The following is a 122,225-nucleotide window of genomic DNA, read 5'->3' on the forward strand; positions in this document are numbered from 1 at the left end:
ATAACACTTCTTAAATGGCAGCTGGCTTCCACCAGAGTGAGCATTCCAAAACGCAGAGGTATAAGCTGCAAGGCTTGCTATGGCCTAGCATTGGGTGTCACTTTTGTCCTATTCTAATGATCAAAAGTGAATCATTGGGCTAGCCCAGACTCAAGAGGAGGGGACCACCTAAGGGTTTGCTGGAATACTGTTCACTAAAAGGCCATCTTTGGAGTCTAGCTACTAGGGATTTTGAAGATTCCACTGGGTTACTTATATCACACCTAGGGGCAGATCTAGATTTTACATCATTTGAAGAATATACAATTCTTCCACGGAAATGTCGAGATCTGTGCGGCCAAAGCTGAAATTATTCCTTCTTGTGATGACAGTCACCATACATTTTCAAAAACATTTATTGAGCATGCCAGCCACTGGGAATACAGTAAGTAGTAAAGAACATAGACAAGATGCCTGTGCTTCAAATAGACATTAAATAAAGTTATTAGAGATTGTTAATAAATGCTATGACAAAAAACAGGGTGATGAGATAGAGTAACTGTGGGAGGCTCCTTGCAGGAGGCAGATCAGGGAAGACACCCTTGAACGGGTAAATTTGCACTTTGATGTGAAGAGGGGGAAAAGTCAATCATGCAAAGCAGACGTGGGAAGAGCACTGTAGGTAGAAAGTCCAAAAATAGGAGAAGGCTTGGTAGCCTTAGAGGGCCTTTCACGCATCCTCCCGCTCCTCCACCGTTAATATCACCTTTTTACATTAACCTCACAATGCTGCTTTTTGCTTCAGTCATCACACGGTCGAAATCTATTTCCTACATATCTATCTTAGCTACTTAATTGTGCGTACCTTGCGGACAGGGCTAGAGTTTGTGCCTAGCGCAGACCGAGTTCCGAAGTTATTCTGCGAAAGAATGAATCGTGCACTGGCCTCAAGCGGCTCACAGGAAGGGAAAATCCTCGAGCACTGGGGCTCTCTTCGATCCCTTCGTGACTACCGCGAGGCAAACGTGCCAGGAGCTGAGTCCGAGCACCCTAGCTGGGAAGGCTGCCAGGAACACCGCCCTCTGCACTCGGTCCTACCCTGGCGCCCCGCGCACGCTGGCTTCCAGACCTGCGTTCCCTCCCCTTACGCACGGCTGCACCCGCCCGGGCTCGGGGAGTGGGGCCAGGCTGGGAAGGGGTGGCGAGGGCGGGCGAGGGCCAGACAAGAGACATCCCTGCTAACTTCCCCGCAGTTACATTTCCTCCCAAGACCCAGGTTAGCTTGGCGCACCCCCTGCCACATCCTTTCCCCGCCCCACGTCACGGGATACTGAAGGCTCCGCCGCGCCCTCCCGCGCGGCCCACAGCTCCACCGGCCACGTCCCACGCCCCCTTCTCGCAGGCGCGCGCGCCGCCGCCGCCACAGGGGGCGGGGCCTGGGCCCGGACACACAGTCAGCCACGGTCCCAGCCTGCCCCGCGCGGGCCAACGAGAGCAAATCTAGTGACTCACCTCTGCCGCGCTAACTCCCCGCTGGCTCTCCTCTCACACACGCTCACACCCGGCTCGACATGGCGGCGGCAGCGGCGGCGGCGGGCGACTCCGACTCCTGGGGTGAGGAGAAGTTCCGGGGCAGGGCCCGGGCCGGCGCTGGTCCCTCGCCGAGGCAGGCACTAACGTGGCTCGCTCTCTTCCGTAGACGCGGACACGTTCTCCGTGGAAGACCCGGTGCGGAAGATGGGGGGTGTCGGCACCGCGGGCGGGGACCGCTGGGAAGGCGAGGACGAGGAGGAGGACGTCAAGGTGGGTGCGGGCTGGCGCCGTCGCGGGCGGGATTGCCCACCGACGGGCAGGCGGGTGGACTCTGGGCCCAGGGGTGCCGCCCGGGCCTGCGAGCCCTGGGCTCAGGCGCGAACTTAGGGCCCCGGCGGTGCCCTCTTCCCCTCCGCTCTACGATCCCACGGGCCAGAGACGGGCAGCATGGCCTTTCGGCCTTCCTTGGGGAGGGTGGCGGCCGCCCCAGCCCCAACCCTTCTTTGTCGGTCAGCGCCCGGGCCTGGATCCTACTCGCTAAGTGGCGACTGGAGGTGACAGCACCGGCGTGGCCGGCCCACGTGCAAACTTGGTAGTCAGGAGCCTGTCTTCCCGATGAGACCGGCACGTTGGGGATTGAGCCCCACGGCTTGTCCCATATGGAAAATCTTGCAGCGCACCTGCCTTTTTGAGCTCCAGTCTCCCCAGAGCCAGTCATTCATTTATGGGTCGGTACCCAAAGGCCCCTGTTGTAGGGTTTGTACAATTAGATAGGTGGAATGTCGTGGCTTAATTTTAACTATTTTTTTCCCACACAGGAGAAATAGAAACAGTAACGCGAAATGACTTTTAGCCTTTCTTCCCACATCCAATGGTAAAAGGATGAACTGAGTACTGACAGGCAGCAATTATTGGTCAGAAACCTGAGTAGTCCTGAAAAATGCCCTGAAAAATGTAGAGTTGACAGTGACATTAATCTTAACACACGATATCGAAGATTTGGTGGTTGGAGTAGAGAAGGGGCCAGTGCTTATTTTTTCCTATGCCTTTTGATCTGAACCAGATTTACCTTCATCGTTCGTTGTTTCTTTCTTTTTTTTTTAAGTAGCTTCAAAAGTCTAAAGCCCAGCATGCTAAGACTTTTATCAACAAAGTTCTCAAAACTTCTTAATATTTGTGCAGATAAAGTTTTATATGAATTGGAAAATGGTATTTTGTGGTTTTGATTCATTTAGTTAATGTTTTACTCCTAACTTCTATTCTTTAGCATTTGCTCAACTCTACAAGTCTTTGCTTGGGTTGAAAATTTTAAGCTAGAAAATCACTTAACTTACTATTAATACTACTTTCGTTTGGATTTTACCCTTTTCTCCTGGGTCCGATGAGGTGAATGTTCAATTTATCTAACCACCTGAGGTTCAGAAATGATGGGAGCTTTGCACACATTGGGGTTAATAAGTGAGTAGTATTGTTGTGAAGATACTTAAATGCTTCATTTACATGTTGTATAGACATGGGAATGGATTGTGTTAACCCCTTCATTTCAAGATATAAGTTACTTCCCTACATTACAGAGGATTTTCTGTTTTGAGCCTTTAGTTCAGATTTGTCCTTTCAGTTTTTCTATGTATACTTGGATGCAGCAGTTAAGACATCTGTTAATGAAAATTGGGAATAAGTTATCAAATGAGAAGAAAAGACTAGGTAAATCTGGACAAAAGCAACAGAAAATGAGGTTTGAATGGAGTAGTCTGGACTGATGTCATGAAGTAGATTGCCTGAGATTATTGGATCTAAATGGTGTCAGTTCTGATAAATATAATTCTGACCACTTGGAATTAGTTTTGGAGATTTACAAGTTGTAAGGAAACATAAAAGTCATCTTGTCTAGTCACTCTCTCAGTGCAAAATTTCTTTTCTTTTATACACAGCTTATTTCTGTTAAATAATCTTTGAAGTTGATCTGGGAGAAAAAAGCTGAACTTGTCTGTTTTATTTCCGAGTTTAAATGTTGGTTTCATTCTGTTGAGTTTCTTCAAGATTCTCATGATATGGTATCCATGGAGTAGTTTGATTCCTGGACTCTGGAATCAGATAGACCTGGGTTGATATTGTTGCCTTGACATTTGCTGTATTTGTGATCATAAACAAGTTTTTAAATCTTGCTGTTTTAGTTTCCCAATCTGTAAATTGTTATTATAGGAGCTGGGGAGGGCTGTTATTTTACATTTTAAATGAGATGGTACAGGAGGCATTAAGCAAAGTTGACACTCAATAAAAGTTAATTCTCTCTTACTTCAAAATACAGTCTTACTACAGAGAATAAATAGCATAAATGATAGGTGGAAAATAGACAGGGGGAGGGTAAGAATAGTGTAGGAAATGTAGAATCCAAAGAACTTATAAGTATGACCCATGGACATGAACTATAGGGGGGGAGTGTGGGAGGGAGGGGGTGGGCAGGATGGAGTTGAGTGAAGGGGCGGAAAAGGGACAACTGTAATAGCATAATCAATAAATATATAAAAAAAATACAGTCTTACTTTGGCCTAATGGAAAGTATGCTTAGGCTGTTTAGATCTAGTGCTTTGTGCCACATTTTTGATTTCCTAAGCTCAGAATGAGTCACTTCTCTCCATAGTGGCTATTTACTGTGAATTTTGTGTTTTGCATGCATTGACCATGTTTATTAAGCAAGTTTTTGCTTGCTCAGAGGTTAGTTGAAGTTTGCCTCCTTGAATGTTAGTAATACCAAATTTCTGAATTCTCAAATGTTTTAGTACCTAATCCTTTCCTAAAGAGATGCAAAGTTTAGTTCTCTTGAGATCAAGTAAGTCATAATCCTTAATAAAAAATGAGAATTTTTAAAAAGTCTTCAAAAGATAGTGGAAACAGTAAGTTCTTCAGTTTATATCAGTATCTAGTGTTTAACCTTTAAGAATGTAGATTTAATGTCATTTGTAATGTCCTGAGAAATGAAAGGAGAACTGATATCTTTGTTGCAGTAATTTACTCCCGTAGTTTACAATATTTCAGTAGACATTGTAGCATTTTGCTGCGCTTGACTTTTCAATAGCTATGTGGCAGTGGCAGAACTGGATTTAGATGAAATCGTAGAATTGTTAATACTCATGGATTTATTTTATTTTTCTTACTATACTGATGTCATGTAGAGGTAGTGGGAGGCATTATTCACTTGGTATGTATCACTGGACTCTCCCCATTGCTGAAATGAGTGTAGGCTGTGTTGGCAAGAAGGTAGTGAGTATCTACCCACTGCAAGCAGGGGCAGTACAACTTTTACTTCATTTTACTAGTCTCCAGGCTCTTCAATAAAACAGACTAGAAGCTAGATTTATTCAAAGGGTGTAGACTTTATTTTGAGAAAACCGCTCCTGGTTGTGTACAGGAATTTGTTTGTATAATGTTATAGAATTTCTTTTAAAAATCCTGGAAAACTGACTTAGTCGAAAACTGCCTGCCTCATCCTAACCATTGAACCATCTTGTAGGAACCTTTGTGGGTTAATAGCTTAAATCTGCCACAACAAAGGACATTTTTCAAGCATTGGAAAATAGCATTTCTGAAGAAGGGGATTTATATTCCGGAGAAATGGGAGTTTGTTGGGACATACTCAGAAGGTCGGCATTTTGCCAGAAAATGGGTGTCTTGAAGTGTAGTGTAACTTCTTAGGAAAAATTCCAAACATAAACAGAAGTAGAAAGAAAAGTTTAATAAACTCATGGCCAATCTTCTTTCTTCTATATCCCCATTGACTGCTTTCCTCCCCCAACCAGATTATTTTAAAGAAAATCCCAATTATGTCATTTTAATACCCTGACTTTTTAAAAAGATTTTATTTATTTATTTTTAGAGAGGGGAAGGGAAGGAGAAACAGAGGGAAAGAAACATCAGTGTATGGTTGCCTCTTGTGTGCCCCCTACTGGGGACCTGGCCCACAACCCAGGAATGTGCCCTGTCTGGGAATCAAACTGGATACCCTTTGGTTCCCAGTCTGTGCTCAAGCTACTGAGCCACACCAGCCAGGGTAGTACCCTGATATTTTTTATTAGTGTAAGTTTTTAGTAAGGAATCATTTCTGTTACTGAAAAATACTTACATAATGTTATTGTAATGTTGGAACACTGAAAATAAATAAGCCACTTGTTTTGTATTCAGTGTCTTGATTGTGATGTTTCTTAGCCGGGAATTTAAAGTAGAATTGATTGATAACAAACATATTAGACAGGTAGGCATTGAGATAGAATTCAACTAAGTGCTGAGCTGTACATAATAGGATGTTAAAAACTTAATGAAATTGAATTAAGTGAATGACTGGGCTTCCAGAGAACAGCAGAGTTCTGAGATGGTGGAAGAATATTTTTACTTCTTTTAAAATTTTTATTTATTTATTTTTTAGAGAGAGGGGAAGGGAGAGAAACATTGATATGAGAGAGGAACATTGATGGGCAGTCTCTGGTATGTGCCCTGACTGGGGACTGAACCTGCAACCCAGGCGTGTGCTCTGACCAGGAACCAGTGACTTTTCGATGTGCGGGGCTGGGCTCAACCCACTGAGCCACACTGGTCATGGCTGAACTTCTTTTAAAAACTGAATTTTGCTGGGAAGTCCAGCTTTGCCAGAGGCCTCAGAGTCAGTAGAGTTTACAAAACACCAGTCAGTAAAAGGCTCTTTTCCTGCAAGAGATTATGCTTTATCTAAACCAAACTACTTAAAGAAAAAGGGGAAGGAGTGTGTATTAGTGGGCTATGGATATGGGGCAGAAGAATTTTACTCTTCTTTTGAAGCTACTTCTATTTGACAATCTATAAATATATCTTGCTTAAGTTGGGAAGCATTTTCAACCCTAAAAGTGTTCTCTCATTGCATGTGACATTCTGTAGTTGTACATTATAAAAATGACAGACTAACCAACTACTGGTCACGTTGTTAGAAATAAAAAGAAAGCAGGATTTAAAAGTTTTGTTTTGTTTTCAATTGTTAGTTCAATTGAGAAGCAGTTTTTAAACTTGAAAAGCAGCCATATCTTTCGGAGCAATGGCTGAAATGATATTGGGTGTGTATCTGTAGAAGAAGAGTATAGATAAGCAAGTAGTAGTTTATAAACTGCCTCTTTTCTAAGCAGGCTAGCCATTTTAGGGGAGCAGCTTGGCTGATCTTTTGGAGATGAATTGGACATAATAATTGGAAGATTTATTGGGACCTAAAATAATTAGGGTAAGGAATTGGATATTGATGGGTATTCTCTTGAAGCAAATAACCATTTAAGGTGTAATCCCTATTTTAAATGTTAATTTTAGGTGTTGCTCTAGGCATCCTTTTTTCATTTTATCTGGATTTCTTGTCATCATTTATGAAGTTCTAGTGTTTACAGAAAATTGGACAGATTTAGACAATTCTACGTTACATTTACTTTTAGGGTACTTTGCAAATTTTATAACTAAGGAAACAAAAGCTCTCTTAAGTTTCTGATGAAAGCTACCTGGCCTTTCACTGTTGGGATTACATCTGTTTGGAAATGTGGCCAGTCTGTTTTTGCTGATATTCCTATGCTCTCTCCTTTAGGGATTTGTCACCAGTATAGTAGTAAACTTCAGGGCAGACTTGTATCTGAGCACTCTTGGGTAAGGGTGACAGGAAATGCATCCCTTTCAGTGGTCCTTTTATGAACTGAGAGGTATATATCATGGTTGTTTCCAGGACTTACAGATAACACTGCTTTTGCTACTAAAATCCTCTTTTGTGGATGTCTAGGTAGTCTTATTGTGTCTGGTTGATGGGACAGCTTAACTTGACTGTCTGGGTAGGGTTTTTGCTTTGATGGGGAAACCAGAGATGGATAGAAGTGTGGGACATAGTGTGATTGAGATACCGAGGGAGCAGTGATATGGTGTAGGGTGGGGGGTGATGTTTTACCGGGAAAGGGAACTGAGGAACAACAGTATTGAACAAAAATGCTTTATTGCATCTGTTTCTCAATTTTGTAATTTTTGTAATGGGACTGCTCATTTTAAGCCATACTTCTCCCTTCTTAGCCTTCTTTTACCTGATGTGCTGGAGTAGTTTTTTAAAGTTAGTATAAAACCATCACTGGCAATTTGAGTTGGGTAACTGATGTAGCTGTAGCTGGGCATATCTTCTTAGTATGTACATAACCCTTCTCTTTGATGAGCTCCCCTGCTCTTCCAGGGTAGCTCATTCAGAACTAATTGAAAGAACAGTTTTGGTGGGGAGGGACCTATCTCCCAGATAGTTTATTTTATACTTCAGGACTTAAGTAAGTAGTCATGTTTACCATGACACTTTAAAGGAATTTGGCCCATTCAGAACAGCTTCCTTCATTATTTTTCACTGACATTATGGGGTACCTATCTCTGGGTCTTAGTGTCTTTGTCTGTAAAGTAGGGATAAGACCACCTTAAAGGGCTTTTGTGAGGGTTACTGTGTTACTTATATATAAAGCCCTTTGCATAGTGCCCGGTGCAGAGTAAGCTCTCACTCAGTAAATGTTCTCTATCTATCATCATCATCAGAAGAGAGCTGTAAATACGTACTCCTGGGAAATAAGCAAATGGTCCTCCTATTTGAAGCACTGCCTAAGTCTCATACAACTCACAGACCCAGCTCTCCTATGTTCTGTGGAGATTAAAACAACAAAATACCTGGTAGTTAATTTTTTTCTTTTTCTTTATTTTAGAGATGTGATTTAGACAGACATTGATTGTTGTCCACTTGTTTATGCATTCACTGGTTAATTCTTGTATGTGCCCGGACCTGGGATCAAACCTGAAACCTTTGTGTATCAGGATGACACTCTTAACCAACTGAGCTATAGTTACTGCAATATTATTGACTCTATTCCCTATGTTTGTACTTTACATCCCTGTGACTATTTTGTAACTAACCGTTTGTACTTTTTAATTTGTTCACCTCGTTCACTCAGTCCCCCAATCTCTCTCCCCTCTGGCAACCACCAATCTGCTCTTGGTTTGCTTTCATTCTGTGAACTTTGAACTGTGGGTTAAATTGCCAAGGTAAGGTGATTATAAAAATATTTTTACTTTATACAAGTTCTTACTATTCTGCTTGTAGACCTTAATTGGGATTTTTTGTTTCTTTGGTGGACTTACAGATTTTTATTAAGAATAAAGACTTGGTTAGTTTATATCCCTAGACTGATTCAGATTTATGATCTGTCTTGTTGTAAAACTAGAAGCTTGGTGTCATAGTTAAAGCACATTAGTCAGCCTCTGCATTTTCCAGTAGTATTAGGGCCTCCTGCTCTGCATCTGCCACCCTGTGGCTCAGCTTCAAATGGTGTGTCATAGTGTGCTTAGACAATGACCAGGCTCCCTGTATATTAAAGCACTATTTAAACACAGGGCCGTGCCTGTCCTTATTAAACTTAGCCCTTCTGAATTCTGTGGAGACTTTAGAAATTTGTTTGATAATTGGTTTATTTTTAGCTCAATGACTGTGTTAGGCATAGAAAAGACAGAGTATAGATCCACCTTAAAGTGCTCTGCCCAAGTTAGGGAATGTGTTCCATGAACCTGTTTAATCAGTTCTTGAATCCTCTTAAATACTGAGTGTGGGAAAGTTTATTTTTGTTATTATTTATTAATTACTATATTATTTTCCATATGACCAACTGTAAACCCACATTTTTCCCACCCTGCACTGTATTATGCAGATTTAATTCAGTAACCAGGGTTATATTGTATGAAATATTGCTTGAAATAACTGAGCCAGTGGTTAGGATGTTGGATGTTTTTCTATTTGGGAAAGTAAGAAGTATAAAGTTCTTATTTATATATTTTTATTTTAAAATAACTGAATTTAAGAGAGACTGTTGGGTTGGTTGTCTTGTGTTTCAATTTTTAAAAAATATTTGATTAATTTTAGAGAGGAAGGGGGGAGAGGCTAGAGGGAGGAAGAGAGTAATATCAGTTTGTTGTTCCACTTATTGACACATTCATTGGTTGCTCCTTGTAAACGTGCCCTGACCTGGGATTGAAACCACAACCTTGGCATAGCAGGACAATGCTCTAACCAACTGAGCTAACCAGCCAGGGCCTGGGTTTTAATTGTTAATGGAGAAGCTTTTTTATGAAATTGGATAGGTTGATATAAAAGTTCACACGGAGAAACAAACAGGCAAGAATGTCCAGGAAAGCACTAAAAAAACCTGAAAACCAACAAGAGGAGACTTCCCCTAATCTACATAAAAATATACTATAAAGCCTATGATATTAAAGCAATATGGTACTGGTTTTGAAGAGACAATAGACCAGTGGGATAGTATAGAATGCAGAAATAGACCGGATACTTATAAGAATAATAGTATATGTTAAATGATGGGGCAAAGGAGGATTTTCTTTTTAAAGATTTTACTTATTTTTAGAGATGGGGAGGAAGGGAGAAAGAAAGGGAGAGAATCAGTGTTTTGCAAGCGATATATCAACCAGGGACCTGACCCCCAACATAAGCCTGTGCCCTGACTGAGATTCGAACTGGTGACCTTTCAGTTTGCAGGCTGGCACTCAGTCCACTGAGCCACACCAGCCAGGGCCAAAGGAGGATATTTTAATAAATGATGCTGTGACAACTAGGTAACCATTTGGAAGAAGATAAAATTAGATCCATGCTTCACACTATACAATAGAAACTCCAGATGTATCAGATATCTAAATGAAAAAAAATGAAATATACATATTCTAGAAGAAAATTCTTTGCTGTAAGAAAATGAAAAGGCAGTGAAAGAAAAGACTGATAAATTTTACTGCATAAATGTGGTGGGGTGCATGGCACTTCATGGGGAAACATGAGAGGCATTTCCTTTAGGAGAACAACAGGGCAGTGATGCCCATTATCTCTACCGCTGTTCACACTGTGCTCTAGAGATTTAGCCGGTACAATTAGATAAAAGAAGTCAATTGTGGAGACATAAGAATTGGTAAAGTAAAGCTATCTCTCGTTTGCAGATGATATAGTAGTATATCTTGAAAACCCTAGAGAATCAATGATAAAACTAACTTAATAAATTAAATCAATAAGGTAGCAGGATATAAAATTAACATACCATTAATATTACCCCAAAAATTCAATTAAAAAGTTAAAAAAAAAAAACAACTCTAGCCAAGTAGCTTTGTTGGTTAGAGTGTTGTCCCAATATGCCAAGGTTGCGGGTTCATCTCCGGTCAGAACACATACAAGAAAGCAACCAGTGAATTCATAAATAAGTGGAACAACAAAGTGTTGTCTCCCCCCACCCCCAGAAACAATTAAAAAAAATAGCTTTTCTATATATAAATAACCAGTTAGAGGACATAAAAGGGGGAAAAAACTTTATAGTAGTAACACAGAACATAAAATACTTGGGAGTAAACCTAGAGAGAAATGTGAAAACCTCTTAAGAGAAAAATTTTAAAACACTCCTTGGGAGATATAGAAGTTAACTGGGACAAATGGAAAGAGCCCTTTTTCTTGGTGAGGGCAGATCAAATGATAAAAATGTCAGTTTTCTGCTCTGGTCTGCACAGCTCAGTTAGTTGGGCATTGTCCCGCAAAGTGGAAGGTCACAGGTTTGGTCACCGGGTTAGGGCACATGCCTAAGTTGCAGATTCTGTTACTGTCGGGGTGCATACGGAAGGCAACCAGTGGATGTTTCTTTCCCTCCTTTTCTCCCTTCCTTCCCCTCTCTCTAAAATCAATCAATAAACAAAAAGATAGATAGCAGTTCTCCAACATTAATTTATAAATTTAATGCAGTGCCAAAAAACACCAACAGTTTTTCTATGGAGTTACACAAGTTGATAATAAAGTTCACATGGAAAACTAAACATGCAAGAATTATTAATGGAGTTTCTTTCTTTTAGGATAACTGGGATGATGATGATGATGAAAAAAAAGAGGAAGCAGAAGTAAAACCAGGTGAGCCACTTGAGGTTCCTCCATTTTTGGTTTTTTGTCTTGATGAGCATGTGGTGCTTTGTTAGTGACAAAATGCTGAAACAATGAAAATTTTGGCATTTGGAAACCAAACATCATTCCACTCCTACTTTATTTTCTTTTCCCTGCATTTCTTCTCTCCTCTTACAACATAATCAGATTAGATACCTGTCGTTTTTGTTTCTGAATTATTGTTAGGAGAGAGTAAGGGCTATGGCATCATAGTTCAATGATCTCAGTCCTGCTGAAAGGACTGGGGAAATATGAAGGGAGATGTTTGGATCTTAGGGGTCAGGTTAGAGAGGAAAACGGCAGAGTCCCTAGAACATTCTCATTCTTTATTTGCCAGGAAATCACCATATGAAATGGAGCTGGGAGGGATTTGGTCTCTTGAAGTATACAGATATATCTGTCTCATCCAGAAACTGGAAAATATTCAAAATAATTGATTTAAAAATTTCTTTACTTTCAGAAGTAAAAATTTCAGAAAAGAAAAAAATAACAGAGAAGATAAAAGAGAAAGAACGGCAACAGAAGAAAAGGCAAGAAGAAATTAAAAAGCGGGTAAGTACTGTTGATTTTCAAAAATACAGAACTCTCACATCAGTAGTGGTAACAGTGTCTTAACAGGCAGCAAATATTACCTGGCTATTTGAGTGGCTTTGTAAAGACTTTAAATGGACATCATTAGATATGAGAATCCCAAAACTGAATGTGTGGTTTTTTCAAAAACCAAACCCAGAAGCTTTATCTGTTAGAATGCCTTTTAAGTTTTCACAAACTTAAAAGGAAATAGTGTGATTGTGTAATGACCATGGTAAGTGATTTTTTTGCTTGTACCTGTAGTTCTTTCTAATTGTGATTAGTTTTTATTTGCAGTGTGTGTATTGAGTGAAATATAAAAAGCATCCATTTCTTTGCTGTGTATTGTGTGTTTTTGTTTGAATATTTGGAGCAAGATCAAGAATCTTGTATTCATTTGTCTTTTGAATAGAAAACACATTTACATGATGCAGAAATTAAAACAGTATTAAGAAGTACTCCCAATCTTTCACTCATTCATCTTGTTCCTCTTCCTCTATCCTCCCATAAGTAAATACTGGTTTTTTATGTCTCCAGGGTGTCTTTGTGCATTTGGATACAACTGTATATTCTCGTTCCTTTTTTTAAATAGTTTTCACCTCACTTTATTTAATATATCGTGGAAATCTTTCCATATCAGGTCATAGACAGTTTTTTTTCCCCTTGACTTTTCATTAAGAAAAACTTCACACATAAAAGTAAATAAAATAGCATAATGAATAATTATACACATCACAGTTGTTAATATTTTGCCATATTTGCTTCATCTATTTTTTTTTAAGTAAGATCAAACAAGTAACAAATTTTAGGCATTTTTTTCAGTTACCCCAAATGGAGTACTTTAGAAGTACTGCTGTGCTGTGTGCTTCATATCGTATCACGTCAGTGAAGTCTGTCTTATTTTTAGTGATGCTAAAACTAATCACTGGGTTAAGGTGGAGATAGCAGTATCCTTCTCATAAAATTACATATTTCTTCTGGCAAGTAATCCAGTTTCATGTCAGCCTCTCACCTAATAGTTTTGTATCATTGATCATTGACTAATTATTTCAGAAGGTATTGCAGAAAGGTGCTTCTTCTCATTCAGTGACTTGTCTTCCTTTTTGTATTGGTTGACTTTTTAATTTTTTTTTTTTCTATTTGGTTACTTTGGATATGGTTTGTAATAGAAAGGCAAAGTAAAAGCTTAATTCTTTTATTTTTTTAATTACCAATTTTCAGAGTAAGGAGTGGGTGTAATAGCTTCAAGTAGTGAAAAGTGGGGGATTTTGTGGATTTTTTTAAATTTATGGACTTACAGGTTTTTATAAATTCATTGTTTTACTAAGATACAATAGGTTTTTTTTTGATGCTCAGATTGTCCCAACTTTGGCCAGTAGGAGTCCCTTTAAATAGTTCCTATCTTCATCCTTTTGACAGAACCCCATTAGTCTTTGAAAGCTTCCTTGTTTTCTGGTGCAATAAGAAGTGCCAGGCTTATCTCATAAACTGTCCTTCTTAAGTGTGGAATCAGCTACTCCTCTGAGATTTCTTTTAGTGGGAAATGATATTTAGAGGACAAAGCTAGGTACTCCTAGTACTTAGTACAATATCACTGTGATAGCCTTGCCATCTTCACCCCTTTTCATGGAGTAAGCTGGGAAAGTGTGTGTGTAATCATTAGTTCATATCAATATTTTCTCTTATTCGTACAATTAACACAATTGTATTTTTACAATACCAACATTACTAACAGTGTAAAGCTACTAACGAAGTTTAGGATTTCCTTGTAATTCCTTTGGCTTAGAATATCTCCTGCTAAGGATGTATAATTAGGTCCTGGGTTTTAAAGTCATTTGAATTCTCTTCCCTGTGTCATTATGTCTGGTTCGATACACATTTTTTGTTTTCAGTTTTAAGGTTTTTATTTAACTTTACTTTTTAAACATGCAATATGTTCAGAAGTCAAAAGTTCTACTGATTGGTTCTGGCCAGTGTGGGTCAGTTGGTTGGAGTGTTGCCCTGTAAACCAAAGGGTTGCAGGTTTGATTCCTGGTCAGGGTACATGCTTAGGTTGTGGGTTCAGTTTAGATGCATGTGAGAGGCAACTGATAGATGTTTCTCTCTCATATCAGTGTTCCTTTCCCTTTCTCCCTCCTTTCCCCTCTTGAAAATCAACGAGCATGTCCTCAGGTGAGGATTTAAAAAAAAGTTCTATTGACTGGATCTTTCTTGGTCATTAAAGTTAGAATTATACTTATTTTGTATTTTGTTGTATCTTAATATTACTGTCTTAACATAAACCTTAGTTTGAGTATACTCAATTTATCTTCAGCCAGATATTGAGTTAAGATATATTTATTTTTGATGCAGGAAATACTTGATGTCCAGACTTAACTGTTGGGACAGTTAAGTCAAGACATTTTCTTTTTTCTTTCTAGAAAGTATTCTGAGATTATCTAAGTTGGCATAAAAACTTTCTCATTTTATCTTACCCATGAGAAATAACATGGTCTATTACAGAAGTGGACTTTTGAATTAAAATTTTCAAACCGCATAGGCATGGATAATTATGAATGGCACAAATTCCCTTTACTTTTTCCCACTTTGATAAATATTATTGAAGATTCCCCTTCATAGTAAAAGCAGTGTTTGTTGTACAAAATTTTATCACATTATATAGAAATGATACGCATTTCTGTTAACCATCATCCCAGAGGAGTGCGATTGGGAAGTAAGTGACAACTTCTGTTATGTTTTAAATTTGTTATAATGATAATGTGTTACGTTTTTAATAGTACAAAGTGACATGATAAATAAGGGGGAAATATTTCCTGATTCTTCAGGGGGAAAACATTTTTTTTTAAATGTCTGCATAATGTTGTGATGGATATGCCATACTTTATTTAAGCATTCTGTTGTTGAACATTCAGGTTGTCTCCAAATTTATTTGAAATTATAAATAATACTCCATTGGACATCATCGTGGTTAAAATTTGTGTGCATCTTTGGTTTCTTAAGATAAATACCTAGAAGTGGAATTATTTGAGTAAAGCATATAAAAATATTTTAAGACTTTGATACATTACCAAGTTGCTCCCTAGGAAAGTTGATTCAATATACAGTGTTAGCAGCAGTGTGTGAAAGTGCCATTTTCACCTTGTTTACAGTTTTCTTTATTTTTACTTAAATTTTATTATTTTTATTTTTAGAGGGGAAGGGAGGGAGACAGAGAGGGAGAAAAACATCAGTATGTGGTTGCCTCTCGTGTGCCCCTCACCAGGGTGTTCTGCAACCCAGGCAAGCACCCCGACTGAGAATTTGAACCGGTGACCCTGTGGTTCGCAGGCTGACATTCAATCCACTGAGCCACACCAGGCAGGGCTCAATTCTTTATTTTTAAAAAAGGTTCGAACCTCAGCTGTGTCCCATTACCAGCTGCTACCTTCTGTTACCATGGGCAGGTTGCTTAACCTCTCTGTGCTTTGGGGTTTTTTCCTGTAATATTAGGATAAAAGTATTTAAAGTGTTTAGAAGAATGCTGAAATACAGTATATGAACACTTTATAAGTGTTTGCTATTATTTATAATGACATGTGCTTATAAAAAACTCATACAATATAGATAGATGTGCTGGGTCCACCTATCATGATTCCAGCCTTTTTAAAATTTCAATTCTGTCTCATTTTAGTTAGAAGAACCTGAAGAAACTAAAATGCTAACACCAGAAGAACAATTAGCAGATAAACTGAGGCTAAAGAAATTACAGGAAGAATCAGACCTTGAATTAGCGAAAGAAACTTTTGGTAAGTGGGAGTGTGATTGCAATGCAATATTGAGGTTCCAAGTAACGCTGTGAAAGTCTTACTAGTTATGAAGGTTCAGGAAACATCTATTTTGAAGAAATATACTGGCTAACTTAGATATTAGAAAGCAGTTTTTTTCTCTTTATATTTGTGACATCATTAATTATGGTAGAGTGAGATACATGGTCAGATTTTTGAATAATTATGTTTTGAATATCAAATAAAAGATTATTAAGATAAAAGGTCATTGGACCCAAATAAAGTCTACCACTTTTTTAAATGTATTCATCAGCTGGATGAAATTTGGCTGGAAACGTGAGGTCTATAGTTTTGAGATTTAAATACTGAACTGCCTGTAGGGCTGTCCTGTTGTCTTAAGTCTGGATAAGGCTTAGACAGTATTGCATGCTGGTCCCGGGAGAGGGGAGTGCTGGTCAGGGGGTGGCATTCGGCTTGGGCCATGCCTTCTTGTGCTCAGAGTAACTTCTTTCTGCAAGCTCCTTGGGCCTCACCGTGCCCTGTCTCTACAGTGCATCCAGTTCTGTATGCCGTACCTGCAGCTGTGGTTAGAGCATGAGATAAAAAGACATTTTCAGGATCCTGTAAAAATCAGGTTGGCCAAAAAGTCCATTACGTTTTTTTCTGTAGGATGGTTCTAGTAGTGCTTAGTTGTCTTTAACTTCATTCCAAATAATTTTATTAGAGTGTATCGTGGCAGTTGTCATATCAGTGTGCATTAAAAAAAAAAAAAGGTTGGTGATTTTTGTGCAGCCATTTTAATATTGAAGATGGAAGAAAATATGTAACACTTTTAGCATATTATGCTTTATTATTTCAAGAAAGGTAAAAGCGCAACTAAAATGCAAAAAAAAAAAAAAGATTTTGCAGTGTATGGAGAAGGTGCTGTGACTGACTGAATGTCTCGAAAGTGGTTTGTGAAGTTTCTTGGTATTGACATTTTGGCCAAATAATTCTTTGCTGTGAGGCTGTCTTATGCACTGGAAGATGTTTAGTAGCATCTCTGGCCACTAGAAGCTAGTAGTGGGAGATAGCCAACATACTCAAAATAATCGAAATCAAATTATTGGTGAAAATGAAAAATGTCTTATTTTATGGGGAAAAACGTAGCAGACTTTTTGGCCAACCCAACAGATAAATTCAGTGTTCCAGGAGGAGAGTTACATGGCACAGAGGGTAAAAGTAAAGAACATGGCCGGAGAAATTAGAAGCTTTCGCTTTGTTTAACCAAGTTTGTTGGTGGTGTCACCTATTGAATACTTTGCAGAGTAGGTCATGTTGAAACAGTTAAATAACTTGAAATGAAAACCTAGCACCACAGGTTTGGTGTCCCCCCCCGCACTCCCCCCAACCCAATTAGAATGAACCAAGCAGCTGACCGTAGTGATCATTTCCTTTCCATGGGAAGTATGTCCTTGTCTTCCACTGGTAATCTCAAGAGTTGCTCTTAATGCTCCTGTCCACTGGTGTGTGCTTGCAATGTCTTAACTGCACTCATCTCATAGAGGGCACTCTGCCACTATCCTGTGTCTTCATAGGATGGGAAAGGCCACTCATGTGCTTATTAAAGAGAAGGGTTTATGTGGTACCCATAGATTAAAAGGCAAAAACATGCATTCATAGTCATTGTTTGGTTAATAGGATTTCAGGGTTGTGTTCCTTTTTTTAAAAAAATATATTTATTGATTATGCTATTACAGTTGTCCCATTTCCCCCCCCACACACTCCACTCCATCCTGCCCACCCCCTCCCTCCCACATTCCCCCCCTATAGTTCATGTCCATGGGTCATACTTATAAGTTTTTTGGCTTCTACATTTCCTACACTATTTTTACCCTCCCCCTGTCTATTTTCCACCTATCATCTATGCTACTTATTCTCTGTACCTTTACCCCCCTCTCCCCCTTCCACTCCCTTAATAACTGTGAGTTTGCTGTCATTTTTACTGTTCCTAGTTTTTATCTTCTTTTTCTTAGGTAACTCCCTTTAACATTTCATATAATAAGGGCTTGGTGATGATGAGCTTCTTTAACTTGACCTTATCTGAGAAGCACTTTATCTTCCCTTCCATTCTAAATGATAGCTTTGCTGGATACAGTAATCTTGGATGTAGGTCCTTGCGTTTAATCTTGGGTAATGTAATTATGATGTTCCTTGTTGTGTTCCTCCTTGGGTCCAGCTTCTTTGGGACTCTCTGAGCTTCCTGGACTTCCTGGAAGTCTATTTCCGTTGCCAGATTAGGGAAGTTCTCCTTCATTATTTGTTCAAGTAAGTTTTCAATTTTTTGTTCTTCCTCTTCTCCTTCTGGCACCCCTGTAATTCGGATGTTGGAACGTTTCAAGGTGTCCTGGAGGTTCCTAAGCCTCTCCTCATTTTTCCAAGTTCTTGTTTCTTCATTCTTTTCTGGCTGGATGTTTGTTTCTTCCTTCTGGTCCACACCATTGATTTGAGTCCCAGTTTCCTTCTCATCACTATTGGTTCCCTGTACATTTTCCTTTGTTTCTCTTAGCATAGGCTTCATTTTTTCATCTGTTTTTCGAACAGATTCAACCAAGTCTGTGAGCATATTGATAACCAGTGCTTTGAACTGTGCATCCGATAGGTTGGCTATCTCTTCGTCGCTTAATTGTATTTTTTCTGGAACTTTGAAGTGTTCTGTCATTTGGGCCTTTTTTTTTTTGTCTGGGCACGTCTGTTACTTTAAGGGGCGGAGCCTTAGGTGTTCACCGGGGCGGGGTAATGCTGGTGGCTGCTCTGTGACGCTGTACGTGGGGGAGGGGCTGAGTGGGAGCAATGGCACCCGCCTCACTGTCCTCCTGATTTCAATCTTTCACTCCGATGCCCACAATCAAACTGGGCCACTCTGGTGCTGGTTCCCGAGTAAGTGGGCCTGTGCACACTCTAGGCCCCTGTGGGTCTCTCCAATGACCTCTCCTGTGAGGCTGGGAGTCTCTCCTGCTGCCGCCCCAACCCCCACGGGCGTTTTCAGTCAGAGGTTTGAGGCTTTATTTCCCGGAGCTGGAGCCCTGGGTTGCGCAGTCTGCTTCGCTCCCCGCCGTTCGTCCGGTTTATCTGTGGACGAATGTGGTGCCGCAGTGTGCTACCCGCTGCTCTGCCTGCCCCGCTCTCCACCACTCTGAGTCCGGCCCTCTGGGTTTATCTGTGCAAATGTGGGGCCGCAGGGTCTGCCAGTGCTCGGACTGCCTGCGCCATTTGTCCCACTCTCCGCCACAGCCACGCGAGTCCTCTCCACCCCGGTGCCCGTCTCCGCCCCTCCTACCAGTCTGGATAAATGTTTATTTTCTATTTCCTTGGTGTTGGTCCCCCTTGCTGTTCGATTCTCTGTCAGTTCTGGCCGCGCGAGGAGGCGCAGTGTGTCTACCTACACCGCCATCTTGGTTCTCCCAGGGTTGTGTTTCTTGAGATACTGTCAACAACTAATTTACTTGCCTATTGAGGAGGATACAAAAGCGTACCATCTCTTGCCTAGAATCCTTTTAGGACACAGGTGGCAAACACAAGGCCTGCAGGCCAAATCCGGCCCTCCACCTTGTTTTATCCGTCCTGGCACCTTGTTTCTACCTGGTGGCAGCACCAAGCTCCTTGCCCCTAGTTAAGGATTAGTTACATTTATACAGTTTTTTTTTTTTTTTTAATTTTTATTGTCATTCAGTTACAGTTGTATGACTTTTCTCCCCATCCTTCCACCCCACCCCAGCTGTCTTAAAATTACATTCGGCTCTTTGAAGGCAACTGCAAGGCTGATGTGGCCCCCGATGAAAATGAGTTTGACACCCCTGTTTTAGGACATACTAATGTTTTTGTTGGGATTTAACAAATGGTTTGCTCCTGCTAAGCCTCAAGAGTTAGCTGTATGTTTTCACAGGAACCATCCTTTTTTTTTTTTTTTTGCTTTCTCTCCCCACATTACTATGGGCCTCTTTTAAATGTGTAAGATAAAAGATGAGAATTTGCTTAACAAAATAAATCTTTTATATTGAAATATTAAAATTACTTTTGCTACAGTAATTACTTTGTTTAACCAAGTTTGTTGTTGGTGTCACGTATTGAATACTTTGCAGAGTAGGTCATGTTGAAACAGTTAAATAACTTGAAATGAAAACCTAGCACCACAGGTTTGATGTCCCCCCCTCCCCCCAACCCAATTATATGCTTCTTTATTAATGCATTAAACAAGATGGAGGGCAGGTCTAATAGGTAATGCGATTTGAAAGTAATGACTGTGAACAATGTTTCAAGATATCTGTGACAACAGTAATGTGATACAAAAGTATCTGATCTCTATTGGTAGCGGTTAGGCATTGCTAGTACCACTGTGATTTATTGCTGGTAATCAAAATACAAGGAAACAATAAATTAGAGGGCTCAGGTTAAAAAGAATGAAATAACAGGATTATTCAGATACCTAATTAGTTTATAAACTTTTAAAATCTTTCTGAAATTTTCAGTGCTCCCTTTGTGTTGCAGGTGTTACTAATACAATTTATGGAATAGATGCTATGAACCCATCTTCAAGAGATGACTTCACAGAGTTTGGAAAGTTACTAAAAGATAAAATTACACAATATGAAAAGTCACTATATTATGCCAGTTTTTTGGAAGCCTTAGTTCGAGATGTATGTATTTCATGTAAGTAATTCTAATCTGTAGCTCTGTGAGTGGTTTTTAGTAAGGACACACTCAGGAAAATGGAGGTTGACTTTTGGGGGCATGGGGATGCTATAATATAGATTTAGGGTTTGCTTTTTAGCAGTTACCATGAGAATATTCTGCAAATGTGCGATTAATTTGAGTGGTTTTGTTCATTTTTTGAGGCTGCCTTTTTAATGTTTTTACAGTGGCTTCCCAAAGAGACATCTGAGATTTGTTGCCACAGCAGCTGATGAAAAACTAGCTTATTCTTTTATTTAATTATATATTGAAAGAGGCTAGGAGTATCTTTTGGAGAAAATGCTCTTTGGGCATACAAGATTTTAGAGCTGAGACCACCGCAAGTGTCTGTTCATTTTACAGGCAAGGAAGCCTCTGACTAGGTGCAGGTTGCACGGCCTAGCTGGCACCTATTCTGTGTGTCCCAGGGTGTGGTTCCAGACTCCGAGAGAAGTCACACATTTCAGGGGCTGGGTGTGTAGGAGTGACAGCTGGAGAGGTGCAGCTCTAATGTATAAGGGGCTGGTTTTGCTACTTCTATATTTACTGTTTTTAAGATTGAGAAAACGGAATTCTATATAATGGATTTTGAATTGGATTTTTTTAGAGGAGTTATTACTAAGCTGAGGGTTATATGATCAGTGATACACCCACAGTTGGTGTACTCTTACATCCATACTATTTTCCCTGTTTCTGAAGGTGCTCTCTAACCAACTATGGTTACTTTTTTGATAGCTAAAAACTGATGTCTGTTTTCAGTTTTATATTTTTATAAAGATGGAAGGATATGTTATCCACTCTAAACAGGCTTGTTTCCCGGTAGGACACAGATTGCTGAGATACCTACTATTTTCATTGTAGTTCCAGTCTTAGACAATGGAGACTCCAGGGGGTGGGTGGTTGTCTTCTGTAGGTTTAAGAATTGTCATTCCATGTTCATTCAGCTGCTTCTCACTGAGCATCAGGGATATGTTGTGGAAGTGCATGGTTATCTCTGGTGGGTAAGGAATAATGGTAGGCAACACTGATTTAGCTATAAAGACACTTTAGTTTCTCTTTGGTTGAACATTAGTGTCTTGGTGATAATGGATCATTATAGAGAAATTATTGTTGCTGAGTTTGCCATTTTACTTTGAATAGTTCTGATTTGTAAGCGTGACCATAGACTGAATGATTCTTTACTCACTGTGTCAAACAGGAGAATCATAGCTTTTTCAAAGTTATTGAAGTTAATGATAAATTAGACTTCTCATAACACATGGGGAAAAAATGTGTATTTTGCCTTTACTTATTCCCCCAGATGACTAAATATTAGTGGTATACTTTTTTTTTTTAGTGGAAATTGATGACTTGAAAAAGATTACCAATTCATTGACTGTGCTTTGTAGTGAGAAACAGAAGCAAGAAAAGGTAAGAACAAGCTCTCTGGAGCACTGTGTGTTAACGTTAGGATGGCGGTGCAAGTATAGTATCCTCAAGAAGCCTAGGAAACTTAAAGGTCAAGCAGTTCAATACCCTTTAAATTGGAATAGAACAAGAGTGTGACATTTACTGTCTTTTTTAAAACAGACATGTTCACAGTCTCAGTTTCTGAATTAATAATAGAAATTGCCCTGCGTTAGGTATGGGATCTCCTTTAGGACTAAAGTTTTTCTGGGCCCAGAGGCTTTAGAATCTCTTTGAGGTTTATTATACCAGACTAGATGCATGTGGTAGGTAAGGTCTCATGAATTTACTCTTTTTTCTTTAGCAAAGCAAAGCCAAAAAGAAGAAGAAAGGTGTGGTTCCTGGAGGGGGATTAAAGGCCACTATGAAAGACGATCTGGCAGATTATGGTGGTTATGATGGAGGATATGTACAAGACTATGAAGATTTCATGTGACATTTTATCTCCTCTGGTGTCTTCTTTCTGTTGCCCACAATCCCTTCAACATGTAGCACAACTTCCTTTCCTTTCAGTTCTGCCAAATGCTACAATCAGAAGTGCAGTATCTTTTGTGCTGGTTATTTAACCCCTTGACGCTTAGGTGCTAACGTGCAAATGAGGGAACTTGGATCTTGCTGCCAAGGGGTTAAAATTGGGAACCTCAGTTGCTACTAAATCATAGTTTAAAAAAACAAAAAGCTAATAATGTTGTCGTTGTTGCTATCTGATTCTATAGCAGCAGTCACTAAATTGGAAACAAGGGTTGCAACATGACAAAAAATTGTGTAGTATTGACCAGCACCGTTCAGTAATACAGCCTTAACCATACCTCCTTGAACTACTTCATAACTTATCAAGAAAAGCAGTTTGCAGCGAGGGCGTGTGGTATGCACCTAGTATTAAAATTGCTTTGTCTTAAAATTGAGCGTGAGGATATTAAACATACATTGTGAAGAAGACTGCTTATCTCAGAGTGAAGATATGGCAGCTGAAAAGCACTAGTTTGATACAAGTTAAATGACCAAAACCCTCCGACTTTGAAGCTGAAGAAGGTAAACCTCTCCATTATTGCATTACAACTCGTGGAATCTCTTGAATGCAGACTGTCTAGTTTATCAGACTATTCTACTGATGAAGTACTTCGGATGGGGGAGGGAAACCCTACCTGTTTTATTTGCCTGATTTGAGTGTCTGAGAAACAAATTTTTGTTCTGCTAGGCTGCAATGGAACACCTTTAAACAGGGTTTTGGCATTTCCTTTCCTTTATAAAACATGCTCAGCAAGCTGCACCAGTTAACTACAGTTTGGTAAATTGTTAACAATTATGACATCTGCAATGTTTTATAAAGCAAATAATTTAATAAAATCACTATTGTGAGGACTTAAATTTTGTGTTACCTCCCAAGAGATATTTTTGGAGAGTATAGAGCACAGCTCTTGGGACTAGAGTTCTCTATATACTTACAAAGCTTAATAAATGCTTGATGAGTAGTTAATAGCTTTAAAATAAAAATGATTTGTCAGGCCCTTAATGTCACTCTAGAGCAACAAAGGCATAGGGCTGCCTTCCTCTTTTTATTTATTTGGGAATATTGTTTGGTGGTTTAAGATACTAAGGCCTAATTACATACCTAGAATTATTTATTTGGAGTAATTGAGCTTATAACTCAGGTTATGGCTGTAAGCATAGATTGAGTGATCTTTATTATACATTTTCTTTTAAGCATTTTAGCCAAATTTGTGGTTAGAGTCTTTCTTTTTTTGCAACTGTCACAGGCTCAGAAGTAGGGACAGAAGAAAAATACTTTTCTCTCATGAAGAGGAGGCCTAGTCAAAGCTCTGTAGACTACTAAGTGGAAGACAGGACCATCCAAATGATTTGAGGAATTAACAGAAAGCAGTGACTACACAGCAATAATTAAGAGTAAATGACGATAATTTTAAGACAGACAAGGGCTAAGATATTCTTAGCAGTTAATAATGACATGCACTGAATTTAAAATCTATTTTATTATAGAGATCAGTTTCTAACTAATGGAAATGTATATCTGTTCCTTAACTGTGTAAATAATATTAAATTCCTTTGAAACTGGAATCTGCAGGCACAGGTATTCTTTAATCAATATTGTATCACATCCTAAAGTAAAAGCTATCCTGAAGAAGATGCAACTTTTGATCTTATCACCAATATCTATATAAAATGGTACAGAGGAACAGTCACTTTTAAAACAGGAATTTCCTTGTGGAAACTCATTCTTTATCCACTGTTCACAACTGACTGGTGTGATCAGTTCTGAGGTTTTATAACATGGACAACAAAGATCTCCAATGTGTTATTCTACTGTGATCACAAACACCTGTCAGTACCTCGTTTCGGGACAAGATGACAGACACCTATGTAACCTTGCTCACGTCATCAGAATCCACCTAACCTGCTAGCATGTCCTTTAGACAGCAACCTGTCTGAGGGTCCTTCAGAAGCATATTTACAACATCATAAAGTTTATGTTCATATGCCAGCTTGTAATACAAGTAGACATCTTCACAGCATGTGAGTAACTTCTTCAGGTTTTTCACAGCCATCTCAGTAGGCTGGCGCTGTTTAACTCTGGGCAAACATAAGAACACACAGGTTATGATAATGTATCTTGATTGAGGACTGTCAGCTCTGACACTACCTACAGAGGAGAAGGTGTGGTGCTAGACAGTCTGGGAAATTATCTAAAACTAACTAGCATTAGGGGGCATTTGGTGAACACTGAAATTATTTCATTAAAAGTATATCTTAATGCTTTCCTTAATTAGAATAAGTTTAGTACACTAAAGGGGACCTCTGATGTTTAGAATTTTTGGCACCTCAGGCTAGCTGCGTGGCTGTACTCCCATTTTACGTACAAAGTACCATAAAGTGTTTTCATTCATCTGTTTGCACAAATTTGTTTAAAAAAATCTTTCCTTTCCGGGCATTCTTGACATCTCTCTGTCATCTCAAGCAGAGGGGTGGCTGTAGGCATGTTATACTTAGCCATAAAATTCTTAACCATGCCTTATCCAAAGTAGAGACATTTTAATACTTACTTTTCAGAAATCTCTTCAAATATACTGGTTCTTAATAACCTTTGCTGCTTAAATTCTTCCAAGTAATTAAAGTCTCCTTTAAGAATCACTTGTTGGTATAGAATTTCAGCCCAATCAGGAACAAAGTCATAGGCCTCAGCCACAATAGAAGCCTTAAAAGGATGGAAGGAAGGGCACCATTAAAGCCTTTTTAATGTAAAATTGAAGGCAGATTGTTGTAGAAAACTTTAACACTGTACACTCATACAGTCAATGTGATCATTACCAATCACATTAAAAGGCTCTGTCTATATCAGAATTGGTGGAAAGTTTGGCATTAGTTTGACATTTCCCTTCCCTTAAACCCCCAAACATTGATCTTCAGTGGATTAATAAAGCTGTTACAGAACATTTTTCATACTAAACTGTATAAGGAACAGTGAAAGGGCTGATTCCCTGAAACCATCCCTCCTCATTAAGGGACTAGAACCAGGCTCCCAGAAGCCCTTGACTCTCTGTGTTAACCTGGGTGCACCATTCTGTAAAATGCTGGGGCTGAGAGATGCTTAAAGGATCACTAGCAGTGATGTTTCTCTGAACCTCAATTGTCTGAGGGGCTAAGCTGTCTGCCTCTCTGCTGGCCTAACAATGTCTTACCAGTCCCCACCCTTTGTCCAAACAAGCTAGCACGAAATACTACCATAGAAAGGCAATTTGTATGTCAGACAGCTAAGTCAGGACAACTGCATAGTACTGTTTCTGTCACTAGCGGAGACCTTAGGCAAGTCATTCAATCTGTGTCCCATTAGACAGACAGCAAGAGAGTATGCTGGCAGTGCTGGCTAGATTTTTCTTCCTTTCTCACCTGGTAGAATCGAGGTAGGGACATGATGCAGTCCATCAGCCTATGGCGCCCCAGGTTGATAAGCATGGTGTTCTGGCCAGTGTTCAAAAAATGAATCTGCAGTGTTAACAACTTGGTGAGCCGGTGACAGTGCAGGGCCTGTCGCACACAGGAGTCCTGAGAGACAGGGTAGAGGGGAGGCACGGGTACAGTCACTGTTGCCATCATCTCCCTCTGAACCCTCCAAAAACTGAACTTGCCCCTCTGCTCCCCGTTGGCCCATGGCTCTCTTCCCCTTCATTTGGGAGAGCCCAGGGACAAAATAATTCCTGAAGAGAGGAAGCCCCAAAACCAGTCTGGAGTAAGACTCCCCTTGGTTACCTTGGCATAGCTCTCTGCTGCATCCAGCATCAGAGTCAGGGCCTTCAGCAGCAGCTGCTTCAGTTGGTGCCCGTCCTTGAGGTTGTCCTCTGCAGAGGAGTAAAGGAAACGTGTTGGGTGTGTCTGACTCCCAAAGCCGGCTCCTCTCCACCCCACTCAGTGATCAGGGACTGGACAAGAAATATCCCAGCTCGTGTTCACAGGGAGGTGGAGATGTCTCAGGTAAAGGGTATTGGGCCAGGAATACACGTAATCTGGAGTAGGATTCAGTGCCCCATCTAGTTCATTTCTTTCTGGAACATCAAAGCAGGTTTACATGGCATCAACGTACACATTGGTTCCTGACAGATGACACCTGGACACACAAGCTACAAGATGGACAGATGCCTTCTAAGTCCCCTTCCATCTCCTATCTGCCCAGTTGGGGCCCCACTGAGTGGCTGCTAGATGCTGAGGTGGGTATTAGTCAATCTTGTGGGCTCTTGCCCTAAGTACTAAGAACCTTCCCTGAGGGTGCTTGCTGTGACCTCTGCTCACCCCAGGGCTGAGACTCAATCAGTTTCAGTTGGATGCAGGCAGCTGCCTCATGGTTCTCCCCGATCTCCCTGCACATGCTGAAGCACAGGGCAATCATGTTGTGCTTCTCACTGTCCCCAGGGCGGCAGCGTTTGATGTAGTCGAGTAGGGCCGTCTTCAGGGTACCACTCTGCCCAGAAAAAAAGGGAATACCAAGGTCTCAACCAGGGATTGCAAGGCAGGCAGGATTGGCTGAGACCCTCGGTTCTGAAAGCTCCTTAAACACTCCCCCAAAAAGGAAAAGACAAAAATGAATATAAAACTTTACACTATCCTGAGTATAAGGAAACAAGTGCATCCACTTTGCTAGTGGCAGTATGAATGGTAAAACCTGTCGGAAGGAAGGAGCCTTAAAAATGCACATGGGTTATCCTAACAATTCCACTTCTAGAAATCTATCCCTAAAGAAATAAGCAGAGAGAAGTGCTAAGATGGATATAACAGGGACATTTAATGGCAAACAATTAGAAATAATCCAGATGTCCAAAATAAAGGCTAAGAAAATACCATGTAGCCATTAAAACTGATGTTGATTTAAAGAATATTCATGACATGGTTATTAAGTGACAGAGGCAGACTATTTCATATTTGGACAGTATGATAAAAGTTTTGTTAAAAATAATTTGTATGTATATATGTGTGTGGGTATGTGTGCACAGAAAGGGCCTATTCCAAAGTGTTAGCAGTGGCTGTCTCCAGATGGTAGGCAGACACAGGGCTTTTTTCTGTGCTTTGTTTTCTAAGTGTCTTAATATTGGACATGCATTACTTTTGTAATAAAGTTATTAAAAGAATATTTAAATGCAGAAACAGATGCCTCAAAAACCATTTAAATACCCCCTGGGGGATCTTAAGGTGTCCAGGACTTGCCCGTCTCCTGATGACTACTTGGTCTGTCCTAAAACGAGCCCAGCAGTGAGGAGTTCTGCTTGGCCATGCCCAAGTTCCCAGAAGCCAAAAGTATGCTATGGTTTTTAAATCTTCAGAGGTGAAATGGGCTGAAGTAATGAATCAGTTAAATGAATGACTTGAAAATGAGTGACATGCTTGCTGTCACATAAGCATGCTGAGGACAGACAAGCCCAAGCCCAAGGGCCTGGCAAGTCAGGGCTTTGCGTCCCAGCCTCCTTCCTGGTTGTCATAAACAGCTCCACAGATTTCCAGGCCCAGGCCTTGGCATTCACTTCCTAACAGCTCAGCAACACTCTTCTTCATGGTCCCCTGAAAATTTCCACTGGAAAATTAGCCCTTAGACACGGCCTTCTGAGCTGGTCAGCCCATTTCTGCGTGACTCTCAGGAAAGTTTTTTGTCCGTCAGAGCAGTCATTAGGATAGTAGAGGCAGGTGACAGCTGAGGTTGACATGTACAAACTTATTTTCTTTACTATTTAGCATCTGTTTGCATAATCACTATCTGGTCTGAACTCTGTGACCTTATAAGAGATACTGGTAACAGTATATGTCCCAGGGAGGTCTTTAATTCCCTCCCTCCATATACCAGGGGTCTACTCTGGGATGATTCTTGAGAAAGCCTGAGACTCCTGAAAGTCAGTAGTACATGCCATCCTGGCGCTCAAAATACTGTACACCTACCGGATCCAACTTCTTCCGCATCAGCACTTCAAAGTAGTGCTTTTTATGCAGCAATTCAAATATGTATGTCATCTCATTGTACCTTCCAATGCCAGTGAGGAGACGCACCTGGAAAGGGAGAAGGCAGCTTCCATCAGCTTCCCTTAGAGTCCTCTGAGCCAGCCCACTACCCTCATCAAAGTTGCTTGCAGATACCAAGCTCCTAGGGTAGAAGGGCTAAGGTCTAGGCTGCCATGCTAAGCTCCCTGTCCTGTGTGCCCAACAAGAGGCCATTTCTCAGGGATTCAGAAATGCTAGTCATTGAGACACTACTTGCTGTTCCCATCTCTCTTGTCTCTAAAAGTGACTATCAAGTGCTGAAGTGCCACCCTCCTGGGCAGGCATTCTTCCCCTTCTCACTCACCACTGCTTACTGCAGTGCCCAACAGCTTGCTTAGCCACTTGGGTCACTTTCAAGCCTAAAGTATACAGGAGGCTTGAGTTGTCAGCTCATTTCAAATTAGAGATAAGAGGTAGGTCTGAACCTTGGGGTTTTTTGGGGGAAAATACAGCTGTCTTAGCCCTTTAGAAAAGCAAACTGCCCTGGCAAGGGGGATGACAGCCCTGGAGTATAGTGTAGGGATCCTCTCGATTTCTCCTTTGGAGCAATCTAATTCTGATAGAACTCAGCCTGGAGCTACCCAGCCAGCTACCGAGTAGGCAGTGACACCCAGATGGCAAATTCCCTAGGACCACATCAACTCTGAGCTGATCCTAGCCTACCTGCTCTCTCAAAGGTTTCCTCAGGGTGGAAGGTAGGCATGAGGGGTTTACTTACCACCAGCCCATACTCCTCGTTGGGGGCCAAATGGTCATCTGTGAGCAGTCGGGCAGCCTGAAGAACTCGGATGATGCCCTCCATGTGGCATGTCAGTGTGAAGCAGTGATGGGCCAGAATCAGCAGCTCTGTGGCTGGTTAGGTGGGATACTGGTAAGATGGGGCTGTGAACCTGGCCACCCACTGTCTAGTTCTGTGCCATGCAGGAGGGTGAAGGGGCCTGCTACAGACTGGCCTGTCTGGAGAAGGTGCTCTCACCAGTCCTCTTAGATCCCTGACCTTGCCAGTTCCAGCTCTGGGACAGCCCTCCAACGACATCCATATTCTCTCAGTGATAGCACAGTCTCTCCTCAAAGACAATCATGTAGTGACTGTATAGTGACCTTTTGAGGCCTTACACATGAAAACAAGGAATCCTTGATTTCTAATGATGGAGAAACTCTCTGGAGGCAAATCGATAGAGTCCATGCCAACCAGAATCCAAAGGCATTCTCTGTATCTCAGCGAAGAGTCTTAGGGCCTAATCAAGTGCCATGTGATGTTCTGCACTTCTAATGGCTTTCTAGATTAATGAAAATTCTGACTACATGCAAATGTAAAACTTTTACACACAATCACTGTAAGCACGATTAAAAGGCGAACTGGGAAAAATATTTACAATGTTGAAGATAGAAAAAAGGTTCCCATGCTGTGCCTTCTGGGCCTTGGTACCTGTGGAGCCCTCCCCAAACCTACTGACCACTGAGCAACCTTGACTACTAATCCATCTGGCCTTGGTTTGGACATTTCCTCCAAAAACCTTTCTTGAGCAGCAGCCTGGCTCTTCCTGTGTGTTATACCTGTAGTCTGTGGGCTCCGGAGATTGTCGATATACTTGTTCCACCATACCCCTGATTTTTAGAGTACCTGGCACATGGTTGGTACCCTGTATATACTGTTGAACTGGACTGAGAAGAGATACAGAAAGCTATTTTTAAAATAAAACTCTTCAGCCTTTTAAAATATCCATTTATTTGTTCACTAAACATCCATAAAATGCCTTTTTTGAGTCTATCAAATTTGCAAAGTGGAATAGGTTCCAAGAAATGCTACTCTCACACTCTGCTTAAGTGGGAATAAGAAGTGATTTTTTTTGGGGGGGGGGAGTAAAATTTGACTGTATATATAAAGCTTTAAAAATGAGCATGCTCTTAAATCAGGAGTTTATCTTAGGGAAATAATCAGGGATGTGCATGTAGAGGGTCCAGCAGAGGTAACGCCTGCTTGAGTGTGGTAGGGTAATAATCTGGGTGTAATAGTTTATAGTTTTAATTTGAACATTTCATCTAAAATGTCATATGGTGTGCTTAAGTGTGATATGTTACAGAGTTACATGCTTATGATTTTGTAATAAAAAAGAGGTGTTATTTTTTAATATAAAATTATTTGCTGGAGCCAGTAGATTTGCTCATAAGGACGTTCTAAAACAGAAAATTGGAAACAATCTAAAGGCCCCACAATAGGGTATACAATTTTCAATTGCATATAAGAGAAATACTGTGTAACTATAAAGGTAATATAGGAGAATATTCAATGTCATGGAAAGATGATAATGTTAGCATATTCATTAAGTGATTATAAACAATATGTACAGTATAATGCCATTTTTGAAAACTAAAAACCTATAGATTTGCATAGAAAAAGATCAGAGGGACACATACTACTTAATGCCTGTAATTAACTAGACACTGGGGAAAGTGAGTGGGTTTTTAAATCATAAAGTCCAGGTTCAAATACCAGTTCTGTCATTTAATAGTTAAATCGATCAACTTCTAAGTTTCAGTGTTCTCCTAAAATGGGGACAATAATATCCACTTTGTAAGGCAATTTAAGAGTAAAATAAAATGAATATGCCAAATGTTAAAAGGTTACTTTTTTTGTGTGATTTTAAATTTTGGGTTGCTTTCCCATACATATTTCCTCAACTTTCTTCAATAAACTTACAGCTTTATAAACTATGCTGAAGGGGTAGGGATCCAGAGCAGGAAGAAGGACCAAATTGAATTTTGGAGACTACCTCTGGAAGATTTTTTGGAGATCACCTTGGGCCCCAAACATGTAAGAAAATGGCCAAGAACTTACTGCAAAACAGTTCCCCATGGGGAACGGAGGAAATCTTTTCCAACAACTTCATGCCTACCAAGGTGTGGTCTTGGCACAAAGTGGTCAGCTGAAGAAACGTCTGGCTTTCCTCTGCTGGGGTGACCATCTGCTTACGTCCTGTACAGGAAGATATGGAGAAAGGCACAGGTGTTACCCTGAGACTCTTGAGAGAGACATTAAGAGCTCCATGCTGCCCAGGCCTGGGCACCAGTGAATAATGCTGAAGGTGTTCCGAGTGCAGCTCTCTTCTTGGCCTAGTGGTCATCTTACAGAACAGAAGGAGTTCATTAGCTCAGAGAAAGGCACAGCTACTCTAAGAATCATCATAAAACAATAAAAGAACAAAAGCCAACAACAACAAAATAAATGCAATGTGTTCTCATTTAAAGAGTGCAGCCTGGCAACTTGAAAGGGCAGCATGCAGGATGTGTGTGAACAAAGCATCCAAGTGCTTGACACTAGGTGCTTGTGAAATTTGTCTGAAAGGCTGGGAAGGCCTGGAGGGCACAGTACCTGTTCCCTCTGATGGGGACAGCAGCTCCCGGGTCACCTCTTCAGCCACGAGCTCAGCCACCCTGTCTGGCTCAAGGCCCTGGGTGCTGATGAAGGCTTGGGCTCGCTTGCATCGATCGGGCCGCTGAGAGGCCAAGATTGTGCGGAGCATGGCCTCGCCATCTTGGGTGGCAACATCTGTGTAGGAACAGCCCAACTCCTGAGAGGAAGGCAAAGTCAGTCAAAGCTATTGTTAGGAGCCAGGAAAAAGCTAGCCCTTTCTGAATTCTGATGTGGACGGACTCCATGGCTCATCCTGAGCAGGAATCTTAGAAGAGGCAAGCACTGTATTCTATCTTTTTCTATCACTTCGCCAATGAGCCAAAACTAAGGAAGAGAAAGGCTTGTCTTCAGAGAGCATCAGGTGACTTATCTCGTGTTGAACATTGAGCTATTCAAATGTTATGAAACATGAGAAAGTTGAATAAAAGACAAGAGTCCCTTCCGTGTTCCCACAGTAGCAGCAAAACCCTCACTTGCCAAAGGAGTCTCTGAACCTCATCCAAGGCAAAGGGCTTTAGTGCTCCACTTTATTTCTCTCGTGCTCTTCACTTCACATACAGGCTGCTGTTTTTCTCCTCAGTCAGCACAAAGCCACAAACAATTCCTGGCTGCTCTAGCTCCTGTCTTTATGGTCATGACATTCCATTTTATTTTAAAACTTATTTTGGGCTTTTCCTCATATGGAAAGGTCCAAACAATTCTGAAGCAAAACCTAAGCTATTAGGATTAGAAGGGACCCTCACAGTCAAATCACTTACAGATCCAGAACTAGGGGCCCAGAGAAGTGAAATGTCTTGCCCTAACTTCTGGCTGGCTAAGTTGCAGCCAGGACTCAAGTCACCATGGCACTTGGCCTGGCATCCTCCCCACCGTCCCCAAGGGATAGATTTACAGGGGCCAACATCCGGGCAAGAGCCCTATGCCCAGGGGATGACTATCATCAAATGGGCGGACTGGCAATGTCCAAAATCTACTGCCAGCTTCCCTCCCTCTCAGGGGGGAGCTTAATATGAAGGTGTTACCCTTTGGCACCTACCTTGGAAAGTTCATACAGGCAGAGAACCCGCCGGCAGTAGTTTTTCCCATGGAGGCATCTGCTTGTCAGAATTTTGAGATTAGTTACCACTTCATCATTGGCGGGCAGCATCACAAATGACTGACTATCCAAACTTGAAGCTGGAAGCAAATACAGATTGAAGGGGGGTGGTTAAGTTTAAGCCTCTTCCCAGTTCACTCTGATTCCACCTCTCTGTCCATTATCTTCTTGCACTGCACCCTCATGAGCCCCCCTGGGTCTGGGACCACTTCTGACAGGGCCCATTCCCCACTTAAACTTCTTTTATTGCCTTTTTCCAGGAAATTCCAGGCTGAAATATTTCAAAGGTCTTATGGGCTACAAAAGACTCAAAGCCACCTAACGAACACTCTGGCGATTATCATCAAAGCAGACTGCTAGACTCTCCTCCACACCTCCTCCTCCTCCTCTCAGTTTCCCCTTGTATCAAATAAGTCACCAGGTCCAGCTGACTGTATCTCCAAAACATCTCTGCAATCACTACCTTACTTCCAGCCTTCATCAACCTGCATCTAAGAGGTTGTCACTATTTCCTGCTGTTGGCCTCCTCTCGCACATAGGTCAATCTTCCACATACTGAGCAGGATCTTTCTAAAATTCAAATCAACCAAAAATCATCTGGATTAAGGGAATAGTAAAATTAAAATATACTCCTGATTTAATAAAAAAAACTCTTAGTCTGAAATAGAAGAAAACTTTTCTTAATTTGATCAAGTGTTTCTATTAGGAAAAAAAGGATATTTATATAACACTAGCAAAAACAAAATTGAAAAATCTAAATCCGTATCAATAAAGCATTGTGTTATTTAAAGAAATTTTGTGAGGGTGGTGTTGAATGGGTAAATGACTTTTTACATTCTACACTTCTGTATTGTGTTGTTTGTTACACTAAGTATGTAATACAATATTTTTCCATTTAAGATATTATCCATTAAAAAAATACACATTAAAGATAAAAGTAAAAAGCAACCCAGACCATGTTATCCTTCTGCTTAAAATCCTTCAGTGGGGGTTCCAGTTCTAGGCAAGGTGGAGTACAGTCACTCCACCCTGTCTCCCCCACGGAACCCCACATAAAGCCTGGCCACTGCAGATAGTGCTACGTGAGGACTCCGAAATGGAAACAGTGGCACGTGGGTCAAAGATGACCAGAACTGCCATGTCCTCTCCCCCTAGTAGCCTCCAGCCTGAGTGCAATGCCACCTAAAACCCAGAACCAAGCACGAAGGATCAGAGAGATATCGTGCTCCCCAGGAAAAGTCCTCTAGTATGGGCTCAAGGAGTGGAAATGGGAACTCCTACTACTCATTCTCTCTCATCTCAGCTCCTAAGCAACCCCTTGCCCTTAGTGGCAGAGGCTGAAGCAGCAGCTGGCAAGAGCCAAAACACAGAGGGGAACCTTCTTTTCAGATCAAGAGGAGATCTGGTCTCAAGAGGGTGGAGTGAACCCCCTATTCCTTTTTGCATTAGCCTCCCATAAGTTGGTCCTGAATGCAGGCAAGTCAGGGAAGTGCATTAAAGAATGGGGTGACTAAACCTCCAGCTTCTGGCCAGAGGACTGAAAAGGGAAGCCTCAAGAAGCCAAAAAGTACTTGGGAGGGAGATTCAGGAAAGCAACACAGAGGTGTTTACAAACACTAGGCTCACTCTTGGGTTTTGATGCATGAATCTGATCCTAACCAGCATATCAAAGATTCTGAGAACTGAATTAACAGACGAACCACTACTCAGGTTGCAGAATGACCTCAGGATGACACACACAAAGATGGATCTGAATAGTAATACAAAGGATTTGAAAACTGAACTCAGCCCACAGAAAGTGGGTCAGAACTTGTAGCCTAAACCTAACCAGGTCAATTGCCTGCTATAAAATGTCAACATTCTTCATAGGATTTAAATAAGACTCAGCGACTCATAACATACTTTTCAAAATGTCTAGATGCAACATAAACCTACTCAACATACAAAAATAGAAGAAATTTCAACTCATGAAAAAAGACAACAGATGATACACGGTACTAAAATGACACAAATGTTGAAATTGTCCGATAAAGACTTTAAAGCAGCTATTATACAAATGTTCCAACAAGCAATCATGAATGCTCTTGAGACAAACAGAAAAACAGAGAGCTTTAGCAAAGGAATAGAAGGTGTAAGGAAGAATAAAATGGAAATTTTAGAACTCAACAATAACTGATATTTAAAAATCATAGAAATAAAAAAAACTCAATAGCAGAATGAAAATGCCAGGAAAAAGAGTCAGTGAAATTGAAGATAGATGAACAGAAATTATCCAATCTAAACAACAGAGAGAAAAAAGGACTAGAAAAAAAATGAACAAAGTCTCAGGGACTTGAGACACTAACAAAAGTTCCAAGATTCATGTCCCAAAAGGACAGGAGTAAGAGTATGGTGCTGAAAATACATTTGAAAAAATGTCTGAAAACAACCAAAATTTGGTGGAACACACAAACCTACAGTTCAAGAAGCTCAGTGAACCCCAAATAAGATAAATACTAAGAAATACATGCCCAGTCACATAAAGAAAAAAAATCTTGTAAACAACCAGAGAAACATGCATTATCTACTTGAACAATTAAAAAAAAAAGAAAAATGCATTATCTATAGGAGAAAAATATAATTCAAAAGATTGCAGATTATTCATCAGACACCATGGAGGTCAAAAGAAAGTGGTACATTTTTAAGTGCTTAAAAAAGGTGAATTGTATATATACATATATATATGTTAAATGTTTTATTTATTATTTTTAGAGAGGGGGAGGGAGAAAGAGAAGGAAAGAAACATCAACGTGTGGTTGCCTCTTACATGCCCCCTACTGGGGACCTGGCCCGCAATCCAGACATGTGCCCTGAGTGGGAATGGAACCGGCCATCCTTTGATTCGAAGGTCCACACTCAATCCACTCAGTCACACCAGCCAGGGCAAAAATAATGAATTTTTTACATCCAGCAAAAACTCTCCCTCAGAAATAAAGGTGAAATAGACACATTCTTTTTTTTGTTTGTTTTTATCTTCACCTGAGGACATGCTTATTGATTTTCAAAGAGAAGGAGAGAAAAACTGATATGAGAGAAAAACACCAATCGGTTGCCTCTCGTATGCACCCCAACTGGGGACCAAACCCACAACCTAGGCATGTGTCCTGACCAGGAATTGAACCTGTTACCATTCAGTTTAGAGGATGTCGCTCCAACCAACTGAGCCACATTGGACAGGGCAAGATATACTTAGATGAAGAAAAACTAATAAAGAAAAATGAAGAGAACCTGTTGCTCACAGACAACTCTAAAAGAATTACTAAGAGAAGCCTTCAGACCTGGCCAGATGGCTCAGTTGGTTGGAGCATTATCCTCTACACCAAAAGCTTATGGGTTCGATCCCTGGTTGGGATGAGTATGAGAGGTAACCGATGGATGTTTCTCTCCCTCCTTCTCTCTCTTTCTCTTTTCCTTCCTCTCTCTCTAAAATCAACAAACATATGCTCAGGTGTGGATTTAAAAAAAGAGAGAGAGAAGCCTTTAAGATAGAAGGAAAAAAGAAATATCAGGAATAAGGGAAAAGCAATAAAAGTTGTAAATATCTGAGCAAATATAATAAATTATTTTCCCCTTGTATTTTTTAAAACATTTTTTTGGTTGAAAGCAAAATTTGTAGCATTATTTGATGGGGTTTACAATATATGTGGATATAATAAGACGACTAGGATGTAAAGGGAGAGAAGTAAATGATCTACATGTGGTAATGTTTTTGCATTCCAGTAAGAAATAAAATACTGACTTTAAGTCAACTGAAATGCTAATAATGTAGAATGCATAACCCCTAAAGCAAACAATTTAAAAAACTATGTGAAGATATATAGTCAAAGTCACAATAAACTAAAATGGAAGACCAAAAATATTAAAATAACCTAAAAGGCAGGAAAAAAAGGTTTCCTCAATAACCACAAACTACAAAAATTCACCCAAGACAAAAAAAGATAAACCTGACTAGTTATACAACTATGAAAGAAATTAAACTCATAATTTAAAATCTTGCAGAACAGAAATTTTCCCATTCAGATTGTTACTGGTAAATTCTAATGAACATTTAAAGAAGAAATAATGTCATTTCCACACAATGTTTTCCAGAAAACAGACAAGTTTGTTTCCAACTCATGAAACCAGCATTACCCTGATATAACAATGATACTCAGTACAAAATAAAAAGTACAGACTAATATTCTTCATGAACATAAATGCAAAAATTCTCTAATAGCAAACTGATTCCAGTAATATATCAAAAAGAATAATGCACTATGACCAAGTGGGGTTCTTCCTGGGAATGCAAAACTGGTTGAATATTTTTAAAAATCAATTAAATTTATAGTCTAAAGAAAAAACACATGACCACATCAATGGACCCAGAAAAAACATGACAAAATTCAACAGTGATTCAAAACCCTTTGCAAACTAGGAATAGAAGGGACCATCGTCAACATAACAAAGCATATCTTCAAAACACCTACAGCTAATATCATACTGAAAAATGAAAGACTGAATGATTTTTCCCTAATATCAGTAAAAAGGCAAGGATCCACTCTGACCTCTTCTATACAACATCACACTGAAAGTTCTAGCCAGGGCAATAAAGGAAAAAAAGAAACAAAAGGCATACAGATTGCAAAGGAAGAAATAACCCTGTCTCTATTCATGACATGACTGTCTCTGTAGAAAATCCCAAGGAATCTGCAAGTAAACCCCTAGTTGATAAGTGTCTTTAGGAAGGATACAAGGTTAACATAAAAGCCAATTGTATTTCTACATACTATCAGTGTATATTTGGAACCAAGAGGACTATTTGTATAGAATACATTTTAATGAACTAGTTACAAGTCAGATGGATTCCCTCTAATTTTGATACACAGCTAGTTAAAAGACAAGGTAGTCCTACTTCATTGACTAGTTAACTGCCTAGTTGATAGATTACCTGGAAAAGCGTTGCTATCCTCTTAGCTTAGTGTAAATATTATGTCGAAGGGACCCTTTTCTTCCTGGAAAGAGTGCCAACACGCTGTTTAGGGCTCAGGGCAGTTTGATCTCCCTTACTTACTGCTTGGGGCTTTCCTTAGGGGAACGTGAGGTTCTTTTTCTTCCTCCAGCAGCTCAGCACTTTGTAGGAGAGCACGGATCTCTGGATGTAGGTCATCCACACTAGCTTCCCCTGAAGCCAGCGCTCTGCAGTGCAATACCAAGGCAACATCTTGGTTATAGAAATGAAAATACCGGCATACTCTACTTGCTTCATGCACACAGCCATCATCTAATAGGCGCCCAATCAAAAAGTTTAGTGATTCCTGCTCCTTCCAAGCTAGTCTGTTCTCACAAGTCTCTTTAGATGGAAGACCATTAAGTTCTAAGTATTTTGATGTGTTCAGAGCAGCCAACTTAGAGAATGAAAACTCACTGGCGAAGCTGTCAAAGGGAAGTTTACCACTAGTTGAGATCTGTTGAGAAAATCTGGGCTCTATTTCCTCCTGGTTTCCTCTGAGGGTGTGCTGGGTGATACGGCAGAGCCAGATCTGCTTCTCCAACTCCTCCAGCTTCTCCACAGGCACCAGGTCCTCTTGAGCAAGCCAGTGTCCTGCCAGGGTGAGCAGCAGATGGCGTTCTTCAGTGTTTCTCTGTCCCTCCTCATTTGGGTATTCACATGCCACAAGGGCCTGGGCTGAGAAGAAGGAAGAGGCTGCTTTGCTTGAAATGGAATTTTTCTTAAAATTCTCATGGCATTTTTTCCAGAAGTCAATTCTTGCTTGTTTCAGGGACCACTGGTCAATGTGTTTTAAGGTCTGCATTTCCTGTGTTATCTGTAAAATTTAATGATGTGAATCTTAGCCTTTCCTAGATAAGGAAGTATCATAAATGCTACTGTTGTCTAATTATACTACACTTTTTAAAACCAACTCAGAAGACATGAGGCATGGCTACAGATGATCCTGGGTATTTTATCTGGAAAGTTAAGGTATGGAAAACAATTCTAAATTTATCTAATTGAATAGGCTTCAAGGAGAGCCACCTTATATTTAATTCTGTTTAAAGGAATATAGTTGTAGATTATCCTATAAGCTAACCTTACATTTACAACATTCCTCCTTCAATAATGGGAATCTCATGCTCATCCATTTCTGAAACTAATGTGTGTCAAAAGTAATTTTTAAAAAAGCAGAAGAAGAAGAAATAAAGAAAAGAAAACTCATCTCCTATAAGTTCCATAGCTCATTTTGATCTTTGTTTAATGCTGGTTCAAAAAGCTAAGATTTTAAATAACTTAAAAGACTTAATGTTACCTCTTCAATAACCAAGTTGTCCACAGGTAACTCAGCTAATTCTGCTACCCCTCTAGCCAAAGCAAACTGTCCGTTTGTCTCCAGTTTTTCCAAAATAAATCTACATTCATGCTGAAAACTCTCAAGGCTATAGCTGGTAATAATTACACGATGAATAGCTATGGATGTATCCTCCAAAATCTGGCTTAGGGCACACAGCTTCTTTATATCTGGACCTGTGCCAAAGGGAAGAGAATATAAACATCTCATCAATAAATTGCCACTATGGCATTTTAAGAGTAACTAAATATCAGGAGGGAAATATGTAAATTTAACATAATGTGGTTAAAGGAAAAACAAAAATGTCTTTTTTTTTATTCTGGTTGAAGAGCAGAGGAAGCCATAGGCAGCTCCTTTATAGAAGAACTATTAGAGGTTGGCACATGGACTCAATCCACGCATCTGGCTTTAAACACAGGTCAGAGGTTGGTAGTGTACTGTGTAGTAGCGACTCAGTCAATCTTGAAAAGATTTGGCTATTCATTCAAGTTAGTCCCATCTCTTTCAGGATTTTTCTCCCACCTTGAACAAATTTGTTTTTATGACTGTTCACTTATCCATTCAATGGGGTGTCATGTGGATTAAGACACAGAATTTATAGGGCAGTTGAAATGGAAGCTGGCCAATAGCCAAAGCTGTATGTAATGTGGCACATCGTACTCAGAGTGGAGCTCCGGTTATCTATCTGCTTAACCTGGTGAGACCCAGATGAGCTCCTCCTGATGTCCCTGAGAAATTCTTACCATCAGTAACATTGGGAATTCTCTGCCAACAGCTTGTATGGCTGGGTTCGCTCCCATTCCCGAAAAGTCTGTGAGAAGACTATGTGTGCCCTACCACAAAGGAAGAGTCTAAAAAAATTCCATAACAGCCTGCTCCCAATGTCGCCTGCTGGGCTGTGGTCTGATTTCAGTAGTTCCAGTGACAGTGCGACATCCTGCACAATAACCACCAGCGTGAGCATGCTAAGTTCCATTGCTGGCATCATATAAAACACAGGTTTAAAAGAAATATTTTTCTCCAAGCACATATGTGGTACACACACACAAATATTCTATAAAATATAATTTAATTAGATTACATGAATAAAAGCATTATAGTAATGTTAACAATCTAGACAGTCCTTGTAATTTTTCAGAGATAGAGTAACTCCGAAAAGAAAACAGGAAATCCATTTCTGAGAGAAATTAAACATACTAGAGATCAATAAAAACACTGATATGTTCAGAGGATCTACTGTTTGGTCTACATAGTTATCTTCTGTACCCTGCAGTAGAAAACAGCCCTCTTTTCTTCCAGTCATCGGCCTCACAGCCTATAACAACGGCACTGCACCCAGCATTCTCTGTGTTCTGTGCAAATGTGAGCTCTCCAGCTGAACATGTGTGAGTTTAAATGTAATAAAATAACCCCAGTAGTGAAAATGTCAGAATCTAGTGTCGAAGAATAATATTATCATTCAACAAAAACTGGAAATTATCAAACAAGTAGAAAAGAGGGTACGGCGATATTGGTTTCAGTCAATAAGCAACAAGCTTAGAGACCGCCAATGTCTGGAAACGCCTGCAAAAAATAAGCACAATTTATCTCTGAAACATTCAAAATGAATTAGACGTTCCTGTAACAAGTCTGTGACCCTGAGCAGAGATGACATGTTTAGGTTACTTGACAGAGGAAAGAATGACAGTGACAAGCTAGTGCAGAGGCTAGCCAGGGGGTGAATGCAGCTATCTGACGCTGCGTACAATGAGTAGAGAGTTCGACTGTTCATGTGATATGCTGTTGTGCTATGTTTTGAATGCTTTAACCATCACTGAAGTTTCTCAACCTCTTCTTCAAACCCTGTTACGGGCCATGAATGTAATGTTCTATGTCATATGCATTTTAATTTCCTGAATGCCCTTCTAAAATATGTCAAGATTAAGAAAGCTAACTTCTTAACAACAACCTAAATGTAAGAATTGTCTTACCATCAGAGAAGAGATGCTCTGTTCCAACAAACAGCTGCAAAAGCTTCCCCAGCTCATACTGGGTCCTACACTGCTGCAGCATAAGCTTCAGAAGAAAAGACACCTGCTCCTTCAGCCATGGAACAGGGATGGCAGCGTGGACCTTTATGGCTGCTGTTTCAAGCTATAAAAAAAGAAGAGAATCAGGGAAAGTGGTTTCATAGGATCAGCAAATCAAAACCTCCAAATGTGGGAGTATGTAAGAGAACCAATGTGCTATCAAAAGTCACTTCCTATCACAAAAGGGGATGCTTCTTCAAGTCCTTTCAATAGCAGGAATCTGTAGTGTGGCTCAGAAGAGTGGCAAAAATAAGCCCTCCTTGGCAGCTGTGTAGTTTATCTCTTTGTGAGCCATCTCTGTGTAGAGACCTGTGTGTGAAAGTCAAAGATGGGAAAGAGACCTAAGACTACTTTGGGGTGAACTGATGCAAATACCCCCAGTTGCTGACTACCAAACAGCCTGGTGAGTTGCTGTGAATTAACCAGACATATTTCACTTAAGAGCTACTTCAGAGGATATAGGCCTGCCCTTGAGCCCAGGAGATTTGAAATTCACATATGAAGGAAGACCTCTTAGACTTGCTTAACACTGCCGGGCTGATTCTGCTAGTTAGCTTATAGTTTATAGTTTATAGTTTATAATATCACTGGAGAAGGATCTCAGTGAAGAAGCCTGGGTTTATGTCCTTTCAATGAAATGCTAAAAATAGTAACAGGAAAATGACTCCAAGTAGCAGGTCTCATTAGTTTGAATCAGACCATGATTTCTTAGTCTTTATTTACTAGTTTACCTACCTCTGCTCCTCTAAAAAGAGGGACTACAGCAGGCAGATGATGGAGTTGGTTAAAGAAAAAAAAATATGGAACTAAAGGACTGAGATAAGAATGGAAAAGCTTCATTGTCTCTCTGCAGGAGGCTGGAGCAGGAGCAGTCAGGCAAGAAGAAGAAGAAGAAACCTGGGAGGACCCAACATGAAACTCTAACTGATAAGCTGAACTTCATTAAAGTTAAAAACTTCTGCTCTAAAAAAGACAACATCAAGAGAATTGGAAGACAAGCCACAGACTGGGGAAAATATTGCAAAAGACACATCTGAAAAAGGACTTTTATCCAAAATATATAAAGAACTCTTTAAACAATAAGAAAACAAACAACCCTATTAAAAAATGGGTCAAAGACCTTAATAGGTACCTCACCAAAGAAAATATCCAGATGGAAAATAAGCATATGAAAAGATGCTCAACATCATGCATCCTCAGGGAAATACACATTAAAACAGCAAGACCCCTGGCTGGTGTGGCTCAGTTGGTTGGGCACTGTCCCCCAACTGAAAGGCTGCAGGTTTGATTCCCGTTCAGGGCACATGCCTAGGTTGCAGGTTTGATTGCAGGTCTGGGCACCTACGATCCCCAGCCTGGGTATATATGGGAGGCAACCAGTGTTTCTCTCCCTTCCTCTCTGTCTAAAAGCAATGAAGAAATGTCCTCAGGTGAGGATAAAAAACAAACAACAACAACAACAAAAAACAATGATATATCACAGCATACCTATTAGAATGGCCAAAATCTGGAACACCAATGATACCAAAGGCTGGCAAGAACATGGAGATGCAGGAACTCTCATTAACTGCAGGTGGAAATGCAAAATTGTACAACCTCTTTGGAAGACAGTTTGGTGGCTTCTTATGAAACAAAACCTACTCCTATACCATATGATCCAGCAATCATGCTCCTTTGTATTTACCCAAAGGAGTTACGTCTACACAAAATACTGCACGTTTGTGAAAACTTGGAAGTAACCTGGATGTCTTTCAGTAGGTGAATGGATAGGCTGTGGTACATCCAGAAAGTGTAACATTATTTATCATTAAAATGATAGACATGGAGAAAACTTAAATGTATATTACTAAGAGAAAGAAGTCAATTTGAAAAGTCTACATTTTATATGATTCCAATTATAGCACATTCTGGAAAAGGCAAAATGATGGAGACAGTAAAAATATCAGTGGTTGCCAGGGGTTGGGGACAAGGAGAGATGAATAGGTGGAACACACAGGATTTCTAGGACATTACAAATACTCTGTATGATAGTATAATGATGGAGACATGTCATTATACACTTGTCCAAATGTATACCCAAAGAATGTACAACACCAAGAGTGAATCACTATGGACTTTGGGTGATTATGATGTGTCAAATGGGGAGGTTCATCTTGGTAACAAATGGACCATTCTAGTTAGTGATACTGATAACGGGGGTACGAAGAAAATTTTATGCTTGCCTACCAATTTTGTTGTAAACTAAAACTGCTCTAACAAGTAATTCCTTAAAAATGGGGAGAGCAAAGATGGCAGAGTGGAAAGCACGGGGAATCTCTCTCCACATCTGGATAACAATTTCACTGGCAGAATCTGTCCAATGCAACTATTTTGGAACTCTGGAGTCTGTTACGACTTGCAACTTACAGAGGAAGACTTGGGAGATAAAGTGCAATAATTATGGTCAATTTCGGTCCTTTGCATAGTATCATCTACCCATCCCTCAACCCCAGTCACATGGTTACAGCTGTGCACCTATTCTTGAAGCAGTTGCACACAGCTTGCAGGAGTGTGTGGACGGGGTGTGGGGGAAGACCCACTCTTCCAAATATAGATCTGTACTCTGATCCCTGATCGCTTCTTCTAACCACAAAGGTGCAAAGAGGTGAGCAGCCATTTTTGTTTCACCTCCCCAACTGTTGCAAGCCCCACCCCCTCCAGCTTAAATGACTTCCAAGGGATTTAAAGGGCTCGTACCCTTTTTCTTCCGGCTTCACTTTTTGCTTTTTCTCCTTTCAGGACCCAACATTAAAGACTAGGACAGCCATGGCTGGTGTGGCTCAGTGGATTGAGTGCCAGCCTGCGAACCAAAAGGTTGCCAGTTCAATTCTCAGTCAGGGTACATGCCTGGGTTGTGGGCCAGGTCCCCTGTAGGGGGAGCTTGAGAGGCAACCACACATTGATGTTTCTCTCCCTCTTGCCCTCTCTTTAAAAATAAATAAATAAAATCTTAAAACAAAAGAAAGTATATTTTAAAAAGAGAGAGAAAAGAAAAGGAACAGGAAAGTATAGCTCATTCAAAAGGAAAAAAATAAATAAATCAATCAGTAGAAACTGTCTCCAAAAAAGGACCTTATGGCAGATATACTATACAAAACTTCAAAATGAATGTTTTAAAGATGCTCAAAGAACTAAGGAAGATTTGGAAAAAGTCAAGAAAGTTATTTGTGAACAAAATGGAAATATCAATAAAGAGACAGAAAACCTAAAAAGAAACAAAAAAGAAATTCTGGAGCAAAAAGTACAATAATAACTAAAACGAAAAATTTACTAGAGGAACTCAAAGGCAGATTTTAGCAGGCAGAAGAAAAAAATGGCTAACTTTAAGACAGGACAATGGAAATTATTCAGTCAAAGGAAGAGAAAAATTAAACAGAGAGTAAGGCCACACGGGACGCCATCAAGGGGACCAAATACGTATCATGGGAGTCACAGAAGAGAGACAGAGGTAGAGAAAATGTTTGAAGAAATAATGGCTGAAAACTTCCCAAATTTGATGAAAGACATGAATATAAACATTCAAGAAGTTCAATAAATCCCATTTAAGATGATCTCAAAGACACCCAGAAACACATTATAGTCAAACTTTCAAAAGACAAAGACAGAATCTTGAAAGCAACGAGAAGTGATTAATCACTTATAATGGATCCACAATAAGATTTTCAGATTTCCCCAGAAAATTTGGAGGCCAGAAGACAACAGGCAAACACATTTAGCTATTCAAAGGAAAAAAAAACCTGTGAACCCAGAACCCTATATCTAGCAAAACTGTTTTTCAAAAGTGAGGGAGGCCCTGACTGGTGTGGCTCAGGGGTTTAGGAGATATCCCACAAAGCAAAAGGTCACCAGTTTGGTGCAGGTCAGATTATGTGCCCAGGTTGCAGGCCAGGTCCTCCACAGGGGACGTGCGACAGGCAACTGATTGATGTTTCTCTCACATATTGATGTTTCTCTTTCTCTCCCACTCTCCCTCCCCCTTTCCCCTCTCTCTAAAAATAAATTAAAAAAATATTTTTAAAGTATATTTTACTGATTATGCTGTTACAGTTGACCCACTTTTTTTCCCCTTTGCCCCCCTCCACCCAGTACCCTCCTTCCCTAAAGCAATCCAATCCCCCGTCTTAGTTCAGGTCCATGGGTCATGCCTATAAGTTCTATGGCTTCTCCCTTTCCTATAGCATTTTTTTAAAAAATTACTTCATGGTTCAATTACAGTTGTCTGCATTTTCTCCCCGCCTCCCACCCCAGCCAAACCCACCTCCCTCCTCTGCTTCCACCCTCCCCCTTGGTTTTGTCCATGTGTCCTTTATAGTAGTTCCTGTAAACCCCTCTCCCCATTGTCCCCTCACACCTCCCCTCTGGCTATCATTAGATTGTTCTTAACTTCAATGTCTCTGGTTATATTTTGTTTGCTTTTTTCTTTTGTTGATTACGTTCCAGTTAAAGGTGAGACCTATAGCATTCTTAACATCTCCCCAACTATTTTATTCCTACCAATTATGCGTCTTGATCTCTGCACCACTTTCCCCTTTCTCACCCTTCCCCTCCTAGCTGATAACCCTCCAAATGATCCCCATACCTATGATTTTGTTCCTGTTTTGGTTGTTTTCTCAGTTTGTTTTTGGTTTTATTTTTTAGATTTAGTTGTTGATAGTTGTGAGTTTGTTGTCATTTTAATGTTCACACATTAAAGACATAAAAAATGAAACTCCGTGTTCCCAGATTGGATAATAATGTCTAAATGTCAATATTATCCAAGGGAATACAGATTCAATGCAATCCCTATTAAAATCCCAATGTTTTTACAGAAATAGAAAAACCCATCCTATCATATAGAATCTCAATGGACCCCAAAGAACCAAAACAATCTTGGAAAGAACAAAACTCACACTTATTTACTAAAACATACTACAAAGCTACAGTAATCAAAATTGTGTGGTAATGAAATAAAAACAGACATGTAGACCAATGGAATACAATAGAAAGCCCAGAAATAAATCCTTGCACATGTGATCAAGTGATTTTTGACAAGGGTATCAAAATAGTTCAATGAGGAAAGCATGTTCTTTTCAAGAAGGTGCTGGAAAAACAATGTCCACATGCAAAAAAATAACATTGGACCCTCACCTAACAAAACATACAAAAATTAACTCCAAATGGACAAAATATCTAAATACAAGATCTAAAACAATACAATTAGAAGAAAACATAGGATAAAAGCTTTACAATACTGGATTTGGCAATTTCTTGAAAATGACACCAAATGTGCAGATAACAAAAGAAAAATATACAAATTGGACTTCACGAAAATTTAATAATTTTGTATATAAGAGACACTATCAAAAGAATAAAAAGGCAGCTCACACAATGGGAGAAAATATTTGCAAATCATATATCTGGTATGGGATTAATGTCCAGACTATGAGAGAATTCCTAAAACTCAACAACAAAAAAACCAAACAACCCAATTCAAAAATGGGTAAAGGACTTGAACAAACATTTCTCTAAAGAAGATATACAAATGGTTAATAAGCATATGAAAAGATGCTCAATATCACTAATCATTAGGGAAATGCAAATCAAAACTACAATGAGATACAATCTCACCCATTAGTATGATTACTATCAAAAAAACAAACAAACTAGAAACCAAGTATTGGTGAGGATGTAGAGAAATCGGAACCCTTTTGCATTATTGGTGGGAATATATATAGTCACTGTGGAAAATAGTATGGTGGTTCCTCAAAATATTAAAAATATAATCATTGCATCATCCATCAATTCCACTTCTGAGTAGATACCCAAAAGAATTGAAAGCAGGATCTCGAAGAACTAATTGTACACCATGTCATTATAGCATTATTCACAATAGTGAAAATGTGGAAGCAACCTAAATGTCCATCCATGGATGAATGGACCAGCAAAGTGTGGTATGTGCATGCAGTGCAACATTATTCAGCATTAAAAAGGAAGGAAATCCTGGCATATACTACATCATGGATGAACTTTGAAGACATTATGCTAAATGAAATAAGCCAGTCACAAAAAGACAAGTACTGTATAATTCTACTTATATAAGGAACTTAAGAGTAGTCAAAATCATAAAGACAGAAAGCAGAATAATGGTTGCCAGGGGCTAGAGATAGGGGGGGAATGAGTTATTGTTTAAGGAGTATAGTTTCAGTTTTACAAGATGAAAAGAGTTATTATGGAGATGGATGGTGGTGATGGTCGCACAATATTGTGAATGTATTTAACACCATTGAACTGTACGCTTAAAATGGCTAAGATGGTAAATGTTATATGTATTTGACCACAATAAAAAGTAATACTAAAAAAAAAAAAGATATTAGGGCCCCAGCCATAGAGAGAGATAGAACAAGGAAATCAATGCCCTTATTTTCTGTGATTTAGAAACCTCAGGAATATTTGAATAACTGATTCTGTATTTTCAAATAATAAATAATAATCTTCATTATAGTTAAGACCAATATGTGATTGAGAGAAAAGCCATATTGAGGTTTCACTGTGATATATTTGTTGGGTAGAATCAGTAAATAGTTTTGTCTCATTTATCATAGAGCTCTTTTGTGGCAGACGAGGCAAAAGTGCCAAAACCCCAAGTGGAACTAAGGCATAGTTCTTTTCCTTTCTTATAAATTCCACCCCCCAATAGGGTTAATTATTGAAGCACTATGTGATAAATAGGCCTGAAACAAGCTTCTAATAAGTAAGGCCTCAAATTGACCACAAGGCACAGCATCATTTGGACAGGGACCACTAGAAGTGTTGATTTAAAAAAAAAAAGAAGAACCCCATTCACACTCAGTGCTGCTGGAGCTATCCTGACCTGGTAGAATGTGGCTCTTGTATCACCATAATCCTCTCCAGCATCCATAGTAGATACCATTAACTCCTTTCCCACTGAGCTTGGCTGCAGCATCAGGATACTGATCAGAGTTACAGCACATTAGATGGAATCTATGCCATCCCTGGCAACCGGGGTGCTATAAGCAGGGCCACGGCAACTCCTGCCCTGCCTCCCCATCCCTGGAACAGTATCCATGACTTAGTTTGACGCATGCCAAATAACAGCTATTCACCTGCTGCCACCTTCTGCCTACTAGCAAACAGGCCACTCTAAGGAATTTCAAATTGTGAAAAATAGCATACAATTGTAACTTACAGTTTTGAGGGTCTTCTGGAACTCCAGCAGTTTAACTTCGGCTTCCTTGTAATTCTTGAAGAACATACAGAGTTCATACATTTCCATCATCAATAGTAATGGGGAATCCTTTGAAGAAGAATTTGAATGAAATGTAAAAATTTTGAACTTAATACTATTTTCTCAGGAAAAATGCCAACATAAGAGAAGGTTAAAGTTAAAAGCATGCATGTTAAAAGGAAAGGAAGTTGAGTTTATACTCTTTCTCCTTTTGGAAAAAGATACTCTGTCCAGGTATATCTACTCAATAGTCCACTCATTTTCTGTCTCTTCTATACTTGGTCCACTACACATGAGCAAACACGTTCCACTAGATGGTGCTAGGAAACCTCTACATACACTCCTGGATAATGGGCTCCACTGACCTGCCAACCTACTGCTCCCTGTGGCATCAATCCATACAGTTCCACCATGTCAATGGGAGATTTTCAGTCAGAGGACAGGAGTCTGGGAATTAGAAAGCATGGATCTGAACTGTAAGTACACCGCTTACTAAAATACTTTGAGACCCTGGGCACATTACTTAAGTTCTGTAAGCCTTGGTTTATTACTCTGTAAAATGAGGGTAAGACCTCTTCATAATATCCTCATATGTATCATCTTTGTATAGGACTACTGTGAGAATCAGCACATTGCAAAATGTATACAAAGCACATTGTTAAATAAATGGTAGTTATGATCATTATTTGTTGTTGGCTAAAAAATAAATCCAAGAATAGGAATAATTGAAAAAGTCAGTATGGGATATTCTAAAGTAACCCTTTAAAAAAAAATTTGACTGATTTTAGAAAGAGAAAGGAGATAGAGAAAAAGCATCGATTTTTGTTGTTCCACTTATTTCTGTACTCATTCATCGGTTAATTCTCGTATGTGCCCTGATTGGGGATCAAACCTACAACCTTAGTTTATCAAGAGAACGCTCTAACCAGCAGAACTACCCAGCCAGGGCTAAAGTAAACCTTTTAAACTCAGGAAAGAAATGAAGTGATACCACTACCTGAAAGAAAAGTTGGAAACCTCTGATGAGAGTTTTGCTCTTCTGCTTTGTTAATAATGTTCTCCAGATGACTGAGAGGTCCGCGAGGTCCCAGGTATGACTCTCCACGGAGCCCTGAATGTGTCCTATTGCTTCAGCTGCAACACTGTCCTCCACAGAAGTGATGGTCCAAACACAGAGACAAGGAATAGCACTGGCATCCTACCATGGGATAAGAACTTTTCAAAATAAGATAACAACCGGGCTTGGATTACTTGATAGAGGAAGTCTCCAGCAATGCTACAACTATGGATGGCTATTTCCTGTTCAGAACAAGTTACCTCAGTAAATTGGTTAATAAGGCTTAAAAAGCCTCCAAACATGAAACAAACTTGAATGTATAACTAAGGGACTTTTGTAAACCATTCTGTAGACTCAGGGTGTAGTATGGCAGGTCAAAAGGCTAGAGACTGAGAGGATATGTGTGAAAGACAGGGAAGTACTTACTAAGTATAAGAAAACACAGCTGCCCACCACAGAACTGCTGACCAAGGGACTGTCTAGACCACAGATGGCAAACACAAGGCCCTCGGCCAAACCTCGTTTTATCTGGCTTGGCACCTTGTTTCTACCTGGCAGCAGCGCCGAGCTCTTGCTTAACAGTTAAGGAGCAGTTACATTTATACAGTCTTAAAACTGCACTCGGCCCTTTGAAGGCAACCGCAAGGCCGATGTAGCCCTTGGTGAAAATGAGTTTGACACCTGTGGTGTAGACTATCTTTCTTCCTGGCTCAAAGGCCATGGTGGTCAGTCCACCAAGGCATCCTTCTCTATGACTGCCAACCAGGAACCAAGGTTCTGACCACATCAACGTGTGATTGCCTCTTGCACGCTCCCCACCAGGGACCTGGCCTGCAACCCAGGCATGTGCCCTGACTGGGAATTGAACTGGCGACCCTTTGGCTCGCAGGCCCGCACTCAATCCACTGAGCTGCACCAGATGGCCTGGGTCCTAAGCTGGAGAAGCATAAGACATTGCAGTGGCCTTGGAAACACATGTTAGAACCTCAATATCATCATCCCCCCACAGGCTCCCTGATTATCAGTCTCCCTACCCCTTCCCACTTTTTCTATTGCTCTCTAGGTCCTTAACTTGGACTTCTCATGACCCTCACCTGGAGACATGAGGCTAGGACACTAAGAATTGGGGCATGTTGTTTCACTGCTTCAGCCAGAAGCCAGCACCAGGAGTTTGGCTCCTCTGAGCACTGGAGCAAAATTTCAAAGAAATCAGTTATCTCTTCTTTGTGTCTCTGGAGTTCCTGGGGGCACTTGTTGCAGACTTGATTGCTGTCCATGCTGGAGTTGGACACTGAGGGCAAGGTCTCAAAAGCCAGCCTTAAGTGGTCTTGAAGGACAGGGCTGAAGTACTGGAGAAGAGATTTCACCTGGAAAACATATTAGATGATTAAAACAGAAAACCAAGTTTTTTTATTTTTAAAGATTCTATTTATTTTTAGAGAGAGGGGAATAGAGGAAGAAAGAGACGGAGAGAAACACTGACATGAAAGAGAAACGTCAATCAGTTGCTTCTCACATTCCCCGACCAGGGACAGAACCCACAACCCAGGCATGTGCTCTGACCAGGAATCAAACTGGTGACCTTTCATTTTGCAGAATGATGCCCAACTGAACCACACTCGTTAGGGCAAGTTTATTTTTTATTTCTTTTTTATCTTTCAATTATAGTTGACATTCAATATTATTCTATATTAGTTTCAGGTGTACGGCATAATGGTTAGACATTTATATAATTTACAAAGTGATCCCCTCAACAAGTCTAACACCCACCTGGCGCCATACATAATTACTACAATATTATTGACTATATTTCCTATGCAGTACCTTACACCCCCATGACTGTTTTGTAACTACCAATTTGTACTTCTTAATCCCTTCACCTTCTATCTGGCAACCCTTAGTTTGTTCTATGAGTCTGTTTCTGGTTTTGTTTGTTTCTTTTGTTCTTTAGATTCATATATAAATGAAATCATATGGTATTTGTCTTTCTCTGTCCGACTTATTTTACTTAGTATAATACCCTCTCTGTCCATACATGTTGTCTAAGATGCTAAGATTTCATTCTTTTTTATGGCTGAGTAACATCCATTGCATATATGTGCCACATCTTCTTTACCCAACTGTCTATTTTATTTTTTTAAGAGAGAGGGGAAGGGAGACAGAAGGAGAGGGAGAGAAACATCAACGTGTGATTGCCTCTTGCACGCTCCCCACCAGGGACCTGGCCTGCAACCCAGGCATGTGCCCTGACTGGGAATTGAACTGGCGACCCTTTGGCTCGCAGGCCCGCACTCAATCCACTGAGCTACACCATCCAGGGCCCAATTGTCTATTGACGGGCACTTCGGTTGCTTCCATATCTTAGGTATTGTAAATAATGCTGCAATGAACATAGGGGTGCTTATATCTTTTAGAATTAGTGTTTGGGATTTCTTCAGATAAATATCCAGAAGTGGAACTGCTGGTTCATAAGGTAGTTCTATTTGTAATTTTTTGAGTAAGCTCCAAACTGTTTTCCATAGTGGCTGCACCAGTATGCAATCCCACTAACAGTGCACGAGGCAGATAACCAAGTTTCAATTTCAGCTGGAGCTGAAAATATTAGAAAAAAGCATAGGCAAAATTGTTCTTTTTCAACCTCAATTGTGTCAGAGGTGACCATATAATTTTACAAAGTTGTTTGTTGCTTTTGACTGAATTTCCATTTGCAATCTGGAATCACAAAACTCTTCCTTCATCTTTTTAGTACTAATAACTAGTCCTTTGCCTGATGCCAACCCACTGAAATTTTAGTAAAAAAAATAGTATAGTATCAAACAAAAGTGTATGTGTTCACAACAGAAAGAACACTATTTTTATTCTAAGAAATGTTCCAATATCCTCTTCTTCAATAGCTTGCCAACCATCACTGGCTTACCTCCTCAGGGTGGTAATTATGGAGCTGGCTGTGAATAATGAACTGTAACCAATCATTTGCTTTGGCACATTCTCTAAGGTAAGATGTGCTCAGTTTCACATTGTGGAGCCTGCAGAATTGTACCACTAATGTCCAGTGGCTGCTAGATTCATTGGATAACCTGTAATTGGGGGTGGAGAGGTAGAGGAAAAAAAACTTGTTAAAATATTGCTTTAGTTTTAAACTGAAAATCAGTAAAAATTAATTTAACCATAGTATATTCTCTAAAAAGCTTTTCAACAAATACCAAATATTTATTAGACTGTTTTGAAAAAACAAAAACGGACTCCTACCTATAACACACGATAGCTTTCTTAGATGCTGGTAGAATTCATTCCTTTTGTCAACCAAGTATCTGGTTGACAATCTTTAGGAGAAGTAAGAAAACAATCACTCAAGAAATCTTCTGAGTGTTTAATTATCTTTCATGATTCACTTTAGAACACCAGAGCCCTGTCAGGGACTTCCTCGTTAAGGGGAGGGTACCTGTTCCTGCTAAAAGCAGGAAGTTGTTGAGAGCAGAGTCAGTGATAGGAGTTAGAGAAGAATGGTGTGTTCCCAGGGTCTGGCATGGCTGGGTCAGCCCCAGTGGGATAGCACAGACAAAAGATAGCGAGAATGTACAGTAGGGCAAAAGTAGGTTTACAGTTGTTTGTGTGAAAAATAATACAGTAATTAATAAATAATACAAGAATAAACTCTGTTTCACGTATTCACAACTGTAAACCTCCTTTTGCTGCACTCTGTATCAGGAGAGGGGCTTTTGTGGATAGATGCTCACCTCAACTTCCATTATCAATTGACACATTAGCAAGAAAAAATTAAGGATATCAGAGTTAAATTTTCTGATATCCTTCCCACAGCTTCTGAAATGATTCCAACACGTAACACTTAACAGACCTCCCTGACCAGTAGGGCAGTAGAGGACACAAAGCTCCTCTCCAACTCTTCCAAACCCCATCTCTTAAAAGGGAATAATTACCTTCACCTTCCTTTTACTGATGGTAAGATGCAATTAAAACCCGTTATCCAAAAAAAATTAAAAAAAAAAGAACCCCCCATTATCCATTTACTAAGAATCTGCTATATGCTGGATGAGTAAGAAGATAAGGCCTAGGGGGATTGGTGAAAAACTCTGAGATGCTGGAGGGAAGACTAGGCAAACACACAGGAACAATAAAGCTTGCTGGAAAAGAGGCTGGGACTGCAACTCACAAACCTCTTTATTTCCTGTTGTTGAATGCTGTTCCATATACCTTCTTCTAAGAGAACAAGCATTTCTTCTACAGCTGCCCTTTCACCCTCAGCCAATTTAGAGAGTTTTTCAGCTATAAGAAATATAAACAACAGATTTGGTCAAGAGAAAAGGTAGGAACTAGCCATTTCTGTTTGAAAAGTGTGGTTTCAGTATCCAATTAAAGGACCCAAGAAAGTGAGTTAAAGAACACACACTGCAGGAAAAGGATGAAAGAGGAAGATCACTGTTTCCTCCCCAACCATTGACAATGCCTTAACCCATGGCCTAATGGCAATGAATGTGGCCCAACACAAAGTCGTAAATTTACTTAAAACATTATGAAATTTTTTTGTGATTATGTGTCACAATGTATTTACTGTGTGGCCCAAGACAACTCTCCTTCTTCCAATGTGGCCCAGAGACACCAAAAGGTTGGACATCCCTGCCTTAGACCTACTCATCCCAGGTCCTTCAAACAAAACAAGCCACAGAAAGAAAAGGTGCTGTACCTAGAGACTCTCTGATAAAGCTGTACTGAGCATCTTCATTTGTACACCTGTAGCTCAGAATTATATTGGCCGCTTTCATATCAACTCTGAGCTTGAGGCTGTCGAGGCCAAGCAATTCTAAGAAACAAACACAGGCAGCTCCTATTGAAGGCACGTGGAAGGAAGAAAGGCCTAAAACATAGGCTTCATTGCCTACTTGCTGAATCCTGAAAAAGAAAGGAAGCAAAATCATATCAGCATATGAAAACTGCATCCCATCAGGAGAAGCAGATGGAATCACATCAGTGGTACACGGAGTGTCAGACACCTGTGAATTTTGGCTTCCTCCCCTTTCCCTTTTTGTGCCCTTGCACACATTCACTCAGGTTCTTGGTAGCTTTTAATCTGTCTTTTGGGTCCATAGCCCCCCGTTTCCTTATATTTTCCTAAACACCTACTCCTAAAACACCTACTCACAGTCCAGATTATTCTGTTTCCAATTTCATCCAGGGAACAGGGAGTGACTCTTCCAAAAGATTGCCAACTTGTGATCTTGCCAATTAAATGTACACAAACTACCAAGAAAATGAATGGCACTTAAAGTCTGACATCTTAAAGCACATACATTTTAAAGGATTCATATGTACTTTTATATGCGTAGAAGATTTTTGAGGAAAGACCCACAAGAAATTAACCATGTTCATTTACTATGTAGAATGAGGATATAAGACTGAGGGAATTTTACATTTCATTTTTCACCCTTCTAAGCTACTTGAATATTTTACCATAAAAATACATTACTTCGTTAATTATAAAATAAATCAATAATTTCAGGGGGGAGAGGGCTATAAGGGGATTAAAATAGTAATGGAAAAATACAATAAAAAAATGAAAAGAAAACAAACCAATAAAGTAAACCTAACAAAGATCTTAAATAAAGAATCCACAACTCATTATAGAATTCTCTCTTTGGCTTAATGGTAACATCTGGAAAGCTCCTGGGTAAGTTTTTAAAAATATGATTTTAAAAAATATTTTTTATCTTTTAAAATATACTTATCTTTTTTCCTATTAACAAAAGTAACACACACTAAATGTCAAAAACTTGGGGTACACAGAAATGCACAAATGAAAAAAAAATCACCATCCAAATATAATCACTGTTAATTTGAGTATACATGTTTCCAATATATTTTTTTAAGTGCACATGTAAAATATACCGATATACTTTTTATAAACAGTACAAGCTATGTTTTACATACTCACAGCTGTTTGGGTGTCTTGCTCTTAATTAACTCTTGGACTAGAAAAGTACCAAATGCAAATGATGGTCGTCCATGATATAAATAATAAGCAAAATTCAGACGTTCCACTATAGCATATTTATTCACCAGGTCAGGGCTAGAGAAATGTGGGAGATGACCGGATGCATCTGAAGGGAAAGTGAAGCGATATTAATGCTCTGCATCTCACCATGATTAACTGTAGATCTGCACATGGAAATTTAAGTCTGTAATGGTAAAAGAAAACTGGTTGCTATAATCACTTTGTACCATTGTGTCATTCTGGACCACCAAAATATAAGTGTTTTATTTTAACATGGAGAGATAGTCCTCATTTTATGCAAAAATGTGTACCAGAGAAGCCGCATGAAAATTTACAAACTGTGTTTTCCCCCACTGAACTTACTGTAATTTCAGATGCTTTAATTCTATATTTAACTTCACAATGGCAGCAACCATTTAGTTGCAAAATCTCTTCCAAAGATCTGCAAATGCTTTTTAATTCATTCATGTAGCTCATTATGCAATAATATTCCCACTTAACATATTTGTGTCTCCTCTATTTACCATGGCCAACCCACTGTACCATTCTCCAATAAATACTTTGAGAAGAACACATTTTCTCCATATCAGTACTGTCCTGCACCTCCTCTTGTTATCACTAGCTGTGTTTCCTGATGTTGTATGCACAGAGCACCTTATTATCTACATGTTGGTACCATCTTTCCAAGACCAGTGGAGTGACTCAGTTTAAAGTTCCTCTATGCCCATGAAAATAGCCAAAAAAAATTTATTTTCTACTCTTAGAGAAATCTAAAGTCAGAAGATATCTGGATGTGAGAAGTTAATGTGAAATAAGCACTCCTGTCAAGCCCTAATATTTGTCTCTTAACCACGACTACCTATTTAAAAAATAAAGAGAGAGAACATTCTGAACTGTTAAAGGAACCAATTCTGGAAAACAGTGCATGTGGTCTCATTTTCAAAGTTCAAAGCTTATTTCTGAAATAAAGTTTTATCCTTCTATGGAATTCCAAAGAATTTATATTGTGACTTGGCTCCTACAAAAAAGGACGAAGACCTCAAAGGTGTCTTGTCATCTTACAAGCTATTACTTAAAAATACACCCCCTTTGAGATTAAAAGTTGTCACATTACATGGCTTATCTGTATGTTTCTGAGATCACAGTAGTTTTGTTAACTTTTAATTCCATACAAAACCACTCATTCATTAAATATTTGATGAATACATGTCAAGTGTATGGTACTTTCAGGTACCAAACTTAAGTTTTCTATTCAAGTAAGACCCTGATTTTTTTAACAACTGGGGTTTAGTGTGGAGATTGCATGTAAGAGAAAATTCTACCCAAAGGGAAAATTTTCTTTTTCTCTGACCTGCCACAGAAGCAAAGTCATCAGGCAGTCTCTTTACATCCCCTTTCAGTGGTAAATCACATGAAAAAGTTAGTAAATGTTCTAATTAAATACAATTCTCCAATTTTATGAATCTGTATTATTGTTTCATTTACTTTGTGCTTTATTTGTTCAAATATGTTTTAAATGTCTGAAAACCAGGCAGGGAACACGCACAACTTCAATTTTCTGTTTCCCTGGTATGTTCCTACCTACCAGAATGCTCAGTCTCCAAGACGGAGGTCATGACCTTGGCTAAGTAACAGGACAAAGGATTCTGTCTACTTGCTAGTAACTTCACTGAGATTAGAACAATTGTTTTCATTTGACAATGCAATAAGCACTACTTTATTCAACACTCAACAAATAGTTATTGAACATCTATTATAGGCCTGCAATGGGCTCTGGACACTAGGTAAATTCAATATATTGAAATTTGAATTTATAAAACTGACACATTAGAAAATTCATTTTTATGTATGTCAATAAATATGGCTTATATATTATGTGCTAAGTACTAGTTTGAAGCCAACTTTAGAGTAGTTTAGTTGGAGGCACCACAGGTAACACGATATTAAAGGCTAACTCTAAATGCAAAAAAAAAAAGAAACAAAAAGAAAAAGTTTAAGAATGGCATATGAATGTTAACTATACTTTAAAAAAGGCACACACAAGCAAACCCCAGGAATTTTTATGGCCTAGTGAGGAAGGCAATGTGTGTGTTATCTGGTGCTGACCATGTGCCAGGGACTGTGAGACCTTATTACCTACGTGCCCTGTCTCCTTTCGTTCTCAGTGTAACATGTGAGGTGGCCATTGTTATTAAGCTTCTTTTACAGGGAATTGAAGAGAGGTTCAATCACTTGCCCCAGGTCCTACAGCTGTTACATGGTAGAGCCAGGATTTATCTAAGGCCAACATTCATGCTCTTAACCTTTATAATACTATATCTCCAACAAAGGGATTTTTGAAAAAAAAATTTAGACAGGTACCCATTTCCCAGCATGTACAGCACTAGTGACTTAATACACTGGCTTTTAACTCACAATATGTTTTCAATTTATTGGAATACACCTTTATTTATTTATTTTTATTTAATAGAAAGCAGTGAAAAAAACTGTATTGGCTTAACAAAATCAACTCCTACAGATCAACACTGCTGAAATGCTTCCAAAGCAAGAAGTACCCATAAGGACTTACCTCCTATAGCTAGTGTGTTGGCAGACTGCCAGCCAAACAATCTGCTAGGATCAAAGGGCAGTAATGACTGTAAAAGAGGAAAAGTCATATTGGAGTTAAAAGTTAATTGATTCTAAAAGCCCTTTGGAGCTCAGCCAATAAGCAGCACACTTCAACCAGCTACAAGGACATCCTTAGAAATTTGTTCAGGATCTACAGACCCCAAAATAAAACTAAAATTAACAGGGGAAATTGTGCCTCCAAGGCCTGTAACTTCCAACTCCCAGCCCCCATTAATACTCCTGCAGATACACAATAAATAGGAAGCCTTTTACTTGCAAGTACTTATATATATATAAATGGGAAGATTCAACTAGAAGTGATATCAACTTAAGGCGGCAAAAATGGAACTCTTTTGACACCTAAATTTTTTGTATGCAAAATTAGAAAAAAGCTGGCTCTAAAATTAAACTGAATGGGAAGCTTATCTTGATTAGAAATTAGAAACTTCTAGAAGGAGCACAATTAAATTCCCCTTTTCTATAAGAAGTTAATAAGAACTTTTAGATCCTGTCTCTGAACTCAGGGAGGCTTCTGAAACTCTCAATGCCAACACCCCATTCTCCCCTCTTCTCCAACTGCCCTCCTGTACCCTTTACATGGTTGTCTGGACTTACTCTCCTTTCCTTTTTCCCTCTTTCTCTTCTCACCTCCTCCACTACAGCTCCCTACTGACCTAGGGAACACTCACAATAGAAAATCTGAAAAGCCAGTCTCAGGGAGAGGGGAACCAGTGATGGTACAGAATTAAGGAATCTACCTAAAGACTTCCCCAACTTTCTCCAGAACCCTGATGGATTCACAAAGGAATTTATTTAATTTATTTATTTTATCCTCACCTGAGGACATGCTTATTGATTTTAGAGGGGGCATGTGGGGGAGATAGAGATCAATCAGTTGCCCCTTGTATGCACCCAGACCAGGGACCGAACCCACAACCTAGGCATGTGCCCTGACCAGGAATCAAACCTGCAACCTTTCAGTTTATCGGACAACACTCTAACCAAATGAGCCACACCAGCCAGGGCACAAAAAAATTTAATTTAACTGTTAGAACATGTGATCCTGACTATTCTGACCTATTCCAATTAGTATCCATACTGGTTTCTGGGAGCAAAGCAACAGAATTACTAAATAGAATTTGCTGGGAAACTTCTGTAGAGGAGACTGTTTTTATTGGAGAAAGCCCGATCACCTGAAGAAGGGTTATAGACAACTGAAATGGGATTTAGAAAGAGAAAAGAAACAGAAACAGAAACAAACATAGGGTTGCTACCAGGACTATGAGAGGACATTTCCCCTTCTCCTTACTAACAGTATAGAGAAATTCAAAGAAGAAAAATTACTAAGGCCCTTATAGATACTGGGGCTACTTTATCTGTTCATAATCACACCCAACGAAGTTGCCTTTTTACAGCTTAAAATTTTCTAGCTTCCTAGTCCTCTTGCCTTTTGGTTCTAAAAGCATTTCTAAAACCCATTTTACATTATAATTAATGCTACTTCTACCAAAAGAGGGTGCATTTTGCAGACATAATGTGACATGAAGAGAGTCACATTATTTGTACAGAGAGTAAAACCTCTGTACAAATGGTAGGAATATCTAATCAACCAATGCCTGTTTTTAAATCAGAACCTGTTCCCTTCCAACTAGGGAGTATTATAGGACAATATATATTTTTGCTAATCGAATCTGCCCCAATTCACTTGATAGGACAAGATTTTCTTGAAATCAATGACACACATAACCTTTTTCCAGAAGGGTGATATGTATTTAGAAGTAAATGAATCAGATACTGAACCAATTGGAAAAATTTTAAACGAACCCCACAAGAGGAAACTAATGTTGAGACTAACTGAACATTTGCTAACCACTTTTCCTTCATTATTAACTTCCATGCAAGCCTCAGAGATGGCTTAATAGGGACCCTTCCTTCCCTCCTAAGGGGTGGAGGCCCTCTCTCACTGAGGCCTCTTAAAGCACAGATAGCAAACACCAGGCCCGTGGGCCGAATCCGGCCAGGCACCTTCCTTGCCCCTAGTTAAGGAGTAGTTACATTTACACAGTCTTAAAATTACATTCGGCCCTTTGAAGGCAACTGCACAAAAAGGAGTTCCCAGATACTCATTGGGATGGCTCCCAGTGAAAATGAGTTTGATACCCCTGTTTAAAGGAAACAAAAAAGTTAATTGATTCTAAAATCAGTAAACAAAATTATATGAAAGGACTTCCTTCATAGGTAGTCTGCTTCCCTTCTCCAGGGCAATTAAAAATCTTTCTGGACATAAATTCTTTGAATTTGGCTAAAAAAAAAAAAGAATGTATGAGGCACTTTTCTATCTTAATAAAAATAGAACTGGCAATGCTCCTTTTAAAGACTCTCTTCATGTCACATTATGTCTGCAAAATGCACCCTCTTTTGGTAGAAGTATCATTAATTATAATGTAAAATGGGTTTTAGAAATGCTTTTAGAACCAAAAGGCAAGAGGACTAGGAAGCTAGAAAATTTTAAGCTGTAAACATGACAAGGTGAGCTAAGGCATGTCAGGAAAGAAAAAGAGTAAGATAATCAGATCAAGAGTTAAAGAAATGTGATGAACAAATCGTCAGCAACAAAGAAAAAAGCAGACTAAGGTCAAGTCAGTCAGAAAACTTTTAAGAGCAGGAAGCAGTGGCTGTTCGAAATTTGTCTAGGCCAAAGGCTTAGCAAAGACTATAAACACATGGTTGGAGGGATACAGGATAAAACAGATTAAGTCAAGGTTTGAATAGCTAAGTAAAGAGCATTTTTGATTTTAAGACAAGGGAAAACTTGTGGTCTATTAAGAAATACTTCTCCTGGAATAATAATACAGAGAGATTTGATCACTGGGGAGGAGCAGGAAGGGACTATAGGAGGAGGTTGCTGGAGGCAATGGTAAACGGTCTAGGACAGGATTGGCTGAGAAGCTGAATGCATGCAGAGTGGGATATAAAGAGGGCTGGCTCTCCTCCTCAAGGATGCTTGGATGATTGTGCTGCAGCTGCCTGCATTTCCCAAGGGACGGTGTTTTGGATGAGAAGGAACTCTGGGCACAGCTTAGGATCAGGCTGGCCTGGCAAAGGGTGGCAAGGTTATTCTTCTTCAGATATTCTTTAGGTGATGAGTTCTGAGGCAGAAGCCTGCCATTCTTCTGTTGTGTAGCTTTTGTATCTTATGTTGTTTTAGTTTGTAAACTAACCCTATAGAAATAAGATAATTAAAAACTAACAGGGGGAAATGATAGAACTCAGGTGCTAAAGAGTTTAGCCTTAATTGACAGTCTTAAGTGACTAAGGCATATAGAAAGCTGTTATTCCAAGGTTGTGAAGCTTTTGAATAAAGACTCCTTTCCTTTATCACCAAACCTTTGCCTCTGGAATTTTGACTAAAGTGTGGCAACGGGCTGAGGGACCCAACTGCTGCTCTGTAACAATGACAGGACTAAAAAACTGCATGAGCAAAATTGAGGACAAAGAACCACCTGAAACTACTTTTGTTTTAGGCTGATTGAATCCATTTTAGGTAGAGCAACTGTTTTTACATAATCCCACTTATATATAGTTTATACTACTGCTACTCAAAGTGCTGATCTGCAAGGAGATAAGAAGCCTGTGATAAATGTAAATCCACTTACTCCTTCCTTAAGAAATTCTTGTTACTTTAAAAAAAAAAAAAAAAAAAAAAAAGCCTGCTGAACTACACAGCATGCTTAGTGGCACTGATTTATACTCTGGTGAAATATCCTAATCTCATCTCAGCAGTAAGTAATTCATGGACTGGCACCTGCTCGGGGACCAGTGTTGAGTAGCAAGTCTATATACCCCAAGAATTCTTCACATTAAGTAAGAGAGATTTTGAATCTTCATAGGATTATAGAGCTTATTTTGAATTGAAGACATTATGGGAATATATGTGCCCAGAGGAAGAAAAAGCAAAAGTCCTTTGAAATGAGAAATGAGCAAAAGACGGTGCTTTTAAATAAGGATCCCTGAATGGGCTTCAGGGAATCTGTGAATTCCTTTGAAATATAAGCAAAATTATATGCATCTGTGCAATTTTTCTGGTTAGAGGGGTTCATAGCTCCCTCATATTCAGGTATTTGTCCTAGAAAGGTTAAGAAGCACGGATTTAAATAAGCAGTGGTATTCAGTGAGAAGAGATAGAAATTATCGGTGGTAGAATGGAGCTTTTGATGAAAGCAACAGACAAGTATGAAGGTCAATTAGATGAGCTGGGATCCATTTCCGTATTTCCCCTGCTCTCCCTGTACTACGGAGAACTGTTATTTCCCAAGCCTACTTGCCCTTTGGCTAGCAGATAGGGTTAGCCACCACAGACGACAACATGGGAGGTGGGAAGAGGGGAGAAACCAACATATTTTTCCAAAACTTTGTTTTCTGGGGCATCTCCTCCAAGTTTGCAGCCCCACCCTCAGTGTTCCCAGCTCCTGTCAGGCAGCCTGGCTTTGAGTTTGGCTCCCAGAGATGGCTCCAGCTTCTGGGTTCTCATAACACCACTTTCTTTAAGTGTCCTTGCAGCCCCACAGGTGTTGATGGCTTTATTCTTTGTCAATTTTGGGATTGTGCCTGCATCTCATGTTTGGTTTCTCGATTCTATCACTCTGTATAAGTAATTCTCTATGTTAAATTGTTCTCCGTTTGAAAGACCCAGAGTAGTTTCCGTTTTCCCGGCTGAACCTTGACTGATATCCCTAAATACCAGCCACTGAAATAAATACTGTACCTGCATCAGGTGGTAGAGTGTAATATCAGGTGGCAGGACACTAGGGGCAGTGTACTGTGGGAAGAGAGCAGTCTTTAGCTTGGGATAAGGAGTCAATGCCATCTTCAGTAGCTGGGGATCCACTTTCTTCAAACAGTTCTCATTTTCTTCATTCTGGACAACCTAAGCAAGAGATAACATGGTGTAAGTCATGTTTCTGTCTTCTCCCAGTTAATGTCCTCTTTTCACAAGAACCTTGTGAAACAAGGTTAGTTTGAGAGAGCACGCGGTAGTGAGAATAGCACTGGACAAGGAGTCAGAAGCTGATAGTTCTGGTTCTAAGACAAACTACCTGTGTAACCTTTAGCTAGATATTTAACATCAGGCCTCAGTTTCCTCATCTACAAAATTGGGAATTTAACCCAAATTGGTGGTTTTCAAACTGCGTGTGGGAAAGCTGCTACTATACGATTTAAAATACTTAAATATTGAATTAGGTATTAAACAGTAAATATTTTAAAAGAAAAATAACTACTGGACTACATGACTTTTCCTCAGCTCTGTTACTTTATGACTAATTTCTGACAAGTGATTAAGAACAAAGGAATAAATAACTAAGTTAGGTATATTGCAACAATCTAAAAGAGCTGGTATTAAGCTATCATCAGTAAGAAACTTTTGAAGATTAAATGTTTAAAAGAATTCTTAAGTTTCCTCTAAGCAGGCACACTATAACTTTGAAAAAAGCAGAAATGGACAAATTTCCACTGGGTCCCTCAAAAGAGTTTACATGAGTAGCTAAAAATTATGACTTCTTTTTTACCTCTCTAACAGGACAAGTAGTACAAAATAATTCCTAAGCCAAAGGTCTAAGGTATATTTACTCCCAGAAACAACAAAATTCTGATTCTATCCTGAAAATAAACCTGGAGCATTAGAAAACAAATAACAGTGAAAAAGAATCTCTATATAACATATTAGGTTCCCTTTTGACTTAAGAGGATATGATATAAAATTTTAAAATTCACCTTGGTTTACTCTTTAATGAAATACTTATAAGTGGTTATATTTTAATATCAACTGGTTTCTAGGAAATTCATAGGTATTTCTGCTGAATCTAAAATCAGCCCTAGTTTGCCATAACAGGGAAAGGCGCTGTCCATACCAGGCTGACACCGCCAGGCGCGTACATTGTGGTGGCAAGAGCCAGGAGCGTGTGTCCTTCCAACAGCATGCTGCTTACACTGGCCTGGTTGCTGGGAATCAGTATTTGAGCATTTGCAAGGCTAGCCTGGAAGATCAACTTAGGATCTGGAAAATAAAGAAGTATGTTTTTCTCCTTTTTAAAATTTGTTTATTGTTCTATTACAGTTGTCCCCTGTTGCTCTCCCCTGCCCTATCCACCCCCGCTCCTGTTTTTCTCCTAAAGTTAAGAATTATATATAATTCTGAGGAAGAAAATTAATTTTTAAATCTACCCACAGTAAGAAGGACTTTCTAAATTTAAAAGCAATAAGAAAACATCACAAACAGAAATATGAAAGATTTGTCTAGGTAAAAATAAAAACTTCTATTAAAAAATTAAAAAGTAGTTATGAACTAGGGGGGGAAATTAGCAGATAACACCCTCAAGATTAATGTCTAAAATGAAGAGCCCATATAAAACAATGCCCCAAATACTGACTACAACAGATTAAACAGACAAAAGAAATAACCATTTACAAAGGAGAAACAATAATTGTCTGACACATAAAATATATAATTCACTAACAATAAAGAAATGCACATCAAAATAATTGGATGCCATATATCACCTATCAAAACAGCAATGATTTTAAAAAGTAAAGATCCCAAATCATAGAGTTGGTCAGGGCATATCGAATAGCTGGGACTTATGGATAAAATGATATGAATTCCCTGGAAAGCAGTCTGGTCTTATAACAAGAACCTTCAAAGTGTGTATAACTTTTGACCCAGTAATTTCATATCCAGAAACCTCTCTGTACTAAAGAAGTAATCTGAAACAAAGACACAAATTTTATGTTCACATATATTCAAGGCTATTATTTGTAGGAGAAAAAAAAACAGTCTTAATGTTAAAAAATAAGAGAATTATAAATTAAATAAGGGTATATCCATACAATTAAATATTATGTAAACATAAAATGGTCATTGTCTCTAGGTACACAGGAAAATTCTTATAATTACTAAGTAAAAAAAGCAGTATACAAATACACAAATGTTTCTGGTTGTATCCTTAGCACTTACAGACTGTTGCAAGGTAGGAGCTCAATAAATATTTGTTAGATGAATGAAATACAATATAGACTAGGTTGAAAAAAGTATGGGGAAAATAACTAGAACAAAATTCATTCATCTATATCAAGAGCTACCTACGGGGAGATCCAAGATGGCGGTGGATTAGGTGGAAGCTACACTAACTTCCTCCCAGGACCAAACTGGAATTACAACTAAATTATTGAAAAATCATCCTGAATACCAACTGAAGACTAGCTGTAGAGAAGCCTGATAACCAAGGACTTACAGAAGAAGACCCATCGAGACTACTAGGAAGTGTGGAGGTGTGAGAGGGCTGGCCAGGTTCCCAAGGAGGGATATCTCAGCTGTGGGGGGAGGGTGTTCCCCCTGAGAAGTGTTGGGTCTAAACCCCAAGCCAGGCTCCTAGCCTACAGCACCAGAACGAGGAAACATGCCCACATAATATCTGGTTGTGAAAAGCAGTGGGGTTTCTGTCCACCAGGGAGAGACAGCTAGAGTTGCAGCCACCTTCTTAAATTAGGGCCAACACACAAAATTTTGTTCACAGCCACTCACTTTGGGCTCTGGTAGAGAGAGGCCTGTCAGGAGTCTGGGGTTGGTCAGCTGCCAGGATCCCTTTGCTCAGATATTCCCCATACTCCAGAACCCACCCTTCTTGGGCACAGCACTCCTTTCCATGAGGCATCAGCCTTGGGGGAAGCAATAGCCCACCCACTGGAATCCCTCTGACCATACCCTGTGAGCTTAAACCCTGCTGAGGAGTACAGTCAGAGGCTCTTTCAGTGACTAAACATAACAGGCAGCCTGCAGGCAGAGGTGGATCTCTGGTGCTCTGAGACTTTTGCTGACCTGTCCCTAGACCCAGTACTGGTAATAGCCAGCCTTGGTGAGTAACTTGGTCTCATCTGCACACATCAAGGCCCAGCATAGGGAGCCACAAGCTGTGGATCACTGGCAGCTCAAAACAGGTTGCCCAGGGCCAGTCACAGGCAGCATCCTGCACTAGAATTGCTCCAAAGAGGCCCAGAACCAACGCACCCAGTAGTGAGCTTCAGGTAACAATAGAACAGAATCCAGTAACCTTCACAAGCAGCATACCCATAGGGAGATCTCAGCAGGCACCGAACTCTGCTTAGGCAAATTCTCCTTCATGTGATCAGCACTTGCACAGCAGCTCGCACACTGTGTTGGAGGCTGAGCCTCACAGTTGGCCAGCCTGAGGGTCAATCTCATGCATGAACAGGCCAATAGCAATCAAGAATAAATTATAGGTCGAGTAGTTTTTTGGTGGAGTCTACAGAATTTTCCATGTACACTATCATGTCATCTACAAACAGTGACAGTTTCATTTCCTCCTTTCCAACTTGGATGCCTTTTATTTCTTTTTGTCTGACTGCTGTGGCTAGGACTTCCAATACTATGTTGAATAGGAGTGGTGAGAGAGGGCATCCTTGTCTTGTTCCTAATCTTAGTGGGAAAGCTCTAAGTTTTTGTCCATTGAGTATGATATTGGCTGTAGGTCCCTCATGTATGGCCTTTATTATGTTGAGGAATGCTCCCTCTATTCCCACTTTGCTGAGTGTTTTTATCATAAATGGGTGCTGTATCTCAATACTCAGAAATCAAAGGCATTCCTGTATACCAACAATGAAACAGCAGAAACAGAAGTCAGGAAAAAAATCCCATTTGATATAGCAACAAGAAAAATAAAGTACCTAGGAATAAACCTAACAAAGGAGGTAAAAGACCTGTACTCAGAAAACTACACAACACTGAAGAAAGAAATTAAGGAAGACACAAACAAATGGAAGCATGTACCATGCTCATGGATTGGAAGAATTAACATCATCAAAATGGCCATACTACCCAAAGCGATTTATAGATTCAATGCAATCCCTATTAAAGTACCCATGACATATTTCACAAATATAGAACAAACATTTCAGAAATTTATATGGAACCATAAATGACCCCGAATAGCTGCAGCAATTTTGAGAAAGAAGAACAAAGCAGGAGGGGTCACAATACCTGATATCAAACTGTATTATAAGGCCACTGTAATCAAAACAGCCTGGTACTGCCATAAAAACAGGCACATAGACCAATGGAACACAACAGAGAGCCCAGACATAAACCCAAGTCTTTACGGTCAATTAATATTTGACAAAGGAGCATAAAATGGAGCAAAAATAGCCTCTTCAACAAATGGTGTTGGGAGATCTGGACAGCTACGTGCACAAAAATGAAACTCGATCACCAACTTACACCATACACAAAAATAAATTCAAGGTGGATAAAAGACTTAAATATAAGTCGTAACACCATAAAAGTCCTAGAGGAAAACATTGGCAGGAAAATCTCAGACATTCCACACAGCAACATCCTCACAGACATGTCCCCTAAAGCAAGGGACATAAAGGGAAGAATAAACAAATGGGACCTCATCAAAATAAAAAGCCTCTGCATGGCTAAAGAAAACAGCATTAAAATACAAAGAGAACCACCAGTATGGGAAAACATATTTGCCAATGATACCTCAGACAAGGGCCTGATTTCCAAAATATATAAAGAACTCACATAATTCCACTCCAAGAAGACAAACAATCCAATTAAAAAATGGGCAAAGGACTTGAACAGACACTTCTCCAAGGAAGACATACAGAAGGCCCAGAGACATATGAAAAGATGCTCAGCATCACTAGCCATCAGAGAGATGCCAATTAAAACCACAATGAGGTACCATCTCATACCAGTCAGAGTGGCCAACATAAACAAATCAACAAACAAATGTTGGAGAGGATGCAGAGAAAAGGGAACCCTAGTACATTGTTGGTGGGAATGCAGACTGGTGAGGCCACTGTGGAAAACAGTGTGGAATTTCCTCAGAAAACTAAAAATGGAACTGCTCTTTGACCCAGTAATTCCGCTGCTGGGATTATACCCTCAGAGCCCTGAAACATCAATCCAAAAGAACCTATGCACCCCAATATTCATAGCAGCACAATTTACAAAAGCCAAGTACTAGAAGCAACCTAAGTGCCCATCAGCAAATGAGTGGATCAAAAAACTATGGTACATTTACACAATGGAATTCTACGCAGCAGAGAGAAAGAAGGAGCTTATAACCTTTGCAACAGCATGGATGGAACTGGAGAGCATTATGCTAAGTGAAATAAGCCACATGATGAGGGACAAATACCATATGATCTCACCTTTAACTGGAACATAATCAACAAAAGAAAAAAGCAAACAAAATATAACCAGAGACACTGAAGATAAGAACAATGTAACAATAGCCAGAGAGGAATGGGGAGGGGACAGTGGGGAGAGGGGTTTACAGGAACTACTATAAAGGACACATGGACAAAATCAAGGGGGAGGGTGGAGGTGGGAGAGGGAGGTGGGTTCGGCTGGGGTGGGGTGGAGGGATGGGGAGAAAATGGAGACAACTGTAATAGAATAACAAAAATAATTTTTTTAAAAAAAGAATCAATTATAACAGGAGGGTCCACATAACACCCACAAGGGATATTCTTAGAGCACCCTGCTCAGGTGATCAGGAAGACTGTGCCCCTGGGTCCCACAGGACACCTACTACATAAGGCCACCCTACCAAGACTGGCAGTCATAACAGATCTACCTAATACATAGAAACAAAAACAAAGAGACAGCCAAAACAGGCTCCAAATAAAAAAAAAAAAACGAGATAATTTTCCAGAAAAAGAGCTACATGAAATGGAGGCAATTTATAAGATACAGTTCAAAGTAATGATTTTAAGGATGCTCAACAGCACGAAAAAGGACACAAACCATAAAAAAGGGCCAATCAGAAATGATGAATGCAGTATCTGAAATAAGGAATATACTGGAAGGAATAAACTGTAGCTTAGATGAAGCAGAGGATTGAATCAGCAATTTAGAAGATAAGGTAGAAGAAAAACACCCAATCAGAGCGGCAAAAAAGAAAAAAGAATTTAAAAGTGAGGATAGTTTAAGGGACTTTTGGGATCACATGAAACATAACAACATGCACATCACAGGGGTACCAGAAGGAGGAGAAAGAGAGCAAGGGATTGAGAACCTGTTTGAAGAAATAATGACCCAAAACTTCCCTAACCTGGTGAAAGAAACAGACACACAAGTCCAGGAAAAGCAGAGTCCCAAACAAGATGGACTCAAAGATACCCACACCAAGACACATCATAATTAAAATGGCAAAGATAAAAAACAAAGAGAGAATCTTAAAAGCCTCAAGAGAAAGGCAGTTACCTACAAGGGAGCTCCCAGAAGACTCTCAGCTGATTTCTGAATCCAAACTCTGTGGGCCAGAAAGGACTGGCATGAAATAGTCAAAGTAATTAAAAGCAAGGAACTATAACCAAGGCTACTTTACCAAGCAAGGCTATCATTTAAAATTGAAGGAGAGAATAAAAACAGGTAGTGAAGATGGCAGCCAAGTAGGTGGAAGATGAGCCCACTTGCTTGTGCCCCCAGCATGGATTTTCAGTTGATCTTCCAACAAGTGACCTGAACAACCAGTGGAATCTTAGCTAATATGAATTTTTGAAACAAAGGAATATAGAAGCTTTGCACCACCCAGTAAGAGATTTTATACGTTCAAGGGGAAATACCCTGTGCAAGGTGCCAGCAACAAGGGACAGAACAGAGATGAGAAAATGCAGCTTAGTAGCTCCTGCCTCTTGCAGAGGGGTGGGTCTCCGGTCCTGCACAGGGAAACCCCAACCCTAATCTGGAGAGACTTGGGAGGATATACGGAGTCTGGAACTCTGGCTGAACAAATGCAGCAAGCATCATGTCCACAGCTGCAGGGCCAACCGAGAGAGTCCAAGAGAGAAATTCTAGCTTCTAAAACTGCTGGAGGCATGGGTAAGCTGTGGCCAGCCCTCACCAAGAAAAAGATTTTTCACCTTTTGGGCAAGTGGAGTGCATGGAGAGCTGGACAGTGGCTCAGGCACTGTAGGTGCCATGTAGGGACTTTTTAAAGAGGGGAGTGGAGACATGCCTGAGCAGGGAACCTGCACACGTGTGCACAGCTGCCCTGCCAAAAAAGAGGCCAGGTTAAAAGCAAGGTTCATGGCCACTAAACCCATCTGGCCAGGAAGAGTAGAAGGCTGCATGATGAAGGGATCGTGGGGCCCCACCCAGCATGAGGAGGGGGCTGTGTGCAGAACAGAAGGTTTGGGTCTGAGCCTCCTGAGAGAGCAGTGAGCTAGGAACTGGGTAGGCCAGAGCTGAGTGCCTGAGATTCTTTGCAGCCAGACAGGACCACTCAAACCACAAAGTACAAACCCTTGGGAAGGGAATATGTGCCCATCCCCCACCTGCAGGATTGCAAACTCCGAAGAACCAGGCTCAAGAACCCCATGCCAGGGGCATATCCACAGGGAAAAGAAAGAGAATCACCCAAAGAGCCCTTTATGAACTTATATCAAATGCTGGTCCTCCTTGGGCACTGAAAACATCAGAGCAGAGAGATTAGATATTGGCACAGTAAGAGGTACTCATTGCCTGGTCCAGCCTTAGCTCTCACACAGAGCTGCCATTATTAGCCAAGCAGGAAAGAACTGACCCTTTTACACAGATTGACTCCTCACATGAAACAGACAGCTAATTCATCAGAAACTATGTATTACAGGAAATAATCTGGGACAGACCAAGATGTGTGTTGTGGGTGACAGGAACATACCCACCATCTTCCCTGAAGGCTAAACAGCGCCTCCCGGTGTGGGGTGTTGGGGGATGGTGATCCCAGGTTCCCACCCTCCTGATGGCAGCAGAGGCTCCCTCTGGAAGCAGGTGGAGGTGATACATGCAGTGGTGTAAGATGTTAAATGAACTGCTCTTGGACCTTGTGCTGATAAAAAGCCAGCAGGCGGAACAGCAAGGACCAACTGAACAAGGAGGAGACAGCCACAGACTATGGATCATTTGTTGCCTCAAATAGGCTATCTAAAGCTAGACAGGGACACCACCTGACATCAGGGAAGGATGCTAAAGGAGAAGATAGTAGGCCAACAAACACTATATTCTGCTGAGATGAATTCCACCTCACTCTTTTTCATTACTGGTGCTATTTTTTCTCCTGTATACCTTTTTAACATTGTTTCTTTGTCTTCAACTTTGTTCCTATTATTTCACTATTTTTATTTTTTATGTCATTTTTATATTTTTTATGTTTTTCATTAATTCTAGTCTCATATTTCATTCTTCCCTTCTCTTACTCCATTTCCCTTCTCTTACTTCATCCTTCTCTTATTTTTGTTTTAAATTTTATTTTTTTCCCTTTCTACACCTTGTTTCTACTCCTCACTCTTACTATTTCTCCTCCCTCCATACTCTCAAAACCATCTTTCTTCCCATTAGTCATCTCACATATTTTTTCTCTTTCTTATAATACCCTTATTATTGTTCCACCTTTATTAGTATTTGCTTCGTTGTCATTGGTATTGGGGTTGTTGTTGCATTTCTTTAATTTTATCCATAGTTTTTCACTATTTTTTTTATTTTAAATCTCATATTTTACTATTCTCCTGTACTATTCCATTTCACCTACCTCCTGCCCTGTTTTATTTTTGTTTTAAGTTTTATTTTCTCCCTTTCTTACCCTGGTTTCTAACTCTTAAGCCTATTATTTCTCCTCCCTCTATCCCCTCAAAATAAGTTTTCTTTCCTTTAGACACCTCACAATATTTTTTCTTTTCTTTCTATTTATTTTTTGTAATATTATTATTCTCTTTCCACCTTTATTAGTCTTTGCTCCTTTGTCATGGATATCACTGCAATGGTTGTTGTTCTTCAAGCTACTTCCTATTTTTCCACTCTTTTTTCCCTCCAAACCTCATATTGTACTCTTCCCTTCTCTTATACAGTTTTCTGTTTTCCCTCCCTATTTTATTTACATTGTAAATTTTATTTTCTCCTTTTCTTTGCCTTGTTTCTATTTCCTACTCTTATTATTTCTCCTCCCCCTGCCCTCTCAAAATCATTTTCCTTTGTGTTAGTCACCTCATATTCTTTTCGCCTTTCACGCAATATTCTTACTATCCTTCCACCTTTATTAATCTTAGCTCATTTGTTGTTGATATTGTGGTAGTGGTTAGGGGTATTTCTGCTGGTGTGGGTGCTGTTTGCTGCGTTGTTTTGTTTTGTTCCAGCAGCTCCTGTACAATAGCATAAAAGATGTGGTGGGGGTTGTGACTCTGAGTCAACCAGCCAGAGGGGAAAACCCACCAAGGAGTCAACAACAACCAAAACCCAAATACAACAAGAGAGCCCACATAAACTGCATAAAGGTCACCCCTAGAGTATCCAGCTCAGGAGTTCAAGGAGACTGCACCACAGAGGCACACAGGACTCCTACTACAGAAGGCCATCCCACAACACAAGGAGTCAAAGCAGATTGATCTAATACACAGAAACAAACCAAAAAAAATCACCTAAATAGGGAGGCAAAGAAACAACACTCAATTGGAAGGAAAGGAGGAATCCCTAGAAAGAGTGCAAAATGAAATTGAGGCAAGCAATTTATCAGACATAGAGTTCAAAGTAATGGTTTTAAGGGTGTTAAAGAAATTCAGTAAGAACTACAGGGAACTTAGTGGGAACTACATAACCATGTAAAAGGACATAGAAACTATGAATAAGAACCAGGAGAAGAATGAAGAATACAGTATCTGAAATGAAGAATATGCTAAAAGGAACTGAAAGCAGGCTAGATGAATCAGAGGATCGAATCAATGAGTTTGAAGACAAGGTAGAAAAAATACCCAGTCAAAGCAACAAACAAAAAAGACTCAAAAAGAATGAAGATAGTTTAAGAGAGCTGCAGGACCACATAACAATATTCACATCTTAGGGATTCAAAGAGGAGAAGAAAAGGAGCAAGGGATAGAAAACCTGTTTGAAAAAATAATGACAAAATCTTCCCTAACTTGTGAGGAAACAAGTTCAGGAACCACAGGGGGCCCCAATCAAGATGAACCCAAAGAGGCCCACTACAAGACACATCATAATTAAAATGACAAAATTTAAAGACAAAGAGAGAAATCTTCAACCCAGCAAGGTAGAAACAGCTAGTAACATACCAGGAAGCTCCAATAAGGCTACCAGCTAATTTCTCAACATAAACAGTACAAGCCATAAGAGAATGGCACAAAATATTCCAACTAATGAAAAACAAAGACCTGCAACCAAGACTACTCTACCCACTCTCACATAAAAGGAAAGGCAAAATAAGGAGGTTACCAGACGAAAAAAAAAAAAAAGGCTAAAAGAGTACATATCCACCAAACCAGCATTGCAAGACATGCTAAAGGGACTGCTGTAAGAAGATGAGAAAAAAGCCCTGATTGGTGTGGCTCAATTGGTTGGGTATTATCCTGCAAAAGGTTGCTGGTTCAATTCCTGGTCGGGACACATGCCTCAATTGCAGGTTTGGCCCATCGATGGGGTGTGTGTGAGGGGCAGCCAATTTATGTTCCTCTCCTGCTCTTTCTCACTCCCCTCCCTCTCAAAATAAATAAAATTGCCCCGGGTGTTGTGGCTCAGTGGATTAAGCACTGGCCTGCAAACCAAAGGGTTGCTGGTTCGATTCCCAGTCAGGGCACATTCCTGGGTTGCAGGCCAGGTCCCCAGTAGGGGGATGCAGGAGAGGCAACCACAGATTGATATTTCTTTCTCCCTCCCTTCTTCTCTCTAAAAGTAAATAAATAAAATACTTTTTTTAAATAAAAAATGAATTGTTTAAGAAAAGATGAAGAAAAGGAGAAAGAGAGGAACGAAGGGAAAAATGGCAATGAAAAAATACTTACCAATAACACTAAATATAAATGGATTAAATGCTCCAATCAAAAGACATAGGGTAGCTGAATGGATAAGAAAACATGACACGCATATATCCCGTCTACAAGAGATCCAGCTCAGAACAAAGATCTACACAGGCCGAAGTGAAGGGATGGAAAAAGCAAATGGACATGAAAAGCTGGGATACCAATACTTATATCAGACAAAATAGACTTCAAAACAAATGCCATAACAAGAGACAAAGAAGGTCCTACATAATACTTAAGGGAGTTGTGCAACAAGCAGATATAACCCTTGTAAACATATATGCACCCACCATAGGAGCATCTAAATACATCAGAAAAACCTTGCAGGACTTTAAGAAGTATGTTGGCAGAAATATAGTCATCAGAGGGAATTTTAACACCCCAATTGTCAACAATGGATAGATCAAACTAAAAATTAGCAAGGATATTGTGGCATTGAATAATACCCTAGATCAAATGGGCTTAATGGATATTCACTGACCATTTCACACCAAACAATCAAAATATACATCTTTTTCAAGTGCACATGGATCATTTTCAAAGACTACATGGTAGGACACAAAGCAAGCCTCAACAAAATCAAGAAAACTGAAATCATATCAAGCATCTTCTTGGATCACAACAGCTTGAAACTAGAAAGCAACCTAAAAGAAAAAAACCTCAAAAACAGCCTTGGCTGGTTTGGCTCAGTGGATTGAGTGCCAGCCTGTGAACCAAAGGGTCACCAGTTCAATTCCCAGCCAGGGCACATGCCTGGGTTGCAGGCCAGGTCTCCAGTAGGGGGTGCACGAGTGGCAACCACAGGTTGATGTTTCTCTCCCTCTTTCTCCCTTCCATCCCCACTCTCTAAAAATAAATAAATAAAATATTTTTAAAAACCCTCAAAAACATTCATATATATGGAGACTGAATAACATGTTCTTAAATAATGAATGGGTTAACAATGAGATCAAGGAAGAAATCGAAAAGTAGCTGCAAACAAATGAAAATGAATACATAACAACCTAAACCTACAGGACACAGAAAAGGCAGTCCTGAGAGGGAAATTCATAGCAATACAGGCCTACCTAAAGTAGATAGAAAAATCTCAAATAAATACCCTAACCCTACATCTAAAATAACTACAGGGACTACAACAAACAAAGCTCACAGTGAGTAGAAGGAAGGAAATAATCAAGATCAGAGCAGAATTAAATGACATAGAGACTAAAAAAACAATTCAAAGGATCAGTGAATTCAGGAGCTCATTCTGTGAAAAGTTAAACAAAATTGACAAACCTTTAACAAGACTCATCAAGAAAAAAAGACCACCCAAATAAATAAAATCAGAAAAGAAAAAGGAGAAAGCACACTAACACCATAGATGTACAAAAAATTGTAAGAAATTACTATGAACAATTATATGTCAAGAAATTGGACAACATGGGCTAAATGGATAAATTTCCAGAAACACAGAATCTTCCAAAACTGAATCAAGAAGAAGCAGAATGCCTGAATAGACAGATAACAACTAGCAAAATCAAAGCAATAATCAAAAAACTCCTGACACACAAACACCCTGACCTGATGGTGTCACAGGCTAATTTTACCAAACATTCAAAGAAGAACTGACTCCTATTCTTCTCACACTATTCCAAAAAATTCAAGAAGAGGGAAAACTCCCAAAATCTTTTTATGAGGCCAGTGTTACCCTAATTAAAAACCAGGTAGTGACACAACAAAAAAGAAAGTTATGGGCCAATATCTCTGATGAACATAGATGTTAAAATCCTCAACAAAATATTGGCAATCTTGACCCAGCAATACATTAAAAAGATCATACACCATGATCAAGTGGGATTTATCCCAGGGATCCAAGGATGGTACAATATTTGCAAATCAGTAAACGTAATACACCTCATAAGCAAAATGAAGGACAAAAACCACATGATCATATCAATAGATGCAGAAAAAGCATTTGATAAAACCCAGCACCAATTTACAATAAAAACTCTGAGCAAAGTGGGAATAGACGGAGCACACCTCAACATATAAAAACCATATATGAGAACCTACTGCCAACATTTTATCAGTGGGCAAAAATAAAAAACTTTTCCCTTAAGATCAGGAACAAGACAAGGGTGTCTGCTTTCACCACTCTTATTCAACACAGTACTGGAAGTTCTAGCCACAGTGATCAAACAAGAAGAAATAAAAGGCATCCAAATTGTGACAGAGGAAGTAAAGCTGCCATTATTTGCAGACAATGTGATACTGTACTTAGAAAATCCTAGTTTCCACCAAAAAATTATTCGACCTAACAAGTGAATTTGGCAAAGTAGCAGGATACAAAATCAATATTCAGAAATCAATGGCATTTTTGTACACCAACAATGAACTATCAGAAACAGAACCTAGGAAAAAAATCCCAATAAAGTACCTACGAATAAATTTAACCAAGGAGGTAAAAGACCTGCACTTGAAAAACTACAAAACACTGAAAAAGAAACTGAGAAAGATACAAATAAATGGAAGCACATACCCTGTTCACAGATCTGAAGAATTAACATCATCAAAATGTGCGTACTACCAAAGCAATCTATAGATTCAATGCAATCCCTATTAAAATACCAATGGTATATTTCACTAATCTAGAATAAATACTCCAAAAATTTATATGGAACCAAAAAAGACCCTGAATAAAGTTGGAGGGATCACAATACCTGATATCAAACTATACTACAAGTCCACTGCAATCAGAAGAGCTGGTATTGACATTAGAACAGACACATAGATCAACGGAACAGAATGAAGAGCCCAGAAATAAACCCCTGTCTCTATGGTCAATTAATATTTGACAAAGGGGGCATGAGCATACAGTGGAATAAAAATAGCCACTTCAATAAATGGTGGTGGGAGAACTGGAATGGTACATACAAAAAAATAAAACTATACCACCAGCTTACACCATATACCACAATAAACTCAAAATGGATGAAAGACTTAAATACAAGTCATGATACCATAGAAATCCTAGCAGAAAACATAGGCAGTAAATTTCAGAAATCCCATGTAGCAAAATTTTTTGCCAATATATCTCCTAGGGCAAGGAAAGGAAAGGAAAAAAATAAACAAATGGGACTACATCACATTAAAAAGCTTCTGCGTGGCTAAAGAAACTTCCGGTCAAGATGGCAGCATAGGTAAACACAACTCTCCTTGCACAACCACATCAAAATCACAACTAAAATATAGAACAACCATTACTCAGAACCATCAGAAATCAAACTGAAAGGAAGTCTGACAACTACAGAATTAAAGAAACCACATCCATCCAGACTGGTAGAAGGGACATAGATGTGGAATGGGCTGGTCCCATATTCATGTGTGGCAGATAAAAATTTGGGAGGGATAACTCAGGAGCGAGGAGTCCCAACCACATACCAGGTACCCCAGCCCAGGGTTCTAGTTCCAGGAAGATAAGTCCCGATAACATCTGGTTGCAAAAACCAGTGAGGTCTCAGTCAGTGGAAGAAACTTCTGGAGTCCCAAGCAGTTCCTCTTAAGTAATTCACATACAGACTTATTCAGACTCTCTCTGAGCTCCAGAACCAGGGTAGCAATTTGAAAGGCACCAGTGCCATACAGGGAGAATCTGAAGTGTCTGGCATCAAGGCAAGACCTGGAGGACAGCTTTCTCCCAGGCAGAATGGTGGACAGAGGCCATTTTCCCTTTCCTGAATATCCCCTTCCCACCACAGGGCCACAGAGCCAGCAGGCCAGTGTTATAACTGAGTCTCCATCAACCTGGCTAACACTGTACCACCCTGGAGATGCCCAGATACTCCATCCCACCCAGCTTATAGGCCCATCCAAGCTGCTTTTCCATATGAATGGCTGGTCTTTGTTCATGTTGCACAACTTCCTAAATCCTCTCAAACAAGCAACAGCTAGCCTCAGTGAGTCCCCTATCTCCACACCTTATGTTAAACAGCCCCAGGCCCAGCACTAGCAGCAACCAGTCTAGATTCACACCTTGGCTTCACCTGTGAATCTCCAAGCCCAGAACAAGTAGCAGCCATCTCAGATGGCTTTATACCTCAGACAAGGTGGCCCCAGGCAAAACACAAGTGGGGGCTGACCATAGCCTGCACCACCCAGGAAACCCCAGTGCACAGCTACAGACCACACTGGAGCACCACCACCTTGTCCCCACACAACTGATCCTCCACAGAGGGTGGAGGTTGGTGGTCAGTGGTCACAGCCAGTCCTTGGAAACTGAGTAGCCTGGGCAATCCCTCCCATTGACTTGCCAACAGCAATCAAGTATCAAGTATAAGATGAGGGAGGGAGTACTCAGCCCACACAAAAGGTGAAGGAGAATGGGGAGGAGGAGGAGGAGGAGAAGAAGAAGAAGAAGAGGAAGAAGAAGAAAGAAGGAAGAAAACGAAGAAGATGAACAACAAAGAACACAATTAAAAAATAAAATGGCAATAAATACATACCTATCAATAATCACTCTAAATGTAAATGCATTAAATGCTCCAAATAAAAGACACAGGGCAGCTGAATGGTAAGATAAGAAAACCAGGCCCATATATGTACTGTGTCTTCAAGAGATCACCTCAGAGAGAAAGGCACACAGAGTAAAAGTAAAGTGACAGAAAAAGATATTTCATGCAAATGGAAAGGGAAAAAAAGCTGGAGTTGCATTACTTATATCTGAGAAAACAGACTTTGAAACCAAAATTATAGCAAGCGACAAAGGAAGACACTACATAATGATAAAGGGAGCAATCCAACAAGAGGATATAAACCTAGTAAACATTTATGCACCCAACATGGGAGCACCTAAATATGTAAAGCAAATCTTGATGAACACAAAGGGAGAGACTGACAGTAATACAGTACAGTAGGGGATTTTAACACCCCACTGACAGCAATGGATAGATCTTCCAGACAGAAAATCAACAAGGAGATGAAGGCCTTAAATGACAAGCTAGGTCAAATGGATTTAATTGATTTCTTGAGAGTATTTCACCACAAAGCAGCAGAATATACATTCTTCTCAACTGTTCATGAAACATCTGAGGATAGACCAGATGCTATGACACAAAATAAATTTAAGATTGAAATCATAGCAAGCACCTTCTGTGACCATAATGGTATGAAACTAGAAATCAATCACAAAAATAAAACAGAAAAACACACAAATAGATGGAGGCTAAATAACATATTACTAAACAATGAATGGGTTAAAAATGAGAGTAAGGGAGAAATCAAGATATGTTAAAACAAAATGAGAACAAAAATGAGAATACAACCACTCAAAATCTGTGGGACACAGGGAAAAACGTCCCTGGAGGAATGTTTCATAGCATAGTAAAAGGGAAACTCATAGCATTAGAGAACTATCTCAAGAAACAAGAAAAAAGCTCAAAAAGACAATCTAACTTTACACTTAAAGGAACTTGAAAAAGAACAATAAATGAAGCCAAAGTGAGGAGAAGAAAGGAAATAATAAAGATCAGAAGAAAAATAAATGTAACAGTCCAAAAGAATTACAAAATATCAATGAAATCAATAGCTGGTTCTTTGAAAAGATAAACAAGATTGGCAAACCTTTTACCAGACTCATCAAGAGAAAAAGAGAGAGGACCCAAATAAATAAAATCAGAAATGAATGAGAAGAGGTAACAACTGACACCAAAGAAATACAAAGGACTATGAGAAAATATTATGAACAACCATATATGAAGAAATTGCATACCTGGGTGAAATGATAAATGCATAGGAACACACAATTCTTCCCAAACTGAATCAGTAAGAATCAGAGAATCTGAATAGATAGATTACAACTCGTGAAAATGAAGCAATGATAAATAAAACTCCCCCAAAACAAAAGCTCTGAACTGGATGGCTTCACAGGTGAATTTTACCAAACATTTAGAGAACACCTAACACCTATCATTCTCCAAAAAATTCAAGGGGAGGGAAGACTCCTAAGCTCATTTTCTAAGGCCAGCATTGTCCTAATGCCAAAACCAGATACAGACACTATAAAGGAAGAAAATTATAAGCCAATATCCCTGATTAACATAGATGCTAAAATCTTTAACAAAATGTTGATGAACTAGATCCAGAAATTGGAACCAGGCAGGGATGTCCACTTTTGCCACTGTTATTCAAAATAGTATGGAAGTCCTAGCCACAGCAATAAGACAAGAAGAAGAAATCAAAGGCATCCAAATTGGACAGAAGAAGTCAAACTATCATTATTTGCAGGTGTCATGATACTGTATTTAGAGAACCCTAAACATTCCACCAAGGAACTACTAGAACTTATCAATGAATTCAGTAAATTAGCCAGATACAAAATAAATATCCAGAAATCAGTTGCATTTTTAGATGCCAATAATGAACTATCAGAAAGGTAAAATAAGAAAACAATCCCATTCACAATTGCTTCCAAAAGAATAAAATACCTAGGAATAAATTTAACTAAGAATGTATAAAACATGTACTTGGAAAATTATAAGACACTGAACAAAGAAATTGAAGAATATATAATAAGTGGAAGCATATACCGTGTTCATGGATAGGAAGAAATACTGTCATTAAAATGTCCATACTATCCAAAGCAATCTACAAATTCAACTCAATTCCTAACAAGATACCAATGGCATATTTCACAGAACTAGAAAATTATTCCAAAAATTTATATGGAACCACTAAAGACCCCAAATAGCAATAGCAATCTTGAGAAAGAAAAACACAGTTGGAGGAATCAGGCTACCTATTAGCATATTATAAGGCCCTGGCTGGTGTGGCTCAGTGGACTGTGTGCCGGCCTGTGAACTAGGGGGTTGCTGGTTTGATTCCCAGTCTAAGGCACATGTCTGGGTTGGGGGCCAGGTCCCCAGTGGGGGGCGTGGGAGAGGCAACCACACATTGATGTCTCTCTCCCTCTCTTTCTCCCTCCCTTCCCACTTTTTTTTTTTAAAGAAAAAAACTATACTATAAGGCCATAGTAATCAAAACAGAATGGTACTAGCATAAAAACAGACACATAGATCAATGGAACAGAATAGAGAGCCCAGAAATAAACCCATACCTTTTTTAATCCTTACCCAAGGACATTTTTTCATTGCTTTTAGAGAGGAATGGGGAGAAAGAGAGAGGAAGAGAGAGAGAGAGAGAGAGAGAGAGAGAATCATCCACGTGAGACAGAAACATTGACTGGTTGTCTTCAATACACACCCAAACTGCGAATCAAACCTGTAACCTACGTATGTGCCCTGACCAGGAGTCAAACCTGCAGCCTTTCAGTGCAGCGGGACAACACTTCAACCAACTGAGCCACACTGACCAGGGCTAAATCCAACCTTTCTAGTCAATTAATATTTAACAAAGGAGGCAAAAAGATACAATGAGCTAAAGACAGTCTATTAAATAAATGGTATTGGGAAAATTAGATACATGCAAAAAAATAAAACTAGGCCACATTCTTTCACCACACATAAGAATATATTCAAAATGGGGTTAAAGACTTAAATGTTAGACTCAAAACTATAAAAATCCTAGATGAAAACCCTAGATAGACAGCCCTAACCAGTGTGGTTCAGCTGGTCGAGCGTCATCTGGCAAAGTAAAAGGTTGGTTAGATTCCTGGTCAGGGCACATGTCTAGGTTGCAAGTTTGGTGTCCCTGTCAGGGTGAGTAAGAGAAGCAATAGATAGATGTTTCTCTCTTGCATCAATGTTTCTCTCCCTTCCTCCCTCCCTTCCCCTCTAAATAAAAAAAAGTAACTATTTTTTTTTAAAAAGAAAATGTAAGCTGTAAAATCTCAAATGTTTCTCATAACAATATTTTTTCTGACATATCTTCTCAGGAAAGAGAAACAAAAGGAAAAACAAACAAACAGGACTACATCAAACTAAAAAGTTTTTGCACAGCAAGGGAAACCGTCAACAAAATGAAAAGACAACCCATGAATAGGAGAACATATTTGCCAATACATCTGATAAGGGGTTAATACCCAAAATTTATAAAGAATTTACAAAACTTCCCCTAGCTAGTGTGGCTCAGTGGATTGAGTGCCAGCCTGCAAACCGAAGGGTTGCTGGTTTGATTCCTGGTCAGAGCACACACCAGATTGCAGACCAGGTCCCTGCTTGAGGGTGTGCGAGAGGCAACCAATCCATGTATCTCTCACATGTTGCTGTTTCTTTCCCTTTCTTTCTCCCTCCCTTCCTCTCTCTCTAATAAAGTAAATAAATAAAATCTAAAAAAAAAAAGAATTTATAAGACTCAATACCAAAACCAAACATCCTATTTAAAAATGGGCAAACGACCTGAATAGATACTTCTCCAAACATGATATACAGATGGCCAATAGACACATGAAAACATGTCAACATCACTAATCATCAGAGGAATGCAACTAAAAACCACAATGAGATATCACTTCACACTTGTCAGAATGGCTATCATCAATAAGTCAACAAACAAGTGTTGGCAAGGAAGAGGGGAAAGGGGAGCTGTCATGCACTGTTAGTGGGAATGCAGATTGGTGCAGCCACTGTGGAAAGCAGTATGGAGTTATCACAAAAAATTAAAAATGGATCTACTTTATGACCCTGCAATTCTACTTCTTGGAATTTATCCTAAGAAACCAAAAGAATTTTTAAAGAATTCAAAAGAATTTTAGCACCTCTATGTTCAATGCAGCATTGTTTACAATTGCCAAGACATAAAAGCAGCTCAAGTGTCCACCAGTAGATGAGTGTATAAAAGAGCTATGGTACATTTACACAATGGAATGCTACTCAGCTGTAAAAAAAAAAAAAAAAGGAAATTTTACCCTTTGCAACAGCATGGATGGACCTGGAGAATATTGTGCTAAGTGAAATAAGCCAGTCAGAGAAAGACAAGTATCATATGATTTCACTTATATGTGGAATCTAATGAACAAATTGAACTAACAAGCAAAATAAAGACAGACTCATAGATAGCAGGCTGAGAGCTCTGTGGGGAGCTGGGGTGGGGGAGGGATTGAGCAAAAACAAAAAAAAGAGAGAAAGGACTCATGGACATGGACAACAGTGTGGGTTGGTGATTGGAACAGGGAAGGGAGTGGGTGGAAGTGGAAGAGGGTGGAAGGGGGATAAATGGTGATGGAAAAAAAAAAATAAATTTAGAAAAAAGAATTACCTATGGATCTTCCTATCCATCTAGGCTTCTACCTATGGACAGTTATCTTCTTGATAGCTCATAATTCTTTTTTTTATAATGAACATATATTAGTTTATCAACACCAAAAGAACAAAGAAAACAAACCACATTATGAATATATTCATTTGCTAAAAAACTGGATATTATATAAAAGTGAAAGATTGGCTGTTGACATTCCTTGCCTTTTCAGGAATCTCTGGAATAACACCAGCTAAGCCCTCAGGGCTCACAGGACTATTTTATCTGATTGTAACCAGAGCAACACTCTCTGTCAGCAGCTCTGCTACAGAAGACACAAGACCACACATACTGTGCATTTTTCACTCCATCTGGAGTTCCTCACTGAAAGAAGACAGACCACTTCTTGATGGGAAAAGGGTGTCAATCTGCCAGAGAACAGAAGTTCAGCTATGATAAACTGGTAAGATGAGAGGCATCCAATAGAGCAGGAGGCTGCAAGTGAAAGGCAACAACTACACGCTGTCTGCTCCAAATCTGGCTTTTCTTAGCTGGGAAGAAGCTTACATTTTCGGTCTTGTGCTTCTTAAAGAAAGCTTGAGCCTAGATTATGGTCAGATATTTGTCTACGGCCAAATTATTTATTTAAAAGAGTTCACAAGTTAAATGCGACTAAACAAACCAGTTATTTATCCTCAGAAATTTTTGTATTTAATACAATACACCCATACCTGTTAAGTTACTGGAAACTTGTCGACACTGAACTAAAAATTCAAACCAAGGGTGAGCTTCATGTAATTCTTTTTTGTCCAAAAAGGGACAGTTTGGAGGACTAAGCCTATATAAAAATAGAAAATAAAAAACACACTCTTATTAACACACAGGATAAGACAGACAGTTACAGTCATATTTGCTCAGGTAATAATAAGAATAAAAATAGAACCTTGGATTTTAAAAGTAAATATAACACAATATATATAACACAAAATGACAACCACTTGTGTCATTTTACACATTCCTTATGATCTAGAAATAGAGGAAAATTTTAGAGAGAGAGATAATAATATTTAAAATGTGTTTACTACCATAATTTTACCAGTTCTGTATAAGATTAATAGATAACTCGCACTTTAAGTTCTTTAAGGTACTTTATATTTTATTATTTTTACAAAATAATAACTCTATAGCATTTTCAAACTTAATGAGGTTTTCAAAAACCTTCACACAACTACAGAGAAGCTGGGACTATGCAGTTAAGGCTCAGAGTAGGTCCTTTGAAAATACAGCTTTTAAATCATCTCTTGCCAGTAGCTTTGGGGAAAACATTTCTGTGTGTAAGCAAGCCTCAATGATATGAACCAGAAATATACCCTCTGTGTGAAATCCTAGTCTTTACTACCCAAAATAAAAATCTTCTCATTAGCATACTGAAAGTGGGCTCTAGAATCAAATGTAAGTAGAATTGTATCTGACTTTGCCATGTACTTGTTATGAGCCATAAGGCACTTATTCTCTCTCAAAGCTTCGGTTTGCTCATCTGTGAAATGGAAATAGAAAATAACTACCTCATAGGGTTTTATGAAAATTAAATGAGATAACCTAAGGGTCAAGAACATTGTGAGCACTCACATATTAGATACCACTACTGTTGTTGTTGTTATTACCGACCCAATAGCAATAAACACTGGCCACATATTTGAATCTGCAGTTTGATCTTAAGTAGGTATATATTGGTGCCTATCCATCTCTCCATCCATCTATTCATCCATCCAAATGTACACTGTTTAGCATTTGCCTAGTAATGAAAGTATCAAAGAACTCCAGGTTAACCTTTAGAATCGTCCTCTCTTTTAAAGATTTTATTTAATTTTTTAAATTTACTTTTAGAGAGAGGGGAAGCGAGGAAGAAAGAAAGGGAGAAAAATATCAATCAGTTGCTTCTTCCATGCTCCCAGCTGGGGACCTGGCCCCATGATGCAGGCATGTGCCCTGACTGGGAATTGAACTGGTGACCTTTTGGTTTGCAAGCCAGTACTCAGTTCACTGGGCCACACCAGCCAGGGCTCATCCTCTTTTTAAACTTTCACTTTATTCTAATCTCTAGCTATTTAAAAGGTTAACAGAGATATTACAAATTTAACATCACCAAAAAACACAAGATAAACATTTAGCTGAATGTAGCATGGAACTAAAAGGTAAACCAAGTGCTGCAGTGGAAAGAACTACTTAAAAATCAGTTGTCCTGACTGGTGTGGCTCAGTTGGTTGGGCATCAACCTGCAATCTGGAAGGTCACAGGTTCAATTCCTGGTCTGGGCACATGCCTGGGTTGCAAGTTCAGTCCTCAGTCAGGGCTCATGCAGGAGGTAAACAATCAATGTTTCTCTCTCACATTGATGTTTTTCTCCCTCTCTTTCTCCTTCCCTTCCCCTCTCTATGGAATCAATTTGAAAAAAAAAGAAAAATTAAAAAAAAAATCAGTATTCCTCATGTGAATGCTCAATGTTTTCCTATTGTCACATTCAAATAGAATTGAAAGAGGAAACATGAAGACCTGCTCAGGGACAATCAACTCTCAGTACTTACTCATAACAGTCGAGATAGACATAAAGAAGATACTGCAGACTGTGCTCCAAACAATAGAGAATGAAGTGAGAATGGAAATCCCACCCTTCTTTGGATCTGTAGTTTTGAACAGGAAGGGCATCTTGCATCACACCCCCAATGCGGTTTAGTCTTAGGAGGAAGAGTTCAAAGTCTTCCAGTTCAGATCTAAGAAAAATCCCATTCCTATAGGATGGGTTTAAGACATGGAAACTTAGAAAGTTGTTAGATTCAGAGCACACCGAACCACTTCCATTAGTTTAAGTCTTAACTACATCAGGCACTCAAATAATGCCCTTTTTTTCACTCAATGCTGTTTTGTTTTAACTTATAATATTGATGAGATACCATAGTAACTTAATTCTTGCTCATATCAATTAGCCATCAGTAAAACTGGTTTCAATATATGTTGTTTTACTTAAAGTCACAGAACCTATGAACAATCTTAAGAGAGGACTTACTACATTAAAAAAAAAAGTGTTTACAAAGTAAGACCAACAATTCTTACTCTATCAATACACTGTAAGACACATTTTGCTGGTTTCCAACAAAGGTTTCTGAATCATTTTATTACTTAAAGGTAGTAATAACAGTCTCGAGTTACCTTAAATATTTCAAAAACCTAAACTAAGCTATCTCCATTTTTTTGTTTATGACTGGAACTGTACAATCCAGTGTGCAACAGTGGTTAGCTCCTGAAGTTACATGTTTTTAGCTCTGAGAAATTCACCAAAATATACAAACAAAATCACTAAGAAACTAAAGCAGAATAATTTAAATAAACCAACTACTAAACAATAGAAATTTGCATTGAAATATTACTTCTCATAAATTTCCTGTTAAATACATCAATACACCAAAGGCATACAGAAAATATATTGTGTGGAGTTTAAAGAAATACCACATAACCATCACCCAGATTATAGCACATTATACCTGGAAGCTCTTGGTGTATCCCTTCCCCACTGCATGTCCTTTGCTACCCTGACTTTTGTGATAACCATTCCCTTAGTTTATTCATAGTTTCAGCACCCATATATGTAACCCCAAATAATATATAGTTTGGTTTTCCCTATTTTAAACTTTATATATGAATAGAACATTTTGGTACATTTTGGAAAATACTTCTACTCAACATTGTGCAATTTATCCATGTTGATACCTATAGTTATAGTTTGTTAGTTTTTGTTATATAGTGTATTATATTGTATGTTTATACCACATTTTATTTATCTGCTCTACCTTTGGTGGTCATTGCAGTTGTTCTTCGATTTTTTTGTAAATGAAATTTACATTTCCATGACTACAAATGAGGAAGAGCACCTTTTCATATACTTATTGGCCATTTTTGCTTTCTGTTTGTGAAATGATTAACTGCACTATTACCCTCCCCTTCAGATCCAAGCTTTACTCTTCTGCTCTGTGTCCCTGGACGCTCACCTGTACTGGTTGCTCCAGAAGACTCCACTGCCCTCAGGCTTCTGTTTTGGTGTGCCCTACGGCAGGCAGATGCTGCCACCCCAGGAGCTAAGAGTCAGAAAAAGGGTGGGATGGGGATGCCTTGGCTCTGTCCATGCTGGGTGACTGCAGGTTGGCTGACATACACCACTTCCACAGTCATGAAGATATTCTTCTGTATTTCTAAAAGCTTTATAGTTTCACATTTGATATGTAGGTTTACAAATCTACCTGGAATTGATTTTATGCATGATATAAGGCAGAGGGTCCAATTTAACTTTTCCCCAAAATATTTATCATCCAGTTTGGCATCTAGTTTGCCACCCCCATTTGGCAAAAAGACTATGCATTTCCCACTGTTCTGTGGTGTCACTTTTGTCACATATAAAGTGGGCACATGTATACAAGTCTGTTTCTATGCTCATTATTCTGTTCTACTGGTCTTCTTGTCTATTCCTGCACCAACATTCCCATTGTCTTAATTGCTACAGCTTTAGAAAAAGTCTTGGTATCTGGTAAGGGAAGTTCTTCTTTTTTAGGGCTATTCTTGACCCTCTACATTTCCATATTAATATTAATTATCAGCTTATCAAAATCCAGAAGAAAATCTGCTGGGATTTTTATTAAGATTGTACTATATCTAAAGATCAATTTGGGAAGAATTGATAGCAAGCTTGTCTTACTCCAAATCTAAGAGAAAGCTTGTGATGCTTCACCGTTAAGTCTAATGGTAGCTACATTTTTTATTTAGACATCCTTTTAAAGTTAAGGGAGTGGCATCTATTCTTACTTTGCTAACAATTTTTACTATAAGTAGATGTTGAGTTTTATCAAATGCTTTGTGTATCTGTCAGGGTGGTATCTTTCCCTTTGATCTGTTAATGTAGTAGATATTATTAGTTCATTTTTTTTAATGTATTTTACTGATTATGCTATTATAGTTGTCCCATTTTTCCACCTTTATTCCCTTGGCCCTGCACCCCCCACTCCCACCAGCATTCCCCTCACTTAGTTCATGTCAATGGGTTGTACATATAAGTTCTTTGGCGTCTACCTTTCTTATACTATTCATAACCTGTCCCTATTTTCTACCTATCATTTATGCTACTTATTCCCTGTACCTTTTTTCTCCGTCCTCCTTCTCCCCCTCCCCACTGATAACCTTCCATGTGATTTCCATTGCTGTGATTATGTTCCTGTTCTACTTGTTTGCTTAGTTTGTTTTTGTTTTTTTAGGTTTGGCTGTTAATAGTTGTGAGTTTGTTGTCATTTTACTGTTCATAGTTTTGATCTTCTTTTTCTTAGATAAATCCCTTTAACGTTTCATATAATAAGGGCTTGGTGATGATGAACTCCTTTAACTTGACCTCATCTGGGAAGCACTTTATCTGCCCTTCCATTCTAAATGCAAGCTTTGCTGGATAGAGTAATCTTGGATGTAGGTCCTTGCCTTTCATGACTTGGAATACTTCTTGCCTGCAAGGTTTCTTTTAAGAAATCAGTTGACAGTCTTATGGGAACTCCTTTGTAGGTAACTGTCTCCTTTTCTCTTGCTGCTTTTAAGATTCTCTCCTTTTCTTTAATCTTGGCTAATGTAATTATGATGTGCCTTGGTGTGTGCTTCCTTGGGTCCAACTTCTTTGGGACTCTCTCAGCTTCCTGGATTTCCTGGAAGTCTATTTCCTTTGCTAGACTGGGGAAGTTCTTCATTATGTTTTCAAGTAAGTTTTCAATTTCTTGCTCTTCCTCTTCTCCTTCTGGCACCCCTACGATTCAGATGTTGGAATGTTTAGAGTTGTCCCACATGTTTCTAAGCCTCTCCTCAATTTTGTGAATTCTTGTTTCTTCATTCTGTTCTGGTTGAATGTGTATTTCTTCCTTCTGATCCAAATCATTGGTTTGAGTCCCAGTTTCCTTCCCTTCACTGTTGGTTCCCTGTACATTTTCCTTTATTTCACTTTGCACAGCCTTCACTTTTTCCTCTATTTTGCGACCATACTCAAGCATTTCTGTGAGCATCCTGATTGCAAGTGTTTTGAACTCTGCATCTGATATGTTGGCTATCTCTTCATTGCTTAGTTGTATGTTTTCTGGAGCTTTGATCTGTTCTTTCATTTGGGCCATTTTTTTTGGTCTCCACAAGCCTGTTACATAGTAAGGGGCAGAGCCTTAGGTATTCGCCAGGGCAGGGGAACCTACATCACTGCTTTATGGCACTGTATGTGGGGGAAGGGTCTGAAAGGGAACAGTGCTGCTTGCTTGGCTCTTTGTAGGCATTCAGTCACATCCTCTGCTACCCAAAAGCAAACTGGGCCCTTCTGGTGCTGATTCCAGGTGGGTGGGTTTGTGTACATTATAGGACCCTGTGAATCTCTCCAACAAGCTCTCTTGTGAGGCTAGGAGTTTTTCCCACCACCACACCCCCCACAGATTTTTTCAGTCGGAGGTTTTGAGGCTTCATTTCTCTACACTGGAACCCTGGGTTGCACGGTCTATGTCTCTCCCCAGGTTTTCCTCCCAGTTTATCCGCATGCAAATGTGGGACTGCCTAGGCCCTCCATCTGCCACCTTGCCCTGTGTCTTCTCTGCCCCAGCTGCCCGCCTCTGCCCCTCCTACTAGTCTGGATGAATGTTTCTTTAACTCCTTGTTGTCCAACTTCCATATGGTTCGATTTTCTGGCAGTTCTGGTTGTTTTTTGTTTTAAAATTGGTTGTTGTCCTTCTTTTGGTTATGCGAGAAGGCACAGTGTGTCTACCTACGCTTCCACCTTGGCTGGAAATCTCTCATTAGTTCACTATTGTCATAATTCATCATAAATTATACATATATTAGCTTTTTAAATGATCAAATGATACGTAAAATGTTTAATAAGCTTACAAGTTTTATGAAATTTTACTTTTAGTAAACAAGAAGAGTATTTAATGCAATGGAAAGAAGAGTGAATAGAAAGTTAAAGGTTAAAATAATTAAAGCCTTTAAGTACTGGATTGGGCAAAGCTCTTAACTTCCCTGGATATCATTCTCCATATCTTTAAGTTGGGTAAACAACACAGATATTCTTTCCCAATAAGTATATATAGGAAATAAGTTTAAGAAACTTAAAAATTAACATACATGTTAAGTTTCCTTATATTATTTCGATAGCTTAGGAAGACAGAGTAGGTTGAATAATATGAAATTGCTGATATTCATCCATTTTTTACCCACACAAATGGCAAGCTTACATGGTTTGATCTAATAGAATTATTTTTAGAAATTAAAGTTTAAAGTCTTCCCTTAACACTTCAGGATCTCCTTCCCCTCACTAATTTCTTAACTGAATAGTCCTCTTTAGTTCAAGACCATACATAGTATATGGGTGCAGTGAGGAAAGTGGGAGACATCACATGACACTAAGCTATCCTCATCTCAGCTTTTGTCACTTGGTCCTTGTAGCCCCTCCAACAGCTTACCACTTCTACACCAAAGCACATACCTTCATCCGGAATTTGAGAGCCCACTCACTACCACAGAATGCTAAATGCATAAGATTTTAAAACCTCAATTCTAAAATACTATGGAACATTCCACTGTATTTGTGGCATTTCAAAGAGGAAATTACAGAATTTTCCTTAGTGCTCTTCCCCACAGTTATAGTACCTGGCTAGCTCATCTATAATTTTATTCCTCATGTTGTTGCTGCAGGAAGTATTCTGATCAATGACATCAGCAGTCAGAGGAGGCCATTTGTTCTGCTGAAGTGAAGAATAATCATTCTGGGTCTGAAATTCTCCAATCCACGAGATAATGCTTAACCAGTCATGGCGAGCTGTGAGGTATTTCCAGAGGGCTTCAGGAGAATATGATTTGTATTCTGTATTAAGAACAAAATACATGTTAAAATAGCAATGAATTATGATTACTGACATAAAACTCAACACTAACCAACTGAGTAAATATGAATATATGGACAAATATTTACATATATAAATTATTCAGGCCCTCTGCTTCTCTTACTGTTTTCCTCTTTTTATGTTGCTCTTCATTTTATAATTAATATTTAGCTGGAGGAAGAGTTAAATGTTGCTTATTAGTATAGAGGTTAAATGAAACTCAGGAACTAGCTGTGTGTTTCACTTACCTTATCAGCCTTCTTTTTCCCTTTTTCTTAATATAAATAAAAACTTTGGCTATAACAATAAACATGAATTTGACATCCTATGAATTACCACTGTTAATTATTCCCCAGAGCCCCAATGTGATACAGATCTTCAGTTTACAGAAGAAGAAACTCAAAGATAATTTGGAAAAATAAAGAACGTCACTTTGAGGCAGGAAAAAGAACTCAGCCTTGAAGCCCTGGCTGGTGTAGCTCAATGAATTGAGTATGGGCTGCAAATCAAAGCATCGCCAGTTCAATTCCCAGTCGGGGCCTATGCCTGGGTTGTGGGCCAGGTCCCCAGTAGGGGCCACATGAGAGTCAACCATACAATGATGTTTCTCTCCCTCTCTTTCTCCCTCCTCTCTCTAAAAATAAATAAATAAAATCTTAAAGAAAAAAAAGAACTCAGCCTTGAAACCTGAATTTACTGAACCATACAATTTTTCTCTTTCGCTATTATAAGTCCCTTACAATAACCATGAGATAAGAGGTGTTAATGACTTGCATTTTTTAAAATCCCCTGCAAGGATATTTTTTAACTGCTTTCTAGAGAGAGAGTAAGGAAGAGAGAGAAACATAAGTGGGTTGCCTCCTGCATGTGCCCGGACCAGGGATCAAACCTGCAATCCTTCTGCTACGGGATGATGTTCCACCCAACTGAGCCACACCAGCCAGGGCATGACTTGCATTTTAAAGCAACTGAATATTTTTCCCCCAAAGGAATTTACAATGGAGACATAACACCAAAATATATTAATGCCTAACTGAATATTCATTCAATATGTTCAGATTTCAGGCTCTCTCACACTTGCCTTCTGGATTTATCCTGGGAAGAAGGATGGATTCTTGTGCTAGTTGGTTCCACCACTGGGCCCAATTTAATGCAATTCTATGGTTCTGTTTGTCAAATTTATCTTTGTAATCATATTTCAGGAATGAGTCCAAAGCAGATTTGTGCTTGAAAAAATCTTGTTCCTTTATCCAATACCTAAAACAATGATATAATTTCTTTTTAATTTTGGAGGAAAAACCATCATTTCTTTATATCTGTTCAAAATCTTCTATTCTTTTGGGGAACACATACTTTAATACTCTTAATTTTGTATTTATTCCTGTGTGTGTGTACACACATACATATTGGGAAATTCCTGAGTCCCTTCTGGATGCTAACAAGTTTTACCTTCATAAAGAATGTAAGCTAGTTCTGGCCGAGATGGAGGTGTAGGTAGAAACTCTTTGCTTCCTTGCACAACCAAAAGGATAACAACCAAAAATCAATAAACAACCAGAAGTTCCAGAAAATCAAACTGCATGGAACTCCGACAACTGAAGAATTAAAAGAAAAAAATCAATCAGAACAACCAGAGCAGTAAGATGCTGCACCACGCAGGCCAGCTGGTGGAGAAAAACTGCAGTGAGGCGGCAGACCAGGAGGGCGGAGCTGGCTGCGGCAAGATGGTGGGCTGTGCAGAAGGGGCTGACTTAAGGGGAAACTGAGACTCAGAGTTGATATGGGGGTTGCTATGGTGGGAGAAACTCCCAGTCTCACAGGAGAGTCCATTGGAAAATGCACTAGGGACTAGCAGGAGAGATGCATTATTCTCTCTCCGGCCCCTCCCCCACAGACAGCCCATGGTGCAGCAAAGAGGGTTGTCCTGCATGGGTGAATACCTAAGGCCCGCCCCCTTACAACTTACCAGTTGTGCCAAGACAAAGAAATATGGCCCAAATGAAAGAACAGAGCAAAGCTTCAGAAAGAGAGCTAAATGATGAGGATATAGCCAACCTGTCTGATAGAAAATTTAAAGCCCTGGTAATCAAAATGCTCACAAATCTGATTGGGTTTGGTCGAAAAATGGAAAAACAATGAAAGATATCCAAAGTGAAATAAAGCAAAATATTCAGAGAACCAACAGTGACATGAAGGAAACCAGGACTCAAATCAACGATTTGGAACCAAAGGAAGAAATAATCATCCAACCAGAACAGAATCAAGAAGCAAGAATTCAAAAAAGTGAAGAGTCTTACAAACCTCTGGGATAACCTGAAACATTCCAATGTCCAAATTATAGGGGTGTCAGAAGGAGAAGAACAACAGCAAGAAACTGAAAACTTATTTGAACAAATAATGAAGGAAAACTTCCCCAATCTGGTGAAGGAAATAGAAGTCCAGGAAGCTCAGAGAGTCCCAAAGAAGTTGGACCCAAAGAGGAACACACCAAGGCACATCATCTTACATTACCCAAGATTAAAGATAAAGAGAAAATCCTAAAAGAAGGAAGGGGAAAGGGAAGAGTTACCTACAAAGGAATTCCCATTAGGCTACCAGCTGATTTATTAGAAGAAAACTTGTAGGCAAGAAGGGGCTGGAAGGAACTATTTGAAGTCATGAAAGGCAAGGACGTACATCCAAGATTACTGTATCCAGCAAAGCTATCATTTAGAATTGAAGGGCAGATAAAGTGCTTCCCAGATAAGGTCAAGTTAAAGGAGTTCATCATCACCAAGCGATTATTATATGAAATGTTAAAGGGACTTATCTAAGAAAAAGAAGATCAAAACTATGAACAGTAAAATGACAACAAACTCACAACTATCAACAAATGAACCTAAAAGAAAAGAAAAACAATGAAAACAAAAACTAAGCAAACAACTAGAATAGGAACAGAATCAGAGAAATGGACATCACATGGAGGGATTTCAGTGGGGAGTGGGAAGGGAGGAATAGGGGGGGAAAGGTACAGGGAAGAAGAAGCATAAATAGTAGGCATAAAATAGATGGAGAGAAATAAAAAAATGGTATAGGAAACAGAGGACTCAAAGAACTTATATGTACAACCCATGGACATGAACTAAGGGATGGGGAATGCTGGAGGGTTAGGAGGGCAGGGCAGAGAGGGGATAAAGGGAGAAAAAATTGGGAAAACTGTAATAGCATAATCAATAAAAAATACTTAAAAAAAAAGAATGTAAGCTCAATTCTACAGAAGAAACCCGTGCTCACTAACAATTAAAAACTACACACTTTCTAAAATATTCTTCCCATATTATCAAAAGGGGATTAATGAGACTACCTGGGAAAGGACTGGATCTGCATATTTTCTTGCAAATGTTCTGAATAAAACTTCTCAACTCGATGCACGAAGTCTATAGTTCTTTTTTCTTCTTCAGAAAAATATTTTTTTTCTTTTAAAATTTCAACCTTGAATAAAAATTAAAGAAGCGACCTCACAAAAATCAAGCACATTTGCAAAACAAATGTTATGAAATTAAATGCCATTTAAGAATTATATTTTGAATTTTTGAAGTAATGTATATATATTCATACAAATTGTCCTTTACTACAAATGCAAGATTATCATTTACAAAGATAAAAGAGTTGTCTTACTTTTACTTACTGGATATAATTTGAATGTTAAAATAATTTATTCTAAAGTTTCACCAAGTTTTACTAGAAAATATAAACTACATAGTCTCACCTTTACCTACCAAAAAGTCCCGTATATTTTTATCAGTTGTATAGAAGCATATCTTGAGCAATTGGTCTTTTACATCAAAGCCCTATAATAAATATAGAGAAAACATAATTTTGTAATGAAGCTATTTTGAATATAAACATATATGTTGGATACAGAAGTACTCTATTATAGGCATATGCAGAATTCTGCAGCTTCCCCACTCTTGCGGACATTCATTTTCTTTTTTTTCATTTTCTACATTTATCATACATATTTACTGCCTATCACTAAAGTTTTTAAGCATTTTGCCAGAACAAAGGCAGCACATCAAACAATTTAAGGTAATGCTAGGCTATCATTGGACCAAAACTGTTGTTATCTGCTATGATGATTCATTTAAAAACAAAAGTCAATGCAAATAACAACTGACATAGTTTCACTCCTCTGCACTTGCAGAAAGTTAGCATGGGTAAGACCCTAACGATGAAGATTAGGGAGAAAATGCAGACAATTGTAACTGAATAAAAAATTTTAAAAATTAAAAAAAAAAAAAAAAAGATTAGGGCCACATCTTAGTTCAGGAGCCCTAGCTCTAGAACTTCCCCTCCTCAAATGAAGTAAAACCATGGACCACAAAGCAAAAGTATAAGCCACTAGACAGTTCAAATGTAGGGTGTAAGTGGTCACATGAACAATACAGAATGTTCCCCAACAAATAATGAGGTCCTGTGCAGGCTTTGACATGAAGCCTTAAACCAGAAACACTGTTTAATTCTAACCAAAGTAATAAGTCTAACAGAGAGCAAATGATGGAAACTTGAATCAAAAATATTTTCAAGAAAGTTCTCAGACCAAAAAACATTTTAATATTATTGTCATTATTACCTAGTAAAAGCTACACAAATTTCTTAGTCTATGAAACAACTATGAATAAAAATCAATTCTTTTCTTTGATAAAATTTTGGCTTTATTATTTTCTATCCAGTAGGTTAATTCAAGCTCCTGTCTACATCTTGTGGGGTAGGGAAGGCTGGGTCACAGTCAATGCGGCATTTTGAAGTTACAAATCCGTCACAGCGGTCCAAAGGTGGCCAGCACATGTTTAGTTTATTGCATCATAGTAAACAGAGAAAATCTTGTCTCCGCCTGACCAGATACCCAAAATGTTATAAAAGAAATGCAAATTAGCTCCAATCTGAGCATTGTACTAAAAAATTTAAGCCCTACCTTGGCATATTTAAAGGACTAAGTATGATCCTGTATAAGGCCTTCCATGCCATAAAAACATTCATGCTACAACATCTACATAAAAAGGCTGTGTGTTCTCATTACATCTGTAGTTCCATTGTAACTATGAGATAAAAGATTCACACTGGCTGGAATCAAATCTGATTTCCCAATGACAAGGGTAGTCACAAATCAATTCTTATATCAACCAGAAATTGTATTAAGTATATAGAGATCTTCTGCTGCTTTAGCAAACTTTAAGATCAGATAGATTATGTCACTCACCATATTCTGCAAAAGTTCAGAGGCTTCCTTTACATTTTTCTTTTTCAAATTGTCAAAGACCAAATCTAGGCCTATTCTAATCAGCTCTTCGAGTCTTTGAGCAGAATGACTATTAATCCTGAAGAAAGTTTGTGCCTCAGGTATTTTGTTGTTTAAAATGGCATTAGCAATAACTTCCTAGGAAAAGGAAGAAAAACACGTGCTTTTTAAGTTCCTTTTTATTTCCTTATTATGATTATTGGCATGGACTTACATGTTTATCAAGCATCTAATGTAGGACTTTTATTGAAAATCTACTACTAGATTTGGGGGTTTGCACAGGGGATGTAAAGTTGGCTGAAACACAGACCCTGCTGCCCAGGAGCTTTTAGACTAGTGGAAGACACACAAATAAAGTACTGATTATAGTACTGCATGATACAAGAGAGGACACAGATATCCCAGGGTGCTAGAGAGGAGGGTCCGAAGAGGAGTACCTAAAGAAGAGGAGTGACAACAAAGAAAAGGCTTCCTTGTGGAGATGACTGCTGAGGTAAAAGTTTTAAGACAAGTTAAGTGTTCCATATATTGAGAAAAGAAGACAAGAGTTCCAAAAAGAGAGAAAATTACATGCAGAGGCATAAAGGCAAGAAACAGCATCAAGTCTTCAGGGAACTCCAAATTACTCAATATAGCAGGAGAAAAAAGCTGGGGAGAAGAGCAGATAAGACTTGAAAGCAAAGCATAGACTCTTATCATGAAGGGCGTTGTGTGTGAGAGATGGATTTTATCCTCGAACTTACGTGGAGCACTGAAGGATCTTGAAAGCGTGCGATGTGATATATATGTGTGTGCATATCTCACTGCATGCTTTTATATATATATATAAAATACATATATATATATAAAATACACACCTCATGCTTTTATATATGTATATATAATACACACAGCATGCTTTTATATATGTATATATAATACACACACAAATACACACAGAAGAATATTCAGGCAGCACTGTGCAGAAGGGACTGAAAGGGATTCAAGCCCAAGATAGTGAGGCATTAGGTTATTGCAATAATCTAAGTAAGAAGAAATCAACCATAAACTGAAAACCTAAACCCAAGAGAGAATAGAAAGGAGGCATCTTAACCAGTGGCTTTAGAGGGGTCTGTAAATCCTATTAAGCCACGTGCAAAGTTGTGTGTATGTGCACATGCATACATTCACATGTATGTTTTTGGAGAAAGAGTCTAAGTTTTCATCAAAGTAAACTATAACCTTCCCCCAAATTAAAAATCAGTGATTTTGAGTAAAAAGAGCAGAGGACCATGGATGGAGCTTGGAAGACATTAAAGAGGGGAATGGGAGGAAAGAAGAGGAGGTAAAATCTGCAAAGGAGACTAGAAAAGAGAAGCCCAACAAAGTAGAAAAAAAAATCAAGCAACTTTTGGCTAGAGAATGAATAAGAGATATAGAAAAAGCAATTATTATCAGGTACTTTCCTATGTCTCTACCCCAAGAACAGCAGTCCTTTGAAACTGGCAGTCTCTCAACCTTATCACTTTCACTCCCTGTTGATACTGATCAGCTGGGTTAAGCTATTTCGGCCTTTGTCCTTCCAATGCCAATATTCTGCATGTGGATGGAGGGATTTTCCAGTCCCTAGTCCAGCAGATAAGCACAGAAAATTTAACTGGCAAAATACCTTAACTAGAATAGGGACAGGACTAAAATTAAGCATATTTCCAGGTGATGATGTCATACAATAGAAGTTTTCTAAGACTGAATCACCAGCAGCAATTTGAAGATCAGGCAGAATGCTGAAGTCCAAAGTGCCAGGCCCTAGCCACTCAGGGAGCGTTGCTGAGGGAGTGCTGTTCATGAGTCTGGGGGTGGGTGTTTGTCACTGGATCCCAGTGGGCAGATGTGGCACTAAGAGGGAGCCAATCTGTGTTCTGAATTAAATAAACAAAGCTTGAAAACATAAATTTGAAATTCTGCCCAGAGACCTCCAAATATACAAAACCTAAAACCCTTGCCAAAGTGTCTTAATCAGAGTGCATGGAGTCTAAATTCGGTTTCTTCTATTGTTTTCTCAGATCCTCTGAATCTGGCAAATAAAAGAAGTGATAATTACTCTTATTTACCTCAATGCTGAGTTTCTCCCATACATTGCTCTCCTTTACTTTGGGGACATTTTCATTTACATCATATTCATCTATAGCATCTTTTAGCTTCCAAGGAAACTTTATCATGAAGGTTCGAAGTTCATTAATATAGCTGGTCAAAATGTTCACTCCTTTCTGTAGATATTCATCTAACTCTATGGAGAACACCAACATACCAATTTCATATACACATAAAAAAATGTGTGTATAGAAAGGGAAAGAGAATATATCACAAATTGTTAGAATTATAAATCTAGAAAATGTCAAAATTCAAACTCAGTGTTTTCAAAATTTTAAAGAAAAATATCTGAGCTTTTTCCCACTTACAAGTAGCTCTGTGATTTAATATAACCTCACAATGATTAGGCCTTTCTGCCAACTTTCATTTCACTCACTCAGTTACACACAGATTTTACCAACTTTAGCAAATGGCACCCCACTGGCTTACACGCTCTCTTGCAATAGGCCCACTTATATCTCTGTTCTGACACAGGAATAGGACAGTTGCACCTTTCCTTGCTGCTATTCTTACCTTCATTGTGAATAAAAAGCTCTCTTATTTGCTTGTTAAGGAAGGACAGTGTAAGATTAAGCAATTGTTCTGAGAAGTTTTTGCTTTGGGTTTCAGAATCACTTTCTCTAATCGCTGAGCAAAGTAAATCCAATGCTGGTGTAAGCTCTTCCACATCTGAGAAAGAACCAAAGAAATTAACATAAAGAACACCAGGATACTCCCAATAAAATGAACATATCCCAAAATACTATGTTGCACCCTGACTGGTGTGGATCGGTGGGATGGGCGCTGAAAGGCTGCTCGATTGATTCCCAATCAGGGCACATTCCTGGGTTGTGGGCCAGGCCTCCAGTTGGGGGGTGTATGAGAGGCAACTGATCGATGTTTCTCCCACACATAAGTAAATGTTTCTCTCCCTCTCCCCCGCTTTCCCTCTCTATAAAAATAAATAAATCTTTAAAAAATATATCATGTGGCAATATTTTAAGACATAAAACAAGGACCAATTTCTTATTCTCAGAAAGCTCACAAAACTTTTAAAGTCTTATTACCTGCAGACTTTAGCAATTCTACTTACTACTAGTCATTATTTACTAGTATTACTATTAACTATCATTTTGCTGTATCATAAGTATTGTACGTGATGTTTTATAAATGCTATCTCATTTATTCCTTTCAACAATCTGAGATGTAGGTGTTATAGCCCCAACCTTTCCATGGATGAGGAAACTGAGGTTAAGAGAGAATAACTTGCCTAAGCTAATTTGGAAAGGAAGTGGCAGAGCCAAAATTCTAACTTAAGCCTGTCTGATTCCAAAACCATTCTCTTAAACATTCAGGTAAAAGCAAGGAGTATGAGCCCCTGAATCCTTCATTTGCCAGTTGCAGGCCCTAATGAAATATTCCTGTTTATCTCAGCATCAGCTCTAGGATTGTATCTGTGTGAGTGACAAGCATGGGAAACAAGGGTCTTCCTCTGGGAGAGCAAGTAAAGCTATTCCCATGCTTCTTATTTCCAGACTCATTCCCCCTCCCTTTTGGGGCAGAGCAATGCAGGTGAGTGTGAACTCATGAGAAATTACAGACCACCAAGAAGCAGTAGTAAAATAATGACCATATAATCGCTGGTAGAGCCCCACTCACCACTACGAGCTAGGCTGTTTTCTATAAATTTGAGCAGATTAAAAAAATGGAGCATAAAAATGTTAGCAATTCAAAAGGGAGGGGATGAAACTCTACATTCAAAATAAGAGAGAATTTTTTAAAGTTTTTTTCATTTTTCGATTATCGTTTATCCTACCATACCCTCTTCTACCTCCACTCACCCCCACTCCCTGAAATCATACTTGTTTGCGTTCATGAAAATAGAATGTTTTTAAAAAAGAAAATTTCTAATCCACATTCTCAGTGAGAACTAATTCTACATCGATGGAAAAAGCAGGTTGTCATTTTCTTCATATAACTAGAGTACAAACTGGTAAAATGTTTCTGAAGAACAATTTATCAAAACATTTAAGAATATAAAATATGTGCCTCACTGACACGGAAATTCCACATCTAAAACTTTATCCCGAGTAATTAACTGTACATATGGGAAACATTACACACACAGCATTTATAGCACACCGAAAGTAACAGTAAAAATTGAATCAATCCTAATGTCTAATAAAGTTTGGTTGGGTAAATTATGGTAAATTTTGGTTGGGTAAACCCATTTAATGAAATTCTATGTTCCCATAAACTTCCTGACTAAAATGTCCACAAAGACATTTGGTCTGTGCCAACTCATCTACCTTAACACCAGGTGCCATGACCAGCTGGGCTATGGAAGCAAGGGTTATTATTGGCAATAAAGCCACAACACAATTATTGGACCAATAAACCACGATAGTATTTTTATGTAATAATCCTGTAAACCAAAAGTACGAACAAATGCTATGGGCTGTTTAAACCCAGGGATGTTTCCTAAGCATGGACATTCTGACAGGATCAAATGTCAAGGACCCTGGGCACAGACCAATATGCTCACTGAGGTCGTTGACAGCACCAAACTTCCAGGACCTTTGACTGTGGACCAAATGACTCTGTGGATATTTTGGGCATGACTAAATTTTGAGGACCTTTTGCATTAACCGAATGTCTCCATGAATGTTTTGGACAGAACCAAATGTTCACTAATCCCATAAATAATAAGCATATCTTTTATTAACAAGAAAGATGTCTGTAACGTATCATCAAGTAAGAAAAACTGTAAGATTATAAACCTTATGTACAGGGGGAAAATACACTTCACTTCTACTCTATGCTTCTGAGGAGAGGATCTGTACGGCTACCTCGTCCAAGAATAAGAGCTAGCTTTCCTGTTTATTAAAAATGAAAGCCAAATTCTTGAAAAAGTGTTGCTAATGCAACAGATGAGTCAGGCTGAAAACTCTCATAACGAGTCCCAATCCATAACTCAGCCAGCTGTGCTGTCGCTGTACATCTCTGACAGTTACAAGGGCAGGCAATTGTGCAAATGAATTTTATTTTCTTTTGAATAAAAACCTCTTCAATTTGAAAGATCATCTCTTCCTTGCATTCTAAAAACACAGCACAGTACAGGATATGAACAATAAACACCTCACTTAGAATAAGAACATTTTTAGATTCTTACGACTCAAGTTTTCACAAAGTAAATAAAATCTCATGATTGAGTTTTGGTAAGTAAATAAACCATCAGAAAGCACAACAATAATTGGAAAGTGATAAAAAGATAAAACAATAACCACAAATGTAGACATCTCTATTTTACTTACTTCTTAAATATAAATGGGATGGAAACTGATCAAACTGATCAGGTAGAGAAGATTTTGGGGATGGATTCAAAAGATTTTCCTTGCTCTTCAAGAAGAAATTTACTGTGTCCAGCTGACGATTTTCTATCCCGGCCTGAAATGGGAGAAAATCAGAAAAAAATTACAACAGGAAAAAAATCAGGTTACAATTTTTTTTCTTCCAACTTCAGAATTTAATGAGCTGAGACTGAAGGTGCAAGGTTACCTTTACCTTGCAGGAATACCTGGGTTCTAGTGAGGATTCTGACAACGACTAATTATGCAACCTGGGCAAGTCTCTGTAACCTTTCTGAACATCAGCTTCTGTTTCAGTAGAAACAGAAGGTGAGATTAGAATACCCTTCTAGCTCTCCTGTTCTGTAATTCTAAAGCAATTCAATGTTAGGTACTTGTGGATCAAGTATCTCACAATTAAGTTATAGTCTATATGAATTAAAATGTTAAAGTAGTATGTATAAAGTTAACTGAAAAGCAGGCTAAAAACAGACTCCCATTTCTGACTAAGTATCTTGAGAAACCTCTCTACAGAGAATATTTAAACACCCTAAGAGAGTAAAAGGCTTAAACAGTCACTTTACCAAAGAAATCCAAATTCCAACATAATATTTATGTTTATATAAATACAATATGAATGTATATAGATGCAGAACTGTAATCAGGGAAATGCAAATTAAAACCCATCATACCATAAGACAGGCAAAATATTAAAAATTTTTATTAAATTTATTGGAGTGACATTGGTTAATAGAATTATATAGGTTTCAAAGTGTTTTAAGATTTTAAAGCTTTTAAAATTTTTATTTATTTATTTATTTAGATTTTATTTATTTATTTTTAGAGAGAGGAAAAGTGAGGGGGAGAGAGGAAGAGAAACATCAATGTGTGGTTGCTTCTCAAGCGTCCCCTACTGGGGACCTTGCTTGCAACCCAGGCATGTGCCCTGACTGGAAATGGAACCAGTGACCCTTTGTTTTGCAGGCCGTCACTCAATCTATTGAGCCACACCAGCCAAGGCTCATTGTGTTTTGATAGATATTAGATAAAGTATATGTGGTACATATATACAATGGAATACTATTCACTCATAAGAAAAGATGAAGTACTGCCATTTGTGACAACATGAATGGACCTTGAGAATATCCTGCTAAGCAAAATAAGTCAGGTGGGAAAAGTCAAGAACCATATGACTTCCACCCGTGTGTTGCAAAAACTTTTAAAATCTGAATATGCCAACTGTTGGCAAAGACATATAACAATGAGAACTCACCTATGTTGCTGGTGAGAGTACAAGCTGATAAAACAACTTTGGAAAACTATAGTACTATCTAATGAAGTTAAAGATGCACATGCCCTATGACCCAGCAATTCTACTACCACCATGAAGAAACTCTTGCACAGTACTACAGAAGATGCATAAGAAACTGTTTATAGCAACATTGTTTATAACAGCAAACAACTGGGAACAAGCTGAAGTTGAGTAAATACATATTTATACAATAAGATACTACACAGGGGTGAAACTGAATGAATTGCAGTTATATGAAAGAACGTGAATAAATCACAAAAATATTGAGTTGAGTGAAAGAAAAAAGTAGATCCCAAAAGAATATACACAGTGATTCCACTTTACACAAAATTCAACAATAGCCAAAACTAAGTATCATTATTTGAAGATACATTTATATGGAGTAAAATAAATAAAAGAAAGGGAATGGTTAAAATTTTCAGAATGGCACTTAACTTTGAAGCTGAGTGAGGTAAGGAAATAGGATGGGGAGGAGCACACATTCAAAATATTCCTGATAATCTAGTTCTTGCCTGCATGGTGGGTACAAAGGTATTTGTTTTATTATTGTGTTATCACTTATATATATTCATTTGTTTGTATGTGTGGGGGGCAAAACAATGCTATATATTCCATAAAGTCCTAATTAAACTCACACACACGCACCTACATTGTGTAAGGGCAGAGGCTCTGCATTCACACTGCTTGGGTTTAAATCCTGCCACTATCACGTACTGTCCATGTATATCTGAATTAGATTTCCTAACATTTCTGTGTTCCCGCATCTATGAAATGGGGGTAATAGTCATAACTTACCTATAGGGTTGATAATAAGATTTTGAGATAACACCTGATATTAACATTAATATTTAGGGGAAAAAGTATAAACAAATAATCTTAATAGTATACATCATTACTTCTGGATAATAGATCCATAGGTGCCAAATTTTATTTTTCCTGCTATTACTCAAGTCTTCTACAATGACATTTTGCAGTATATAAAAGTAAGTTTTTCAACATATGGATGCTGGAACAACTGAATATCCACATGCAAAAGAATGAAGTTGGATCCATTCCTCATACCATATACAAAAAGTTAATTAAAATGCATCACAGACCTAAAATGTAAGAGTTAAAACTATAAAACTCTTATAAGAGCAAATCTCAGATTAGGCAATGGTTTCATAGATATGACACCAAAACCACAAGTGATAAAAAAAAAAAAACCTGACTTCATCAAAATGAAAAACTTGTATTTCAAAGAGTACCGTCAAGAAGATGAAAAGAAAATACACAGAATAGGAGAAAATATTTACAAATTTTATAACTCTTAAAAGTCTAGTATCCAGGGCATATAAAGAACTCTCAGAATTCAACAATAAATACAAAGAACTGAATTTAAAAATGGACAAAGGATTTAGACAGACATTTCTCCAAAGGTCAATAAGCATATGAAAACATATTCAACATCATTAGTCATTAGCAAAATGCAAATCAGCATCACAATGAAACACCACTTCATTTTGATTTGACAACCACTAGGATGGCTATAATACAAAAGGTAAACAGTAAGTATTGACAAGGATGTGGAGCTATTGAAACCCTCATATATTGCTGGTGGGAATGTAAAATAGTGCAACTGCTGTCAAAAATAGTTTGGTGGCTCTTCAAAAAGTTAAACAACCCAGTCATTCCACTGCTAGTTGTTTATCCAGGAGACATGAAAACATATGGTGACACAAAACCATTCACAGCAGGATTACTTATAGTAGCCAGAAAGTTGAAACAACGTAAGTATCTATCAACTGATTCATATAATGAAGTATTATTCAGCCATAGAAAAGAATGAAGTACTGAAACATACTACCACGTGGATGAACCTAGAAAACATGCTAAGTCAAAGAAGCCAGGCACAAAAATCCCCATATTTTAAAATTACAATTTATATGAAGTGTACAGAAAAAGCAAACCTAGAGACAGAAAGATTTGTGCTTGGGAATTAGGAGTCCTCAAGGAACAGGAAGTGACTGCTAACAGGTAGTTTTTTTGGGGGGGGTGGTGATGAAAGTGTTCCAGAATTAGACCGTGGTGGTGGCTGCACAACTCTGAATATACTAAAAACTGCTGAATTCTATATTTTAGCTGAGTGAATTTTATGTTTCGTGAATTATATCTCAATAAAACTGTCATTATTTTTTGTATTAACTTCCACTTTTTGACCTCAGCAGCTGTGTGGTATAGCAGAAAGTACCCTGACTTTGATTCTAGCTCTTGCCTTCATTAGCATGGCTATGGGCCACTCATTCAACCATTCTGAGCCTAAGGGTTTTCATCTGAAAGATGAAATGAAAAACTACCCAACCCATCCCATGTGGTTATTTTAGGACAAAATTAGATAATAAATATAAAAAGAGTATTTGTGAACTAGAAAATGCTATATAAATTCAAGTGATGCTGTGTCTGTAACTGACTTAGAGGAGTAAGGACTACCAGGAAGGAATAAAAGATCACTCTTGTTCAAGCTTTCCGTAGCTTGCTTCCATTCATTTAGTCTCATCAGCTCATTGTTGCCTCCCTTTCTTGTAACTTTTGCTTCCTTAAATAGTGTTTATTATATCTTTTAAAGCCAAAAAGTATAAACTGCTAAGCAGAGTTAGGGTGATGAAATAACCAGAAATAAGCAAACAGGTGGATAAAGACTATAGTTCTTCTTGCTGCTAGGTTAAATGAATTTTCCCAAATCTTCAGTCAATAAGAGTATATGACAAAAAAATAATCAAACAAAGCTCTATGGACATTTAATTCTGTTACCTCTAGTGCATGTATGGGTATTGAGCACCTTCCCCAACCATTGAGATGGCAAAGAGAGTCCACAGTGCTGGCACTCCCGTGGATCATTAGTCTATTTAAAAACTCCTCTTGAGTCAAACCAAACAAAATCAGAGAGAGTCCATTTTCTACAAGGGAAAAAAAAAAAAGAAAAAGTTAACTTTAATAAATTAGTACAATTTGGGTTTTAGAATTATGACAGCAATTAATTTTTTTAATTTTTATTGTTATTCAATGACAGTTGTCTGCATTTTCTCCCCATCCCTCCACCTCACGCCAGCTGAACCCACCTCCCTCCCCTGCCTCCACCCTCCCCCTTGATTTTGGTCATGTGTCCTTTATAGTAGTTCCTGTAAACCCCTCTCCCCAAATTAATTTTTTTAAAAACTTTTTATTTATTGATTTTAGAGAGAGATTATGGGAGGAAGAAGGGAGAGAAAAAGAGAGACACATCAATTTGTTGTTCTACTTATTTATGCATTCATTGGTTGCTTTCTTTTATGTGCCCTGACCAGAGATTGAACCCACAACCTTGGTGTATCAGGATGACGCTCTGACCAACTGAGCTACCCAGCCAGGCCAGGAATTAATATCTAATTATCCAATACTTCTGCACTATAATTAAAAATAAGTTTATTGGATACCAGGTACTATTATGACCTTAATTAATTCATCATGATTTTTTAATGTTTTTAAAGTATTCTATTTTTAAAATGCTGACCATAAGGCAAATTCTAGTAAGAACAACGCAGTCTACTAAATATCACTAAATTTCACTTTTCTATTTTGTATTATCTTGTACAATCAATACCTGGAATTTTTAACTATTTAAAGAGATGTTACATTTCTGGTTTACTAAAGTAAAACAATTAATAGCATGATCTTGACACACAGAAATACATGATCACCAAAAGTGGGGTACTGAGACACATGGTTCGTGCAATTGTAACACCCAGTAGCTTTGTAGGAGGTTACGGAATGAATGTGTATCTGAAATATCAAACCCAAATGCCTACAGGGGCCAGGCAGGTGAAAGACATGCAAGAGAAAGCTAACTGGAAAGAACATGGTTCATCTAAGAGAGCTGAAATTCAGCTCCAACCCATAAATTACTCTGCAGGAATAAAGGTCCAGTGTTTGCCATATCTTGTAATTTTTCAGGAACAGTTGGAAATCCAGATTTTGTGTGAAGTCCTCTAATGTTATATGTTTACAATAAAATCTTTTTTAAAAGTGTAGATAGTATAAGCCAAACAAAATAAATCAGCAGTTCATACATGGCCCATGAGCAGCTAGCTTGTAACCTGTGCTTGTATCGACGTAAGTCAAGTGAATACTCCCCGTGTAAAAACCAAGCTTTATTACTCTTAAACTTTCTCTGACTTAGAATCTTAGCATTTACCTCAGCAGAAATCATGAGAAAACCTTCCCAAGAGTAATGCCAAATTTCCTCTACAAAAGATTATCACTTAGAAAACAGAGCAGGCCCTGCCCTGGCTGGTGTGACTCAGTGGGTTGAGCACCAGACTGTGAACCAAAAGGTCACTGGTTTGATTCCCAGTCAAGGCACATGCTTGAGTTGTGGGCCAGGTCCCTACTTGGGGTGTGGAAGAGGCAACCAATTGATATTCATCTCACTCATTGATGTTTCTCTCCTCTTTCTCCCTCCCTTCTCCCTAAAAATCAAAAAATAAATAAAATCTTAAAACAAAAAACAAAAAACAAAAACAAAGTAGGCACTAACACCACAGGGCAGCAAAAGTAAAACACATTAAGAGAAAGCACATGCCCTCTCAGCAACGGACAACCTGATGCAAGACATTCTCACCGGTCAAAGCAAGGCACAGTTGCGGGTCTCCACTATTGTCTATTGGAATACACTTTTTGCCCAGGCAAAAGCACTGCGTGCCCTCCGTCTCCAAATCCCAGAGGACAATGGTGCAGCCTGTCCTTTCCACTGCCCAAGTAAACAGCGCAGTGAATCCTGTCACGGACACACATCTAAGCTCGATGGATTCCTCTTGTTCACCGATGGACATTCTTTTCCATGCTCTCCCTGGGTCACTGGTCTTGGCATGAACTTTCTGTGAAAAATTACACTGACTGCGCATTATGTCCTGTGGAATGAAGGCCCAAACTGGTACTCTGGTGCAGTGGTTATTAGATTCAGGGGACTCCAGATGCAAAATATCCTGGAACCATGGAGCATAATGGGAAACCTCCAGTTTGGAGCTGTTTATGGTTTCATTCAGTGATAAGAGCTGAGCTTTCCAAGACCTGGAAGACAGGATAGAACTCACAGCTGTTACAAGGGAAAGGTACTAAGTAAAACACTCAACAAGGAACAAGCTGTACTTTAAAAAACAATTGTCTATCTCTGTAAATACCTTTACAGAGACAGACACTTTTCACTAAATACCTTTAGTGAAAAGGTATGGAGTGAACATGACAAAAAAAAAGAAAATAATAAAATCCAAAAACGTTTCTGTACCTATCAACTTGGAAGGAAAACTTGGTCAGTTTCATGTTGTAGTCAGAATTAACAGGATCATCTTCGTCTATCCCCTTAGGGCCTTCAATAGGAACATCTTCCAGAATTTTTTCATGAAGTAGGTGTCCTGGGTGTTGCCTACATTTAAAAACAATAGGCACAGTCAAAAATGGAGATCAAGTCTAAACCTGTGTTACTACTGCTCCAATTAAAAATTGGGAGGTGAGAGGTGGGTGTGTCACAGAGAAGAGTACAGACAGTAGGTTTCCTTGAACAGGACTCCTTCTTATCTCCATTGCTTACAGCAGAATGATAAAGTCAGTTTTAAGAGTTTAACCCATCCGTAACCATGTATGGTGATGGATGTTAACTAGATTTACCGTGTTGATCATTCCACTGTACATGCATATATGAAGTCATTATGTTGTACATCTGAAACTAAAATGATGTTATATGTCAATTACATCTGAATTTTTAAAGAGTTGACCCTTAAGGGCAGTTAGCTTTACAAAGATACAAGAAAATTTGCTGTCTACTATGTTGCAGATGTTATGATAAAAACTTTACATAAATTATCTTATTTAAGCCTTTCAACAACCCTAAGAAAGAATATACTCCCATTTTATAGATATGGAAAACAAGGCTCAGAGAAACAGTGGAGCTGAATGTGAACCAGGGTGGTGTGTCCTTAAAGGTTTTTAAGCACTCATTGTATCGACACTACAAAGATTTAAGCTGAAACAGGAGAAATGCATAAAAACTAGGAAGACAAAGGTATGCATGTGGGAGAGTACATGCAAAGAGAGGGCTGTCATGTTTGAGAAACACAAAGGCGGCTAGGGTGGCTAAAGCATAGTGAAAAAGCAAGGTGGTGTGAGATGAAGCTGGAGAATTTGGCAGGACAGATGGTTCTGGGTTTATGGGTTATTAAGGATTTTTAGTTTTTTTCTTGGGGAGGGGAAAAGGAAGCTAGATAAGGGAAGTGACATGATCAGATGCTGACGAGTAGCTAGGGGAAGAAAGGAAGGCATTTAAACCCTGAGCACTTAGTTAAATTATTAACTATCAACCCTTTCAACAATTTGAAGGTAATATGTTGATATAGCTTTGTCAAGGAGATGATGAAAAGAAGTTAAAGGAGGCAGGGTGACAGTGCAACAAGATGATACATGGAGAAGGTCTATACCCTGTCCCCAGATGTTAATACCTGGCTATACCTCTTATAAGATAAAGATTTTAACATCACTCTGGTTACTCTACAGAAGATGGATTTGAGGGGATAAGAACAGACATGCGAGGACCAACTACAAGGCTGCTAAGCGAGTTCAGATTAAGTGATGACAGTGGCATGGATCAGAGTGATGGTAGAGGAGTTAAGAAAGGTGGACAGATTCAAGAAACATTTATGAAGATAGAATGGCTAGGACCTGCTGATTAACTGGATGTGGATCTAACACTCAAGAGGCTGGAAATACAGGAAAGAGAGGAAATGGAAAGTGATCCCTGAGGACAGAGCACACACTAGGATGGGTTGTCCTAGAAAGTGGGAAATCCCTCCATTGTAATAGGAGGAAAGACAGAGAAGATGGGTGAAGGAAAGTGGGTTTGTAATATAATGTGAGAAACCAAAGGAGCTCCCATTATATGAGTTCTATTCCTTTATAAAGCAGGAGGCAAAGTCACCCAAGAAGAGCTGGGGGTAAAGAGGTGAATAGAGGTTTGAGGAAAATGGAGGCTTTGAAACACTGTTGTAAACAGTGGGCTCAAGAAAAAAAAGTCATTGTAAAATTTCCAGGTACTATTGAGAGACCAGTTGAAGGTCATGAATGTGAACTTACAATAGTATCAATTTTTCTTTGTAATTTTCATACAAGTGCTTAGTTGCTTGGGTGCAGAAACTCAGAAGGCAGAGTAAAAACATAATCGTCAGAACAAGTGCTATGGCAGGAGCAAGAGTTCAGAGTGCATCCAAGAAAGTAACTGAAATACTGGGTCATAGAACCTATGCTGGAAAAACAGGGAAGTCAAGACAGGATGGGGCTGGAGAGCGAAAGGTCCACGAACTGGAAATTCCAGTGAGGTCAGATAACAGGAGAAGTGGGAGTACTTGAATGAATAAGCAAGCTGGAAAATTTAGGAAATTGTGGTCAGTGAGTGAGATGTGTAGAACAATGATTTGAGGGAAGAGCAGTTTTAAATGATGGCCAACCCCAGGGTATGACTATGAGAGTAGACAGCTAAGATAAACTGGAAGAAAAGTCATTAACAATAAACTTAGAGAAAAAAGCATGAATTTGGGTACTTGAGGAGCTTCCAAGCTCTATCAGAAACATGAAAAAATTGGGGAAATAACACAACACTATACAATTAAGTGCTAAGTGGTAGTTCAAAGCAGAAGTGCTACAAAAGTTCAAAGAAGAAAAAATTATAAAATGGGTATGAAATTACAAGAGGAAGGGATTTTTAGTAAGAAAGGGCTTCATGAAAGCAGTGGGTATCAAAGATGAAGAGGACTGATAAAATGAAAAGGAGGGATTGACATTCTGTATCAGGAGAACAAAGCGCTAGAACCATGAAGCAGGAAAGACAGAGACACAGATTTCAGAGCACACATACAAAATAAAACACACAGTCACCTGCAAAGAAGTTATACTAATTAAAGCACATTTTGTAAATAATTAATGAAAAGAGATTACTCATTTAGCTGGACAGGGCAGATCCCTAAATTTAATGCAGGGAACAGAACAGTAGCTCTTCTTTGGCTGATGTTACATGGCTGAGTTCAATGAAATTTATTCAAAGGAATGTGCCTGGTGCCCTCTTCAGAGTCTGCTCAGTGTCTCAAAGGAATACAACCCTACACTCAAAGATCAGAGTGGCTGAGTGGGTTTTTCTTCCTCCTGTCAAATTGTTTTCACTGATGATTAAGGGTTACTACACATATAGGTATGTTTTAGTCAGTAAAAATAGCCTACTGATGAACAAGCAACAAGCACACAATCTGAGAACACTGCTAATCACCCCTACTCAAAGATTAAAACCAAAAAAAAAAAAAGAAAGAAAGAAAAGTCACAGTGATGAGAAGTTCTGGTAGAATGTAAAGATGAAGTTATCATTTTTTTGGCGATCCAATAAGCAATAAAACCCATCAAAATGCATTCTAATTACATGGATTTGTTTATCTCATTCATACTAAGGATGAAAAATGCAAGTGGTTTCGAATGGCCCTAAACACTAAAAGTCCTAAATGTGGACTGGCCAACTTCTAGATAACCAAGTTGCAATGTATAGGCTACGGGGTGTGTGTGTGTGAGCATGCACACCACCCCCCAAACATTATAGAATCATAAGCAACTAGAATACTATCTGAATCGAAAAGCAACATAAATAAGCACTCAATTTTTACTAATATATTTAGACAGTCAAAAGTGTGAACTCTCCAAGGAAAACACCTGGGGAAATCCTCAGCTGAATAAAGTTAGCTTACTATATCTTGTCAAACTCCTTTAAGAGATAAGTAATCCCCAAGGAAGCCAGGACACTGAGCCACATAAGAATCCTATCACAGGATAAATACCATTTCTCTTTTACTCTAATGTGATGCAAAAGATGAACAATGTGTAATAGCCAATGGCTTGCCCTGGCTGGTATGGCTCAGTGGATTCAGTGCCAGCCTGGGAATTGAAAGGTCAATGGTTCGATTCCCAGTCAGGACACATGCCTGGGTTGCAGGCTGGGCCACCAGTTTGGGGTGTGCAAGAGGCAACCAACTGATGTTTCTCTACCTCTCTTTCCCCCTCCCTCCCCCTCTATCTAAAAATAAATAAATAATTTTTTTTTTAAAAAAGCCAATGCCTTTTAAAATTGTGCTGGATAACTTTTCCACTTATAGGATGACATAAGCCATATATATAACAACATATATAAATCAAAATCAACATTTTGATATACATCCAGAAATAAAAAGGTAACCAGTGGTCATTTGCACACATTATTACACAGGAACAACCTCACTATATAGTAGCTAAAACATGACCTAAATGAATAGAAGAAATAAACCAGTATAAAGAAAAAGCTAACAAATACACTTTTTAACCTTTTATGGCTCAAATTATTTACTTCAAACTAGAGATTGCAGCAATCTACATACCTGAAATACAAATTTAAGTTAAGAGCAATCGCAGAGTTGGAGGAGCTGATAATCACTGCAACATCTAGGTCTTGAGACACTTTCAGCGAAGTGAAGGAAGAAATCCTGGCTGACTCCTGCTGCTGCTCATTACACGTATCTTCTTGGTGAGGTGCTAAATCCACGTGAGCTACATGTGTACCATGCACAACGTCAAAAATGTCTTTGAGTTAGAGTTAAAGAAAATGACAGTCTTAAGTATGCCTAACCATTTAAACCACAGGATGGATAGAGCTATAGACTTCGCTGCTCCAGCCCTGCGGGTGCAATAACTGAAGGACACTGAGGCTGCCCCCTTCATAGTACCAGATGGCGATGAAGTTGGTGACCCGACAGAGTGTTCATTAAACAATACTCGCTGAATACCCACTCTGTGCCGGGCCATGAGACACTGGTAATACTTTCCACTAGTGTTCTACAATGACGCTGTCCGAGAGAAATGTAATATGAACCACTTTCATCATTGAAAATTTTCTAGTAGACTTATTTAAAAAGTAAAAAGAAATCTGTGAACCTAATTTTAATAAATTTTACTTAGTTCAATATATCCAAAATATCATTTCAACATGTAATCAGAAAAAAAAAAGTTGAGGTATTTTACATCATTTTTTTTTCATATAAGTGTTCAAAACCTGGTATTTTATACTTACAGCATATCTCAATTTGGACACTGAATTTTCGTGGAAAATACCTGACTGTATTTAGACTTTATAATATTTACATTTGAAACATACATAAAGTTTTCCAATAGCTGAACTGAATATCAGCTTCTAAATCTAAAGTAATTAAATAAAATAAAGAATTTAGTTCCTCAGTCATGCTAGCCAATTTCTTAGTGCTGTGTTGGACAGCACAGTTCTGTAACCTGTAACCTGGCAACAAAAATGAAGTTAATCCAATAATTTGACATTTTTACCAAAATAAAGTTTTAATATAGGCTAATATATCTAAAATTAAAATATATATATATTCCTTTAATTCAGAAATGAAAGTTCCAAAATCACATAACAGGTCATTTTTCAAGCCTTCGAAATAATTTTGCTGATGACCAAGGATCTGCTAGAGAGAAAAAAAACAACAACACAAAAACCATATTTTCAAAAAAATAAATAAAAGTGGTTAGGCAAACCATATGATTCACTAATAGGATGGAATCATCACTCAATGAGGTGGACGTATCATACCATAAGCAGTCATCTAAATCTTTCCTGGAACAAGCATATTTGAAAAAATGGGTAATGCAGAGCATACACAATTTAAAAAGAACACAAATAAGCTGGACAAGATGACTATGACCATGAAAAACCATGTATACACTGGAAAATATCTGAATGGAATATGTATCAATAAATTAATTTTAATTTCATGAAGATCTTTTTCCCTGAAAAGTTTTACTGAAAAAGTAACCAAATACCTACACCCAGTTCCTTAAAACTAAAAGCCTAAAAAGATTCATCTTTCTAGGTATCCTCCTCCCCTGCATATCAACATTTTTACCACCAAGGATACAGATCCAGCCTAAACCACTCAAAACAAAAAGAATTCCTCTGCAGAGCTGCGTGTCAATAATACTGCCCACTGCCTGCGCAGGCAAGGGTAAAGTGAAACAGTTGAGTACTCTAATCTCAGCATCTTCTTCAGGAAACATGATATGTAGGACGATGCATTTGTTGATGAACAAAAATGATGTGTTATTGTGAAATGAAAGAATTCTCAAAGATAATAAGGAAATACCTATGAAACAAAAGACCATCATTTGAAACTCATTGGTCACAATGTTACAATGGGTAAATTTGATTTTGTAAATATAACAAAAACAGGTAAAACAAAAAAGAAACAGCACTTAACTAAGTGAACTCTAGGCAGTTATTATTTATACCCACCTAAGCAAATGGTCATCGGAAGGCAGGTTAAGGGGATGAATAAAGACGGTCTACACTGTCTCTGTTCCTTCTGTTATGGCCAGTCTGACAGCACACCAGAAGAACATTCAGAAAGCCTATTTACCCATGGGACCCCACAAGAACAATCACAGACCTTTTTTAAAAAATGAAGAAGAAGGCCCTGGTTGGTGTGGCTCAGTGGACTGAGTGCAGGGCTGTGAACCAAAGTGTCCCCAGTTCGATTCCCAGTCAGGGCACACTTCTGGGTTGTGCGCCAGGTCCCCAGTAGGGGGTGCGCAAGAGGCAACCACACATTGATATTTCTCTCCCTTTCTCCCTCCCTTCCACTCTCTCTAAAAATAAATATAAAATCTAAAAAAAAATTTAAAAATGAAAAATAAGGAACCTTAAAATCAAGGGTGGCAAACATACTACTGCCTTAAAAATAGAAGCCCAAGTGCCTTGGTTTCTGCTCCCTGCAGCCCTCAGAATGAGACATAGTCAATAGCTCTGTAACCACTCTAGATCACTCCTACCCACTAGAAATATAATGTCAACCACAAATGCAAATGACACGTAATTTAAAAATTTTTAATAGTAGCTGCATTGAAAAAGGTGAAACTACTTTTAATATATATTATTTACCTCATTATATCCAAATTATTTCAACATATAATACAAAAACCTATTAATGACAGATTTTACTTTTTTTGTACTAAGTCTTTAAAATCTGGCATGTATTTTATACTTAAAGGACATCTTAATTCATATTAACCACATTTCAAGTGCTCAAGAACCCAAGTGGCTAGTATTGGACAAGGCAGACCTCCCATGATTTTACAGATGTAAGAACCTTTCCTGAAATACACAAAATTACATAGTAATGTACAAATTTAAATACACTAAAAGACCACCTGTTAATACTTACTGATATTTTGATCTTCAATAAGCTTTTGTAATGTCTCCTCACTATAGCTACACAAAATGGTTCCATCACATCTTCCATCTTTCAAATTAAATTCATAGATGAGCAGTTCATAATTTTCACTAAGAGCAAGCAGCCTGGGCCGCTCTGTTGGTATGCTGCTGTTATGAGAATCCTCCCACACAAATCTAAGGAAAAAGTTTAGATTATTTTTTATAGTCTATATCTATAATAATATTCACCCACAATGGTGAGATTGGAAAGGCAGAATGAGTACAGTTCTTTAGTTCACCTGGTAGCATTAATTCTACATCAAATTTAAGACAATGGCCCTGGCTAGTGTGGCTCAGTGTATTGAGTGCCGACCTCTGAACCAAAGGCTTGTGAGCCAGGTCCCCAAGTTGGGGGCGCATGAGAGGCAACCACACATTGATGTCGCTCTCTCTTTCTTCTCCCCTTTCTCTAAAAATAAACAAATAAAATCTTCAAAAAAAAAAAGTAACTTAAAAAAAGTAAGAGAATGTAAACTCTTCTAGGATTTCCTGCCTCTTCCCTCTTCCCTTTCCTACTTCTTCCCTCAGCTCATTCACACCAACACAAGAATATAAAAGTGGGTGGTGAAAAGGAGGCATGGGGCAAGAAATGATGGCTGCTTTAATTTCTTCATCCTGAATACCGACTGGTGATATATTGAAAAGAACTATCATAATTAAGGGCAAGTTTCAACAACAAAGTATACATATATATTTTTTGAGGTGGTGCTCACAATGAACAAAATAGGTTTGGGTAACTTAAATGATTTCAAAAACTTTTAAAAAGGAAGTGATTATTTGTATTACCTGACCTTAGGACTCCAAAATAGTATGTTATGGTACAATTCTGTCCAGCAGAACTCTCACTGTGTTGATGGAAGTGATCTATATATCAGCACTGTTCAGTGCAGTAGCCAACGGCCACATGTGACATGTGACTACCAAGCACTTGAAATGTGAGTAATGAAACTGAGGAAATGAATTTAAAATTTTAAGTCACGTGTGGCTAATGGCTACCATGCTGGACAGCACAGTTACAGAATTTTTACAGCAGTGTAACGTCAGTATAACAACACTGGCTAACAAGGATAGAAAAAGACTAATGATACTATAGCTTCAAGTTAAATAATCAAATTACATTTAAAAAAATAAGAAAGTCCCAATTTTGAAAACAGTGCAATGGAATGAAATGAGGCTACCACACTGATCAAGTTTCATCTTCTTAAAAAAGCTTTTTTTTTTCCTACAGAGGTAGTAAGTTTTATATCTAGAAAAATTGGATGTGGTACTCTTATGTACTTACTAGAGAAGAAGATTAATACATTATATATTTCTATCTTTATGCCTAGACTAATGATTTTTTTCATTAACACCCAATTCCTGATTGTTTACCTGAAAATTTGGAAAACAACATAAATTTTTTTTTGCTTTACAACACATATTTATCACAGTTCTGGACGCTACAAGTCTAAGATCAAGGTGCCCACAGAGTGGTTTCTGGTGAGGCAGCTCTTCCTGGCTAGCAGACGACCACTTCTTCCTCTGTCCTCATGTGGCTTTTACTCTGTGTGCTTGGAGAGAGAGATCTAGTGTCTCTCCCTCCTCTTATTAAAAAACCAGTGCTACAGAATTCGCACCCCACCCTTCTCACTTCATTTAACCTTAATTACTTCCTTAAGGGCTCTATCTCCAAATACAGTCACATGGGTGGTTAAGGTTTCAATATACAAATTTGGGGGAACTCACACAGTACATAAGACCTCCATGCCACTGGAAGGCAGCCAGTTAAAAAGATGTCACCTCTCTCATACTACCTCCTTAATATAAATGTTGAGTATGGAAAATGTTCAACAAATTAAGATACATTTAAAAGGCAGGATACTGTGGCACTATTAACATCATTAGCACATGGACTGTATTATCACAGAAAAACACAACTTTCAATGAAAATAAGAAAATATAGAATGTAGAGTGATTTCAACAATATAAAAAGGACTACATATACTTAAAGAAAAGTAGGATGTAAACCCCCGACCTTATTTTTACCCTATGAAATATTTTAATTGAATTAAAATTCAATACAATTCAAATTAAAAAGCTTTTTTTGATCCACCCTCTCCTATTAATTGCATGTAGTAACTTAGGAATGACCCATCAATTCATGTATGTATGTCTTATCTTCTGTTAAGTTCTCAAACATCTAAAGCATTCTACTTTTGACTCTGCAACCCTCTGTTCACAGGGTACTTAATACTGTTCAATACGCCTACTTCCCCTAAGGAGAGTTTCCTCTTTCTAGCAACTAGAGACCAGGAATAAACAAGACAAACACAGAAGAGATTTTAAAGCATTCACTGATTTACCAAACGCATCTCTACTGTCAGACACTGTTGTAGAGCCTGGAGATTCCAAGGTAAGGCACCTCCTGGCTACTCAGTCTTAAAGAGCTGATAGTTTCCAAAACATTTTCTATTATAAAAAGAGCCCAGTCAGACTCAGAGGGCACTACCGAACTTGATGTAAAAACTAAGTCCTAAACCAAGAGTTACAAAAATGGAAAGTAAATATGATTGTAATTATGGGCTTTTTCCCCTTGCATTCCTAAATCACACAAGCCTCACATGTAAGAACTGTCTTATTCAACTTTTAGGCATTCCTCCTAGATAACAGTAAGCGCATAATAAATATTTGTTGAGTGAATACATGAGTATACCAACTAGGCTCTCTGTCCTTGAAGAAGAATGGGAGGAGAGCCCATTTGTTAAGGAACTCGCCATGTTTCAGGGGCAAGAAAAAAGTTATCAGGCTCATCCCAATTAAACACGATCCCCAGCTGGTATCTTTAACGATTTAACTGAAAGAAGAAAATGCGCAAGGTGCAGAGTACAATGACGACTGATGGAGCGTCGTTAATGAATAAAAGAATCAGCGTCCCAGCTGAGACCCATTCCGGCTTTGCCTGCTCCGCCCACCCGGAACTGGGGAGCGAGGGTGCAGAAATGCACTAAAGCGGGAAAGGTCCCAGGCAGAACTGGGCTAACCGCTGAGGCGTTTCCTCGGCTGTCACCCGCCACCGCCAGGCCTGGGAGGGGGCATGGGGCCAGCCGAGCTAGGGCTCCGGAACCCCCCGCCCCCCACACAGCCCAGCCCTCCCGCAGCACTTACTGCCGGAAGGGGCCATCTAGGGAGAAGCCACCCCCGCCCCGGCTGCCTGGCGCCAAAGAAAGCACTTGGAGGCTGCCTGCAGCGGTCAGGCTCCCCAGAACCTCCTGCTCTCTGTGCAACTGCGCCCAGGTTCCCAGCCGCCCAGTTGCCTCGGCGGGGACCGGCAGCAGCAACATAGGTAGAACCCGCTCCATGTCTTCAGCGTTGCGGCTGCCGCCAGCGGCACCACTTCCGGGCCACTTCGCCGCCGCCATCTTTAGCCTGGCAATTTTTCTGGTCACCTGAATCCAACTGCCTCCTGGGCATGCGCAGTGCAGCTGACCCTCTCGCTGCCTTCTGGCTCGCAGCTATAGCTCAGCTGTCAGTGCCAGATTACATTCCTTGTCTATAGAGGCCTGCACCAACCATTCCATCAAAACCACCTCTGCGTTTGCCTCAAGCCCGCTCTTTACTTAACTGCTTGAAATTGTTGAGGGCCTAATTTAGCAATTTAAGGCAGGCTGTAACAGCTTGCTGTAGAATTACCCTTTGCTGCCTAGTTATTGGAACCTGGTTCTTGCCTCTTTTCTTGGCTTTTCTTATTGTGCTATTATTTTATTGGTTTACAGGACCTGGGGTGGTGTAATGTCCTTAGTAGCGTGGACTGATCAATTATGAGGGAGCTGACCTGAGTGTTGAAATCAAGTAATATTGTGTTGTAATTGGCAGAGGAAATTGGGGAAGAGGTGGAAGTGGTGGAATTTTGTTGTTACTACTCTTCTCCGGGAAGTATGATGCGAGATTTTCAGGAGGAAGGGAGAGAGAGGGAGAAAGAAAAAGAGAAAGCGAGCAAGAGGAGCAGAGGGGTGAGAAGGGCTGTGGAGTAGGCATCTTTGGAAAGGGCCCTAATAGACAGCAGTGCCTTTCTTAACAACACATTGTTTCCCACTCCGATGGGATCACAGGGCTACCAACTCCGTTTGTGCTTTGACTCTAATCCTCTTGTTCTAGGGTTCTGTGCCTGTAAAATTCTTTTTCTCCTGCATTGCTTTTTCTCCCTATATTATTAGGGTGCTTTCATTATCATGCAGACCTGCTATAATATGTGAAACCCATGGTCCTTATGACTTTGATTAAATTTAATTTTAAATCTTGGCGTAGAAATCATATCGTTCTCTCTCTGTATTACCCTCAGCCCTAGCTTTTCCTCTAGATCAGGGGTGTCAAACACATTTTCACAGGTGGGGAGGGGGGAGGGAGGGGGCCATATCAGCCTCGAGAATGTAATTTCAACTCCTTAACAGTTAAGAAGTAGTTACATTTATACAGTCCCAAAATTATTTCTGCCCTTTGAAGGCAACTGCGAGGCTGATGTGGCCCCCGGTGAAAATGAGTTTGTCACCTCTGCCCTAGATCATCAGCAAACCCTGATGGAGGAGATAGTAGCCCCAGACCCAATAGTCACACTTGACCAGACCTCTGGCAGACTAAAGATAACATCTTGCTCCAAGTTGTGTTTCAGTTTTTGAGCCCTAAGGTGGAACAACCCCCTGGCTACTTTCCATGAGACCAGAGGGAGTCTGAAAAGACTTCAGAGTTGTCCTCAAGACCTGAAGAAATGATTCATTACCCCTACCTCACCTTTGACTAATCAGTTGCCTTATGTAATCTGTAACCTAAAGGCCATTAAGGAGTTCCAGCTTTTGAACATTAGCTTCCTATTCTGTATAATGCCATTCACCAATAAAATAGCCACTATTTCTCCACTGCAATTCTCAGTGTTTAGTGTTTGGCTCTGCTAGCACCCAGTGGACTAGCTCTTTCTGTTCTAAGACATGTTATTTCAAAAGATGACTTCCTTTAATCTACTCCAATGGCTACCTACTGTCAAATTTCTGCTTCCCTTTTAGAAAATTCCAAGTTGTCTCTTCTTGTAATTAGAAAAACTCCTCTCTTCACCTCAATCCCTCTAATCAGACTCCACCAAACTGTTCCTCAAGATTAGTGATCTCTATGGTGCCACAACCAGCCACCACCTGTCATTCTTCACTCCTTTCTTTAAAGTACTTTTGTCACAGGTGGGCACGGATAACCAGGTTCTTGGTGATCGCAGACAAAGAATTGAACCAAACACACACAGAGTTTATAGCAGAAAGAGAGAAAGCAGATTAAGTGATAGTACATTCCCCAGAACATGGGAGTGGGCCAGCTCCAAGCAGAGATTGACCTCAGGGGCTGGAGGGATTCTGTTCTCATAGGACAGATCTTTCCTGGCTAGTTTTTGTGGGTTTTTTATTGTGCATGTAGAAGTAGTTATATTACTTTAAAGCTACCGTGAATGTGGTCTCCCATGATTTTCCTTGACTGGCCACCAGAGAAGGGGGTCACACAATGTTATTTTATTATGTTATATAGAAGCAGGGGTCATGTGGCATCTTCTGCAAAGGTGCATTCATGATTCACCATGATTCAGTGCTTTTCCAGAAAGTGGGGGGAAAAAGGTTTTAGACAGGGTCTCTATATCAACGTCCTTTATCTTAGTCCTGGGGCACTTCTGGAGTTTCCTCCTTCCTGACTACCTCCTGCCTCACTTTTTTTAAAGTATGTTTTATTGGTTATGCTATTATAGTTGTTCCAATTTTTCTCCCTTTTCCCCTGCCACCCAGTACCCCCCTTCCCTCCAGCAATCCCCCACCTTAGTCCATGTCCATGGGTCCTGCATATAAGTTCTTTGGCTTCTCTATTTCCTGTATTATTCTTAGCATCCCCCTATTTTGTATCTACCAATTATGCTTCTTAATCCCTGTACCTTTTTCCCCATTCTCCTCCTTCCCCCTCCCTGCTGATAACCCTCCATGTGATCTCCATATTTATGATTCTATTCCTGTTCTGGTTATTTGCTTAGTTTTTGGGTTTTTTAGATTCAGTTGTTGATAGTCGTGAGTTTGTTGTCATTTTAATGTTCATAGTTTTGATCTTTTTCTTAAGTAAGTCCCTTTAACATTTCTTATAATAAAGGCTTGGTGATAAAGAACTCCTTTAGCTTTACCTTTTGTTCTTTTCAACTTTGGTAACACCACTTCCCTAGTTTTCTACCTATTTCAATGATAACTCTTCAGTGGGCTTTTCTTCTTATATAATCTCTCCCTCTCTAACTTTAAATAACATCTCTGTGCTGATGATAACTCCCACTTTTGTGTCTTTAACCCTGACCATTTCCTTCAACTCCAAACTGCTGTTTAATTACCTACTTCTTATATCTACTTGGATTTCTAACAGGATTCAAATTTAAAGTGTCTAAATTTGATTTTTAACCCATTTTTCTCATTTT

The 122,225-nt window shown here is 39.0% G+C and overlaps 2 protein-coding genes across 5 annotated transcripts; one reads left to right on the forward strand and one right to left on the reverse strand.

Annotated features, from left to right (window-relative positions):
* The first annotated feature begins 1,433 nt into the window (after positions 1-1,433).
* EIF3J (eukaryotic translation initiation factor 3 subunit J) lies at positions 1,434-24,063 on the forward strand. The gene is made up of 8 exons (XM_024567764.3): positions 1,434-1,593; positions 1,679-1,782; positions 11,413-11,467; positions 11,958-12,049; positions 15,738-15,852; positions 20,359-20,520; positions 21,878-21,951; positions 22,292-24,063. The coding sequence occupies exons 1-8, from the start codon at positions 1,551-1,553 to the stop codon at positions 22,421-22,423; spliced, it is 777 nt and encodes a 258-aa protein (XP_024423532.1). The 5' UTR covers positions 1,434-1,550; the 3' UTR covers positions 22,424-24,063.
* SPG11 (SPG11 vesicle trafficking associated, spatacsin) lies at positions 23,960-119,190 on the reverse strand. Of its 4 annotated transcripts, none has more exons than XM_024567763.3 (40): positions 118,916-119,190; positions 115,722-115,906; positions 114,420-114,644; positions 112,872-113,073; positions 108,722-108,859; positions 108,059-108,507; positions 106,213-106,358; positions 102,078-102,210; positions 99,298-99,453; positions 98,745-98,920; positions 96,616-96,792; positions 95,135-95,206; positions 94,720-94,847; positions 92,458-92,633; positions 91,144-91,357; positions 86,028-86,231; positions 84,174-84,280; positions 64,308-64,453; positions 63,164-63,325; positions 58,358-58,424; positions 55,729-55,894; positions 54,484-54,689; positions 53,957-54,065; positions 52,699-52,858; positions 50,876-51,148; positions 49,722-49,922; positions 48,686-48,793; positions 41,362-41,524; positions 39,353-39,567; positions 38,119-38,872; positions 32,970-33,109; positions 31,892-32,090; positions 31,358-31,495; positions 29,237-29,370; positions 28,420-28,527; positions 26,788-26,956; positions 26,251-26,339; positions 25,891-26,046; positions 25,047-25,198; positions 23,960-24,576 (listed from the first exon to the last, which is right to left on the reverse strand). In XM_024567763.3, the coding sequence occupies exons 1-40, from the start codon at positions 119,167-119,169 to the stop codon at positions 24,396-24,398; spliced, it is 7,338 nt and encodes a 2,445-aa protein (XP_024423531.2). In that variant the 5' UTR covers positions 119,170-119,190; the 3' UTR covers positions 23,960-24,395. The 4 variants fall into 4 exon arrangements, with proteins under 4 accessions (XP_024423531.2, XP_045057591.2, XP_045057592.2 ...); XM_045201656.3 differs by having other exon boundaries at positions 49,719-49,922; XM_045201657.3 differs by lacking the exon at positions 114,420-114,644 and having other exon boundaries at positions 49,719-49,922; positions 112,872-113,040.
* Between the last annotated feature and the right edge of the window lie 3,035 nt (positions 119,191-122,225).

This window comes from Desmodus rotundus, chromosome 7 (assembly GCF_022682495.2).
Source record: "Desmodus rotundus isolate HL8 chromosome 7, HLdesRot8A.1, whole genome shotgun sequence".
Lineage (NCBI taxonomy): Eukaryota > Metazoa > Chordata > Mammalia > Chiroptera > Phyllostomidae > Desmodus > Desmodus rotundus.

Bases quoted from the DNA above. Each gene is read 5' to 3' on its own strand.
- SPG11 (XM_045201656.3), bottom strand. From the start codon at position 119,169: ATGGCGGCGGCGAAGTGGCCCGGAAGTGGTGCCGCTGGCGGCAGCCGC. The intron at 99,454-102,077 runs GTAAGTAAAATA...GTTCTTTCTCAG, and splicing joins ATCCCATTTATATTTAAGAA to ATGTGGAAGAGCTTACACCA. The intron at 28,528-29,236 runs GTAAGTAAACCC...CTCCCTTTCCAG, and splicing joins ACGAGGAGTATGGGCTGGTG to GTGCGTCTCCTCACTGGCAT.
- EIF3J (XM_024567764.3), top strand. From the start codon at position 1,551: ATGGCGGCGGCAGCGGCGGCGGCGGGCGACTCCGACTCCTGGG. The intron at 1,783-11,412 runs GTGGGTGCGGGC...TCTTTCTTTTAG, and splicing joins ACGAGGAGGAGGACGTCAAG to GATAACTGGGATGATGATGA. The intron at 21,952-22,291 runs GTAAGAACAAGC...TTTTTTCTTTAG, and splicing joins AGAAACAGAAGCAAGAAAAG to CAAAGCAAAGCCAAAAAGAA.